At 37.6% G+C, this 144,179-nt stretch overlaps 5 protein-coding genes and 4 long non-coding RNA genes across 12 annotated transcripts in view; 4 read left to right on the top strand and 5 right to left on the bottom strand.

Annotated features, from left to right (window-relative positions):
• The window catches only part of trim71 (tripartite motif containing 71, E3 ubiquitin protein ligase), a 35,806-nt gene extending 31,039 nt beyond the window's left edge, over positions 1-4,767 (bottom strand). The window contains exon 1 of the mRNA XM_082150293.1: positions 3,207-4,767. Coding sequence (XP_082006419.1) covers positions 3,207-3,926 — 720 coding nt within the window. The 5' untranslated portion in view covers positions 3,927-4,767. The remainder of the gene's footprint in view (positions 1-3,206) is intronic.
• Positions 4,768-9,417: 4,650 nt separating this feature from the next.
• On the bottom strand, positions 9,418-32,562 carry tcaim (T cell activation inhibitor, mitochondrial). Of its 3 annotated transcripts, none has more exons than XM_082150384.1 (11): positions 32,413-32,562; positions 30,941-30,986; positions 30,703-30,835; positions 30,211-30,361; positions 28,075-28,330; positions 22,609-22,731; positions 16,031-16,128; positions 15,860-15,951; positions 14,711-14,943; positions 12,770-12,901; positions 9,418-10,137 (listed from the first exon to the last, which is right to left on the bottom strand). In XM_082150384.1, exons 2-11 carry the CDS (start codon positions 30,970-30,972, stop codon positions 9,912-9,914), a joined length of 1,476 nt encoding a protein of 491 aa, XP_082006510.1. In that variant the 5' UTR covers positions 30,973-30,986; positions 32,413-32,562; the 3' UTR covers positions 9,418-9,911. The 3 variants fall into 3 exon arrangements, with proteins under 3 accessions (XP_082006510.1, XP_082006511.1, XP_082006512.1); XM_082150385.1 differs by having other exon boundaries at positions 30,941-30,983; positions 32,413-32,506; XM_082150386.1 differs by having other exon boundaries at positions 32,433-32,504.
• Positions 16,135-22,602, top strand: LOC309484247. The gene is made up of 3 exons (XR_014200775.1): positions 16,135-16,352; positions 21,635-21,887; positions 21,931-22,602. It is a non-coding gene; the product is annotated as an uncharacterized lncRNA (long non-coding RNA).
• Positions 32,563-35,810: 3,248 nt separating the features above from the next.
• On the bottom strand, positions 35,811-40,040 carry LOC309484272. The gene is made up of 2 exons (XR_014200807.1): positions 38,498-40,040; positions 35,811-38,447 (listed from the first exon to the last, which is right to left on the bottom strand). It is a non-coding gene; the product is annotated as an uncharacterized lncRNA (long non-coding RNA).
• A 4,668-nt stretch (positions 40,041-44,708) lies between these two features.
• On the top strand, positions 44,709-48,668 carry LOC309484283. The gene is made up of 2 exons (XR_014200818.1): positions 44,709-46,838; positions 46,870-48,668. It is a non-coding gene; the product is annotated as an uncharacterized lncRNA (long non-coding RNA).
• On the bottom strand, positions 47,634-63,782 carry LOC309484185 (C-C chemokine receptor type 2-like). The gene is made up of 2 exons (XM_082150461.1): positions 63,667-63,782; positions 47,634-50,489 (listed from the first exon to the last, which is right to left on the bottom strand). The coding sequence occupies exons 1-2, from the start codon at positions 63,713-63,715 to the stop codon at positions 49,513-49,515; spliced, it is 1,026 nt and encodes a 341-aa protein (XP_082006587.1). The 5' UTR covers positions 63,716-63,782; the 3' UTR covers positions 47,634-49,512.
• On the top strand, positions 56,832-59,926 carry LOC309483681 (E3 SUMO-protein ligase ZBED1-like). The gene is made up of 2 exons (XM_082149615.1): positions 56,832-58,051; positions 58,526-59,926. The coding sequence occupies exons 1-2, from the start codon at positions 57,175-57,177 to the stop codon at positions 59,536-59,538; spliced, it is 1,890 nt and encodes a 629-aa protein (XP_082005741.1). The 5' UTR covers positions 56,832-57,174; the 3' UTR covers positions 59,539-59,926.
• Positions 63,783-74,535: 10,753 nt separating the features above from the next.
• On the top strand, positions 74,536-77,463 carry LOC309483943. Its single transcript, XR_014200678.1, has 2 exons — positions 74,536-75,961; positions 76,024-77,463. It is a non-coding gene; the product is annotated as an uncharacterized lncRNA (long non-coding RNA).
• A 5,932-nt stretch (positions 77,464-83,395) lies between these two features.
• LOC309484219 (uncharacterized protein) lies at positions 83,396-104,284 on the bottom strand. 2 transcript variants are annotated; one of them, XR_014200736.1, is made up of 3 exons: positions 104,081-104,284; positions 91,158-91,208; positions 83,396-83,742 (listed from the first exon to the last, which is right to left on the bottom strand). XR_014200736.1 is itself a non-coding variant. In XM_082150511.1 (3 exons), exons 1-3 carry the CDS (start codon positions 99,689-99,691, stop codon positions 83,660-83,662), a joined length of 453 nt encoding a protein of 150 aa, XP_082006637.1. In that variant the 5' UTR covers positions 99,692-100,263; the 3' UTR covers positions 83,396-83,659. The 2 variants fall into 2 exon arrangements, 1 of the variants encoding a protein (XP_082006637.1); XM_082150511.1 differs by lacking the exon at positions 104,081-104,284 and adding an exon at positions 99,373-100,263.
• Between the last annotated feature and the right edge of the window lie 39,895 nt (positions 104,285-144,179).

Here is a 144,179-nt window from a genome sequence, read left to right as displayed (position 1 = left end):
TGCATGTGAGCTTCACATGTATGCGCTGAGAAACTAGCTAGAACAGCGCATAAGCACGCGAATAACAGAAAAACTGACGACGGTCTTGCATAATCTGCAGACATTGGTCTGACTACGGTCAGACTTTAAGTCAGGCGAGCTGACTTTTTCTGTTTTATCTAGTTACTAGAGAGTGAGTGCCTTTGTTCATGCAATCAAACTTGCTTTGCTGGTTTCTTCCAACGAAAAAAATAAATAAATAATTATCGAACGTTTTATCGAACGCATTTTTTATTGATATTGATTACGTGTCTATCGCGATACATATCGTTATCGTTTTATCGCCCAGCCCTAGATACAACACTGAATTATGTCATGTTATTAGTCATGAGTTAGGCACTAAATCACAGTTAATTTGATCATAATGTCAGAGGAACATGAATAAGCTATGCTGTTTACAGCTCAGCGAAACCAGAGTCCTGCTGTGTGGACGCGGATATGGAGGCTGATGGACGGTGTGGTGTGTTTCTGGCTGGTCCAGTGCAGTGCAGTGCATTGTGGACTATATGTGAGGAAAGCAGGATGAATGCTCAATACACAGCTGATGCCACCGGCATACAGACATTAACATACTATAAAACTCCCAGCACATGGAGAAAATACATGTGATGAATTTATGTATGCTTATTTTGCAGACAAACAAACAAAAGAAATAAAAGAAAGTTGAAAAATAATCTATGACATACGAAATACATTCAATGAGAAACATGGCATATTGAATATTAATAATACTTATTTTGTTAATGTTGTCATTTCTCTTTAACTGAAAACAAGGAACTCCCGCACACGATCAGTACTTGCAAATGAGTATCAATTTTTATTAGCAAAGTTTCGGTCTCACGACCTTCATCAGGCATATCAAAAATGCTGGCAGTGGCTAGCAACTTTAAAAAAAATAGAAAAAACGCTGGCGGGGACAGAGTTAATTCGATTTTTTTTTTAAAAACACATTCATATGTGTACACAGATATTAATTTGAGACCAATTAGATCAGAAATGAACATTGCATTAATAAATATAACATGTACTAATCATATAAATTAACAATTCATAATGATAATTTTTATTATTGTAATCTTATCATAATTCTTTTTTTTTTATAAAAAGCTGCATTAATCATATAACGTGTTAATCATTTAAATTGACCATTTAAATTCATCCTAATTATGTTTTTATTATTGAAATCTTATGATGATTAGTTTTTTTTTTAAATGCTGAAATTATATTATCTAAAAATCTAAACTTAAATTTACATTCTACATTTCTGTATACTGGAAAAATCTTTCAGTGGTAAAAAAAAACTGAATTCAGCATGAAACCATACATACATATACACACATAAGATTATATATAAAAAGTTGAATTATACATGTATGCTAAATTATTACTACATGATACATGCCTTCATTGAAAATGCCTGTATTACCTAACAAAACACCTGTGAAAAATGTTTTCAAATTCAAATAAGTATGTTTCTCATTGAATTATTGTTGACAACACTAGGACTCTACTAGCTACACTCTTGGTTCTCTGTCTAGGCCAATGTGAAGTCCAGTGCAAAGGCCACAGGTAAAAACAGTGAGAATTGATATGCCTGTGTCCTGTGACGTTCGTGCAGCACTGGGCAACTACACTGCTCAAACAGAGACCATGTCCCATATTAAAAAAATCTGGAGGAAAAAAAAACTATGAAACAGCAGTGAGAGCTCTCACATCAATCTAGAAAACATATGGACGCCTGAAGCTATAATATACGCAGCTGCTCTGCATATTGCTTTGGAATCCATACCACTGGTAAGAAATATAAAGTGCTGCGATTTCTAGAAAGCATTATGACAGAGTGATCAAAGTCTGAAAGACTAACTTCCAACATGAAAAGGGCCTGTTATTTAAAACCTTCAAACAGATGCATGGTCAGGAATTCTTGAAATGACAAGGACCTTTTAAAAACAGATATGAACCCTTTGAACTGATACATAAATGGAGATGATCAGTGTTTGAAGTGATATTCACACGTGTATACTTCAATACCGTTAAGACTCGTGGTTTGCAAAAATAAAGTTAATCATAAGTAACTTATGATACAACAGCTTATCACTATCAAGTCAGAAATACACGTATGCTTAACACCCAACCACCCTATATATATATATTTGAAACCATTTAGATCAGAAATAACTGCATAAATAAATGTAAAAGCATAAATTAATCAGTAACACTTTAAAATAAGATCTCATCTATAACATTAATGTATTAACATGAACTAACAATGAGCAATGCATTTGTTACAGCATTTATTAAACTCAGTTAACATTAATAAAAATATAGCTGATCATTGTTTGTTCATATCAGTTCACAGTGCATTACCTAATGTTAACAAATATTTTTGTTTTGTTTTTAAATATGTACAAATTAAACCTTATTGTAAAGAGTCACCAATTAATCATTGATATTAATAATTTGAAATCATTTAAATTCATATTGATTGTTTTTATTATTGTTATTTATTATCTACATATTTTAAAAAGCAGAAATTATACAAAAATAAATATATATTTGTAAAAAATCTAAATTTAAATGTTTCCAGTATGCAGAAATGAATTGAATTTAAGCTTTAAAACATTGTATATATATATATATATATATATATATATATATATACACAATTTTAATTCAATTCAATTCTTCATACTAGTAACACATTTTTAGTGGTAAAAAGATAAATTGGCTGACCTCTCTATTTTCAATAACAAAAAATCAATAACAATTTTAGCAATAAGCTCCACAAAACATGTAACCTCCAAATACATTTTAGATGACATAACGCCCAGATTAGTGGTCAACCAATATGAGTTTTTTTTTTGTTTTTTTTTACGGTTCACTTTAAATTATTCAATATGATCCCCTAAATCTTGAATAAATCATTGACCGCAAAATTGTGCATCAATGACAACATTTTAGTATATCTAACTGTTAATATTAAAAGAACCAATAGCCTATTGCAGATGATTTTATCCACGTATGCAGTGAATGTGTGGAAACATCAGTGATGGTTATTGGTCCAACCCTTGTGAAGTTCGAACCTACAACCGTCCAGTGAGCAGCTCAGATCTTTAACCACAAGACAAAATAATCGGAACGTGCAGGGAATTGTAGATCAAACTCACCGCGTTTTCATGTTGCTGGCAGAACTCCACCCTCTCCTGGAACACATTCAGCATGGAGAAGCTGTTATGGAAGGACTGGGAGATGTTGACTGGGGTGTTGGAGTTGATGGTGCGGTTGACCAGGTGTAAGCTCTCCATCAGCCCCTCGATGAAGTGGTCTTTGGTGAGTCGGACCCTCTGGTGGGCCCGCACGCAGTTATCGCACAGGTACTCCTGGCAGTCCAGGCAGTGAGAGGTAGCGGGGTTCCCCTCATCACACGAGCTGCACTGAGGGTCCGAGAGGTGCTGGGGTCTCAGAAGACCACCATGATGGACCACCGATGAAGACCGCCCGTTCTTGCCCTGTTCCTCAGCAGAGACCACCACATCCAGAAGGTTGCTGAACAGAAAGTTGGAGGAGGGCAGCGCGTCCACGCCTGATTCCGACAAAGACACTTTTTGGTCGCATGTGGGGCATCTGAGCTTCAGAGGGTCACCGGGGCTCCGGTGGCCCTCCAGGCATTGCCTGCAGAAGGCGTGCAGACAGGGCAGGACGTGCAGTCTCCTGGTGGATGAGGTAGATGAGGAGTTGGAGGTCTGTGAGGAAGAGGAGGAGGTAGATGAATTGGAGGAGATCGGAGCAGAGCAGCCGCACAGCTCCTTGCACAGCGGACATGTTTGCAGGTCGGAGTCTGGGAAAGACGCCATTTGTGCAGAGGACCACAGAATAACTTCACACATAAAGACGCGTTAAGACACACGAAGGCTGCCGAAATGGTTCCCTGATCAATTCAAAGCAAGTAATGCAGATCATAGAGTGTACATGCCGCACTGTGAGCTACATTCAACGACACTTGATATATACATTCCCGTTTGATACATTTAGATTGAATTGGGCGCTCTGGTTTTGTTGCCGCTCGCGGAACAAACTCTATACGCAACTTCTCGAGAGCACTTTAACCATTTGGAAAGCAAGTGTCATTCTGAGGCCTTATAATCCCTCGTTGTGGGGCATTAACATTGTTGCGAAACATGAAATCCGCTGCGAGGTCCCTGCTCCGATCCTCCCCCACCGCCGCATGACGAGGGGCCAAACGCGCTCGATACACTGTCAGTTTTTCTCTTTCGAAACGCAAATATGTCCGTTTTCCATGAACGCGCTTTAGTCTACCATCAGCGCGTCATTATTCTCGATTCGCGCTTGCGCGAACCGCAATTAAATAATTCAAAGTATGTCCCATGTAGCTCGTTAGCACGGAGCGCCCCTCAAAATCCTGTTACTGTGATGAGGCTGAAGGTGAAAAAGCCCCTTTAACTTCTCCAAGTCCGCTAACAGGAACAGTTTGGCGAGGGGAATAAAGTAACCATTCAACCTTTGGTTTCCTCTCGTTCCCGAGGTTTCAAATGCAAATGCCCATATTCGTCTCGCGTTTGCAGCGCAAAACAAACGCTCTCTCCCTGCGTGTCGCTTCAATCCGCATTCATTTTCTTTGGGAATGACGCTCGCGCGTACGACAATTCTACAGCGCGTGACCATCAAGAGAACGCGTCCGTACTAAAAAAGCCCAGCCACTTCCGCCTGAGAACACTTTAGAGGGGCGGGGTTTGTGTTGCGAGGGGGCGGGGTTAGGCATGGCATAAAATAGTAGCCTACATATTCAGTGACCAAAAAAATAGTGTTTTTTTTTTTTTTTAAAGGGGAGCAGAATGCCTGGTGCTCAAAGAGACTAATTATAATATCTTATTTAGGATTTATCCTGTAGTGTTTTGTTTTGTGTGTTGTTGTTTTTATAGAAGATATTTCGTTTTTCTACATAGATCCTTGCGTCTTTTGCTCTAGTTTTATGTAGCCTATCTGCGCATGCGGAAAAACGCAGACCCTCTTTCAGTTCATTTATTTGTATTACGTGTTTTAAGAAATAACAGAAAAACTAAAGCTTATGTTTCTCTGTGTCAAATATCTATTGTATTCTATTGCAGCCATGTTTGTCATCCACATACTATGTTCCTGCATGTGTCTTGCTCATGCCTTTAAAAATGTGAATGGGTTCCTTTGCTAAATGTAACTGTTTGATGGTAATTTCAGCTAGTTGTCAAAACAACATTTTCATTTTAATTTAGGTAAATTTGATATAGGCTTCTAAAATAACTAAAACTGATATAAAAATCAATACAATCTTTACATAAAAAGGCAACTACTAAAAATGAAAATAGAGTAAACTCAACAAAATTACTAAAAATAGTGAACGTTTATTTCATTTTAATATTTTCCATATTTCGATTGTTTTTTAGCAACATCACTGGCATATATTTTATTATTATTATTATATTATCTTCTCTTTTTGTTTAAATAAAACAATGATTCATGATTTTTCAGCTAATTATGGCGATGACATGGAGCGTAATGATATTTAAAAGGAACACAGTTCTGTTTCGGTGTCGATGAAGGGCTGATTGAGCATTATTGATGGGGCCGTGGGGTTACATAGGACAAAAAGGTTGGTAAACACGTTCTAGGACATGAAGATCCCTTTGTTCTCTCGTTATTTCTCATTAAATCTCCCAGCAACAATCTCTCAACAGTACATGCTAATTTCCCACCCACACCTGAACCTATGAAATCAATCTCAACCTTTTTGTAATCGATGCTATACGCCTCCTGAGGGCCCCTCCTGTAATAGATAGCTACCACATGTAGGACTGGCTTTTGTGTGCATTTATGGGCACTTAGGACGGGGTGCTGGGGTGGCTCTTGTGACAAGGGAGGAAGCTTCTCGGTGGGGCTTAGGCTCCAGATGCAGGCTGCCCAATAAAGCAGTGGGATGCCAGGCTGAAAGACAGGGCTTTCGGAGGGACCTTTTGACCCCATTATTATGGCTGGGATTAGGGGTAGTGGAGGCTGCCCACACTCAGCTGCAGCGCTCTGGCCATCCCAAGGACATTCCATTGATCTGCATGAGGAAAACGGGGGGTTGGGTGAGGGCAGAGGCTCAGCAAATCCAAGCAAAGCAAGGAAAGGGTCATGTCACATGGTGGAAATGACCACAGGCAATGTGGCCTGGGGTTATGTGTACGTGCGAGGGTGGGTATGTGTAATGAAGCGCTGATTCCTTCTCAAGACCAGGAAATAGCTAGTCCTATTAACCCTTTGACGCTGATTTCTAAATTATTAACATTATTAAAACTTTTCTGTTGTACACAATCTACTACATGCCTTCTTTTTTTCTGAATTAGTGACTGTTAAAAAAATAAATAAACGATCAATAAGTCATGGCAACTTGGTGTTTTTACATTACTTTAACTCATCAAAATAATTAAAGCAATTTAAATTGAAATGACTTGTACAACCAAGTTGATTATACATACAAATTTAAGGCAGGAACTAAACTTTTAAAGTTTTTAGATGGATTTTTTTTTTTTACAGTGTTCTTTTTGCAAGTAAAAGGCCTTTTAGTATAATTCTAAAGACTGCAGAGCTTTGATCATTAAAGCATTTAAATGTAATCTTGCTAAGACACATTATTGGGAGATAAAGAGTGACAAATTATATTTATATGCATTTTGTGTAAATAGTCTGCAATACTATTATAAAGAGCCCACTGATTTACATTACAAGCTTTCAGAATTTCTTACTTCATACTTTTTTGCTCAAATAGCAGAAACGGCATCAAAATGCATATTTTTACTCCATTTGGGAGTTTTTTTTTTGTTCCATATCCTCCTATATTGGCCATAAAAGCCTGATGTATCACTATGAATGTTGAATGTAGCAGCTCATAATATATGTACAGTATATATATATATATATATACTGCTATATATACTGTTTAACTTGCAGCTGCTTTACAGCAGAATTTGAATTGCTTTGAAACATAATAAAGCGCTATAAAAAATAAAGGTGACTTAACTTGTCTTAAAGGTTCAAACTGTTTCATTTGAAAGAATTCGATTTTTCTGACAATTAATTCATGTATCAACATGTTATGGATTGTTTTATTAAAGTCCAAATCATCTTTGGGGTCAGAAGTGAATGTTCCTTTGTGACTGTATTGTGACGTATAGCCAAGTGTAACTATCTGTATGTGATTGTCCATTTTTGATTGGCTTAATGTGCTTACACCTCAACAATGCAATTGATAGATTTGTTATCAGCAGGGGTTTCCTGCAGGTCCGTCTTAATCACGGGATTACATTAATATCCACTTACCTAACAAAGAGTCCTGTCCTGTCGTACCCTGTCGGATCACTGTTGTCATGACTAATTGATAATTAGTCTCTTGTTTAGCGTGTGAAAGTCTCCAAGATAACTTTCACTATTGCTTTGAAATACACAGGTTAAAATACATGGAATGTTGGCAGAAATATATATTATTGCGTATATTTCATTCACACGACTCATCTGCCATATTTATGACCTTTGGGGCAAAGTATTGGTACTGAATACAAAAACACATGAAGCCTTCAAAAAAGACCCTACAAAATTGGTTAAAATTTTGAAATTAAGATGTTTTTGAACGAAATATCTTATGCTCACCAAGACTGCATTTATTTGATCAAAAGTAATATTGAGAAATATTATTACAATTTAAAAGAACTTAAATTTTTTAAAATATAATTTACTTCTGTGATGATAAAGCTAAATGTTCAGCATCATTACTTCAGTGTCACACAATCCTTCAGAAATCATTATAATATCCTGATTTGTTATCAATTAGTATTGGTGATCATGTATTTATAATGGTTATTATTGAAAACAGTTATGCTGCATAATATTAATTTGGAAACCGTGAAACATCTTTTTTTCTGGATTCTTTGATGAATAGAATGTTCAAACAAACAGCCTTTATTTGAATTTAAAACTATAAATGTCTTTACTGTTTCTTTTGATCAATTTAATGCATCCTTGCTCAATAAAAGTATGAATTATAACATCCATCCATCCATCCATCGTAATTGGTTGTTTGTTTGCAGCCCCAACAACAAAGGCTGATTAGTAGATATTCAAGTATTTTCAAATAGTTTCATTCTTAATGATAATTACAGACTTCAGGCAGTTTTTGATGATTAATGACTAGAATTAGAAGAAAGCAGAAAATCCTCCCTGCCCACAGGGAAGCAAATACTTCTGGCTGGACTGTGATCTGCTTGCTGATAACCTCTGTCTCAATCCTCCACATGTAAATCTGTCTGAAAGGAGACCGTACAGCAACGCAGACCATGAACACACTCACAGGTGACAGTTGAAAGTGATGATTCACATTCAGTCATGCAGGGATGAGGTCATTCTCTAAAATGTGCGGGTGCCTGCAAGTTCAGCTTTGAGACGCTTTAAATAACATCTATTCTACACTAACAGTTAAAGGTTTGGAATAATTGACATTTATTAATATTTTGAAAGAAGTCTCTTATGCTTACCAAGGCTGTATTTATTTGATGAAAAAAAGAAAAAGAAAAGAAAAAGCAACAATGAGAATCAGTATTACACTTTAAAATAACTTTTATTTTATATATATATATATATATATATATATATATATATATGTTGACAACCATTTTTGTTGCTTAACATTTTTGTGGAAACTCTCATGCACCAAACTTTTGGAGTCAGTATGAAAAAAAGAAAGATTGATACTGAAAAATCCTTAAAAAAAGTTTTATTGTGGTATTCACAAAAACATTAAGCAGAAAGGTTGTTTTCAACATTAATAAGAAAAAAATTTGATAAAATAATATTAGTATTGTGCACATTAGTATTGACAACTGAATTATTACATTTCATATCTGTTAGAGTGGGAAATTCATGGACTGTCACAATGAACAGAATCTTCAAAAACATTGCAAACCCAATATGTTCATAACAATAGTAACCATGAACACTTGAACCATTGTTTGAACTTTGTGGTTACACAGTTGGATATTTATTATACATACAGATGTCACATTATAAAGCTTTAAAATGCAATAGCAGCAAACAATATAGATACACTGTACACTACATCTCAAAACAGACAGTATAACAGCATTTAGGATTGATAATGTACAGACACTACATCTGAAGAGAACACTTTTCCATTTCTGAATACTGTGAATATAGACACTCAGCATTTAGAAAAACTAATCATTTTTCCAAACACTTTATTTGAATGTTGACTGTGCAATTTAGATTGTGGCAGCATTATATATATATATATATATATATATATATATATATATATATATATATATATATATATATATATAAGTAAATTAGTTTATCTCCTGTGGATCAGGAACAAAATGATAAATGAAATGATAAAGACTCAAGCAGTCCCTCATATGGAGCATCAATCCAGCACCACAGTGAAAACCAGAATCAAACAAAATGTGTGTGTGCGTATGTGTATATATATAACTCAAAGTTGCATGTTAAAATACAGCAACCGATTGTTTCAGGGCAAAAAAGAGCCTTATCAGTCCATGATGCTTTAAAAGTTTATGACCATGTTTTTTTCTAAGCGTTATGCTCATGAGTAATGTATATGGTTGGCAGTGAAAATGATCAATAATCAACTTTCTGTGCTAAGTTATGACATCACATTACTGTGGCCCACTGGCTGAAAAGCACAACACCATGTGCAGGTATTTAGAGACAAAGTGCATTTATAATTACGCCTACACAATAGGCCGTTTCAAAAATCTTATAGTGACTACATGAGTAATACAGTCTGAAATACAGTTCAGCGTTCTTCAGCCTTTCCAGTCCCAGGGAATACACAGATCCCCATCCTGCATGACTGAATAGAAGTGAGAGACGCAGAGATGAAGGCCCTGCATCTGAGGGGATCTCTCTTCCATCAGACGCCTGCAGCAGGGGATCATCTGACTGCTCGACACGCTGGGCTCTTTAGACAGACTGCGCAGAGACAGATCCTGCAGACAACTCCAAATGAGGTCTTCTTCCTCCGCCTCCAACCTGCATACGTGGGATATTTTACATTTTAATGAAAGACGGTTTTAAACAGTGGCTACATTACAAAAATAGGTAACACTTTATTTTATACTGTCCCTGTTACATTTTTAACATGTACTTACCATAGTAATAACAGTGTATTATCCATTACTACAAGTAACGGTAACACTTTATTTTACAGTGTCATTGTCACATATGTTACATGTAGTTACTATAGTAATAACTATACATTATTCATAATTACATGCAACTAACCCTCAATCCTACCCTCGTAAGTACATGTAGTTAATTATTATTACTCAGTATTTACATGTCTAATTACACTGTAACAACGACACCTTAAAATAAGTGTAACCCAACTAACTTAACATTAAACAAACACTAATCATAAACCTATAGTAACTACAAGTTGTTATTACTCATTATTACATGGCTTGGTTGAATTCTAATGTTATTTCTTGATAACAGACGCTGCTAAGCATAACACACTGTTGCCATGAAAAACAGAGCGTTGCTATGAACGCAGGATTCTAACCGTAGACGGAACAGACTATTTTCTTTAGCGGAAGCAATACAATCGTTTTAAAATCAATAAACTCCTTTTTAAATCAATATTTTGTGTCAAATAATTGATTTATTTGGTAGGTAGCCATGTAATAAGCGCTTCGCGTCGGGGTCCTGATCAGCCTGTCGGGGTTGTATTCGCTATAACAACCGCCTCGCTCTACATTATCCCTAACCTACATAACTGTATAATTACACTGTAACAGGGACCCATTAAAATAAAGGGTTACATTTTATGGTAACACTTTATTAGTGTCCTTGTTATATATGTTACATGTGCTTACCATAGTATTAACAGTAAATTATGCATAATTACATGCAAATAACCCTCAACCAAATCCTAATCCTACCCTAACCCTATATTAAGTACATGCTGTTAATTACTATTACTCAGTACTTAAATATATAACTACACTGTAACAATGACACTTTAAATAAAGTGTAACCAAATAAAGTGTAACCCACTTTATTTGAAGGTGCCATTGTTACAGTGTAGTTATACATTTAAGTACCGAGTAACAGTGTTGAGGGTAATGCATTACAAGTAACGCAAGTAACTTTACATTTACAACAAAGTTTTTCAGACAAGTAAAAGCTACTTTGTTTTCCCATTTGTCGACTGACACCTCTCTTGTCCCCATGCTGAGAGAAACTGGGAGTAAGTGCAGTGTGCTGTGTAAACATGATGGTTACTGTAGACTAAATGTAAGCAGGCATTTACTCATCTCACTTGCACAAAAACAGATTCAGTATTCCTCAAAATAAATAAAAACAGTGAAATGCAAAGTCAGAATATTACCCAAACCTGCAATAATTAAATGTTAAATAACACAAATATACTTTATGTATTTATCTAATTTTATTAACCAATGTCTTTGCTGCTGACCCTCGATTATCCAATTCAACCATATACCAATAAGCAAAAATGACTTTAGATAACATTACATTTGTGTTTAATTTGTTTTTCATTTACTTTATTCTCCTGCATTCTATTCTTCTGCGATCCAGAATGGCAGCACAGCTGAAAGGTTTGTTTGAGCTGCGCCCTCTACTGTACATTTGCATTCCCTTCAGTCTGAGGCTTATTCATTTCAATTTTGGTGTGAAAGGGCCCAAAAATAGAACCAGCCCAGATAAGAAAAAGTAAGACAAAATTAACGTAATGCCTTACTTTCCATAAAAAGTATATATATATAAAAAGTATCTTATGTTAAGTCTCTTATACTCACCAAGGCCGTATTTATTTGATAAAAAACACAATATTGTGAAATTTTATAACAATTTTAAACATATTTTTTAAATGTAATTTATTCTTAAGCTGGCAAAGCTGAATTTTCAGCAGCCATTTCTTCTTCTATCTTCAGTGTCATTTGATTCTTCAGAAATCATTCTAATATGCTGATTTGCTGCTCAAGCAACATTTCTTCTCATTATCAATGTTGTGCAGTCTAATACATTTTGGAAAAGTGATACCATTTCTTTTCGGTATTCTTTGATGAATAGAAGGTTCAAGAGAACAGCTCTTATTTGAAACAGAAAACATTTCAGTGTCATTATAATTGTCTTTTTACTGTCAATTTAATATGTCCTTGAAAGTATTAATTTCTTAAAAAATTTTTTTTTATATAATATATATAAATATATATATTTATTTCTTTTTTGCAAATGGTGGTGTGAATTTCAAAAACAATAATTCTAGTGACTAAAAACAATCATTATGCTATCCTAAATTAAGTGTTGCAACAGCTGTGCAACACTTCATTTCTTTATTGAGATGCTTTTTCTAAGTGTTACAGGACATAGTTCAAATAATGTAGTTCAGATTTATCCATTGGGACTTGGTATTGGATTGTTAAAAATGTATGAATCAAGAATGTATTAAATGCAGTAATAATAGCGGTTAATATTGTTTTACCTGCCCTCACATCCCTGGTTACATTAGCAAAATAGAAAAATTATAACCTGATACAAGATAATGAAAATGTTTGGTTTATAGAATAATTTACTGATGATTCATGCAATGGTGAATTTTGATGTCATGTTAATGAGCACCGATAGGTCAAGCACTCACTTGTCTTTCCGCTGCAAGCGTCTCCGGGCCTCCTGGGCCTGGCTCTGAAGGAAGTTCTGCAGCTGGAGGGTGTCACACATAGTGGGGATGATGAAGTGGCCCATCTCATGCAGGCAGGGGGTGGAGCGGTCACTATGGCAACAGAACAGAATAGTAAAAACAATGATTGACGGGACATTAAGCAGCACAAAGCCTTCTCAGTGAACAGTGAGGATGTATCAGTCAGAAATACGACAGAAATGAATAGAACAGAGGGAACCGCAGGAATTAAGATGACGCCATTCATCTACAATCTGTTGTTAACAGTCCAGTATGGTCTCTCTTCTGTTTCATTTTTATGTTTATCTTGTCCTTTCAGTGGAATACTATTCTGTACAATAAATATTTCCCACAGCAACCCATTTAAAGCTACAATAATTAATTTCTTGTAATGTTACTTGCTGCACCAAATGCAATTGAGACAAATGCCTCATGAATCTAAAGGCCTTTTCACATCAAGAATTATTACTACTATGATAACAATGTAAGCGGCCACACAAACGGACAATACGTTGTTAACTCTAAGCACATACTGTAATTATTTTTGCAGTTATTATAAGTCGGTTGGTTTCTGATTGGTTGATGGCACTAGAAGAAAATAGCTAATTAAATAAATAACCGGGAGGACACAAATAAAACATCTACTATAATATTATATCTGCAATTTTTGTCAGATCACACAGCTACTTTAAAGCCTGTCAATCGAGAATTGGCTTTTTGGCCATAGCTAGATTTTACCCATACAGATTTCATTGGACTGTCGTCGGCTATGACATTATTGACTTTTTATTTTTTTTAAATATCTTATATTTAAATCATTTTTATTATGATATGCCACCATTCAAAGGTTGTTTTTGCTTGCTTGTTTAAAAAAAGAAGAAGAAATTAATACTTTTATTCAACAAGGACGCATTAAATTGAGATGACAGTAAAGACATAATGTTACAACAGATTTCCATTTTAACACTGTTACTAAACAAATCTGTTTTAAATAACTGGTGTTCTCTTGAGCTTTCTATTAATCAAAGAATCATGAAAAAATGTATCACAGTTTCTACAAAAATATTAAGCAGTACAACTGTTTAAAAATAATAAGAAATGTTTCTTGAGCAACAAATTCTGGAGTAATGATAGACCGGTGTAATGATGCTGAAATTCTAGCTTTACCATCACAGGAATAAATTAGTTTTAAATAGTTTTGAAATGTAATAATATTTTACAATATTTTGTTTATTTTTTACTTTATTTTGATCAAATAAACGCAGCCTTGCTGAGCATAAATACTTTTTTCACACAAAAATTATACATCTTACAAACCTAAAACTTGAAAAAAAATATTTTTTTCTGAATAAAAAAAAAGTTGGTTCAGAGGTGGAGAAAATATTTCCTGATCCAATAATTTTTGGAAATAATTTTGGTGCAGTTGCTGATACAACGCAATTTTGATGGTCCCCTTTAAATATTCTGTTGACTATAAGTAACGTTGCACCTACATGTCTACTAACTGTCATCAGAGTATAAGAGTATTAGAGTATTGGTAGACTGTTTGGATTGGTAGAATAAGTTGACATGTACTTGCAAAGTTACTTTTAGCTAGTAAAATGTCTAAAGGGGACCATCAAAAAAAGTGTTACTGAATGTTTTTCTTTTGAAAAACATGCCCCCATAAAACATGGACAAAACCAGGGACATTTATTATAAAAGTAACTACTTTGATTTCACGTTAACTAAGATTTGTCTGCACGTAAGCACTGCTCAAGCCTGCTATCACTGAGGCTCAATCGTGCTTTTAGTGATAAGATCTAGTGCATTTCTGAGCACCCTGCCCCACATAGTTGAAGGTTGTAAACAAAGGAACTACACATGAGCAAATGGCTGGACTGAAAGTATACGAGTATTTACTTTTCCAAGGTCATCGTGAGGCCTTGCAGGCTGCGGGGGTGCAGGTAGAGGCGCTGAGGCAACAGTCTCTTGTGGAAGGTGTTGAGGGTCCTGTAGTGTTCCTCCAGAGGCAGAGCTGGACCCAACCGCTTGATGTGGATCACCTGAATCCCTCCCAGAAGGTGACTGATGCGCTCCTTCAGCCAATCCGACTGCTGGAACAGGCTTCTGTAACTCTGTAATCTTTCAAAGAGCTGAACATACACATGGACAAACCTCATAGTCAGCATAAATGTTTGCCATGATATTTTAAAGGGTTACTTCACCCAAAAATGAAAATTCTGTCATTGATTACTCACCCTCATGTCGTTCCAAACCCGTAAGACTTTCGTTCATCTTCAGAACGCAAATTAAGATCTTTTTGATGAAATCTGAGCATTTTGACATTTCAAAAAGTTCATAAAGAGACTGTAAAACTAATCCATATGAATTGAGCTTTAGTCCATGAATCGTTTAGTCCAAGTTTTCTGAAGAGACACGATCGCTTTATTATATGATGAACAAATTGAATTAAGGCTTTTATCAATTCACACATCAGTTGTGGTAAACGGAAGCTCAAGCATGTTTGCTTTACGTGCAAGAACCAATGAGGTTCATTCTCGTGTTACGCATCAGGTTTGAGCTTACTCATGAACCAATGAGGTTAATTTTCGTGTTACGCATCAGGTTTGAGCTTCCTCATTAACCAATGAGGTTCATTCTTGCATGTCAAACAGGTTTGGTTGAGCTTCTGTTTATGTTCGCTGATCAATGTTTAAATGTGAATAAAAAGCTTAAATTCACTCTGTTCATCATAAAAGTGATCGAGTCTCTTTAGAATATTTGAACTAAACCGCTCAATTCATATAGTTTAGTTTTACGATCTCTTTATTAACTTTTTGAAGCGTCAAAGTGGTAGTGGCGTAGCTGTCAATGGAGGGACAGAAAGCTCTCTTATTTCATCAAAAAGATCTTCATTTGTGTTCTGAAGATGAACGGAAGTTTTATGGGTTTGGAACGACATGAGGGGGGAGTAATTAATGATAGAAATTTCAATACGGGGTGAACTATCCCTTTAAGCTTTTTTAAAAGTAAATATTACCCTGACACTGGTTTTAAAAAAAGCTGTACCTTTGACCATTGATGGTGGACATCCATTGTTCCTAACATCACATGCCCTGAGGCATTCATCCCTGATTGGTCAGTAAAAACTATTATGTGTCCTGTTTTGGGAAAGAGAGGAAATTGAGTAAACATTTAATCCATCTGATCCCATTTCATGAATTCTATTTCCATGGTTACCTCTCAGGTGGTGCAGAGCCTCAGGGTTTTGTGTGGAGAGACGAATCAGACTCTGCAGCTGACAGCATTTGTGAGAAACTCCCCATTTGCGCTGCCACCTACAGGACAGAGAATCACATGATGATTAAACATGGTGAACATCCTGACAGCAGGATGTAAGAACACAACACAAGATACTGTGTCCAACAGGTAAACGACTAGTTTTACACATACCTGCATTAGCAGACATACTCTACTGTTTTTAAAGTATAGGGTTGTTTTTTATGTTTTTAATCTGCATTTAATTTTCAATTTGAAAATGATAGTGAAATTGTCTGTTTTAGTATATTTAGGGGTTCAAGCATGAAATGCTGAAACCCTATTGTAATTGTAAGGATTCGTAAAACGCATCGTGCAGGCCAAACCGTAAGGCCTAGAGACGTGAAACCTGTCCAGATGGTAGGCCTCAATTTGGGGACAACCTATCAGAGTATGACCCCGAATGGCCCATAGGTGGCGCTACAGCGACCAAAAGTACAAAATCGCCCATAACTCTTAGACCGTTTGTCCCAGGATCAAGTGTCTTATATCATTGGAATCCTTGGCTCAAGGCGGACAAAATGGCTATCTCCGATTTGCTCGCCCTTCAGGCGCCAATTTCGAGTAAATTGCATTTTTTTGAAAAACCTATTTTTGCAAACTTCTCCTTGGTTTTTCGCCCGATCGGAACCAAACCACTGCAAGAATATTCTCTGGAGTCTGACAATCAATAATCATCCAAAAAATTCTAAATTTCAATTAACGGTCGATAAGGGGAACCAAAATCTTTGATGGCACCATGGCCACTTTTACTAAAATGGTTATAAATTGTGAACGGAAAGAGATTTTTTTGCTAAACTTGGGACACATCTTCCAGAGCACAATCTGAGATCACTTGAAAAAAATCGCAACAATTGGCCACTAGGTGGCACTATAAAACGGTTATAACTTGTGAACAGAAAGAGATATTTTCGCAAAACTTGGGACACATGTTCATGAGCTCATTCTGAGGTCACGTGAAAAGAAATCATGACAATTGGCCACTTGGTGGCGCTATAAAATGGTTATAACTTGTGAACGGAATGAGATATTTTCACTAAACTTGGGACACATGTTCATAAGCTCAATCTGAGTTGACATGAAAAAAATCGTGACAATTGGCCACTTGGTGGCGCTATAACAGTGAAAAAAATCATGAAAATAGCTATAAGCGCACCCAACCGTTAGTCTACTGAAAATTGGCACGCAGTGTCTTTGTCCAGGGTGCCATGATAGTCTATGAGAACATTGGTGTATCTCAAAAAACTCAGTATAGGTCATTGGCACAAAGCCTTAAAGGACCCTTAGAAGTTTCAAGAAAGCCCGTGTTTTTTTCACAGGAGTGACCTCCTAAGAATCCTTGCCGAGTCCAACAATACCAAACATGCCAGGTTTCGCCGTATGGTTTTTGTAAGTGTCATTTAGAGCTTTAAAAAATTTTGGTTATCTTCAAAGCCGTTAGTCTGATCTAGACAACAACAAAAAAACAAAGGAAATTTGAAAACATAGGTAAATAGCTAAACAATTACGCCAAATGTTAAAAATATGATAGGAACTGACAAAAAAATTAAATAAATCCAATCAATTTCACCCATGGATTATTTTGATGCTCACATGTTTGAAACGAACAATGATGGATTGTGATGAAATTTGTTTTGTATCGGGACTGGCGAATCCCCGTCCATACTGTCAATGACCGTTCGCAAAGACCCGCCCACTTTAGTTACTGTTGCTATGTCTGACAAGCGACGCCACTCTCACACCACACCAAGTTCTCACGCAGTGAAAAATACATTGCGGATCAGAAAAAAGACTGCGCGCTGACAGACAAGTACTTTTGATATGAAACAGGGTCTCCGCGGATCCTTAAACAGTATTAAAATGTCTTAAATAAAATATACGTTTTTTAAGGTCTTAAAATGTAATAAATTTCGCTAATTTTCGAAGAGTGGCATTAAATTTCATATGGGCGGCATTAAATTTCATCTGGGCGGAATGAAAGAAAGATATGTCTGGAGAAACTATTTTCCATGCTAACGTTATTTCACCAGCGCACGTCCCTGTCTAATAGGCATGTCGCTTAAATAACGTTCGGAACGCGTCGCTGGGTAACACTGTTTGAGAGGGTCCTTTTTCACGCGGCGCGGGTGTTTTTATATGAATGTATCTGAAGTGAACTGACGATCTTTAGAAAAGTTTCGTTGTTATTACGATTGAATCTTTCTTTATCTTTCCTGATAAAGCAGCGTTTATGAGCTTTGCTTTGTGTACAGCCGTTACCGGGGAAACCGCTATTTCTGCCGCTCCTAAAGCGCCTCCTGCTGGCACCTCTTTGTAAACAGCCTTGCAAACCTGTATTAATACTAGTGTGGAGGTTTTCTATAATATTCTCTCATTACAGTAAATTAGGGCATTCTAAGTCAATCTACTGCAGTATTTCCTCTCTCACTCAGTAGAAAATGTGGTTAACACCCAGTCATGCTTAAAAAAAAAAAAAAAAAGTTTCATTTACCGTGAAACCGGTAGACTATAATTTAGCAAAATACTGTGATGTGTATTTTTGGTCATACCGCCCAGCACTAGCATAAGGCAATTTTTCTGGATGTTTATGTTTGCACACCTTATCTTATGGTAAACTAAACTTACTTTATTTAAATATTTGACAGACATAGGCTATCTTAATAAAATTCTCTTGGTATCATTGCTTTAGGAATAAGTTGGCAGTTTTTATGTTTGTATAAGGGTTAGGGTTAGGGGTTGTGTTTATCATATTTTTAGGAATGTACAAAGGAACTAAATCTCAGGAATATGCTCTCCATGTCAATGGATGGACCCTCTGTTAATTGGAAATTTATGAATCTCCTGCAAAAAGAGCATGCTGAGCAATTTGCTGGGACACAAATTCAAATTGTCAATTTGAATTGACAATTTCAAATTCTTTGCTGTTGTTTGGAAACTAATTCCCTTTTTTACTCCATCCATTTTTTGGACTGTGTTTAACTTGTCATTTACAATTTGATTTGTTATGCGCTGTTTGTACGTTATTTACAGCAGTATTGTTGTTGTATTGAGAAGGCAGTTGCCTGACATGCACTTTATGTTGCTAAATATACACTGACTATTTGCACTGTTGCTCAAATACAAATGTGCTTTGTTAACCTGAACAGCCTAGAGTGTAGTTTTTATATATATGTTTGCCGTGGTAATGGTCTTAATTTTTATTCTTGAAGGTCTTAAAAGTCATTACATTTGTTGAGCAAAAATGTGCAGATACCCTGTGAAACAAAGTCTCACCTTTCAAATGTAGTCATTTGTTAGAGACATTTAAACAATAAATACCGTTTTGTGACTCCTTAATGTGTCTGACAGATCGCTGTAGACTCGAGGCTCAGTTAAAGCTGCTTGTGAACCGATCATCTCTTCCTTCTAGTTAATTTATAGCATTAAAATAAACATGAATGAACATTAAAGGAATGTTGTTTTAAAGTGCTAAGACGTCAGAACACTTTGTTTTTCAAATTTAATTCCTCCTATGTTAATCTACTAACTGTGTCCTGGCCACATTCCACCCGTTGGCCCTTACCAATCATGGCCTCCTAATAATCCCCTTCCATTGAATTGGCTCCATCACTCTCTCTCCTCTCTCCACCTATAGCTGGTGTGTGGTGAGCACACTGGCGCCGTTGTACTGTGGCTGCCGTCGCATCATCCAAGTGGATGCTGCACACTGGTGGTGGTTGAGGAGAGATCCCCTGATATGATTGTAAAGCGCTTTGGGTGTACAGTAGTACATAGGAAAGCGCTATATAAATGCCTCATTCTATTCTATTCTATTCTATTCTAACTCTCCTGACTGCTTTGTTGGACAAAATGGCGGATTATGATTAGTCAGATCGCCTGTCAATCAAACTCCCTGCGAAGGGTCAATTGAGAGTGCCTGTGCGCACAATCCTGATCTAATCGACAACTTTGCAGTTGCACATAGGAAAGCCCGGAAAATCCCGCTATAATGTAAGAGAGCATCTTTTTCATGTATTTGGACCTAGGCCTAACAATGTTTTATAATGCGCTGTCCCCATTGTTTTTTTGTTGTTTTTTTTGTTTTGTTTTTGGTGAGCGTAGGCTACTCCTGATTTTGTTAGTCATCTCATCTTTTATATGCTGTGTATGATCATATCCTGCCCTATTCATGGTAGCCTACTCGCGGACATTGCGTCATCAATGTCATCAATTGCGTCATCAAGGGGCCCGCCTTGATAATCCTACTTAAGGGCCCAGTGTTGGCTCGTTACGCCACTGAATATAATTGTCTAAACTCCTTATCAAAATTAAATATTTACAACAAATCTGACACATATATATGGGCACACTTTGAGTACTACTAATAAAAGTGGTGGAGATCAGGCAAGACTATAAGAAGACTAGGCAAAAGGTGCTATAACTGTAAAAACGCTTTAAAACCATATATTTCCTATGGCAAACAGCCTGTATTGGCTGTAAATTGACTTTTTCATCTGTGATGGCAGTTGTTAAATGCTTGCTAAATAAAACTTAATGTCTTTTGATGCTTGTGTGCTTAAAGGCCTTAAGGTGAGACACTACAGGTGAATAGGGTAAAATTGTTAACTAGCAGATATCACCATGAAACTTTCCCAGTTGATTACCTACATTAAGATGAGAAAAAAATGTATTACAAGTTTTCTATAATTTAATGTTTAAATATGCAAATTAGGCAATATCTAATTAAATATGTGCTATTTTGCATATATTTAAAAAAACAAAATCTGAGTATTGGATAAAGCCAGGTTAAAAATAATTTTTTCATTGTGTTCACATATTAGATGGAAAAAAAAATACAGAGGGATTTATGGATATCTACTTTTGTTATCCTGTAAATCAGCATATACTGTCAATAGCCTTAAAAAAAAGATTTTCGCCATGTTTTTTGGAATAAAATGTTATATAAATCAGGCTAGGAATAATATATTTACAAATCCCTCTGTAAATGTCTTCATAATATAACTAGGTACAAGACTGGAAAGTTTGGTGTATATAGGTGCTACTGAAGTGGAGATTTCGTACTTGGAGTATGAGAGAAAGGTCATTTTGAGAAAACGGGCTTTAAAGATTTATCATCAGCCAATGAGATTGCGCATTCAGCCCTTTTACTTTCACGATTGGTTGCTGATAAAAAGGAAATGACCATATTTGGATCCGACAGCGTTGTAAAGGAGAGAGAGAGCTATCCAGCCGTGCGTGTGATGAAAGAGAGCAGACAGAGATCGCGGAGCAGCGGGAGGATTAAGAACGCCAACTTTTGTTGAATTTATGAGAAATCTACTGACGCGAACAGACAAAGTTTAGTAAAATAAAGACCTTAATGTGTATTTTGGACTTTTTTCACCACAAGTCTGAAAGAAGACATGTTATTGAAGACAAATATCCAAAAATCTCAAAATTGACCAGTAAAAAAAAACGATGTTTTTGCCTGCCTTGTCTCGCCTTAAAGGCCTTAACTGCTTGAACCCCGATAAATGCTGCTTGCAGCTTTAATTTAAAATGTAATTTCTTCCTGTGATGGCAAAGCTGAATTTTTAGCAGCCATTTCTTCAGAGTCCATTTCTTCAGTGTCCATTTCTTCAGTGTCACAGGATCCTTCAGAAATCATTCTAATATGCTTATTTGGTGCTCAAGAAAGATTTTTAAAATTATTTTCATAAAAGTTAAAAACAGTTGCGATGCTCAATATTTTAGTGAAAACCATAATAATTTGTTTTCAGGATTCTTTGATGAATGGAAAGTTTCAAAGAACAGCATTCATTTGAAATATAAATCTTGTATAGCATTTGGATTTACCATCACTTTTGATCAACTGAATACATCCTTGCACAATAAAAGGATTAAAAAACACAAATGTTTGATGTTAGGGTATATTTGAGAGGTTTTCCATATCATGATGAATATACCATTAATTATATGGGTGCAGTTGCTTGGATGATTTTAAAGAAAACAAAATTTCTTTGTTAAATCTTTTCTATAATAGATTTAAAGTAAAAAATAAATAAAAATAAACTAAAGAACTTCTTAAAAATCCAATTTTCAACCCATTTAGTACTTAAATGTATAACTTATAACGTTGTTACTTTTTTATTTTACTTCATCATCTGAGAATAGTTTTAAGTTTTTAATCTTATAAATTCAAAGTTAATTGACTACTTGCTAGCTAACTCCAAAAAAGAAAAAAATCTTTATACAAACATAAGCAAGCCACACCACCCGACATTATAACCAAAATGTCACTTTAAAGGTTGACTAATGCTATGATTGTACTCTTTCCAGGACATGTGATAAATGTTAAACGGTTTTAAGGAGTTCAAGTTCACCATTAACTGAAGAATTACCGATTAGAGAGGGCTGCTAGTCTTGAGCATTAACATTAAACTAAGATATACTTGGTGATTAAAAATGACCAAGCACACTTTACAGACTATAAGAGCACCTTAGTCTGAGTTAGAGCTGACCTGATATCCAACAAACCAAGTTTCTGAATCAGCAGTCTTTTCAATCTTTTCAGCTCCTCACGGCGTGGAAGACTGGCATTCTGTTTCTTTGTGGCCTCCGGCTCATTGTTTCTCAGCCAGAAACTGAAGATAAACACAAAGAAAGAAAGTGAAACAACGTTTCAGCATGAGTTCAATGAAACATATACAGTATCGCAGATTCATTAAAGAATATTGACAATGAACTTTTTCTGACAATAGATCTTTGTTCATATATTACATATAGTATTTGACAATACTATTCAGGTTTCCAAAAGTGTCCAAAACCCTTTCTTAAAGTTGTCACAAAGCTCAAAATTCTTCCTCTCAAATGGGTCAGAGAGAAGATTTAGCCAATTCCATTATCACTGCCCCTTGCAAAACTAGAGCGAACGATAATCAAGTTCAGGTTTAACCCTGTAAAGCTTCACATATAAAATAATAACCAGGAAAATAACATATTTTGAAATGGAACAGTTTATTGAATCTTATCTGTTTTTTGTTGAGTATCATATTTGATACATCAGGATTGTATGGCTTATATAGTATGATATAGTGAGAATATGGAGCTCATCCTTGAGGGAAAGAAACCCCAGTTTTATTCAGAGGCCCAAACTGAGCATAAAATATGGTGCAGTTGCTGATATTAAAGTCCCTGTGAAGTCAAAATTAAGTATGTGTTCTGAGTTTGTCACACCACAGAAAAATGTGTTATTAGCCACCCAGCCAAATTTGAATGATAAAAAAAAGCCGGCAAGTAGATAAAATAAGCTATCAAAATCTTGAAAAAATGAGCAGTTGTCTCTGCTCTCAAACGCTGGGGGCGTGTCCGCTGGCTGCGCTGAAACCACGCCCACTCGCGGGAAAGCTGCCTTCGCCACACTCAACTGTCACCGCCACAGCTGGAATGGATGCTTATAGAAGTAAAATAATGTCAAATGTTTTTGAAATAAAAAGCCTGTTGAATTGCACTACTTGAAAAAAAAATTGGCATTGCATTAACCATGCTTGCATTTTAATGCATTGTATTTTTACGGCTTGCATTTTTATGGGCTGAAATTCAACATGGTTGAATATTTAATCTGAATATTTCAATTAAAAACATTTCAAACACCTTTTCATTATTAAAAATTCAATAATCCATATTCACCTTTCATATTTCACTTCCAAAATATTCAAACTGTTTAAAAATTCAACCAATAATATTCAACAGGCAATTTTCGGTCCATTTTATTTCGCTTTGCAAATTCGCTTCCACAAATTCAGTGGTTCAAATTCGACAGTAAATTCAACATTGACGTCCAGGAACTGCAGGAAAAGCAGTAGATTGCCGAGCATACTCTCCATCTGCGGTTAGTCAACCTCACCAGCAGGGGGTGCAAAAGCGCGTGTTGTTGACGAAGACATTCATTCATAAAATGAAAATGATTATCTGTGTCAGTATATGCGGAAAAGATGATAAACACACAAAAGCTGTGTTTATGTTTCATTCAATAACTTCATTGTTACTTTCCCTGTAGCCTACATGTCATCAGCTTTCTCTACCATGAACGGGATTATAATCGGTTTCCCTCAATACCTCATACTCAAGGATTCCCCTTCCGTTGGGACAAACGCTAGCTTAATGGACTAATACAGTGAAATGAAAGACCAATCTTGCACCTGGGGAAGTAGGCTGTAGGCTACAGGCAAGAAGATGGACTCAGAATATGAACTTAACGCGCAAAGTTTCATGCTGAGCGTTTCGTGATATACTGGCATAAAACACTTGATCAATTAATACTAACACTTTCTCTTCTATTCTATTCTATTTTCTCTCTCTCTCTCTCTCTCTCTCTCTCTATATATATATATATAAATATATATATACATATATATATATATATATATATATATATATATATATATATATATATATATATATATATATATACACAGTATATATAATATATATATATAGTATGCCTATGTGTATTGCATTAGCTTAAACTGTCATAGCACTTGCATATTGTTGTCCTATTGTTAGTTTAACTGTAAATCGCTTTGGATAAAAGCGTCTGCTAAATGACTAAATGTAAAATTGGCTTGACATTGGACATTCGCACATTTAGGGACCGTCTCTAAAGTTGCATACAACATTGGAATACAGGTTTCTAACTTCAATACCAAACTTAAATTTATTTGAATAAATATAAAAAATCCAAAGGGTGCGCATTATGCCTGACACCACATGAACACTTTACAGTTGGTTTTATGACTGTAAGTCGTTCTATTCAAATGCTATCGGAGTTAGAAACGTGTATACCAAAGTCGTATACACTTTAGAGACGGTCCCTAAATGTGCGAATGTCCAACATCAAGCCATCTTTATGCCAGTCTATCACTGGGAAACGCTCAGCATTAAGCTTTGCGCGTTATTCTGAGTCCATCTGCTTTCCTGCGAGTTTGGTCTTTTACATCACTGTAGTCCATTAAGCTACATTAAGCGTTGTATATGTCCAGCAGGGGAATCCTGAAGTATTGAGGGAAACCCTGCATGCAGCACATCGCCACAATATAAAGTAGGCAACTAAACAACCAAGAGAAATATATGTCAACCTCAAAAATGTAACATTGGATCTGTCCATCCGCATCGGGGAATAACATTATAATCTCGTTCACGGTAGAGAAAGATGCATGTAGGCTACACAGGAAAAATAACCGTGAAGACACTGAATTTAACATAAAACAGCCGTCATAATAATCACAAATACACTTACATTGCTGTAAATGAATTTTATGAATGAATGACTTGCTCTAATTTCGCTGGTCTTCGTCAACAACACGCGCTTTTGCACCCCCTGCTGGTGAGGTCGATTAACAGCAGATGGAGCGTATGCTCGGCAATCTACTGCTTTTCCTGCAGTTCCTGGACGTCAATGTTGAATTTACTGTCGAATTTGAACCACTGAATTTGTGGAAGCGAATTTGCAAAACGAAATAAAATGGACCGAAAATTGCCTGTTGAATATTATTGGTTGTATTTTTAAACAGTTTGAATATTTTGGAAGTGAAATATGAAAGGTGAATATGGATTATTGAATTTTTAATAATGAAAAGGTGTTTGAAATGTTTTTAATTGAAATATTCACAGCTTAAATATTCAACCATGTTGAATTTCAGCCAATAAAAATGCAAGCCCTAAAAATACAACGCATTAAAATGCAAGCATGGTTAATGCAATGCCTATTTTTTTTTCAAGTAGTGCAATTCAACAGGCTTTTTATTTCAAAAACATTTGACATTATTTTACTTCCATAGATGCTCCTAGCAGCTAAAAGGGATAGTTCACTCAAAAATGAAAATTGTGTCATCACTTACTCAACCTCATGTTGTTCTAAACCTGTATGGGTTTCTCTGTTCTGTTGAACACAAAAGAAGATATTTTGAAGAATGTCGGTAACCAAACAGTTGATGGACCCCATTGACTTCCATAAAGGGGGAAAAAAAATACTATGGAAGTCAATGGGGTCCATCAACCTTGGTTAACTTCAAATTCAAGGACCTTTCAGGGACCTTTCAGGGACTTTTCAGGGACTTTCCAGGTCCAATACCCTAAACTTTTATGTGGGGACACATTTCAAGTGAGAGGAAGATTACATCGTGTTACCTAGCAAGATACATTGTTGCGCATGTTCTCTAGACTCCGTCGCTATGGAAACAAAGGCACAACACAAAGTACCTCACGTCACGCGGGAAACGGGTAACGTAACCGTTTATATACTGTCTATGAACATAACGCGTAAATGCGTGTAACTAAAGTAAATCAAGCAAGCTAGTATGCATAGGCCACGAAGTGTTGGCGAAATGAAACATTAGCGAACCAGATGGATTAATATGGATTTTTTCGAAAAAATGTCAAGGACATCTAACGTTATGTATGTTCATTTTCAAAAACTTTCCAGGGCCTTGAATTTTTTTTTTCAGATTCACAAACTTCCAAGAATTTTGAAGGACCCGTGGGAACCCTGTAAAATATGGCAAGTATGATGTTATTTAAATGCTTAGTTTTATGATTGAAGCTAAGTAGTTTTTACTGTGGGAGGCAAAACCACCGCTGGATGGCGCGATTGACCAATCAGAATCAAGTATTCCACAGAGCCGTGTAATAAGTATAGATAATAGAAGTAAACCCAAGTTACTTCAATCCAGTAAGTGTTCGTCTTGAAATATTAGTAACAATATAAAAGTTATTCTTGTGTTTACTACATAAAAATCATTACAAATTTAACAGCAGAAAGACACAGAAACACAACCTGAACGAGGAATTTGTTTTGAATTATACTAAAAGGCCTTTGACTTGCTAAAAAAAAAAAAGTATGAGCTATCAATTAGAAGACAGAAGGCATGTAGTAGACTGAGTACAACAAATTTTGATCATGTGGATGATCCTTTAACCATTGAAAGGATACTATGACAAAGATATCGCTTTCCTTTTTCAAACAGATTTTTTTTCTCCCATGAATATATTATTGACTTGAAGAATAAAAGCTGTATCATATACTTTGAAATTTATAAGAGCAATATCACTGAAGCTTTAATTTTCTGTGAAAAGATTGTTTTATCAATAAAATGTAGGCCTAATCTCCCATATATTGTCTTTCAATAATTCAAGCACTTTTCAAGTACTTCTTCATAAAAATGGCTGTTTTTAAGGGTTTTCCAGGACTTAAATGTCAGATTCAAGTACTTCAAGAACTTTAAGCACCTTGTATGGACCCTGAGTCTTGATTTTGCTTTTGAGGTGTACTAGAATATATTTTCATGCTTGATTGTTCAAAAAACACATAATTTTTCACATATTTTACATTATTGCAGCACCTCTCTCCCCAGTCTGGCTCGAACACGGCAATTTCGATGAAGCCCCTCCTTCCATAATACGAAATGTGCTGTGATCGGTTACCTGGCCTAGTGTGTTAAGATTGGCACCACTTCAGGAAATGTCCCGCCTCTCCATAACTGCAAATTCTTCTCTAGTGTAAATATGAATAAGGATAACGACAATTTCAAACCAATTCGAGCCCTGATTCGTGACTTCATAAGATTTGGAAAAATCACTTTGTTGTCCAAACGTTCGTTGTAGTTCTTGAAAAGGGGATTCTGTTAAATAGAATATCTCCCTTTGGAGTGGACTTTGAGCTTTGTAGTCTTGCAGTTCTTTTTTACGCTGAAACAGCAACATTATACACTAACTAAAGTTAAAAAAGTGGAAATGCATAATAGGACCCCTTTAACAGAAGCTGCAGGAGCACTCATCTAGCAGGTAGGTGGTCTAACACATTAAAGGAACAGTTCATCCAAAAATAGCCATGTGGTAGTGCTAAGAGTGTATAAGAAACCTAAACTGACTTAAAAAAGAAAGATTAATGTGAATTGGCACAAAGGAAAGGTCTCTCTCTCTCTCAATACCTCAGTGTGGGCTCCACTCTCTTGGCTTGCTCTAACTCCTGCTCTGGGTCCCTGAAGCCAGTGAAAGTGTAATAAGTCTTGTCCCATTTGATGGGCCGATAGAAAGCTGTTTCAGGCTGTTGTGTTGAGCTTTTCCTGGTCTCAGCCTTGAGCACATCCTGCATGTGTTCAACCGAGAGGCTACAGGACCTCAGGACATCCAGCACTGTGCTCAGAACATCCTTAGACTGCAGGGTGAAACTCACCGACCGGAATCCTGGGAAGTGTAGGGTTCTTCAATTAAAATCATGCATTGGAAACAGAACATTACCATTCAAACATTTGGTATGAGTTTTTTAAAATGTTTTTGAAAAAAGTCTCTTATGCTTACCATGCAGCATATACTTGAATAAAAATACATTGTAAAGAGTAATGTTGTGAAATATTGCTACAATATATTCAAAATGTAATTTATTCCTGTGATGACAAAGCTGAATTGTTAGCAGCCATTAGGCTGAGTGTCCACCAAAAGGATTCTTTTCCCAAGGCCAGCGTATTTTTTCAATTGCTTCATATTTAAAAACGCCATGCGACGAGGCGCTAAGCTATGGAAGCTTGTTTCTGCGACTTTTAGGGTGTGTTCACACTTGTAGTTTGGTTTGCTTGGTTTGTTTGGTCCGGACCAATTCAGTCCTGGTCCGCTTAGCGTTCACATTGGCATTTTAACACCGTACCTAAATGCACAGGGATATGTTTACAACCTGATTGGTCTGCTTTTATTGCATATATTTCATGACGGAACTTACTGAACATCCAAAACAATGCTGCGTGCTGGGATAAATGCGCTTGTTGTATGTGCGTAGCCTACGTGTGATGGTATTTTGACCAGCTGAGAACTCGTGAAGAGCTTATAAAATGTGTAAAGGAGTCAAAACAGCGGCAGGAATCACTCCGTCACACACACAAGCGAAGATCTGTTGCGAGGAGACGTGGTTCTGATGCCCGTACCGAAATGTGATGTGTAACATCGCGACTATGACGAGAAAAAACAGGTATACTTGAGCATTTCTTCCTTTTTAGGGTTGTATCTTGTGACATCATGTCCTGTTTACATGTCTTTGATCCATGTTGCGTTCATATTTCACTCAAACCGCACAAGAGTTCATTTGGAACCTTTTGATTGGTGTCTCGGTCCGCTTGTTCGGTGTGCACCAGCGCTCTGATGGCAGCGTTCACACTTATTCAAATGAAACGCACTAACAGAACAATCACACCAGAGTTCGTTTTAATCAAACAAAACATCCCAAGTGTGAAAAACCCCTTAATCTCACAATTCTGACTTTTTTTCTTGCAATTGCGAATTTACATCTAGCAATTCAGATTATTTTTATTTTTTTATTTTTTTTTGAATTGTGAGTTTATATCTCTTAATTCAGACTTTTTTCTCAGAAGTGGATCTTGCAATTCTGAGAAAAGAGTCAGAATTGCGGGTTATACAACAACAGAACAAAATCATTTAAAACATGGGCCAGAACAAGTACTTTACATTGTGTCTAATGTATAACAATATATTTTTATATTTAGAAATAAACTATCTGCGAATTCAGAAGCTAGTAACACTTTCACAGATCATAGCAACCAAACCACTATGCCACCGAAGCACGACTGTGCCCGCAGCTAGGCGTTTTCAGAAGAGCGTCTGCCATATTCAGCCAGCTAAAAACACTTTGGTGGACACACTGCCTTACTCAAGTCTTTAGTGGCATTCTAATATGCCAATTTAGTGTTTAAGGAACCTTTCTTATTATTATCAATGTTGAAAACTGTTGTGCTTTTTTTTTGTGTGGAAACCTATAAATTTTTTTCTTAAATTAATACATATTTATTTTAAATAAAATATTTTGTAACATCCTGTCACTTTTTATCAATTCATTGTATCCTTGCAGAATAAAAGCATTACTTTAAAAAAAGATATATATATTTTAGAGAGAAAACGTTTGAATGACAACTTTGCTTAATACTGTCTAAACTGTTAAAATAGGGAATTAAAGACTTTAGTAAGGAAAACAAACAATTACAATCTGTTCCTCATACAATGTTATCACATGGCTTCAGGAGACTACTTTTGACTGTGAATCAGAGGAGAACTAGTGTTACCTGAGGCTATCAGACTACCGCTGGAGTCTGCTGTTTCTTTTGTGTCCCTGACATAAAAAGTGAGGTTTGGGGGTTTGGGGGATCTCGCTCCAGGCTTTTGAAGATTTTCCAGATAACCATTTAGCCTTTGGAGGGAGTTTTCATTCACTTCCTATAACACAGAAAACAAAAACAAAAAAACTCCTTAAAACGGCTCTGCAGAGAAATGAGGGGAAAAAATATTTACGGTAACACTTTACAATAAAGTTTAATTTGTTTACATGAACTAAGAATGAACAATACTTCTACAGCATTTATTAATCTTAGTTAATGCTAATTTAATTTACTAATAGTCATGGTTAGTTCAAGTTAGTTAATACATTAACTAATGTTAACAAATGAAACCCTATTGTAAAGTATTACCATATTTACATATAACAAGCATTATTATCATGCATTTTAAATTCAAATGTTTGTGTATATAATAATATATCATTATTTAAATATTATTACTCTCTCTCTTGGATGCTGGCCAAAGAAATCAGGATGTACAGCGAAGTAAAAGGGCCGCAGGGCATTAATGGCATCCGCTCCTGAGAGACTCCTCCTCTGAATGACATGAGCAGAAACGCACCTACCACCAAGCCTGTAAGAATGAGAATGATAAATTGTACATTTTCTTTGCAGCTGTCTATAAGGATTATAATATGATAGTGTATATGTTTTTTTGTTTAATTTGGATAAAACGTACCTAACATAACGCAGGAAGGTGGTCACATACATCACGTTACTTACTTCTGGCAAGAGAAATCAAGGCACATGAGAAAGGAAAAGAATGACAGACTTTAGCCTCTTCAACAGGTCAAAATCAGAAGAGAAACATTATACTGCATGTCTGCAGAATCAATTAATCATTTCCCCCCATGATGTAAAAGAAACAAGTAAAAAGTGTGTCTAAATACAGTGCTGCTTAAACGTTTGTGAACCCCTTGCAGAATCTATGAAAATGTGAATAATTTTAACTAAATAAGAGGGGATCATACAAAATGCATGTTATTTTTTATTTAGTACTGTCCTAAATAAGATATTTCACATAAAAGATGTCCACAAGACCAAAAATAGCTGAATTGATAAAAATGACCCTGTTCAAAAGTTTACATACCCTTGATTCTTAATACTGTGTGGCGTTACCTGATGATCCACGACTGTTTTTTTTTTGTTTTGTGATGGTTGTTCTTGCAATTCTGTTTTCCAGCATATTTTAACCCTTTCCAGCAGTGACTGTATGATTTTGAGATCCATCTTTGCATACTGAGAACAACTGAGGGACTCAAACTCAACTATTAAAAAAGGGGGTGAAAACTTTTGAACAGGATGAAAATCTTTTGTTTAAATATCTTCTTTTTTTCTTCCATTTAGTACTGCCCTTCGGAAGCAACAGAAGATACTTAAATGTTTTCCAGAAGACAAATTGAGTACAAAATTGAGTTTTCACCCTGTGCATCGTGTTTCCTTCTGGAGCATCAGCATGTTTGAACCTTTTTTAATAGTCGTGTTTGAGTCCCTCAATTGTCCTCAGTTTGAAAATATGGATTTCAAAATCATACAGTCACTGCTGGAAAGGGTTCAAATATGCAAAAGATACTGGAAAACTGAATAATTTATTTTTATTCATAAACCAAACATCCAAACTCTATAGGGCCAATTAGACCTATTTGATGTAGGCCCTATGCATGGATTAAACTTATATTTTATTTATATTTCTTATTCTGAAAGACCAGATACACACCACATAATCACAATGACAGTGCAACTAATTAGTTTAATGCATTATATATTAGGATATATGGATGAACAACAATAAAGGCTTGACTGAACTTAGCAGAGACGGTTAACTCAGGTCAGGTGCAGATATGCGTGTTCCTGACCTACATACTGTGGGTAAGTGTAATCACAGCCCTCTTATTGTGACACAAAAACAAACAACACGACGAGAAATGGTTCCACCCTAAGACAGCATACTATTCACACTTTAGAGACATTAGATTTAATCAGCATTCAATACACTCAAGTCAACACATAAACACTGATCAACACTGTAAACAAGGACAAACACAAACTCTGTGCGCTCTTAAAATACACACAACTGTCCAAGACTTAATCAGCCACACACACAATTCATGTCAGCATGTGATAAAAATGTCCAAAACACCATAAAATTACCTGTGATTATGCAATCTTACATGTTCGCTGTGGTTAACTCAGTTTGAACTCTTGTACTCCGTTCTGGCCAATCATCCCGACAAGAGTAATCAACTGCCTATCTTTGGAAAACAAGTGCAGCTAGCGAGAGCTGCTCACATGAACCAGGCAGAACTAATCGTCAGTCCATCTTTTCCTGTGTATTCAGTGAACAATCAGACAGTCCTGGCGCCATCTATAGGTTATTTTGCGATATTTCTTTCTTTGAAAATCAAAAACATTTAACATGTTACTTTTAATTTTTTTGATGTTGCACTGACTGCAGGCTACTCACTTATGGGATTACTATTATTTGTTTTTCAATTGTTGTATTATTTGATTTGTACACTCTAACAATTGGTTAAAAACAACCCAAATTGTTTTCAGCCCAAGGGCTGGGTAAATATGGGACAGAACACATGTTGGGTTAATTTTACCCAGCAAACTGGGTTGTTTATTTAACCCAGCATAATGGGTGGATTTAATCCATCATACTGGGTTGATTCATTTTTACTAAAGTACTATCTATTTGTTTATCTTTTCTTTTTCTTTTCTTTTTTTACATCATACATGCATTAATGTTTACAGATTAACTTAAATCCTCTAAACTTAAAATAAAATAAATAAATACTCCACACAACCACTGGTTTGCCAGATAATTCCTTTATTTTGTATCGTATTTTACAGTATAGCATATTTTATATAGTTTTGAATACATATTGCATACATTTAAGCTTGTTTAACAAATATTAGATGTAAAAATGAAACATTTAAAAGTAATTCAAGTGTAATCGACCAGTATCTTATATTGTCCCGTTTCCACCGCAATGGCGCTGCTCCTGCCGGCACTTGTATCATGTTTAGCGGGGGAACTTCTAACTTCAGACTGCCGCCCTGCGTTTCCATAGCCGAAATATGCTGTGACTGACTCTATAATCTGTCCATAAACAATCAGTGTACAGTTCTGAGAACATATTTTAACTTTCCAAGCATTTATATTCTGTATCTTTTTTTGAATATAATCATAACATTTTATGCAAGGCATCAGGCATTTCAGATACAAAATTGTACACAAACCTGTATTTTACTAGCCTAGAAATCTAGACGCACCCTAGATTTTAGACCTGCAAATTGTAGACCTGCGAAATTTATTTTGGAGCCAGGATAGTCTAGCAACTCTCCGTTGACTTTTGAGTTGGAAAAACCAAATTCTAGTCAGGCCAATCAAATCGTGTATAGAGTCGGTGGGCGGGCTTAACATAATGACGACAGAGTTGTGACGGTTCCGTGTGAATTCCCTGCAACTTGAAAACAAAGAATGGCTGCTACTGGCGAACAGCGGTCTTTCGATACGGCTTTGGCCGCGACTCTGGAGGACTTGGAGTTAAGCTTTTCTTTGAGAAAAGAACAAAGAACGGCACTTAAGTCATTCTTAAAAAAGGAAAATGTGTTTGTAGTTTTGCCAACCAGATACGGCAAAAGTTTAATCAATCAACTAACTCCGCTGGTGGGAAAATGCTCTGGTTGGTTGTAGTGCTATCCTATTGCATGCAGAGGGAATTTGAAAGACAACTGTTTATCCCGCCCCTCGGATTGAGCCCTGCCAATGGTGAGTTACCAGACCTAACATCTTGATGTAGGTCTGGCTTGCCAGGATAGTATTTTACCAAATACATGCACCAATTTGACGGAGCTGCAGCTGCTCTGACCTGAAGAGGTCGCAAAAAGCCCCGCGATCAATAGCTCAACCCCTAGGTTGTTATACCTGACCCATGATTTGGGTAACACAAAAACTACCAAAACACTGGGTTGTTACTTCTGACCCAGGATCTGGGTTACACAAAATCTACCCAAACATTGGGTTGTTACATCTGACCCAGGAGCTGGGTAACATAAAACCCTCCCAAATACTGAAAAAATAACCCCCAAAAAATTGACCCAAAATAGATGGCACAGATACAACAAGAGAAGTAGTCAGCAGTCAAATTGGACTTGCCGGGAACATGCTGGACTGTAAACCGGAAAGCCAGAGACCACCGTGTGATCCTCCCATTGGTATCTTTCATCTTTTCCAAAGACTGGAGAGCTTTATGGTCCATTTCTAATTTGAACTCCCTTCCCAGTAGGTAATATCTCAAGTAGTCTAGGGCCCATTTAACTGCCAAACATTCTTTCTCTAGTATTCTTTCGCTATATATTCTTTCTATAGCAAACTTCCCTTGGAAAGAGTTTGCGGCTAATGAAAGCCACAGGCCGTCATACCTGATCTATAAGCCTCTGAAAGGTGGCTGGTCCAGGCCAAAGGGTAAAACTCGGAAATGGAATAGCCCCCATGGTGTCCTGAATGCTCGTCAGAATCAATGGTCATCAGGTATTTGGCTTTGCCCAGTCGATCAATTGAGGGATCTATATGGGGTGTAGGATATGAATCAAACTGTGATACAGAGTTCAAGTACCGGAAGTCAATAAAAAATCAGATACTCCCATCCTTTTTTGGTACTAGGACCACCGGATGACACCACTCGCTTTTAGAGGGTTCAATAATTCCTAATCTCAGCATAAAGTTCACTTCCTCCTTCAAGGCCTATTGGAGTCTCTCAGGTATTCTGTAACTCAAATGTCTAACAGCTGAATCAGGCTTTAATATCAAGTCAAGTCAAGTCACATTTATTTATGCAGCGCAGTGGTTCTCAAACTTTTTACGTCAAGTACCACCTCAGAAAATATGTGGCTCTCCAAGTACCCCCATAATAACCCATATGAAAATACAGTAGCGTAGTAGGCCTAAATATTCAGCTACAGTTATGCACAGCTCAAAAATGAGGCAGTTTTATTTCTAATAAGACTATTTATTATTGCCATCCCCTTTAAACATTGTAAAAACACAGTTTGAATATTAACACTGCACTGTGCTGTTTACATACAGGTAAATAAAAAACTTAAATAATGATTAAATTAAAATGTATTTTACCTAAAAGTGAAATAAAAACTGTAGCCTACTTAAAGATTATATTATGAAAATGTTTTGTACTTAAAAGTTAAATAAAACCTGTACTGTACTTAAAATATTAAGTTAAAAAAAGTACTGTAATAAAAAAAGTAGCACTGGCTGTGTATTCATATTTAACCTTTTTACACGTCCATTTAAAATATTCTGGCTGACCCCCATTATTTAGAACCAAGCGTACCGCACAAGTGCTGAAAAGTGAAGCCAAAGCGTCTCGATTGCCTAAGTGGCTGGTCCCAGTATAGGTCATAAAGCCCGCCTCCCCATGAAGTCTAATTGGCGCAATGGAAACTAAACAATCAAATTACACTTCAAATAAAAAAATGTAAAAGATGTTTTCTGTCATTTTAGGTCGTTTTTATCACGCTTGGTCTAAGTTTGGTCTAAGTTAGTTATTTGATGCTATAAGAACGGAAATGTAACGTAATGATTGACAGCTTCTCTAAACGAAGTAGTCACTGAGGCACCAACGGACTTTGTTTTTGGATTTTCAGGAGGAGATTGGAGCTTCAACTTTAATAATATACATGTCCATAACTGTTTATTTCACACAGTAAATATTAACCGTTTCTGTGGGATTGAGGACGGAACCTTGATATCACAGCTTTACTTCCTGCTCACTACTGCGCAGAAGCAGGTCCCAAATCTGTGCAAGATGTCAGCGCCTTATTAGGACTTTGGCAGGTTCACTTTTCACCAATGGAAGAGAGTGAAGGGGCGTCGTCCATCTTTTTTTTTTACAGTCTATGTTTAGAACTTATCACATTATTGTTTCCATGGTTCCATTTCCTTCATTGCTTGTCACGTGACACACCGCAGCCACAATAGCGCTGAATGACTGATGATCTGCTTTTATTTTATTTTTTATTCAAAATATTCACACATTTGTTAGCTATAGCATGACATATCTGATATTCCGATTGTCAAATATGTGCAAGTGGAAGTTGTTGTTTAAACACCTTTATAACTATCACATTAGTTGAGCTATATGTGCAATGGGCGGCGCCATGTTAGTTTGTGCCGCAGATGCAGTTCAGAGAATCGGATCTGTTGGATTTACAGAACCCAGTTCTCCTCTGGCCATGATATCACATCATGAGGATATTCAGAGAAGATTTCAGGGGTACATAGAGCTCTCACCAGGGATTGCTGATCTTCAGGCAGATGCTCCAGACTGATATCTCCAGCTACTGGTTGAGGCAAGTACTGGTCCTCCCATTGCTCTTCCTCCTTCACCTGGCGAATCATCATAACGTGTGCTCTCTGTTCAGGTCGAGATACCCACTTATTTAAATGGTTTACAAGAAGTACTCGACTAGCACGATCTTGCCCTGGAGTGACCACTTCACACGTGGTGGGGCCTAGCTGGTTCTTGATCTCAAAGGGGCCCTGCCACTTGCTTACCATCCTCCAGCAGCTCTACTCCAACAGCTTACTCTCCTGACTCGGCAGCATCACAAGCACTTTTTTTCCAACCAAAGAAGGCTCTGTCACGTTTGGTTGTACCATGCTTTTTGGTGCTTCTGGGCCTCCATCAGGTTGGTTTGGGCCAATGCCCTAATTCTTTCCAGACGTTCCCTCATTTGCAAGACATAAGACACAATGTTAGTAGGCTCAACTCTTACCGTGGTATCCTTCCCAGACTTCTTTAAGTAATGTCAGAAGTCCCCGGACTTCAGCATTTGTTTTGACGTCTGATTAAATCGTTCGGTGAGTCCATCAGTTTGAGGTTACTAGGTTGTCGTACGCAAACTCTCGATACCCAGCAAATGGTAGACCTGCTTCAGGAGACTGGACATAAAATTGGTCCCTTAGTCAATGAGAATTTTGGCAGGCAACCCGACTCTGGAAAAGAACTGGACTAAACAAGTTGCGACATGTTTGGCTTTGATAGACTTTAAAGGAAATACCTCTGGGTACTTCGTAGCATAATCGGTGATCACCAGTAGAAACCAGTTACCTGCATGGTTCTTTTCCACCAGGCCAACGATGTCCATGCCCAGCGTTTCGAAACGGTGTACTGATAACAAGAAAGGGGCTGGAGGGGCACTCTCGATGGACGCTTGATAGATACTTTGACAATAAGGGCAGCTTTACAGTACTGGGCAACATCCGCTTCCAGGCTCGGGCCAGTAAGTGTATTCTGATTCTTGCTGTGGTTTTCTTTTTCCCTAGGTGGCCAGCCCAGGGAACTGAATGGCTCAGGTGAAGGAGAACCTCCCAAGCATCCTGTGGGACCACCAGCTGTTTCACCGATCCAAAGGTAGAGTATGCCCTGCTCAAATAAATAACACTCACCCTTGTTATTAGTGAGTCCCCTCTCCTGCATTTTCCTGGTTTGCTTTCTCTAGGCATTTTTTTTATTGAGTTTTAATTGAATTTTATTGGTAGGCAGCTGAACATATGGTGTTAGATTGCATACACTCTCTACGATCAATCGGAAGGCATTATATTCAAGCTTTGCTTGGGGATTTTTTTGATTTTGGGGAGCATATCTCTGCATCATAAAATGGCAGTTGAAAGAATCTGTATTGGTTCCTCTGGCTGCTTTGCCATAGCTCTTGATACCACCACATTGCACTGTTGTGAGGGCTAGACTAAATCTAGGAGTACTGGTAAATCACGACCCAAAACTACGGGATACAGAAGATTATCTGCTACCCCTACCTCTAACAGGTAGGTTTGAACTTCTACCCCAATAGGTCTGCAGTGGGCACCAATCTTTCCTTCCCATTAATTCAGCAGATGGGTAATTTATTAGAGGACCTCATTAAAGATAGAACCACAAATTTCCTGTTCACCAGGGTCTGGTCACTCCCAGTTTCGACTAGGGCCTTTAGTTCTTTACCATTTACTGTCTCTGTAATTGTCAGCAGCAGTATATTTGGCTTGTTTCCTTTTCCTGCCCCACCACTAAGAACATAGCATAAGTAAGTAAGTTTAGCTGCATTTTGTGGGCAGACTGGTCTTGTGTCGCGCTCTTGTCTGCACTGGAAATAAACGGCTGGTCCTCTTAAAATTTGATGAGGTTTAATTTCTGGAAAATCTCCCTTGGGAGACTTACCTGATCCAGCCACCGGTTTCTGATGGAACTGGGCCCTTCGAGACAAAAAGAAAACACACACTCTGGCGATGGAGCGCTAGACGCTTTTTTGCATTGACTTTGATGTCCGACCATTTCTTTTTTATTTCGGCCACGGTCCGAGGTTGTGAGGCTGCAGCATTAATGGCGTCTGCAACCTTTTGCCACTCAAGTGCCTTTTTGGCATTAGTAATGGCCACACTGTGCCCTCCAAACAACATTTTACTCCTCTTTTCCACCTCGCCAACGATAATTCCTACTTCACATTGAGTGAAGTTACGTTTCTTGGTTTTTCTCTCTGGGCCCTATTTTAACGATCTGAAACGCAAGTGTCAAGCGCAAAGCGCAAGTAACTTTGTGGGCGGGTCTCGGCGCTGTTGCTATTTTCCCGGCGGGATAAATTACTCTTGCGCCAGGCGCAAATCTAAAATGGGTTGGTCTGAAGTAGCTTCATTATTCATAGGTGTGGTTTGGGCGTAACGTGAAATAAACCAATCAGAGCGTCATCTCACATTCCCTTTAAGAGCAGACGCGCTTTTTCCATAGCGGATTGCTATTGTAACGGCGGATTTGCCAGGCGCGCGCCAGGAGCGGTTCACAGCCAAGGAGAGCAACGCTCTCGTCACGGCCGTAAAAGAGAGAAGTTACATTGAAATGGAGAAACCCACCCAAATTAACTTCGGTTAAACAGGCGTATGATAATTTGGGTAAATGTGTAAGCTAGATGTATGCTTTTATAATAAATTATCTATCTATCTATCTATCTATCTATCTATCTATCTATCTATCTATCTATCTATCTATCTATCTATCTATCTATCTATCTATCTATCTATCTATCTATCGTAATAATGTATGATTTGCAAAAATGGAAACTGCTGCTTCTGTGTAGATGAGATAACCAAAGTGTATGCGCGTTGTGCACACGCTACATTGATTATGGCCAAGCATGCGCCCTTAAAATAGCATATGAACATGCGCAACGCGCCACTGACTTTAAACAATTTTTTCCTGGTTAGTGGCGCAATTGTTTTCTAAACCTGCAAAATAGCATGAGGGAACGTTTGCGCCGGAACACGCCTCTTCTTTGCGCTGAACCGCCCCCGGGAGCGCAAGTGTATTTCCTAACTTACCGACGTGCTTCTGTGGAGGGAAAAGTCCGCTTTGCGCGGGTGCAAAATAGGAATGATACATGCGTCGCTGTACAAAGTCACTTGCGCTGGGTGCAAGATAGGGCCCTCTGTGTTTGCCATGATTTCGCAATCGATGAATATTAACTTGTGGGCGTTTCACAGACTATTTATGGGCAACTATGGGTGTGACATGAAGCCGCAAAAGCTGCGCTACATTTAGAATTGATTGTGATTTATTAAGGGAAAACTGCGTAGGATGTGCGTGCGCACGGTTTTATAAATCCGAATATTTCTGTGCGTACGCACGTCCTATGTTTCATCCGTACGCCACTTCTGACGCAAATCCTAACCAAAGTTTTATAAATGAGGCCCCAGGAGAGAGCATGTGAAGATACTAAAATGATCATTTCACCCACCTCCTCGACGGTTTTCTCCGCGGTTCTAATCCACTTGACATGGAGTTCCTTAAGTCTTACAGTACAGTATATACAGTTCTTTTGGACTCTTGGATGGATGGACATCTAAGGAGTGAAACCTCTGTCTATAGGTCTGCACTGATATCGTATTTCATGAGGATGGCTGCCTTGAGCTTATTATACTTGATACAATCATTCAAGTCCATATTAACATACGCAGCCCTTGCATTGCCAGTCAATAACGGAAAAAAAATTTAAAGCCCAATCAGTCTTGGGCCAGCGACAAGTTGTGGCAATTCGCTCAAAAGTTATTAAAAAGTGCTCTATATCAGAGTAGTAGGTCATCCTGGTATTTTTCGCCTACTGTTTTATAAATACTATCAATTTGGACATACTATGCTGTAACTAACGACTGAGACAAATCAGACACAAGCATTTGTTATAGTTAACAAATAATATTTAAAACTCACTCTGGGATCTGTGGTCCCATCCCCCCAACAAGGGCAAGAAGGTCTTAGTTACCATGACCACGATCAGATAAGTTGGTTTTATTGCTGTTAAAAATGTGGTCATGTGGTCAAGACAGAGACGATAGGGAAGACAGAAACAGCCTTTAATACAGACTTTGCTGCATTAATCATAGACAAACTGATCTATAATATGTTTATTTTTATATAGCATCTTTCTGAGGACTCAAGGTCGCTTTACAATAATTACAAATACACATAACATAGAAACATGACATAGAGACGATACATATAAACTGTGATAGCATAGTAGAGGTATAGTACATATAGAATCAGAACAGTCAGGGGTCAGGGAAACAAGTGACAAAAAGATGTGTTTTAATGTGGGTTTTGAAGTCTTGTAGTGGTGAGAGATTCATTGCGGATTTGTTGTGGAATTGAATTCCAGAGAGTTGGCGCAGCGGTGCAAAAAGCCCTTCCACCAAATGATGATAGTTTGTGCCGTGATCTATAAATGAACATGCATCCCAGAAACTGTGTGAATGATTTACTATCTTGTGTACTATTATGTATTTGATACTACAGTATGTATTTTATTATACAACCAATGGTCAATGTAACCCCACCTGTGTCACATCTCCTATCTAATTAATCCTCATTTAATGACACACACTTTAATGTACATCACCTTCTCTTAGAATGCAGTGTGTGTTTGTTATATATATCTGAGTATTAATGGACACAAACGGGAAGGCAGATGTCTAACCACACTTGAGATAGCGTCATAAATCCTCCCCAGAAAGGAATCTCCTGCTTAGAAATTCCCCCTTTCTTATTGGTTGAGCCAACCCTGAAAGGTGGGACCTTTGTCCAGCTTTAAATGGCCTCTCCACAAGCCCTTCCTTCTCTTGGCCTTCTCAGTACATTCAGGGTGCCGTGCTGTCCTGTGTGGCCTCAACAGGCCCCAGGGTAGCAGGCCTTGACTCACAACCAGCCATGTGCTCATTCAGGAGAGAGAGGACTCTCTCAACCACAACAGAATCAAGGACAACCTCAGGAGTTTGGTACAAAGTCTTCATTCAATGCAGAAGAAGTCTATTGCAACTCCCACCATTTGCTCTGCGTGTCCTCTCCGGCCCAGGGCCGGCAGGCCACAATCTGCACTCTAGCCATGTGAACAGAGTCGAACTAACCATGCAAGTTCATCATATCTTCTTTATCCAACGGGAAGAAAACGATTGCAACTTTAACATTTGACACTCACAGAACCATCAACAACTTCAATTTTCAACAACTTCAAGAACTGTGTCCACTGCACAGACCATGCAATTATCAATTTAATGAGGTGCTCTGAAAATGATAGATGGTTCTTTTCATAGGCTACGTCTACATTAGTCTGGATACATTTTAAAACGGCGTTTTCGTTTATAAACACTCTCTGTCCACACTAACGTTTTCGGATGTTTCAGTGTGGTTGAGAAACTTTTGAAAAACGCCTGGAAACACTAAATTCACCTTACTGCGCATGTGTAAAACCCCACAAAAGATCACTGATATGATTCAGATGGAAAAATAAATAATGAAGTTATCGCGCAATTCTTCTGACAGGATCATTTTATTTAGTAAAATATCTCACCTTTCACTGATGCGGTCCAGGTCACACGCAGTCAACCATATGTTTGGTCTAAAACGCAACTGCTCTCATGTATTGCCACAGGACAGCAAATGTGAACAAACTCTGTCATCTTTGCAGGACTGTGATGTGCAATGTAGAATATTTTTAGCAACAGTGTGAAAGTGAATAGCACATAACAGGCACAATACTGGTATAAACATGAATATCTATTGGTACCATATCCGTCACATGACTAAATTTACGTCATCGTTTTTAAATACCACCGGTTTCACAGTCCACACTACAACGTGAAAACAGCGTTTTCAAATGTATCCACGTTTTCAAAAAGCTTTGTTTTCATTAATAAAAACGCCGTTTCAGTGTGGACGGAAGGCCAAAACGGAGAGAAAAATATACGTTTTCAAACGAAACCGTATTAGTGTGTGGACATGGCCATGGTTAAATGGATATTTTCTATAGTTCTATTTCCTGCTTCCAGTTTCATTCTGTCACTTTAACCCTCTACCCATGTATGTATGATTGTTTGTATGTTAGTTATGTGTTTGTGACTTACTTAGTTAATAAAACTTGTGCACAATATGTATTTGGTTCTGATTCTCTGCTTGCAAACAAAGTCTATTTTACGATCTTGATCTTGTTACATGCTAAGAAAGAATTATTTTTCTGTGGCCATGAAAGATACCCTTTTCTTAGAATAAATGAATAATCAAAAGAGTTTGTTGGACGAACTGATTAATTGATTGTAATATTAATTTAGCAACATCAGGTTAATCCAATTAACTGACCCAAATATTAATAATAACTCATAACTTATGATCAATTATGAATATTTGGGCCAGTTAATTGGATGTAGCTAAAACAATATTGCAATCAATTACTCAGTTCGTTGTGCCACTCCATAAAAGAGGCGATTTAAAGCCGGACAAAGGTCCCACCTTTCAGGGTTGGCTCAACCAGGCCACACAGGACAGCACGGCACCCTGAATGTACTGAGAAGGCCAAGAGAAGGAAGGGCTTGTGGAGAGGCCATTTAAAGCTGGACAAAGGTCCCACCCTTCAGGGTTGGCTCAACCAATAAGAAAGGGGGAATTTCTAAGCGGGAGATTCCTTTGTAGGGAGGATTTATGACGCTATCTCAAGTGTGGTTAGACATCTGCCTTCCCGTTTGTGTCCATTTAAGCTCAGATAGATATAACAAACACACACTGCATTCTAAGAGAAGGTGATGTACATTAAAGTGTGAGTCATTAAATGAGGATTAATTAGATAGGAGACATGATACAGGTGGGGTTACATTGACCATTGGTTGTATATTAAAATACATACCGTAGTATCAAATACATAATAGTACACAAGACAGTAAATCATTCACACAGTTTCTGGGATGCATGTTCATTTATAGATCAGTTTGTCTATGATCAATGCAGCAAAGTCTGTATTAAAGGCTGTTTCTGCCTTGACCATGTGACCACATTTTTAACAGCAATAAAACCAACTTATCTGATCGTGGTCATGGTACCTTCTTGCCCTTGTTTGGGGGATGGGATCACAGATCCCAGAGTGAGTTTTAAATATTATTTGTTAACTATAACAAATACTTGTGTCTGATTTGTCTCAGTCGTTACAATGCTCACATACTGTTTTTCACCTACTGGATGTATAGGCATATTCAGATGCAGCATTAGTGTATTTTCGAAAATCTCACCTGTAGCTGTCAAGAGAACTTGCTGTAGTTTATAAAAGTCTATAAGTATATTTGGCCTATACTTGTACTCAATCTTTTGATCGAGATATAAAGTACTTAAAAGTAAAATTAAGTATTTTAATTCAAGTATTTTGGCTTGTAGTTGTGTTTACTCTTTTGATTGAGGAGCCTATTAAATACATAGTACAAATGTATTTATTACATAAATACATTATCAAATAGTTTTACATACTGTCCTATAAACTTCCATTGTTTGAAAATATTGATTTATAAAGAAAACAGGTATGTTCCTAATTCTGAGTATCTGAATTTATGTAGGCTAGACCACTGGTAGTGTACATAAAAATGTACAAATCTACTTTACTCTTTCCCCGAGCTATACAGGTTTTCACTGTTATACGGTAAGGGGCGCTATTACGCATCTTCTGAAATAGTACAGAATCTCTGAATCAAATGTGAAGCAGAAAAAAGTGCTAGAAGATTGCTTATATTTAGTCATTTAGCAGACGCCTTTGTCAAGCGAGTCATCATGAAGAAGCAAAAACAATGCAAGAAGTGCTCAAAATACAAAGTTCAGGCATTGCTTAGAGTAGCATAAGCCAGACAAAGGAGGATTAAAGGAAAAAGAAAGATTATTTTTTTTTTTTTTTTAAGAGGTTAAGTGCTCACGGAAGAGATGAGTTTTCAGCTGTCTTTTGAATGTTGTCAGAGATTCTGCATTCCGGATGAGGGTGGGGAGATCATTCTACCAGCAAGAAACCGTGAATAAGAATGTTCTGGAGAGTGATTTTGTGGCTCTCTGTGAGCCGTCGCTCATTGACCGATCGTAGACTTCTGGAAGGGATGTAGAGCTCTTATTAAGTAAGTAAGTAAGTAAAGTTTATTTATATAGCACATTTATCTCAGCAAAGCTGACCAAAGCGCTGAACAAAGTCAAAGAATAACATAAAATAAACAAAACATACAATACAATAAAACAAAGGAACATAGATAAAATCCAATTTTAAAATGCCTGGGAATAAAAATATGTTTTCAACGTCATTTTAAAGGTTGTGATAGACGTTGCAAGGCGAATGTCCAGTGGAAGTTGGTTCCAGAGACGGGGGGCCGCAATAGAAAAAGCCCTATCACCCTTTGTCTTTAGGCGTGAACGAGGGACAACTAAGAGAGCTCTATCAGAAGATCTTAATGATCTGGAGGATGAAAAAGGAATAAGACGATCTGAGAGATAAGATGGAGCTTGACCATTAAGAGCTTTAAAAACAAACAACAAAATTTTTTATTGAATTCTGAAATAGACAGGTAGCCAATGAAGAGAGGCCAAAACTGGTGTAATGTGATCTGTTTTCTTTGCCCCAGTCAACAGCCTTGCAGCAGCATTTTGTACCATCTGTAAGCGTGCAATGGATGACTGAGGAAGACCCAAATATAATGAATTACAGTAGTCGAGGCGGGAGGTAATAAAAGCAGTTTTAATGATCAATAATAGCCATTATAAAAGTATAAGTAGCCTAAAAGGTATAAGAAGCTATACAATAATAAAGCAAACGATTCAGTCAAACATAAGTCAGCTCTCTAGGCTACAACGTTAAAGTTAAATAGACTAAATAAAGCTATGAAACTTCACTTTGCCCTCAGCTTAACGTTTTGCCAGGGAACAAATTATAGATTAATGAAACAAATAAAAAAAAAAAAAAAAAAAATCGTCCGTTAGATATACACAAGACTATTTATATCTCATGTTAAACCACTAGACTGGAGACATCCGAGCCAGCGGCAAACGTCAGCAGCACTAACCGAGGAAAGGCTGTTCTTGGCGGGGTACATGAGCACCAAGCGTCCGATTGCTTGGTTCTCACAACTCCGAAAACGTCAATCAAATTTTCAAATAGGCGCTATCTTTATAAATAAACCAAAGATTTGAGCTTTAAACAACTACATTCTCGCCTGAAATACTCTTAAAACTACATTTCGTGACACAATTACAGCAGTATTTATAAATTACGCGGGGTTTCTCCTCTGCTATTGACGCTTGCTGGTTGGTGTGAGATGCATTCTGGGATACCTGTCTGTCTCAAGTCCGCACAAGTCACCTCTCGATGCATCCTCGGTAAAAGGGGCGGATCAAGAACACATCCGGGGATTTGAACTGGACTTGGCTAGATGTGACCTTTGAATTGGAACAGTACTTGGGCAGCGACTGATGAGGTTTCACAAGTCCACAAGAACACAAGTACAGACAAGAATGCATATTGAGAAACGGCTCATGATACACCCAGTCCTTCTACCATGTTACATAAGTTATACACACACATGTTGCCCTCTAGTACCCCTAGTGGTGAGGAAGAGAACTTACCCTTTAACAGGCTTGTGACTGTTATACTGTTACATACTTATAAGTGTACTTTTGTAGACTAAAAAGTAGGCCAATTTAATATTTAAACAGTACACTTACAAGTAAATTTCTAGATATTAGTATTGTGATGGATTTTTTAATTAATCAACTTTAATTAATCAACTACCACTTGTTTTTCTTGCAGGAACGACATTCATATGCTTCTAAATGTTTCCAAACTCTTTGGGGAAAACTTGTGACTTTGAGTATGTGTATAAATAACAATTAGGGAAGTGAAACTAGACAGATGACTAGTTCCCAAACCTTGTGATAAGTAATCACAAAAACAGAGTTTGCTTGTGCCAGTGACAGAGGAAAAGGGTTGGGGCTTTTGAACCAATCATATTGAAGGTGACATGTTAGTCTTATTTGTTTTCTCGATTCTATAAAAACTGTTATATCCGTGTTATCTGGTGGGATTCTCATTGGAATTTGCCTGAAATCCTCCGGCCTTGCTTCTTGGGAGAGATTCCCTGAGAACTGCTCGGGAAGATCTCCTGGCCGTGATTAAAGCATTTAAAGGACATTTGCAGGTCTGTTTGTCGATTATTCCTGCGCAGGAAGCTAGTTTAGGAAGCTAGTTTAGGAAGTAAGCTAGTTTATGGGAAACAAGTTAGTTAGGTGACTATTATTGAATGGGGATGTCGATTTATAGACGAGACCCAGGGGACGTCAATTTGTAGACGAGACCCAGATAGACTAAACGTCGACAGTAGACGTTCGGGGACGTCGATTTGTAGACGAGACCCAGATAGTTAGGTTTAGAGAAAAATCTACCACAGTATAATTACTACATAAATTATACTTACATGAACTCCACCCTGTGGTGAACATCAAGTTAAGTAGGAGAATGCAGAACTTGACGTTGTTACTAAGATGTTCTTCCCTGTATGTAAATTGCTTATATTTGCAAATGATACAGAAAATAGTTTTGAAATGAACGATTGCATCAGTAACATGTTAGCCAAAAAAGCCGCTTTTGAAAAATACCAAAAAAATGGCATACCCAAACTAAAACAGATACAGTTCATGATCCCTTTGCACTAAAAGCACAAGTATCATCTCATTTGAAGGCAGACACTTGACAGTTTATTGTAAATTCATAATGAATTATTGTCATTATGAAATGTTATAAATAGCTTCAACGTTTTGTAAAGTTATTAGAAATTTATTTTTATGAAATATCTTTATGAAAATAAAATTGAAAAATGCCATTGTTTTAATCTAGAAATGCACAGCTTAAGCCACATGTGTGACCATGTCATATTTCAAATCTGAAGATTAAAATAAGTCTAAAATTCTGAATTGAATTAAATGTTTTTGAAGATCATGTCATATGACTATATTTAGAGAAGACTCAAAAATGCTAAATGATGTTTATTGTAATTTTCTAAGCATCCATTCAGTCAATTGTCTATATTGTTTAGTGGTGAAAATTGACCCATTCAGTTTCAGTCTTCACACCTCTCCGGCCTGGTTATGGTTCTAATGATTTAATGACAACTTAAAGGTATAGCGGAGGATCTTTCCAAATTTTAGATAAGACCCGCCCTCTCCACTTTTTGAAAAGTTTGATTGATTCACCAGAATGATTGACAATTAGGAGGACCAATAGGAGGACTACCCACCAGGAAGTAAAACATCCTCTGCTATACCTTTAATATTCACACTGTTTTAATCCCTAATTTCTTTGATCAAACTTCTCACTTCACCTTCTTTGAAACTGTATCAAATGCCCTTACTGAAAAAAAGAAGAAACATTTCAGTGAGTTTTTCTATTCAAAATGATTCATAAAAATGGTGGCAGGTGCATCTTAGGGCTAGCTAACATGTTAGCTTAGCACATCATCAATACACAACAATTTATAAGATTAAAACCATGTGTTTGCTTAAAACTAACTTTATAATGCATGCCAAGTTTTTAAAATAACCTTCTGTAATCGGATGTGGCTTCAAAACAGACAGAAAATATATTATTTTATAGTATTCTACACAATGATAAAGGCTATGTCAATTAGCAATGCATTATAAATATAATCTAATATGAAAATACCAAACATGGCATGAAGAACATAGATAAACCATACACCATATTTCGATCTCTGGAAGCTTTGTTTATGTCAGGGATTTCCTGGAATGTCGTAAATATGAGTGGGAAGCTCGGGATTTTCTTTAATCCCTGATATTTACGAGTTGGGGACGTGTCTGTGAGAAACATGGCGGAATACCACAATACTTATGGGTAATTAGCTGTGATATTGTCAGGCTTTTCTGTTTACAGCAAAGTAAGCTAAATGCCTGCACAGAATATGATGGAATTATAATATAACACAATGTATTATGTAACTATTAAGATTGCAGTGGCTTCATAAACTAATTAAAAACATTAAAAACAAAGTACACATTATGCACATTTCTTTGTTCTTCATTTTCTAGAAATAGAGTTTAAGAATCTTGCTGTATTTTTGTGTAATTAATTAGATTATTAATAAGAAAGTACACCGCCATCTTACTCCGACTGAAGTGACTTGAATGCACCTACCATCATAAAACACAACTTCCCACCTCGTAAGTAAGAACTTCCCAGGAGGACTTGAACGCACCATAAATGTGCATAAATGTGCCTCAGGCTGTCAGTATGAATTGAAAACACAGTACTTCAGATTATCCAGTGCTCATAATGATTACATCGGCGCATTTTGGGTAAAAATTGAATAAATATTACTCCTCTGTATAGAAATTTGACATAAACATATGAGTATGAAACATGAGAATCTATCAATATGTCTCCAAATGTGCATGCTTTTGAACTAAAAGCCCTGAGGGATGTTGTTTTGTCAAGCATTTTCATGACAACCGTACAGGAGATTTTTTCTGAATGGGAGCGGCTGACGCTCATATTTCAAACAAAAATATCGACTCTGTTTTTCATATTCATAACTCCTGACACATATGAACAACTGTAACTTTGAGCTAATTTAAACAAAGAACGCTTTTCAGTGCGTTGGCATCCTTGTGAAGGTTAACATACATCATTATTGTCAAACAAAAGTGTCAAAAAACAGAAGAAGGACAACTTTCAATATAATCTCGATACATTCAGTAAAAAGGGGAACTTGGGGATGGTAAAAATATAACAAATCAGAATGAAAACAAGTTTGCTCTATGCAATTTGTGTCGAGGAGCAATTTGTGCATTCAGAAGATCTGGAGAAGACTGAGCTTCTGCGTTCAGATAACTGTCAAGACAAACTTGTGCAATGGCTGAAGCACAATGGAAATTTATCTTTTAGGACTTTAAGAACTGCTCTTCTGAACTTCTGTCCAGCAAAGGCGTAGATAATAGGGTTGAGGCAACAGTGGCTTAAAGCGATAGTTTCCACCCACTGAATGGCAAGGCTCAAATTAGTATGCCAGTCGCAAGAAAGCAAGTAGCCTTTCCTCTGCAGGAACATGAGAAACATGACAATGTTATATGGAGTCCAGAAGAGGAAATAAACTGTCACCACAGCCAGGATGAGTTTGATGACTTTGTGTCTTTTTTGTGATTTTATGCTGAGCAGAGTGGGGATGATCCGGGAATAGCAAAAACTCATAATAATCAGGGGAATAATCAAGCTCAGGAAGTTCATCTGAAGGTAAGTAAATGACATCCAGGCTGTACCTTCAGGAAAATCGGTCCCACAGGATGTTTTGATGCCTGAATCATTTTTCACTTTGGCAAAAATAATATTAGGGAGGGATGAAAACAGACTGAGCATCCATACAAATGAGGCCAGAATCAAACGCATTTTTGCAGACCGATTTCTGGAAAAGAGACTGTGGGCATGGACGATGACGACATAGCGATCCAATGTCATTAGGACCATGAAGAAGATGCTGCCATAGAGGCCTATCATGAAGAAACCTGTTATGGTATGACACATGAATTTGCCGAAAATCCACTCATCTATGGCACCGTGAGCCCAAAAAGGGAGTGACACAAGAAAGAGCAGGTCAGATAGGGCTAGGTTGAAGAGGCACACGTCTGTCATATTGGATTTCTGACGGTATCTGATCAGGACCCACACTACCAGGCCGTTTCCGATGAAGCCAACAATGAAAACTATGCTGTACAGGGTGAGAAGGAAAACCTCACTGAAGGCCTTTGTGTTGCCATTGTTGCATGGGATTCCAGGAATCTCTGTTTGGTCATAGTAGGCACCATAGCTGTCTGTCACTGTAGCTTGGAGGGCACACAAAGAACACAATAAGTCATATAATATAATATAATATAATATAATATAATATAATATAATATAATATAATATAATATAATATAATATGTGAAGAGTTCAGATGCAAAAGCCTCTAAGTGCCATCTGAAATGTTCTTCTAGAATGATCATTTTTATCAAGCTTGTATATTTAAGTTCAATAATTTCACTTAAATGGCAATGCAAATTACCTATTAACTGCCATTTAAGTGAAATTACTTAACTTAAATATACAAGCTTTATAAAAATGATCAGATCAGATAATTTCAGATGGCACTTAGAGGCTTTTGCATCTGAACTCTTCATATACACTATATTGCCAAAAGTATTGGGACACCCCTCCAAATCGTTGAATTCAGGTGTTCCAATCACTTTCCAATCAAATCCAATCACAGTTGTATAAAATCAATCACCTAGGCATGCAGACTGCGTCTACAAACATTTGTGAAATAATCGGTCGCTCTCAGGACCTCAGAGAATTCAAGCGTGATACCGTGATAGGTTGCCACCTGTGCAATAAGTCCATTCGTGAAATTTCCTCACTACTAAATATTCCATGGTCAACTGTTAGTGGTATTATAACAAAGTGGGAGCAATATATATATATATATATATATATATATATATATATATATATATATATATATATATATATATATATATATATTCATATATTCAACATTACAGTGCTTTTTTTTTTACATTTATTAGTCTTCAAAAATTTTAAACTTAACACAACCCTCATAAACCTATAATAAATGTCATATTTACCTGTGCTATTCCTACCTGTCTAACATTCACAGAACAATAGTCTACAGAAATTGAATAAATGATCAAGCACTGCATAAAATATTAATTAAATATAGATTAATCCTTATTAAAGCTACAAAAGTTCTTTAGTCAAGAGCAGTGAGTAATTTCCTCTGTTCCCTTTGTTCTTTTGGGGCTTTCGCACCGGAAAGTTCTAGGAACTTAGTTCTAGGAACTAGCCACCAGGGTGGTTCCCCGAGAACTAATGGTGCCCCTAGGAACGTTTTCCCAGTTGCATTTGCACCGCCAGTAGGAACTCCGAAGTGGCGTAAGCTGCGCTTGTTGTTGTGACTTTTATTTTGAAGGCGCTGTGAGTGCTCGCGTTCATCAGTTTACGATCTGTCTAACAGTCCTGTCTAATACGTTATTAGATAGAACTGTTATACATAGAAAGTAGACAGTATATGAAAAGGTATAACGTATGCCGTGTGGTTGATGCCCAGTGTTGCTAGCTGAACAGAAACAAGCATGCTTGGCTTGGTCAGATTATTTTGATAGCTGAAATAGATCTGTCATGACAGCAACAGTTACTCACAATAACTTCGTCTTCAGTGATTTTGCCTTCAAAATAAAAGAACGAGAACGTTTTTGCAGCAATGTTTTATTTTGAGATGAATTGATAGCTTTTAAAAAATCTGAAAGACTTTCAAAAGAGTCTGTGGATCGTTAGACACCTCTAAAATAGATGTCATGAAATGTCTAATATTCTATTCTTTGCAAACAGCGACAACTATGTTGCAGATAAGACACACCGCCTTTGCACCCTTACGAAAAAGAAGTTAATTCAAGTGTTCTATCAGTATACTTCTTTTTATAACTAAAAATAAGAAAGTATACTTTCAGTCTACATTTTATATACTTCTCAGAAATATACTTTATCTACTTCTCAGAAATATACTTAAAATTACACTTAAGTGTACTTGACCTTTACTGAGAGAAAAGTCCAAGTATATTTGGCCTGTACTTGAACTCAATATTTTGATTGAGATATACTTAAAAGTATAATTAAGTATTTAAAGTATACTTGGCTTGTAATTGTGTTAACTCTTTTGATCAAGTAGACTTTTAAATATACTTTTTTTACATCGTTTTTCATATACAGTCTTATGAAACTTACATTGTTTGAAAATATTGATTAGAATATTGATATAAAACAGATATGTTTCTGCGTATCTGAATTTTTGTGTAGGCTAGTCCACTGGTAGTGTATAGGAATTTATTCTAAGGCTGCGTTCCAGTCCACTTTTAGACACGCACTTGCAAACTTCTCTAAGCACTTCCCCTAGGGGGAATCTCTGCCGCCATTTTGAAGTGCGTTCCACTTCGTGAAGTGGACGAGGGAAGTTTATATGTACAGACCCTTGTTCCATCGATTTTGACCGAGAAAGCGAGTCTACTTCATATGTACACTTCAGGCACCTACATGTCCCACAATGCAGTACGATTGTGACGTCCCCACAGATCTCATCTAATCACCACCACAACAAGCAACTCTATGATTAATTCAATTTTTTTTTTTTTTAAAACAACCCAAACACACCTATAAACATTTGGATGCTGCATTAAACAAATTCTTAAAGGGAAAAATAAATAAATGAATAAATAAACTCCACAGCTGATTCCAAGTGATCAAGGGCTTAGGACGTTCCAATTCAGCCCATTGCAGTTTCCGCCAGTAGTGGGCACTCGTAAGCAATGACGTACATCCGAGTGAACGAGACGGAGGGAAGTTAGTGAGTGAAGGGCATGACAATTTTGGACTGGAACGCAGCATAATTCTACTTTACTCTTTCCCCACCATTGACTGAATTTTCCAGCTATCCGTTCAGAAGAAGCTGGAACAAGTGATAGAAGATTGCTCATGCAAATGTAAAATAACGTGATCATCAAACATTAAACAGCATGTAAATCAAAACTGCTTAATATTACCAAATGAAATGAAGCGTAACCCATGAAGAGAAAACGACTGTGAAGCTTTGGGGGTGTTGTACTCGATCTACTCCATCGTTCTGAATCTGATCAAGGCGTGGTCTTTGACAAAAATGTGTTTGTTTTTTTTACTTTTTTTTTTAAAATGTTGCCTTTCTTTATGAAACTTACCGATATTCAAGTGTTGATAAAAAAGGATGCATGAAGCTAATAAAATGTTTTTAAAATTAAAGTACAGTTAAAGGTATTTTTCAAGAATAAAAAATAATATCTACATTTGAACATAGTGCAAAAATAATATATAAATAGTAAACTATAAATATAATGTTATGTTCACTGAAAGAAAACTTACAAGTAAGTTTAACTACTAAACTGCAACTTACTACTAAACTAGTAGTTTACTGAGAGTACACTTCAGTGTGTACTTTCATAAACTAAAAAATGTACACTTGTATTAAAATAGTAAACTACTAGTATACTTTTAAGTTTACTTGTAGTATAGATGCATTACAAATGAGAAATCTAGTTGTGTACTTAAAGTTTACTACTCTTACACTTATAGTACACTTAAACGTACGCATGCACATGAAGGGGGGTGTATGGAGAGTGGAGGAGAGAGAAGCATGAAGAGGGAAGTTAGCTAGAGGAGAGATGTCCTAGAGACAACGACAACGACTAACGTTAAACATTTATATTCTTGAGAATTTTGATATGGCCGACACACGACCAAAGATACGACGTTCCGATGAACAAATAACAAAGAAGAGGGAAAAGGAGAAGGAACGCGAAGTCCTGAATTTACATCGGAAAAGCGTTCAAAAGGTGGCGAGAACTCCGCAGGCAGAAGGGCTTCCAATCCGAAATTCAGGTGGCTCTGTTTTTGCTGGACAGGTGGTTAAATCCAGTTTGGTTTTTCTAAATGGTTCATGACTGTTTCAGGAAGCACAGAATGGAGGGGGAGGGGACTGGATGAGGAGGAGGGAGGGTCGAACTAGCCTCCGTTTTGTTTGACAATACCAGAGAATGTCTAATAAGTGGAGAACTTCCACTCTCAGTAAACTTCCGGCTTCTGAACTGGTTGCAGTTCCACTCTGGTTCCATATGAGGGCGCTCACAGGACGAGTGCAGAATGAATGGAGGTCTATGGCGCTATACCCCTCAAAATCCACTTTTCTCAGGATATAATTTTTTGTCTAGTAATTTGAATGTTGTATTCGAAAGGAGATGCAAAGAAATTAAACATTGCTGGGTGTTCGATTTTTTTAGTCACTTATTTGCTTTAAAAAGTCTTTTAAAATGTCAATGACGTCGTACGACCAAAGATACTGCTTTACGGCAATCCTTCAGTCACTTTGGTGCTCTGCACTTTCTTTTCTTTCTTTTCTCTTGAGGCATCAACAACACAGCTGACACAGGTAAATACACGTGCTAGAAGAGTTTTTGTTTTGTTGTTTTAAAAGACCACGCCGAAAATACACACACACACACGATGCCATCAAGCGGTATCTCTTGTCGTAATCAGTCCCTCACTGACCAATCAGCATTCATTAGCAGAATGCTAGCGTGTTATGGGCAACAACAACTCAATCTGTAAGAAATCGAAAGGACATAAGTACTCGTTCATTCAACTTTCGACCTATAACCCATGTTGAACTTGCAAAACCTACAATCAAATCTGAGATTATTTAGCCGTCTAGCTCCATAGACTCCCATTCATTTTGCACTCATGGGTGATCGCCCCCAGTGGAACTCTGGTGGAACTACAACCAAAATTCGGTACAATAGGACTTAATAGGGAGTGGCCAGGCTCTCCGTAGACGGGCTCTGACAATACTTTGAACGTCAACAAGAAGTGACTTCACCCAACATCGCTTAGAGCACCAGCGAAACAAAAAGTTCACAACACAACCAAATACAGAAACGCGCTGCAAACATAGACAGTAAAAGAAATGGACACAGCGACCCCATAGACTTCAACGGAGAAAAGTGAAGCAAATCAGAAGCACTCACTTCCTGATGGCTGAGCGTACTGCGCAGACTCAAACTGAGCTTGATGACGTAGATGTGACGTGAGCAGCCTGTCTGACAGTTGTAAGTCTTCTAGTAGCTGTGCCAAAAGAAATCTGAATCATTCCCTTCCGAATCTTGCAGAGACGCAGAGCGTGAGTAGGAGCTGTCCATGAGGAGCAGGAGCAACTTTATGACTCTCTATGGGCTTCTCCTTTGACTTCATCAGACTTTATGCCTCCACGCAGGAGCCAACGGAAATGTTTCCAGGGGGACCAAATAAGTGACGAACCCGGCTGGGACGTGCTTATTGCTCATGAGCATCCCTATGCCCTGCTCCCTTCGAAGGGCAGACGGCAGAGTCCTTGAAGTGGGACTTTGGAGTGAGCAGGGCACTAGTGTGCCATGATGTAGCCGTTTGGAACGCACTTAATGAAGGGAGCAACGAAAGACAACGTGATTTCCTCATTATTTTCACCTGGGATGTTCCCATGACAACACAGGGGGTGTCCATCAGCTGAATAGCTGTTCTTACTACAGAAATATAATGCTGTTAACATAACGGTTGCAAATAAATATATTTATATCTCTTTACAAAAAAGCTTTTAAAATAGGCGTTATATATCTGTGTGTGAGTGTCTAAACTTTAAAACTTTGGGCCCTACATTACCTAACATTTCTTATGAAACTTTTATGAAAATGTAAACATAACATGAAAAAAATGTGTACAGTGTAACTGACGTATAGACTAATATATGTTTTATATTAAATATATATATAATTAAATATATTTGCAAATTTTCATGTTGGTTCTGTTCTGTTTACCCCAAGGGGGATTATTGCTGCTCTCCCTGCTCTTATCCATGCTAGGCTGCATGGATGCGCAGGGAGTTCTCGCCCAGAACGGAACCATACCGCCAATCCAAACTGTATGCTAATTGTCAATCATATTTGACGGTAGTGGTCCTGACAGAACTATTTTAACAGCCGTTGTCAGGATAAGGACCCAAGAGCGAATGCAGGTACAAAGTTTTAATTGTAAAGAGAACAAAGGCAGTCAGCCACCAGGCGGGCACAGAACTGGTTAACACAATTATAATTGACATGGCTTAATGAAACAGAAACAGCAGGGATCCCCGAGCTGGATAGCAGTGGTCAGCGAGGATAACACAGTCTTAGACCAGTAGTTGCAGAATGGCAGGTTGAGGAGTAGTTGAAGGCCACGAGCAGCAGGATGGCTGGGCAGAGCACAGTATAAGCAGACGAGACAGTACAAGACAAGTATCCAGTAGTGGAATGGCTGAGTAGACGGTAACTGCAGCCTTACAAAGCAACAATAATCTGGCACTGAAACAGGGAGAATGGAAACTAGAAGTAGCAGGCAAAATCAGGTTGAAGAGAAAACGGATGTATCGAGATTTTCTGAGATTTTAGAGATTTTGTCTGATGATTAGACAACATTTTGTTATTGTGCTGGTACCTTGGCCTAGATTTTTACCTTTTATGGACATTTTTACCTTTGTAAATCCATTTTTAAAACCGAATTATATGCACTAGGGGTGGGCGGTACACCGGTGTCATAGTCATCACCGGTGTGACATTGCGCCACGACATGGATTTTCTAATACCGTCAATACCGTAATAAATCAATTATGTTCCTTGAACGGCTGCATTTACATCAATAATATCTAATTCTAAATAATAAGGCATTACATTTTCTTCAAACGTTCAGTTGTGGTCTGAATACCTGTCCTTATACTATATATCTTGTTGTAAATAAAAAAGTAAAACACATTCGTATCAGCCTTGCACGTGGTAGGTAAAAGCGGAGTGGCCATTAAACGACTGGTGAAACATCGTGAAGAAAGGTCGGGCCTGTAGCCTATATACTATTTGAAAAGAGATGAGTGAAGTGTCAGAACCAGACGGAGAGACCGAGGCCACTGTAGAGGTAACTCTCGTTCCAAAAAGAGGAGGAACCTCCGTTATTTGGAACTGGTTCGGTTTTAAATCATCCGACACGGAGCAAACTTCAGTAATATGCAAGGTTTGCCGCCGTGTTGTGACAGCAAGAGGTGGAAACACAAGCAACCTGTTTCATCATTTAAAAAACACGCACGCCCGTGAATATGAAGAGGCAACCCGGGCCAAAACGAGCGCAAGTGGGACCAGCAGCACCAGCGGAGCGCGTCCCAAGACTACACAGCTTTCACTGAAGGCATCGTTTACTGCTGCTACACCTTACGACAAGAGTAGTAAGAAATGGAAAGATATTACCAGGGCAATTGCGCTATATATCGCAAAGGACATGGTGCCCATTCAAACCATAGAGAGAGATGGCTTCAGACATGTGGTTCACACTCTGGACTCAAGATACGAGCTGCCTGGTCGGAAATTTTTTAGCCAGAAGTGTCTGCCAGAGCTGTACACGGAGGTACTGGACAGAGTCATGAACGAAATTCGCCACCTTGAAGCCTACTCGGCCACTACTGATTTATGGTCCAGCCGAACTACTGAGCCATACATTAGCCTCACCATCCACTTCATTGACGATGACTGGAAGTTGCGCAGCAGATGCCTACAGACCGCCTTCTTCCCCGAAGACCACACCGGAGCAATAATTGCGTTAGGACTGAAGGATGCACTTTCCGCCTGGGGCTTGGATGAAGCGCGTTTGGTGTGCATGACGACTGACAGCGGTGCAAACATGGTGCGCGCTCTGGAAATCAATAAATGGACGAGACTCGCATGTTTTGGACACAGACTGCACAACGCTATTGGTAAGTTACACTTTCTAAACCTAACATTTTATATTCAGAAAATTTGTCAAGTCCTTTTCTGTTTGTATTAAAAAAAGAAAACAAAAACAAATTTAAGGCCACCACATTAGTATTGTATTTTTCATTGTTAGTATTGTTTAGCCGTGATTCCTCTGGGGACCGGATCAGAAAGTAAAAAAAAAACATAAATATAAAATTAAATTATCATCAGATTATATGAAAAATATTATTAAAAATATGTACAATATAAATGTATTTAAAATGAAAAAGCTGTACTATTTGTGCAGGAATGAGCAAAATATTGACCAACATACCAACATGGCCTATTAGATTTGTAATAGCCTAATGTTCAGTGTGTCCATACAATAAATACTTATTCTGCTCTACAGTTAATGGTTTATTACGTTTTTCAACTATGATAACCTACTTTTCCCACTTATGCTAATATTTTTATCCGTTCTTTTTACTTCCCAGAGAGGAGTGTCCAACATGATGCTCGAGTTGCACGGGCCACAGGTATGTGCAAAAAAGTGGTCAGCACATTCTCCTACAGCTGGAAAAAGAAGAATGCCCTGACCAGTGCACAGAGAGAGCTGAACCTGCCCCCCCACAAGCTGATCACAGAATCCCCAACAAGGTGGGGGTCCCGTGTCCAAATGATGGAAAGGGTGTTGGAGCAGGAGAAGGCCATCACTCAAGTCCTGGCGGCAGACCAAAAGTCACGCCACCTTCTACCCACCTGGCAAGACATTGATGTGTTGGAGGCCATAACCAAAGCACTGAAGCCTCTGCAAGATTTTACAGATGCCCTGTCAGGAGAGGAGTATGTTAGTGTCTCCTATGTTAAGCCAGTCCTCCATCTACTCAATACAAACATTTTGAAGCCAGAAGAAGACAAAGCAGGACTGTGCGAGGACATCAAGAAGAGGGTCTTGGATTATTTGAATGAAAAATACAAAGATCCTGCCACTGATGAGCTGCTCAACATGGCAACATTCCTGGACCCACGGTTCAAGACCACCTACATGTCACCTGAAAAGTTGGAGGAAGTGAGGAGCAGAGTAGCTACAGAAACCAAAGCACTGGAGGAGAAGACAGCCACAGATGCCTCTTCCACAGAGGACCAAAGCGAGAGGGAAACTAGCACTGTACAACTGAAAAAGCCCAAACACAGCCTGGGCAGTTTCTTCAAAAAGTGTAGCAGTGCACCACCAAAGCAGCAGGGCATTGACATGGAGCTAGATGGCTACCTGCTGATGGTGACGGCTGACAGTGACTCTGATCCACTGGAGTGGTGGCGTCTCCAATGTTCCCACTTCCCGCGCATTAGCCGTCTGGCAAAAAAATACTTATGCATCCCAGCCACAAGCTCACCCTCCGAGCGTGCATTCAGCACAGGGGGCAATATTGTAACAAGCTCCAGGGCATCACTGAAGCCAGAAAATGTTGACAAGTTGGTGTTCCTGGCAAAGAACTTGAATGTCTAGTTTCATCAGAGTTCAGTTGAAGAGAGAGTTAGTTTTTGAGAAAAGTACACATTATTACACTGTTCTTGTGTTATTACACTGCTAATTTTTGTTTTGTTGTACACTGTTAAGTAAGATCTTTAGGTTTTTTGCAAAATAAATGTTGAGAATGCATAATACTCTCCCATTTCTCTTTTTGATAAGGATACCTACCATTTACTTATTATATTATAAAAATATTAACTTTATTCACATACTAAAGAGAGACAGGACAGGCTACTCCTCCCAAAATGTACCAAAAAAAAGTTATACCGTGATATTATACCGTCACCGTTCAAAAGATGAAAAATACCGTGATATTAATTTTAGGTCATATCGCCCACCCCTAATATGCACACAACAATCTTTTGTGTCAATTTCATAAATTTATTCAAATTGATTTATAATAATAAGACACAATAGGGCTGTCATGAACCAGGGTTGATCTCTCTCTCTCTCGCACACACACACACACACACTCTCTCTCAGCCGATCTTCATCGCAATCAGCGTTCGCGCTGATTGTCTCCATGTTTTTGTCAATATCGCACACCCTAGTAAAAACGTCTGTCTTAGCCAGTATCCTAGTAAACATATTGGTAATGTTTGAAGTGAATGTAAACAGTTGAGAAATAAAATGTATACAACATATATTGAATCTGTGCATTAGTATATTGGATCCATGGTCTTCAAGGGACAGCAGTTTAATAAACCTGCTGCTGTGTTTTTAATGTTAATCAAAACACTCACTGCTCTTGATTGAATTACTTTTGTAACTTTAGTAAAAAATTTGTCTATATTTATACAGTGAAATATTTATGACCGCTGCTAGCGTAGCTAGCGAAAGCGGTCATATAGGGATTGTCAAAGTTTTTTTTTTTTTTTTTTTTTTGTCACCTTACTGAATTTTTCGTCAACGATACCAGGGACACCGAAGCACCGGGGAACATGAAATTTGGTGGGCATGTAGCCCCACTAGACTTCTAAGGAAAAATTTCGTTTGGTCCCCGGGGGCCACTCCCCCCCCGCGCTGGGCCCCCCCAAACCCCCAAAAATGCAGTTTTTCCTAAATAACTACCTGAACCGTGGCACCGAGGATGAAGAAATTTTTATGGTATGTTGGTCTACTAGACTTTTACGGAAAAATTTCGTTTGGTCCCCGGGGGCCACTCCCCCCCCCCCCCCCGCGCTGGGCCCCCCCAAAACCAAAAAAATTCAGTTTTTCCTAAATAACTACCTGAACCGTGGCACCGAGGATGAAGAAATTTTTATGGTATGTTGGTCTACTAGACTTTTACTGAAAAATTTCGTTTGGTCCCCGGGGGCCACTTCCCCCCCCGCGCTGGGGCCCCCGTAAATTTTTCGTCAACGATACCAGGGACACCGAAGCACCGGGGAACATGAAATTTGGTGGGCATGTAGCCCCACTACACTTCTACGGAAAAGAAGCCCCCCCCCCGCGCTGGGCCCCCCCAAACCCCAAAAAATGCAGTTTTTCCTAAATAACTACCTGAACCGTGGCACCGAGGATGAAGACATTTTTATGGTATGTTGCTCTTAAGGGCCCACATCAACCTAGCCCATAATCACTCATTTGTGATTTGCGCCCCTCCCATAAAAAATGAAAATGCAATATTATTCTGCTTTAATCGCCCCTATCTTCAGTGGAGATGTTCAGAACTGCACCATATTTCATGTGTATGATTAACTTGACAACCTCTGGGGGTATCCTCCGCTAAGTTTTGTAGAATTTCATCCATGGGGGGATATAAAATAAATTCATTTATGTGCACATTTAGTGACTGTACACTCATCGGCCTGTAGATGGTGCTGTTGAGCCAAGGGTTGCTGGTTTAGGATGATACTGTCACACACACACATGCAGGAATACAAACAAACAAACGCAAGCATGCACACACACTGACATCCACACGCACAGACACACACCCATACACACACATACAAATCCACATGCACAGACACACACACACAAACACACACGCGCACACATGTATGCAAGTCAAGTCAAGTCAAGTTTATTTGTATAGCACTTTTCACAATACAGTATGCACACATACATACACGCACAGACACACACACACACACACACACAGACACACACATACACAAACACACACACATACACACACACACACACAAACACACATACTATTACTTTTTTTAGGTATATACATAAACACGCAATACAGCCAAATTACTCCACGTCATTTATTTTTGTGGAAAGCCAGTGAAGGCCTGAGCGGCGGTCATATTTTGTACCGCGATGCGGTACATCTAGTTTACATTTGATTACCCTACTTTATTCAAATTCTGTACCAGTGAACTAAGGTTAGACCTGAAAATTTGTGCCATTTGTAATTTGATTATTTGTTCTTATTTTATTACTGACTGTTTACTTGTCTTTAATAATGTTTTAAATTTACATAAATTAGGCTAGTAGTTTTTGCTGTATCAAAATTGTAATAGAGAATTGTTATATTTCACTAGTATCTAAACATTTGAACCACTGACGCAACCAGGCCAGTAAATATGTATGTGCTGTTCTATTAAATAAAGGATAAAATAATGATAGAGCAATAGAATGAGCAGTGAAACAGAGGCTAAATACATTTTAAAATGCATAATTAAGCATGAAAGTAACTGAAGGAAATATTTATTTGCTAAACAAAAATAAATCAATGAATATGATTCATATAAATTTTCTCTACCTAATATATTTAAAAATTACAAATGCAGTGAAAATACACAACTGTCAAGTACCAAAAATGAAAGTATCGGTATGCCTAGTTCTGGGAAAAAAAGTGGTATTGGTGCATTCCTAGTTAAAAATGGACATTTCTAATGATGTATTTCAAGATAATAAAAAAAAGGTATGCTTTAAAAGATATTGATTAATTCATGATACCAAATTCAAAATGTAATATGCAGAGCTGCCAACTCTCACACATTCACCTTGAGACTCACGCAATTAACACTTTTCACACGCCACACATCCATTTTCTCACGCACAGAAAAATCGCGAAGCAAAGAGGACACGGAGACCGACAGACTAGACAGAGCAGGTTACTTATGATATCAAAAAAAATCTCAGCTCTCAGATTCTGTCAATTTTATTACGAAATTCAAACAATAAATACCGTTTTGGCGCTTGTAAATGTGACGTGACAGATCCCTAACGGCACGTGAACCGATCATCTCTACTAGCTAATAGTAAATAAACACGAATGAACACTGTTAAAAGAAACAGTACAACTTACCGAAATGTATATTCATCATACATAATATCGATCAATCAGTGTTTTTCAACCGCGGAAAGGGTCAATAAAACAGAGCTCTGGAGAACAATTATGTCACATAACATTTACCTCAGGAAAGCCATTTGATGACCATAATATAGGCTATAGCACGTTAGTTGGCTAGAAAAAAAAAGAGAGTATTTTGCTAAATATGTGTAGGCTACTATATTACATATTTATTATATTTTTTACTTATATCATTAAATAAAGTTGTTATTATAATAAAAAAACGCATTATATTTAATTTGAGTTATTTTTAACCTAAAATAATACTGCCAGCTGATAGGGCTCTCTGTATGTTTACAGCATTAGGTGAGATTTTTTTTTTCTTGAGAAAAATGAATGCCTTTGTGTAGCCTACCTAATATTTATCCAAATTAGTCAATATTAAATCAAATCACAAGAATTGAACTGAGTTGAAATCCTGAAATTAGTTTCAAGCAATAATAAAAAACGTAGCTTGCCAGACATTGTACCATATAAACATTGTAACATGTTGTCACTAAACCTAATAAAATTCAGTTTAGTTACTAAAATGTTTTGACAATCACAATACACTTATTGTGATGGAAGATTATTTTTTTACATCCCAACAACACCCCCCCCCCCCCCCCCCCCCAAATCTCACTCCAAGCAAAACTCAAAAGTTGGCAGCTATGAATATGTGTTACATAAGCAAATGGTAACACACACAACCTTGTTGTAAAGCGTTAGGAAACACAAAATAATAATCCCATGCACAATACACACCCCAAAATCATGGGTGCTGCTATCCAAGCCCCTATTTTTAAGACCTTTATCAATTAGGACGTCTTCCCCAGGCTTCATAAACTTACTCTCCATCCTGCCGACTATGTTTGCTTGCTACTCTCCAACGTGACGTCTCCGCTCCAGCGTCTATGCTTAGTAGGACTCGGTTGCGCACTTGCAGCTGGATCTCAACAACAATTTTTCCAAGACCCGCCCCATTCTTCTTCTGATTGGCTAGTAATAGTAGTTTGACTGAGAGTGAAAACTGTGTTTCTCTCATACGATTGGTAGGCGAACTCATGAACTCGAACTTGATATCAACAGTTTTTTTTTTTTATACATTTTGTTATGTAGGACTACCTTTTTTTCCGCAATACGCAGCAAAACGCCGTACGCAGCTAAATAACCTACTAGTATCTACTTTCATGCTACTAGTAGGCTACTTATTTTTTAGATAGGTCTACTAGTATCTATTCCATTAAGTACTAGTAAGTTACTTATTCATTAGCTACTAGTGCTTATTCTTTAGGTACTAGTGCATTCTTTAGATACGAGTAGCCTACCATTTTAAAAGATAGTTATTAATTAGATATTAGTTCTTATTTTTTAGATACTGGTTCTCGTTCATTAGATACTAGTGCATATTGAATAGACACTATTTATTCATTCGATTATAGTGCCTATTAAATTGGTAAATTAGATACCAGTACTTATTCATTAGTAACTAGTACTTATTAATCATTAGATACTAGTACCTATTAAATAGATACTAATACTTATTCATTAGATACTACTACTTATTTTGATAGTGACTATTCTTTTGTTACTAGTAACACATTTCACATTGTTGCCATTAACTTCTATGGAGATCTGTCTATGGCAAGCCGTGTTAACATTTAATCCTTAAAACCTTAAAAGTCTCTATTTTCATGCTACTAGTACTTATTTTTTAGATACTAGTATCTATTCCATTAAGTACTAGTACTAATTAATTAGCTACTAGTGCTTATTCTTTAGGTACTAGTGCCTACTCTTTAGATACTACCTTTTTAAAGGACAAGTTCGGTATTTTACACTTAAAGCCCTGTTTACAGATCGTATCTGATGAAATAGAACGGTTAAGATTAAAATTTGGACACATGCTGCTGTCCCGAGAATTTTAGGTTTATTTCGCTTCCCCCCACCACCCCCCCCCAATGGTTGTCTATATGCACTGGAAGATTCCGTCCTAAAAACACATTAAACTTTCGTTTACAAAGACGTGAAACTCATCAGGGGGTGTTCACTGATATGTTCCATCAAAAATCGCTGAAAAAGATGCATTCCAACAGGTTTTATCGTAGTTTTTGTCCAACTCCATTGACTTAATAGGACGTGCTGTGAGACCGCAGCACCTTTACGATATTACTCCACCGCTTCTTCTTCTGCTTCTTCTGTGTATTCAATGAAATGCCCGTGGTTTGCTTGCAATTGGCAAAGGTGCATTATCGCCACCAACTGGGCTGGAGTGTCTATTATTCAAGCTCTCAACGGAAGAATCACGGGTGTGACGCGTTTGGCAAAATAGGTCCACAAAAGCGAAATAAACCTAAAATTCTCGGGACAGGAGCATGTGTCCAAATTTTTATCTTAACCGTTCTATTTCATCAGATACGATCTGTAAACAGGGCTTTAAGTGTAAAATACCGAACTTGTCCTTTAAGAGATACTAGTTATTCATTAGATATTAGTTCTAATTTTTTAGATACTGGTACTCATTCATTAGATACTAGTATACAGTTTTTCTCAGTCACTTTGATGCATTTCTCAAATCATCCTTAATATTAGCAAAGAAGTATGTGCATTCTCAAAACAAATTGTACAAACAGCACCACACATTGGATTACCTGCAAAAGCCTGTAACTTACTCAAAATCTTTAGTTCATCTCTCAAAAGTAAGTATTTATGTCAGTGAACATATGAGTGCCATCAGAATGAAAAGTCCTTGTGTCATTGTTCACAAACAAGATAGTCAAAATGCTAAGTCATGTTGTCAATAAAACTCTGCACTCTGTTAGTATTACCTGATATAAACTATGGCAACAGTTTGGATCACAGTTACTGTATTTAAATGTACAAAGCTGCGCTTCTTGTATGCCATTTATCCATTTCAAAAGTACAAATTTAAACACTACTGTACGTGAGTTATTGATTGAAAGAGACTGGATAGGATTCACAGTTACACTCCTACTAGTGGTCTGACAAAAAAACAAAAAAAAAAACCTACAATATTATTATGATATAGAAATGAAAAAGAAATGGGGCACAAAGACGAAAATACAACATTAAAAAGGCAAACACAGGACAGACCCCTTAGGCAGAACTTTGCATGCAGCATTGTATGAGGAATTGCAGTGCAGTCTGTCTACACCTCTTCACGTGCCAGTCTGTCGGGCCACAGAGTCTCATCTACATCACAACGAATATCTTCCCTTGCAATGCACCGTGGAAAAAATCTTTTGGAATGTCTTATCCAACCTCTGCAGGCGTCTACTGTGATGTCCTCACAGGCTACAGCCATGGCAGCCAGCAGGGTCATCTGAGTGTGTGGCTGGCGATCATAGACCTTCCACCTCCATGCAGAGAAGAACTCCTCAATTGGGTTAAGGAATGGAGAATAAGGTGGGAGGAATACCATCAGCATCCTATAGTGGGTCACAAACCATTGCCTGATGGCGTCTGAGTGATGGAATACTTCGGTAAATCATCTTGAAATGGGCCCCTCTCATCATCAGGGATGAGAGTCCTGTAGGGTCTCTAAGAAGATGAGGAGATGCTGTGCATTGTATGGCCTTAGGGGGAATATGAGTTAGCACGGCATGCTCTGAAATGGCAGCACACATAGTGATATTTCCTCCCCGTTGGCCTTGGCTAATCAACAGTAGCACTGTGGCCGATGACATTTCGACCACGCCTTCTGCTTTTGGCCAGGTTGAAGCCAGCCTCATCCACATATATGAAGTTGTGAGATGGTTCACTTGAGTCCAGTTCCATTATACGCTGTTTCCCAGAACACACAAAATTAGTTTCATGAATTACATCCATTTTCATTTTGGACAAGATACAGTTACCTCAAATTTATACATATTGCATAGTGTTTGCAGGTCATGCTTACTGTACTAGCTATCACTATTAAATGCTGCTGTAGTTACTGTATGTACATAGATATTTTACCTGTACATACTGGTACAGTAGCTCCTGTACTCTGTCATTATTCCTTTCGAATGGCACACGGTACAGCTGTTTCATGCTCACTTGGTGTCTTTTCAGCACCCTGTCGATAGTTGAGATGCTAACAGATTGGATGTTTTCAAAGACATTGTTGTCTTATAATGGCACTCTGTATCTCCTTTAATCTAATGGCATTGTTTGCTCTGACCATGGTGCAAATAGCCTCCTCCTGTTGAGGTGTGAAAAGAGGTCATCTTGCAGTCCTTTGGAGGAAAAATGCAGAAATGCAAAACACATGATTTTTCACATAAAATAGGGGAAAAATTTGCACACACACAAATATATATAAAAAAAATACACGTGTGTGTGTGTTTGTGTTTTGCAGTTTATCTGCATAAAGCATATTTGCTGTATGCTGCAAAATACAAATGGACTACTGTATTATGAATCATTACAGCAAGTATACAGTATAACAGTACATTGCACATTGGTGGTCAACGACGCTGCATGATTTTAAGTCTAAACTCAAATCCCATTTGTTTAAACAGTATTATCAGTCATGACACATCATAACTCTGTATTACAGTCATAGGGCCCTATTTTAACGATCTGAAACGCAAATGTCAAGCGCAAAGCGCAAGTATGAAATGAAAAAGAAATAGAAAAGAAATAGAAATAGAAAAGAAAAGAAACTTGCTTACAGATCTGTCACAGGCTCAGCTCCCTCCTACTTTCACTCACTCCTACAAGTCTACATCCCTACCAGAAGCCTTCGATCGGTCAACGAGCGATGTCTCGTGGTTCCATCACAGAAAGCCAAAAAATCACTTTCCAGAACATTCTCATTCACAGTTCCATGCTGGTGGAATGATCTCCCCACCCTCATCCGAAATGCAGAATCCATGACAACATTCAAAAAAGAGCTGAAAACTCTTCTCTTCCGTGAGCACTTAACCTCATAAAATAAAAAAAATTCCTGTAAACTTTTCCTGTAAATTCTCGCTTATCGGGCTTATGCTACTCTGAATAATGCCTGAACTTCGTATTCTGAGCACTTCTTGCGTTGTTTTTGCCTCTTCACCAGGGTGGGAATTATGTAATTTTAGGGGCAAGGCCATTTGGCCTCCACCTTTTCTTTTTTTTTAGGGGCACCAAGGCCATATGACAGGGCACAAAGGCCATTGAGTACAATTCAATGGTTTTCCCATTCAGATTGATACCATAACATCCTAATTTGGAATAAGACATGGATTATGACTTTTTTAATAAAAAAAAAATGTTTTTAATGAGAGAGAGAGAGAGAGCGCCATTACATCCAGAAAGTATACACCTTCACACAACAATAGAAACAACATAAATGCAAATAAAAGCATTCAGAAACACCACAAATGCCAATAAAAGCATTCAGAAACAACACAAATGCCAATAAAAGCATTCAAAATATTCATTCAGTCTTCTATATCATGTGAGTGTGAGAGAGAGAACCATTTCATCCAGAAGGTATACTCCCTCACAACAATAGAAACAACATAAATTCAGTCCTCTATATCATGTGAGATTGAGAATGTGAGTTATTAATTATGAATTATCAAAGTTTACATTCAATATAGGCTATAAACAAATTTTGTGTAAACATGTTATAATTTGCCTATATATATACATACATACATATACATATATAACATAAATTGTAAGAATATGACTAATAGTAAAGACTAGTAGCCTACTAATAAATAAACATTAGGCCTATGCTAAAGTTATTAAATAGCAGTCCCAAACTAGTTTTTGTTAATACAATGTTGGTATGAGCCACTACAGTCATTTAAAAATATAAAAAATAACACAAAGAAAAAATAGTGGCATTTTGGGGTTAATATGGAAAGGACATTTAACATGGTGAATACACAATATTAACAATAACTGTTAATGAAACATGGAAACTGCTCCTGGTGAATAGAATAGAATGAAAATCATACCTGCATTACTTTTATTTCGTGTAATTTACAACGTAACGGCGTTGCATGCTCGTAGTTTCTTTTGCACTTGATCAGTGAGGCGATACAGCGCGCGCGCGCCGCCGCATTTGCGCGTGCAATTGAAGAGTGTGCGCTACGAGTACAGGATAACGGCTGACAGGACAAGAAAGTCAGTTTTTCTGAGGTGAAAAACTTTATCTCAGCGTACACTTATGTCACTGCCTGGTAGTTCCTATTTTGCTGGGTTTTCTGAAGTAGTCATGATTCGCCTCTCATAACATAACATGCTCTAAACACGCACGCAGAGTGGAAAAGGAGGCGCGGGGAGCAAGGGCATTTGAACTATATCGATATGCGATATGGTCTAATTCCATATCGCATTTCAAAAATATATCGATATATGTTTTATATAGATATATCGCCCAGCCCTACACTGCACCTGCGCGAATCTACGAACTAATTGAAGTTCAGATCTACTTTGGTGGCTCGCTGTAATTCAAAGCAAGCCCACTATGCCGCACTGGCGCTTTATACATGGAACTTGAGGCCAATTTATACTTCTGCGTCGAGTGTACGCCGTAGTGTACGTCGTAGGGTACGCACGTAGGCGACGCCGTCGTGAGCATTTATACTTCTGCGAATGTCTGTGTTGCTCTGCAGTTACACCGCCGAAACGCTAGTTGGCGCGGGTGGGTTTTAATGTTCCAGTTCCACTGTGTTTACATTCCTCGCGGCTGTTTTGAGTTTAGGTTTCTACGAGCAATGGCGACTGAAGGAGTCATACAGATGGCTGTATTTCCGCACTTCTTCAAGCAATCTCTCGGTCACTTGGTCTGTTTCCATGGCTCTTCACTGATCTTCGGAATTTAAAAATGGCGGGCGGGCGGTGCCAGAGAGTGCAGAGTGCAGAAGATCATTCCGGAAATGCGTAGGAGGAAACGCGATGCTATCCAGCCGACCAATCACAGATCTTGCGGTCCGCGTCGCCGCGACGCGTAGTTACATTTTTGAGGAGGTGCGCGTCAGGGTACGGCGAAGGGTACGACGTATGGTACACGTCAATGCGTATGCTACGCCGTACCTTCTACGCGAACCCGACGCAGAAGTATAAATTGGCCTTTGGACAGGGCCAGGGCACACAGGCCACTGTGGCCGTACGATGATTTTTTTTTCACGGGGCATGAAGGCCAAAGTGTAGGGCAACGGCGGCCATGGCCGCGTGGCCGCGGTATAATTCCCACCCTGCTCTTCACGATGACTTGCTTAATTTAGTCCCAATTTGTAAGTCGCTTTGGACAAAAGCGTCTGCTAAATGACTAAATGTAAATGTAAGTAACTTTGTGGGCGGATCTCCGGCGCTGTTGCTATTTTCCCGGCGGGATAAATGCCTCTTGCGCCCGGCGCAAATCTAAAAGGGGTTGGTCTGAAGTAGCTTCATTATTCATAGGTGTGGTTTGGGCGTAACGTGAAATAAACCAATCAGAGCGACATCTCACATTCCCTTTAAGAGCAGGCGCGCTTGTTCTAAAGCGGATTCCTATTATAACGGCGGATTTGCTAGGCTTGCGCCAGGAGCGGTTCACAGCCGAGGAGACCGACGTTCTCGTCAGGGACATTGTGGATATAGAAACCCACCCAAATTAACTTCGGTTAAACCGGCGTATGATAATTTGGGTAAATGTGTAAGTTAGATGTATGCTTTTATAATAAATTGTCTATCTATCTATCTATCTATCTATCTATCTATCTATCTATCTATCTATCTATCTATCTATCTATCTATCGTAATAATGTATGATTTGCAAAAATGAAAACGGCTGCTTCTGTGTAGATGAGAGAATCAAAGTGCGCGTTGTGCACACGCTACATTGATTATGGCCAAGCTTGCGCCCTTAAAATAGCATATGAACAACATGCGCAACGCGCCACTGACTTTAAACTATTTTTTCCTGGTTAGTGGCGCAATTGTTTTCTAAACCTGCAAAATAGCATGAGGGAACCTTTGTGCCGGAACACGCCTCCTCTTTGCGCTGAACCGCCCCTGGGAGCGCAAGTGTATTTCTTAGTTAACCGACGTGCTTCTGTGGAGGGAAAAGTCCGCTTTGCGCGGATGCAAAATAGGAATGATACATGCGTCGGTGTACAAAGTCAATTACGCTGGGTGAGAGATAGGGCCCATAATGTTAACTGCCCACCTTCCATGCTGTCTGTAAATAGTGTTGTTTTTTGTTTTTCGTTTCTGTTTTTGTTTGTATTCCAAATGTAATGCGATATACAGAGTTCACTAAGCTAGTCACATCCTGCTTTGGTAAAAAAGATTTGTATCTAAAGCCCTTGCACTCTTGCTATCCTCGATTAAAGTTTTGATGCGTGTCTCTAGTTCTGAAATCTTCTCCGTCAGCCTGACTATCTCCCTGCATTTTTCACATGTAAAGCCCTCAGTGCTGACAGAGAATGCTATACTATACATATGACACGAAGTGCAAGTGACAATAAGAGGAGAAGACATTACTCACCGTGTTTGTTGACTGATCTTACTAACCACTAGCCTGGAAATCCAGACCTAAATCTAAAAGATTAATGGTCTGGTGTCGGTCAATGAAAATCGGCCAGCTCGAGGGGCGGCACCAAGCATGCATTTGAAAATCTCACAGCACGCAATTGGATAACACTACGACCAATCACAACAATAAACCCCATACGCTTAGCTACCAGCGGAGCTAACTGGTAGATTAGACTCTTCCGGTCGGCAAAACAGCAAAAACACCCTTCTTGCAAAGGAACGATTCGAGCGCCGTCTTCTGTTCCTCTTTTGGGAAAAAGCCAAGTCTAAGGGCGCTTTCACACTGGCAGTTTAGTGCGGACCGGGGCACGGTTCGCATGAAAAATCGCTAATGTGAACGCTGTCATCGGACCCGGGTGCGCACTAGAGTACCGAACCCGAGACTACCTGGAGGAGGTGGTCTGAGCTCGGTTGCTCCCGAACCGTGGCGCGGTTCGCGTTAATGTGCAAGTAACACGGACTCGGGTGCGTGCTTGTTCAGGAAGTATAGTATCCCGCGCATGCGTATCACTGTCGCATCAGTGAAAAATCTTCTGCGAGCAGCAGAAACACGGCGTCCCCTGGATATGTGCTGAATTACACCATGTAATGAACATAAACGTAGTTGTCTCTCACTATGTTGTGCATAATAGCACCAAAAAAACAGACAAATTACAGCTATGCTCAGTCGAGTTGTATTCTCCATGCGTTTTCCGTGTGCGTTTGCGATGACGTAAGATCACTGCAAACGCACCTGGGTTCGATACAACTAATTGAGTGTGAAACCAGACCAACGCTGCGGGGGGCGCCGGGGAACTAGCGCACTCGGGTTCGGACCGCAGCAAACGAACCCAGTGGAAAAACGCCCTTAATCGTTCATTGTAGTGGCCAAAGCCGTTTCAAACAACTGCTATTCATCCATAGGCATCTTGCAATGTTTACTGATGACTTCGACGTCACAGCGCTGTTGTCATCTGTTTAGCTCGCCTCTGGCCCGCCTATATCAGATAACCCGATGTGATTGGTGCAGCTCAGATCGAGGGGCATATTTAATGAGCTCCATTGCTCGACACCAGAGTAACTCGCTGAGCAAATTCAACTTGTGCTCTCGCGAGAACTCTGGTTTACCAGGGTAACTAACCACAGTAGTTTGATAGACTTGTAAAAGGTGCGAGCCCGCGAGAGAAAAAAGACGGCAAGCACGGATGGCAGGTTAACAGGTTAGCGAGATACGAGTTGTGCTAGCGATAACAATTTAGTTAAAATCTAGCGACGTCAGATTAATGTGATGGGCAATATTAGAAAACATCTAATATATGTTGATGAGTAAGTTATATTTAGCAATCTAAACAACAAGGAATGATAGTAAATGGAGATTCAAAACAGAAAGTTAAGAGCTTACAGACACAAACCAGCAGCAAGCTGGTAATAAATAATAAAATTAAGTAAATAATAATAATAATACAATTTATGATTTATTTGACAGTTTTATGATTCAATTAGGCTACTTAATAGTTTTTCATTAAAATCAAGAACCCCTGCACATCCATCACAAACCCCAGTCTGGAAAACCCTGATGTATTTAATGCACTTCATGCTATTAAAATCAAAGAATGGAATATATTTTCTTTCTCTTTGTATTCTTTATATCAATATGGTACAAGATTATCCTATTCAAATCAACATGATAAACGAGTTAAGTCATAAGTAATCTAAAAGTAATCAAAAAGTAGTCTGAGTATATTACATTAAATGTGTAATGTAATGTATTACTTTACTAACTACCGCAATAAAGTGTATGAACAACTCTACCGACGTACATATGTGTACGTATTCTTATTTATGCATATTAAAATCGTGGCATTAATGTTTTGACTCTATTGCATTCAAATGTATTATCAATTAGCCTACGTTTTCAGTCGCATTTATTAAATGCAGTTTACTCAAGAAATAGGCTAATAACATTTCGCTCTGTTCGTGCTTTCTGCTGCAAACTCGTTTCGGAGGATTAACGTTGGCCTACATGCAGTTAAACAAGAATACACTTTAAAACCTTAAAAATACCTTATTTAATCGTTTAACCATTTTGTAATATTTAGTTTATTTACAGTGAGACACAAAATGCGTTTTCTCCAATAGAACAATAATACACCAAAACCCAACATAAATTCACAAAAGACATCAATTTTATTAGCTTGATATAATCCAAATCTTTAGAATCCATACGTTTGCAAGAAAGAGATCCAAATTCAGCCCTTTATCCAGTGAGTGATCTTCATCTCCATTTCACAGGCTATCACAGCAGCGCAGTCCGTAACTGTCAAATCCCGCGCTCGCTCGTGATGAATTCAAATTCAAAAATTGCGCCCTCAAGAAGCGTTACGACATGTTTTACGGCAGTGATATCAAACGCTCATTGGCTCTCGCCACAGATTGCGACATGCCGTATTTCAGTCGGTAAACTACATTTGAAATGGAGAAGCGCGCGCGCCTTCACACAGAGCGAAGCCGGATTAACATTTTCATGGATTAATAACTTAAATTATGCTCTATACCTCATTCAAAACTATTAACTGTTATATACTGAAAGAGAGGACTGTGACTGCAACACATCGTCATGTGAACGACTTTTGGTACCGGTTTTGACATTTTCGCAATAAATAAATTATTGTGATAACACGTATGTTGTTTTTCTTCATAATTGTAGCCTATGTAACTTTAGTTTTAAGAAATTGTTATGGGTAGGTTTAGGGGTAGGAGTAGGATTAGCTGCTAAAAAAATCTTTTAATGCTATATTGTTAATAAAATTGCCGTTTCCCTACACATCTCTGTAAATCCTTTTTATATTCTGTATAAAATGGGTAACGTCATGTTTAGGTTTGGGAGTAGGGTTAAGGGATCTTCCATTTATCTATAAAACGGTAAAAGGTAAATTATACAGATATCTTAATGATATGAAAGATTCGTAAATATTTAACGTTTTGTAGCTGTAAAAACGTAATAATGTTACGTTTAATTGTTGCAGATACGTCCATATCATACGTTTCAGCATCTATCCAAACGTATAAAACGTACGTTTTCTATCTTTGAAAATTACGTATTAATACTACGTATTAACAATGAGACCAGGCTGTGTTGTAACACATTGCAACATGCCAATAACAGGAAGACTTGTTGGGAACTCTGTAAACCTACGAGAGGAAGGTGGAAAATGCTGATCTGTTCACTGTTAGAATTAAGTAACACTTAGATTTCTGTACATTCCATAATACTGACTATCAGCAGGCATAGGACATAGCCATTGGCGTGCTGCTGGCAGACATGTCATGAGGACATGTCCTGGGTCGCCAGACATCTTGCCTGCATATCTCAGTAGGGTCAGATCAGATCCGGTCACTCTCCAATGACCAGAGCAGGACTCACAAATCAGAATTTTTTGATATGGCACCTGTAGGCCTACTTCTGCAGAGACAATTCCCATATCCGTGACTGGACCCTGAGAGACACCAATGCTGCTGTCCTTCGAGCAAGGCCTTTTGCTCACACTTATAGGGCCCTGGCGGGTGGCCCTGACTTGAGCCAGACAGATGCTGTGATGGTCCTGTCAGCAGTGGCATCAGCACCTCTTCACAGGAGAAAAGAGGAGAGAGGTATGTTGATGTCTGTGTGTGTCTAAACCCTCAGGGAAAAAATAGTGATGAAATGCTATTCATAGATTGAGGAGGTGGACTGGACATTTCATACCTCAAAGCAGCACTATATATATTACACACACACACACACACACACACACACACACACACACACACACACACACACACACACACACACACACACACACACACACACACACACACACACAAATGGTCTTAACCATTTTAATCACAAATCACTGGTCAAGAAATTATTAGGAACTTCACAAATAATTTCCTTTAGATGTTTTAACTGGGTAAACTTGCAGACTGCTTTTTACAGGAATAAGAGGAGTCACTGTTGTTCATATAATGCCATTTTTGTACAAGTTATTATGATTCTTTAGGGTCTAAATGAAAAGTTTGTAATACACTTTAATTAAAAATTCTTATTAGTATTGTAAGAAAACACAAATTTTACCCGGTCAAAAACAGCTCTGTTTCCAGCACGCCATTTAAGTGCATGTGTCTTTAAATGATAATGAGCTTTGCTCACCCCACCCCTCTGTTCTGTGCGTACACCGTTTGTTATAACACAATAACCATAACGCGTTGTTCATTATAAACTTGGGATTATGAATTATATTGAGAACGTTGTACATAGAAAACATGCCGTAATGTACCCTGAGTGTAAACCTTCATTCGTGAAAAAAAACGCATTCATCGTGAAGCGTGCAGGCGATTTGCAAAGATCAATATAAAGGTTAATAAAACATTACACTCACTTCTTCTGGAGGTGCAACAGGAACACGAATAGTTGGTACCAATCCTTTTTTCAGGAGCAGCTTCTTAGCAAAACCAGCTTTATTGACCCTCGTTTGTAAAGCAGTCTGGTGTGTGAAATGATTCGAGCAAACATGAAAGCATTGACGTTGATCGTGGGGAATATTCCCTTCGAAAACAAAACTCAGCCACTACGTCTTCAGTGGTTTGGATTTAGGAACATCAAAATGACTGCTGTGTTCCTTATTGCACCCAAGAACAGAACACCACAATCGCTTAGACGCCATTCTGCTCCAGCTTATCAACAATGTCCACGCGGACTATGATGACAGCTCGCTCAGGGCGGGTCTGTGTTGAAACGCTGCTGTCAAATAAAAATCGTGGGAGGGGCGTCCGATCGTGTGACGTCACACGGTCAGACGGCTCGATTTGAGATGGGGGAAAACATATAAGGAGATTAAAAAAAGACCACTGGATTGATTTTTATCATTATATGATGGTTGTGTATAGGCACTGCCAACACACATTTCAGTACAATCAACTTGTAAAAGTGCATGTACCATTATATGACCCCTTTAATGGCTTCAAACAGTTCATGAGTGGTTGAAAAATGTCTCCCAGTTCGTTTGAGTTTAATTTGAGACCAAAAATTCACTACATTGTTCAAATCTGGACTCTGACCAGGCCAAAACCATTAGCCTGATGGACTTGTTCTCAAGCCACTTCTTGGTTTTCTTTGCAGTTTGGGCAGGAGCATTGTCTTGTTGAAAAATACCATATGATCATTCCTCTTTATAAAACAACTTTTCATTTGTGGGAAGCAAGCCATTCTGCTGTAAATGACTTTTCACAGTGAAGTAGCTCACCAATAACAGCAGATAAAAAGGCTCTCAACACAATGACACCTCTACCTCCCTGCTTCACTGTGCTAGAGATGCTGTTACGTCCTTAGGGACGTTTATTGTGTTTTGGGGTGTATCTTGTGTTTCTCTTTTTGGTCTCTTTTGTCTCTCTTACTTTCACTTTCACAGGCCGTCGCTGATTGGCTGTTTTGCCTGTCAGTCATTCGTAATGAGTTGAGTGGGTGTGCCATGTGAGGCGGGATCCTCATCATCCTGATGCTTGACACCTGGAGAAGCCCTACTTAAAAGAACATGCTACTGCCAGCGAGGAAGAGAGACTTTTTGTTTTGGTTTTGCCTTGTGATGTGTTTCGTTTCTCTTTGCTTGATTTAGTTTTGTTAAGTGTTTAGTGTGTCATGTTAATCGTGCCTTGTTTTTGATTGCCCCAAAAACTTCTTATTTGTGAGCTCTGAAAGATTTAAACAGCTCTTTAAAGCTGGGTTAAATGGGAAGGAGGAGAGGGGATAGGTAAGGCCATCACGTAACATATATTTACAAAGTTAGTTGGATTTTTGTCTATATACACTAGGTTAGGGATTTGATGCCACCCTCTATATTTTTGCTTTGTTAGTTAGAGTAGTTTAGTTACGACGTAACGGACGTTGAAGACTTTTTTTCTTTGATCTTTCTTTTTTTTAGTTTAGGATTAGATATAAATGGTTTAGTTAGTTCCTTTTTGATTGTTATTTTTGTTTGTTTGGCACAATCCTGTTTTCCCCTTTGTTCCTTCCGTTTTGCTTTGTTCATATGTAAAATATTAATTACTTTATCTTTTATTAAATTAAGTTTACTTGATTTTGTGGTCTCTCTCTTATTTCTCATTTCATTCAGTGCTCAATGTTGACAGGTGTCTGAACTGGCTTAATGTTCCCCTTCTAAAAAATGTCTAGACGGTTGTGAACCAAAGAAGGGTCGTAACAGATGCATTTATTATTATATTGTTTATTATTATTATATTTATATAACTATTTTCATTGTGATTAATCACTCCTCACACAACTTCCCATGTTCTGCCAAAAACTTCAATCCGAGACAGCAATGACTTTTTTTAAGTGCGTTTGCTTACATTTTGTGAATTTCTTGACCAATAATTTTTGGTTTAGACAATTAGCTTGATGTTTAGCTTTTTTATTTTTTGCCCAGGCGGATGTATAGGGAAATTTCCATTTGAATGGTGAAAGGTTAAGATGGCCTCAATCCACCAGAGGGAGCAAGTACTCATCTTTGTCAACATTTTCCCAAACTTATCTATTGATTTTGACATGTTAGATGTGTTTCATATTTTGTTGATCCTGAAACAACATTCCTGTCAGAAAATGTAACCCTATCCCTACCCCTAAACCTAATTTATCCCTAAAATCAGAGGGAAACACATGATGTAGAAGCACCTAACCCTGTTTGTAAGCCTGAACTTGACATACGCTGGAAACTTGTCCCTCAGATCTGATTGGTTGAATGGAAAGATATTGCAAATATCAACAAATCAATATCAACAAAGATATTGATCCAGGATGTACTTGGTAAAATCAGGTTCTGCATTTATGGCTTTGATAATATATAAATGTAATGAAGAGATATAACCAGTAATAATTACATTTATAAAAATTAAATGTTGATAGAAAATCAAAACGTGTAAAAAACCAAAAAAAAAAAAAAAAAAAAAAACCTAACAAAAAAAAAAACAATTAAAAGAAAAGTCCAAACCAGGTAATTGGACTTTAATTATTATATATCTTAATATAATTAGTAGAAAAATGTGATGAAACTGATCTTTTGTCTCATTTTAAATAAAAAAATCCACACAGTCATTCACTTTTATTTTTATTATTCTACATATTACATAATTTCCAATCAACTTCAGCTCCATAAACATTTAAAAGCAATTCCAGTCTCACAGTGATATTAAATTCATGTCATTAAATTCAACAGTGTCATTGTAATTAAATCCACTGTACTTACCTGTCCAATATAAGAATTCAGTCTGCTGACATGATCTACTATGAAACACATACTGTAGGAGCCACATAATACACCTAAAATCTCTGAAAGTTCAGAGCAGAGAATATAACTCTACTCCCCACACTTCATCTGTCATCTGCAGACACAAGTTCATTTTTATGACATGGGAAAGCTGTATCCTCTCACTCAGTCAGGTGTGTGTGCGAGTGTGTGAATGGTGTCGTTGGTGTGTGATGAGGTGAGACCCTGGTGTTGTGAAGAAGCCGTACCCTTTCACCACGGCGGCCTGATTCACAACACCAGCTGCCCTGCCCCATCATAGAGGTCTAAACACATCATCCATCGCTCCGTGCCTGTCAATCAAAATAAAAAAAAATTAAACAAAACCATCACATAATTGTTTTACATCAGATTTTGATTAACATACAATTTAAAGACAAATGACACAGTCACCTCTGGCTTCTTGATTATAATATTTAAAACAATGCTACTTTGAAAAGGTTTGTATTGTCAAAACAGCTATACAAATAAACATGAATTGAATTGAATATAGCAATACATTCCTAGGACACATGTATGAAATTGTATAATTAGTATGTAATTATGTAATAATTTTTTCGGATTCTAAAATTCTAATTATCTAACACTAAAGAGTTAGCTAATTTGAATTTTAGAATCTGGAAGTTGATGCTATCCATTTTCCCGGCACAAAAAAAAGAAGCCATAAACATTACATTACATTGTAATTAAAAATAGCTAAATATTCAATAGTTTTACATTCTATATACAATTAATGGTAACACGTTACAATAAAGTAAACATTCATGTACTAACTATCATGAACTAAAAACAAGCAATATATTTTTACAGCATTAATTATTATTATTTATTAATGTTTGTTCATGTTAGTTCACAGTGAATTATCTAATGTTAACAGATATATATTTTGAGCTTAAAAATGTGTTATGTTGTAGATTAACATTAACTTAGATTAATAAATGCAGTAGAAGTATTGTTAATTGTTAGTTCTTGTTAACTAATGTAGTTAACTAATGTGAACAAATGAAACCAATAGTGTTACCAAACTTTTATAATATTATAAAATATATAGGTAACACTTTACAATAAGGTACATTTATTACTGTATTCATTCATCTTTGTTAATGTTGGTTAATAAAAATTCAGCTGTTCATGTATTGTTTATGTATGTTCACAGTGCATTAACTAATGTTAACAAATACAACCTTTGATTTTAATAAAGTATTAGTAAATGTTGAAAATAACATTAATAAATGCTGTAGAAGTATTGCTCAATCTTAGTTCATGTTAATGAACAAATATTAACTAGTGGACCTTATTGTAAAGTGTTACCAACATATAAAAAATAAAAATAAAAATAAATAGATGTGAATGTAAGTATATGTGAATGTATGTGTAAATGTGTATTAATTTAAATCAAAAGAAAAGTATTTAGTAAAAGTATAATACTTTTAAAAGTATTATGTACCTTTTCCCAATGGAATAGTGCTGATAAGTGCACATCTATCTATCTATCTATCTATCTATCTATCTATCTATCTATCTATCTATCTATCTATCTATCTATCTATCTATCTATCTATCTATCTATCTATCTATCTATCTATCTATCTATTGTCACTTCCCGTATAATAGTTTGAATACAAGTTTTCTTTTTGTCAGACAAATGAATAAGCACATAATAATATGCATTATATGAGCTCCATAAGTTGAAGTTGCTGTTAATATTCCACCACACACCTCACAAATCACTCATCGCGACCCATAGAACAAAAGGCACAATTACTGTGTTCACCACACTGGGGAACGTGAACTTATGATAACTCCAGCCCAGTTACAGCAGAACCTCCAGGGTAGAGGTCTTATGAGTGCACCACTTATGTTTCTGATTTCAGTCCAAAGACTTAAGTGAGTTGAACTAATTCAATGGAGTTTTTTTCTCACAAAAAAAAAGTCTGTTTCCTGTGACTCAATTATTTGGCTGTTCTACTATCCCATCTCTATCCAGCGCAGGTTAATCCATGTTAATTCCTGCACAGATGAACGTCACAGCACATATAATATCCAGGCAATGCGTTCCCCTCTTCTAATCCTGTTTCATCAGCTCGCATGCCCTTTATGGTCAATCTAATTGAGACAAAGCCCACACAAGGCCTTTTGAGCCAAGAACTTCTTTAAGGTTTCAATAAAAGGCCGTGAGATTTTTGGATGTCTGCCAATGTCCTTCGAACACAGACTGTCACAGCGCAGAGTTGAAGCCATAAAAAGAATAGAACAAGGCATGTGTATAAGTAAAAACCATGCAGGCACGCTTTAAAGCTTTGGGCAGGGAACTGTAAAAGCATCAGCATGCGTGTGTGTTAAAAAGCGTCATGTGATCCATCTTTAAGGCAAGCAGAACTAATCATGCCCTCTCTCCACTCACTGCCAGCAGTCTTTGAGGATTTTAATACCCTTAATAAAGTTTAATTTTCAAATTGACCTCAACGATTTGTGTGCATTTAATCTTAAGTCCTCTGATATCTTCAATCGTGCAGCTCTCTCCTGTGCTATAGTGACTGATTTTAGTCTTTTAAAAATTAAATGAATGAGATGGGACAACTTCAAACTATTTAATACATCAAACAGTGTGGGGCTTTTGATGATATGTTTTAAAACTGCTATATAACAGTATAATACTTAATAACGATATAATCATTTTGGTAACAATATACAATTTGGTTTAAATTAGTTAACATGAACTTATATTACATAACAATAGGCAAAACATTTGTTACATTTCTTATAAATCTTCGTTAACATTAGTTAACAAGTAATAAAATAGTAATAAAGTAGTAACAAAATAGTAATAACGTAGTAATAAAATAGTAATAAAGTAGTAATACAATAACAAAAAAGTAGTAATAAAAATACAATTGTTCATGGCTAGTTCGTGTTATCTCAGCTCCATTAAATAATATTAACAGATGCAACTTTTGATTTTAATAATGTCTTAGTAAATGTTGAAATTAACATAATTAATAATCGCTTTCTTTAGAAGAATCTTCATTGCTAGTTTATGTTAACTAATGTTGAATGTTTTTACAGTTTTAAATAAGTTTATGTATACATTTTTATTATAATTTATAAAAAATATTGGTTACACTTTAGTTTAGGGTCCGGTTATTAGCATGCATATTACTATGATATTGGCTGTTTATACTTATAAAGCACATATTAATGCCTTATTGAGCATGACCATATTCTACATTCTTAATCCTACCCAATACTAAACTTAACAACTACCTAACTATTAATAAAAAATAATTAGGAGTATATTGAGGCAAACGTTGTAGTTAATAGTGAGAATTGGAACCTTTTTTTTGTTGTTGCTAATGCGATAAAGAATAATGACTACTGAACCCCAAATCCTCCTCATATAGAGATCTAGTAATGGATCTTGATAATAGAGAGTGTCTGTAACTCAGCAGAGGTATATTTGCAGTGATGTTTGTGCAGTGCTCTTGATGGACGGCGCTCTGGACATTTCCATCTGAAGCACCAGCTGTTCTTCTGACAGTCTGTCTGGTACATCAGAACTAACTCATTTATCTCACACATCCCACACACTGCACACGTCAATGTCTCATCCTTCACTGAAGTTCACGTTATTATAGCGTACTGTATATACAGTACATTACAATATATGAAAATGTGCAAGTGTACTTTATAATGAAAGCTTTCAGAATTTTAGATTACCTAACAAAAAATATTTACAGTATAGTAACAGATGCATAATTATATAAAGATCTGAAGAGAATGCATGCAATTTGTTTCACATGAAAAATGCCATTTCAGTATACGTACTTTAAGTGGTCAGTGTGTTACATATAACACATAAAAAATAATATGTGAAAGAATCTGCTTCTTTTTTTTACAACTATAGCTGAAGCATGATACGAATAAAGCACAGTACACTGTAAAAACAAAAAGTATATAATCAATAAGTTAACAATTTATGTTTTTACATTGCTTTAACTCATCTAGAAAGTTAAAAGTCAGTTTAATGTAATTTAATTCAAAATGACTTAAACATCCAAGTTGATTGTACTTAAAAATTTAAGGCAGCAATTTTTGACAATAGTGTTTGATATCAATTAATGTACTATGATATTTGAATGGTGGTTTAAAATACTTCCAAGAATATCAGGGTACTGCCACCGTATGCCCAAACATACAAACATAGTCGTACTAAAACTGTAATACGTCTAAAGGGGCATTCCACGTGATAAGTAAAAAAGAACAAGTCATCTTGTAATTTTACAAGGAAAAAACATAAATTGACATTCCCAGAATTCTCGGTGTGACAGCTCACATTTAATTTTTTATTGAAATAACTTTATTCTTAGTTCTTTTCTTATTAGGTATTCACATTAGAGTTTTATATTACATCTTCTGTTTGTTAAATGACTGTTTATTGCCTTATTTTAGTGTCATTTGTGTTATCATGATTGTGTTCTGTAAGAGAAAAGGCTTTCTCTTTACCACCTCTGTTTTTAAGGTGGTTGTCAATAAAATATATTAGCATTATTTAAATTGATAAAATACATATTTTTTAAAAACGTTACATTTAATTTTAATCTTTAAAACCACTTTTTATGGCAATGACTGCTGCCGTTTTTTTAACCATGCATTTCATGGATTTTTTTTGTAGTATACTGCATATTTTGTTGCTTAACTACACCCAATTAGAACATTACGAATTTCTGCTAAGCAAACAACTCCTCAGACAGGAATCATGGACAGTTTGTCATGCTTGTTCTGCTTGCTAAACGCTGGCCCAAACATTAATGGCTCCTGGCCGTAATTAAAGCTCTTAAGGAAATTACCCTGTGCTGAGTTCTGCGGTGGACTCCATGGCACAATCCCAGGAAGCCTTGCCTCCTCAGACACGCCATCAAAGCCCTGACAGACCGACCCGTTGCCTCTGAGCTCTCCTGACAGCTAGGCTTAGTCAGCAGAGCGCTGGCCCGCCCTGCTCGCATTCTGGGACTTTCCTTAGCCGGTTCAACATATCCCGAAATCCCAGCAGGAAACCTAACAGAAGGATCAATCAAACCATTACAGCAACACAGAATCAGACACACGCTGGACGAGTCTTTCTAGCTGATGCTCTGCCAAAATACAACTGTAATCAGAAGATTCAATACTATAATAATATATGAAGTTCAAAAGAGTCAAATATTATTCCTTACCAGTGATGGGTAAGTTACTCTAAAAAAGTTATTCATTTCTAGCTAACTACATCTTCTATAGTTTAATTAGATCAATGTACTAATTACTCTCTCTAAAAAAGTATTGGATTACTTATTACTAATTACTTTATAAATCTCGTATCAAACTCAACCAGTTGAATAATACAAGGACAGACACAAAACTGCACTTTTGTTTCTTTTAAATAAACAATATACAATTGCATAAAATATTCTTGAACTGGCCAAAGTATTTAAAGGGAGAAGGTTACATTTAAAACATAACTTTTAACATTAAATTGGATGTTAAATCTTCTATTGTTTTATATAGAAGTGTTCTATAGTCTTTACAGAATTTATTGAAATGACATCAGAAGTAACTGTAATTACCTTACTTTACTTTTACAAGGGAAGAGTAATTAAATTACAGTAATTAGATTACTTAGTAAAATAATTACACCCAACACTGTTCCTTACACACAAAAATAACAGGAATATAACATTCAGTCAGTAAAAAAAAAAAAAAAAAAGAAAACTTCATATGGCTGTTGTAGATAGCTACACATAATTTATTAACATAACATAAAACTGATAAATAAATAAATAAAAGTTTTAGCATTTGATGCCGACTTACTGTGGATAACCAAGTAAACTCTGTGTGTGTGTGTGTGTGTGTGTGTGTGTGTGTGTGTGTGTGTGTGTGTGTGTGTGTGTGTGTGTGTGTGTGTGTGTGTGTGTGTGTGTGTGTGTGTGTGTGATTTTGATGGTCATTTTAAAGGCATCAGAAAAAAACAGCAATGCGGTTTATACTCTTATCACATTCACTGCAGCTGCCAAAGGCAAAACTGCATTGAAAAGCGAAATGGAAAAAAAAAGATCAGTCCATCTACCCTATACTTTTGGGGTGAAACATTTTTTTTTGTTGACGGACATTTTAGGGACCCAAGGATGCCATTTTGAAAAACTCAATATGATTCATAAACATGAATGTACTTTACTCCTAAATGTAGTTTCATTTCCAACAGCTAATAATAATTGCTGAGCTTCAAACATGCTAAGACATGTTACCAGTTGACTGTAAATATGACCTGTTAATTGGTAAATGCAATCAGGCCAGAGTGAATTTTTTGTAACTTACTACCATGCAGTGACCATTTCGGATTCATCCTTAAGTGTAAATCAAACTGTCTGTGACTATCAACCAAATCAACCGAAGGGAAAAGCATAATGTTAATGATAAGAAAGAAATGAACTGTGAAAATAATCTAATACCTACAGTCAGCAGATCTATTTCTTGAATCTGTTAAGCCGGAAGGCAGTTTGCTCATTACTAGTGAAATCTTGTGACGAGCTACTGGTCTGAATCGTGCTTCATACATTACACAACTCCTCTGCAAGTGGACAAACCACACACACACACACACACACACACACACACACACACACACACACACACACACACACACACACACACACACACACACACACACACACACACACACAAACGTTCTTGTCTGACGGCCTTGTGATCTCCATACTGTCGGAAAACGCATGGCATACAGTGATAGTCCCAGAGAATGTGTGCTTTGTACAACAATGCCTTTAAAAGTATTATTCTAAATATTCGATTAAAGATTCTAAAGACTAAATCTAATAATTACAATCATTAAAAAAACGAATGCAGATAGATAAACCTAAGCCGATCTAATTCCACGCTGCACGGCTGTTTCTCCATTTCTGTGTTCCCTGCTGTAGTCAGGCAGTAACACACAGCCTCTAGACACAAAATGGCTGTCTTTATCACACATTATACGCTGTCGTTCGGCGTAAAACGGTTAGCAATGCTAAATGCTATGTTTGCTTTCTGCTTTGTCTAATTTCACTAATGGAAATACTTTCTAGTCACATTGCCATCCCCAACTTGTTATGCGTTGCTCAAATTCAATGCATGCTCAAATTAATGAAGATAAATTCTTAAATAGACCTGTAACCGTAGGCTGGGGTTTATCTGGGCCTGTCTGTATCCAGACAGGTCTGAGAGTCTGAGAGTATTGTGTGCTGGGCAGGCGTGGCACTGCAGTGAGAGAGAGAGAGAGAGAGAGAGAGAGAGAGAGAGAGAGAGAGAGAGAGAGAGAGAGAGAGAGAGAGAGAGAGAGAGAGAGAGAGAGAGAGAGAGAGAGAGAGAGAGAGAGAGAGAGAGATGTTTGTTTGTGTGAATGTGTGTGAGAGTGCAAGATTAAAACAAAAAGAGAGTTTCCATTTACACTGGTCCTCTCATGCAGCACAACAAAGTCATATGAGGAGGAAAGAAATGTCGCAGCACTTTTATGACTTTTTTTTAGGAAAGGAAATGTAAGGAAAGTACAAAAGGAAGGGACTTTGTGTTTCAAGCAAAAAAGAGAGAAAGACAGTGAAAAGAATGACAGATAACAAAAAAAGAGAGTAAAAGGAATGACAGATAAAAACAAATCAAAAGAGTCAAAAGAATGACAGAAAAAAAACTAAAAAGAGAGAAAAGGAATGAAAGATTAAAAACTAAAGAAAACATAACAAATGAGAGTCAAAGGAATGACAGACAAAAACAAAACAAAACAAAACAAATGAGAGTCAAATTAATGACAGATAAAAACAAAACAAAAGAGTAAATTGAATGACAGATAAAAAGACAAAAAACGAAACAAAAGCGCAAGTAAAAGGAATGATAGATTTAAAAAACAAAACAAAAAAGAGTAAAATAAATGACTGATAAAAAAACAACAACAAAAAAACACAAAAGTGAGTAAAAGAAATGACAGATTTTAAAAAGAGAGAGTAAATGGAATGACAAATCAAAATAAAACAGAACAGAACAAAAGGAATGACAGATCCAAAAACAAAACAAAAGAGAGTAAAAGGAACGACAGATCAAAAAAACTAAACAAAACAAAAGAGAGTAAAAGGAACGACAGATCAAAAAAACTAAACTAAACAAAAGAGAGTAAAAGGAACGACAGATCAAAAAACTAAACAAAACAAAAGAGAGTAAAAGGAACGACAGATCAAAAAAAACAAAAAAAAACAAAAGAGTAAAAGGAACGACAGATCAAAAAACAAAACAAAAGGGAGTAAAAGGAACGACAGATGAAAAAAACTAAACTAAACAAAAGAGAGTAAAAGGAACGACAGATCAAAAAAACTAAACAAAACAAAAGAGGAGTAAAAGGAACGACAGATCAAAAAACAAAACAAAAGGGAGTAAAAGGAACGACAGATGAAAAAAACTAAACTAAACAAAAGAGAGTAAAAGGAATGACAGATCAAAAAAATAAACAAAAGAGAGTAAAAGGAACGACAGATCAAAAAAACAATAAAAAAATTTTTTATAGAAAAGACAGTACATAACGCAAAGGAATTTGTGTTGCAATAAAATAAAAATAAAAAAGTACTCCCTTCGATGACATGGCATGAATCTGAAAGGAGAGAGTTACTCTTCCTCAGTTATCCTGCACTTCTGAACACAAACTTCACCAACCCTTCTGTTTATCGACCCGTTCACAAAAGCTTATAGTCGCGACTCCAGACCAACAGACCAAACTGCACTGAATCCAAAAGGGGAAATCACTGCTTACATTAAACAAGTGACATCACATTCAGTTCATTTCTGTTAAATGAAGTGGCAAAAATAATGCTTTTTTCAAATCTGGGACTCCCTGCAATAAAAAAATACACGGTGTAATATAATTGACTCCCTGCATTAACATATATATTAGGTAAATAACCTTCTACCTTATGCCCTGCTAAACTGAGCATACGGACAGTGAGGACATTCACCGGAAATGCTTGAGAAAGTCCATTAAAGTTGTCTTCTGCTAATTAGTCCCGCTATAGGCCTCCCTGTAGAATTCACAAAATGCAAGTCATTCTGCAGCCATTCCCTTCCCCTCCTCCCCCATCACCATCTTGCCTTATCATCATCGCTATTAAAAATCCATAAGGACAAGGATCTGTTGAGCTGCATGGTACATGATAAAAATCAGTCATCTTGGAGAAGTAGATTTTGATTGACAGGAGACTGCAGACCCGTTACAGTGGGCGGATCAGAGGGAGAAGAGAAAAGCTGCTCTAGCATGAAGTACAAGGCACACAACATTAACCGCATTATGTAACGATTAGCGGTGATGGCTAATGATGGCCAATAGGTTGGTAAATGATTCAAAAATAATGTTTCAATTTTAGTGCCATTAAAAATTCGGTCCAACACGGCATTTGCTCAGAGCTCTTCGGTCGTTCAGTGTGAAAATGAACCCTGGGTGAAGGTGTATTTTGTGTTTTTGAAAGAACGATGGCTTGAAATGGCTACATAAATGAAGTGCTTTGAAATATAGCATGATGCAAAAGCAAACAGAAACCACAAGAGCAAAAAACAACAAAATGCAAGTAAAATAAAGTATTAACAAATTTAAATGTTCTGCTTTTAACAGCTGCTCTAAAAATTTTGTAAAAAAAAAAAAAAAAAACGTATTATATTTGGTAACACTGTATTTTACAGTGTCTTTATTACATGTTACATGTAGTTACTATAGTAATAACTATACATTATGCAAAATGCAACTAACCTAAACCAAACCCTAATCCTAACCATAACCCCATAGTAAACATGATATAGTTAATTAATATTACTCAGTACTTAAATGTATAATTACACCGTCAAATAAAGTGGGTTACACTGTATTTGGTTACACTTTATTTTAAGGTGTCATTGTTACAGTGTAATGATATATTTAAGGACCGAGAAATATTAATTAACAACATGTATTCTATAGGGTTAGGGTAGGATTAGGGTTTGGTTGTAATTGTGAATGTAATTATGCATAATTTACTACTATTACCATGGTAAGTACATGTAACATGTAACAAGGACAATAAAATAAAGTGTTACCCTTTATTTTAAGGTATCTCTGTTATGCTTTGTTACACTGTTACTATACATTTAAGTACTGAGTAATGTTAAGTAACTAAATCTACTTAGGGTTTAGGGTTTGGATTGGTTTAGGGTTAGTTCAATGTAATTATGCATAATTTATAGTTATTACTATGGTAAATACATGTAACATAACAAAGACACTAAAATAAAGTGTTACCCTTTATTTTAAGGTATCTTTGTTACACTGTAATTATACATTTAAGTACTGAGTAATATTAAGTAACTACATGTACTTAGTACGGTTAGGATTAGGGTTTGGTTTGGTTTAGGGTTAATTGCATGTAATTATGCATAATTTATAGTTGTAACTATATGTAACATGTAACAATGACACTGTAAAACAAAGTGTTACCATGAAGTGTAATTTTATATTTTTGTTTGATAATATATTTGACTGAAATCATGATTCAATTATTAACTACTAAGTTCTATTGAAAAATGATTACCACTTTTCAATCCAAATTGAATTAAGAATTTGGAATTAACTGTGATTTTGCTTCTAAAAGATTTATTTGTACATTTTTGAGGTTTAACAATTGCAAATTGACAAATTAGGATCTGTTCTTCAAAAAATTGTAGAAATATAATTTGCTCAGCAATGAACTGAGAACTTCCTTTGAGATTTTCAGGAAAATGTATTTAATTAACCAACAACATGTAATGCACTGAGATAAATAAATAGCTGTCAAAATATAAATAGATTGAAAGTTCGTATTTTATCCACAGGAAGCAAGAAGATTTAACCAAAGCCTGTGAAAAAGACTGTGAATTTATTTGATTGATAATCTGATTACCGGTGAACACAGCGCGAGTAGAGAGAGGCCGAGGAAATAAAAGAAACGAAAGGAAGCCTGCATGCCGTCGGGGTTATATTTGCTGAAAAGATCTCTTGGCATGCCAGCCTGGTGCTTTCACACCATTCAAAGACACACACTCGCTCTCACACACAGTGACACAATGGACACGCGGCCACTCTTCTACCTGTCAGTCTAAACAAAGAGAGGAAAGGAAATATAACTGTGCTTCTCAGCAGACACTGCAGAGCTGGCCAGCGGAGAGCATGACAAAGCAAACACTGGATCTTTTATTCACAATGAGTAAATTATAGAACATTTTCATGTGCTCATTTTTGCACACATTTGATTTAGCTTTACAAGGAATGCATACTTTCACTTTGTTTATTTTATATGTAGCCAAGACTATAGTGAGTTTAGCTATAAATTCGTTTTTTTCGTGCCCAAAACACTCCAAAGATGACAAAAACTGTAAAAAAAATAAATAAATAAATATTCAATCAGAAACGGAGTAGCACTTTAAAAAAATCGGTAACACTTTACAATAAGGTTTCATTAGTTAACATTAGTTAATACATTAGCAATACATTTGTTACTGCATTTATTCATCTTTGTTAATGTTAGATAATAAAAATACAGCTGTTCATTGTTTGTTCATGTTAGTTCACAGTGCATTAACTAATGTTAACAAATACAACCTTTGATTTTAATAATGTATTAGTAAATGTTGAACAAAGATTAATAAATGCTGTATAGTGCAGTTCATTATTAGTTCATGATAACTAATGCAATTAACTAATGTTAACTTATGAAACTTTATCGTAAAATGTTAAAGTGTTAAAAGTGCTACTCTGTTTCTGATTGAATATTTTTTACAGTTTTTCCTCATCTTTGGAGTGTTTTGGGCACGAAAAAAATGATTTATAGCTAAACTTTACTATAGTCTAGGCTACATACAAATAAATAAAGTGAAAGTATGCATTCCTTGTAAAGAAAAATCTAAGCAAATAATTGTAAATAATATTATACATGTATTAATAATTGTATGAGTATGACTATGCACAGTATGAGTTTTAGTGTCAGCTGATACTTTTTCAGCTTCTGTTCGTAATCATGAAAGCATAAACAACAAGAAAATAGGGTAACACTTTATTTTACAGTGTCATTGTTACATATGTTACATGTAGTTACTATAGTAATAACTATAAATTATGCATAATTATATGCAACTAAACCAAACCCTAATCCTAACCCTGTACATGTAGTTACTTAATATGTAATAATAAATAGTATGATTAATCATTATAAACAGTATAATAATAATGTAGTAATAAATGAATAATTACAGGGTAACAAAGACACCTTAAAATAAAGTGCAACCGAAAATTGTTTGAAATTGACATCACTTGTTTATGAGATTTTCAGTGATGCATATGGGTTGGTTTTATGCCAAAAAATCATTAAAATATGGACAAAATTAGATATTATTATTGCAATGCTTACTCTTTATAGGATCCACATGGTCTTGTGTAACATCATTCAGGAAGTTCAATTCTGCAGAAAAAGCACACAAAAAAAAACACAAGGAACTTTATTGTTAAAACTTTACTGTGCAGTTAAACATATCAAACAGGCACTGAGATGAATTTTTGACACTCATTGTTGACGCAATTATACTGAATTATAAAACAGCAAAACTAATGTATGGGATAATGTCTCTGAAATTGATTTAAAAAGTGGTGAACTGTAATTAAATATTTAAATGTCAATTTCAGTTTCTAAAGGGAGATTCGGTTGACTGATTTTAAATAGAAGGTTAAATGTGCATGAAATGATTGGGAAATGCAGTGCAGGAATCCTGAACGCCACAGCTTGAGGAAAATCTATGAGACAGCACTTCCGGCCTAACACACATTTGAATACACATAAAAGGGGGAACAAATATTCCAAACATATAACTATTTGATCAGCAGGTTTGGGGCACTTTTTTCACTGTGACGGAGTGAGAGTGACAGAAAAGAGAGAAATACAGCAGGCGGAGAGCGAGAGAGAGAGAGAGAGAGAGAGAGAGAGAGAGAGAGAGAGAGAGAGAGAGAGAGAGAGAGAGAGAGAGAAAGGGGGAGTAGGAGGACATAGACACAGAAACAGAAAGGTAAGACAGTAGAAGAAGACGCCGGTGTATTTCTGGCTTTGTCCATGAGGGGGAGGGTTTCGAGGGACTCGTTTTTCAAAGTTAACAGTGTCATTAATCACCTGGCTCACACTCGGGCTCGATATGAGATTTAAACCGTATGATTACACTCATTGATCGAGCGCAGGTTTTCTCCAGCTGTCTGCTCAGTGCTGTTCCGGACCCGTTCTTTATTAATTGACTAAACGATTCAAGGACAAAAGCTGACAAACTGGACCATGAATAATTCTCCCTTCACTTTGCACTGCTAGAATCACATGAATGTATTAGTCAGGCTATCATTTTCATGAAGAGAAGATCCACTCTAATGGACTTATGATTTGTGATCGTGTGACACGCAATGATTGTGATCACAATGACTCATCTTTTCATCACTGAATGTGAAATATTGTTTTGTGTTTCCAGAGAAATCCCCTAAAATGTTCCCACAAAGAGAGCATCTATCTATCTATCTATCTATCTATCTATCTATCTATCTATCTATCTATCTATCTATCTATCTATCTATCTATCTATCTATCTATATCTATCTTTCTATCTATCTAATAAGTGTGTCCCTAGTATGTTGAAAATAGTATGCCAGAAGTCCCCGGATGGTCTACTATTCCCGGTGGATTTTCGAAGTGTGGATCGATGCTCACTATAAAGGCTAATATTGCCCACAACCCGTTACGCTTTGGAGGAGGAACTACAAACACGAGTAAAAAATGTAACATGGTGGATGTGCGTGACCAACAGTTAAGTAGAGAGGAAAGGGTAAAGGGGTTTGAGTGACTAATAATCAACATTTAAGCTGATAAAAAAAAAAAAAAATTATGCAATGTTATCTGTGTTATATTTCATCTGCAACTTTTATAAAGATCCATTTGGCCATTAGCTTGTAAATGCATAGTTATGCATGAATATGAGGAGAGTCTCCGCATTAAAGACCCGTGACTGGCAGATCAACGCAACTCTGCATTTCTCTCCGATACGGTAGGAAATTAAATGTGGAGGATTTTATCTTTGACAAGATGATTGACAGGTCAGTTTATGCGTGTAAAAGAGAGCAACCGTTAAAGACACAATTGTATGACGTGATAGTTTGTCCCAAAGCTTGTCTACTCTTCTGCTACACACTCAAAAGTATCTACTTGTTCTTCACAAAAAGAGTACATACTTTTAGGGCGTAGTATAAGTAGACGAATTGAGACGCAGCAAATGTCTGTCTGTCCATCTGTCAGTATAAAATATAATGAATAAATATTTTGTCTGTTTGATCATTTGTTCTTGAACAAAATATTTATACATTATATTTATACATTATGTGGACGGATGGACAGATAGACAGACAGGTCGGTTGATTGATTGATTGATTGATTGAATTATTTATACATTATATTTATTATTATTACAGGTAGACAGATAGATAGATAGATAGATAGATAGATAGATAGATAGATAGATAGATAGATAGATAGATAGATAGATAGATAGATAGATAGATAAAAAAGCTAAACATTAATTGTATTTAGTTAATAAGCTATATGTTTTTATAAATCTAATCATTTGCACATTTGAAACTGATCTTAGTATGACTTAGTATTTGTGGAATGCCTATGAATCAGCTGACGGCTGCAGACACACACACACACACACACGCACACGCACACGCACACACACACACACACACACACACACACACACACACACACACACACACACACACACACACACACACACACACACACACACACACACACACACACACACACACACACACACAGCTAAAATGTCCAGCACAGCTGTTTTTCCTCTACGAGGCACACGCATGTTGATTATTTGACAGAACACCATTAGTGCCTTTAAAAGACGGTTAGTGGTGTGGACTACAGGCTGAGTACGCTTAAGTGTACAGTATATTAACCTTCTCTCTTTCACATAATTGCTGCCTTCCTGCATGCTGATTCGATCTGTGAGGCTTCGCTTCTTGAATTACAGGAAAGGGTATTCCTCCAGCAGATATTGTTTATGATTCATATGAGTATAATTGTGTTGATTATAAAAATGACTGTTAACATAATTCTTTTAAAGACAAGAATCTATGACTGTGAATTCTTAAAAAAAAAAAAAAAAAAAGTAGGATGAATAAACGAATGAGTGTGGGGGGAAAAGGCATTTTCACAGAGATAATTACAATTAATTGCATCACACTGATGATTTTAATTGAGATATTCAGATATTTCTCTAACAGAGTAAAGAAGCGCTCACAGCTTGGTGGAAGCTGATAAAAGACTATCTGTCCACAACCTTTTAAAATTAGCATGGGAAACTGGAGCAGCCAAAAAGGAGACTTTAATTTTACAGAATTATTGTGACACCCAGGGGCATGGAGCAAATGATTGCTGCCTGTTCTAAATTGTGTAAAAATATAGTTTGCCATACGGACTAGGCCGTCATTGCCGCTATACTGGAGCAATCTAGATCAACACATCGCTTTACATAAAGAGTGACTCAGAGTGTAATAGTGTTTAAAAGATAATTATTCATGTGAGCAGTTCGGTGCAGTGTGATGAATATAACCGAAGAAAGAGCTGAGGAGAGAAACAACTGAAGACACACATGACAAGAGTGTTAAAGACAGACCTGACAGAACGGCTGCGATTAACATTTTAAACCTTGATTTTTTTCCCCTCTTCCCTCATCTGCCTCCCCTTCCAGAACCCTTGACACTCAAGGGATTATTTTTCATCTCATATCCGCTGTTAAGTTATATTCCAGTCTGGCAGGAGTCAATTGAAGTCTGTTTTGCAGATAGAGGGAATTAAGAAAATCTGATTGTGTTTGTACAGGTGAAATGATCAAAGGAAAAGAAAATGTCTTTTATTGGATATTCCCTTTTCTAAAGCTGGTTTCCATATGAAAAATGCTAAGGTGACAATATTGATTTCTCCATCAGAACCAGTGAAATATCATTATAGTGTGTTTTTACTGTGTCAAAAATGTTGATTTTTGATGTATAGACAGTTTTAAGTTATTATTACAATTTATATAACTTTGTTTAATAACTTAGTTTATTATATTATTGCATTATATTATATATATATATATATATATATATATATATATATATTATATATTATATTATATATTATATATTATATTATATTATATTATATTATATTATATTATATTATATTATATTATATTATATTATATTATATTACATTATATTATATTATTATTATAACCACGGATTACATTTTTTATTACATCATCGTCATGTATGCTGTAACCATATTTTCAATATAAAAAAATCATCCAAAAAAATACTGGTTGCATTTAAAAAAAAACTATAATTGTCAAAACTGATTCAAACCCAATTCAATATTGTGTGGAAATGAATTTCCACCACAACAAACAATTTTGCCACTAACAAAGTTTAAAAAAAATTTTTATGTGAACCTTTATTAAGGAGACATGTGTCAGCGAATAGCATTGAGATGAAATTTAAATATTTCTATTGTGCTTTATATCTAATCAATATTTTGCAGATTATTGTTAACATTTTCCTGGTTAAATAAATAAATAAATAAATTTTGTATTTTTACACTATATAATTAATGTTCTATTCATTATAGCCAAGTATAAATCTCATCAATTTATGGTTTTTACGCATTTTTACATTTATTCCAAAAGAATAACTTCAGGCAGTAACAATTCAAACTATATATTTTATTAGTGAACTGATTATCAGCTGCTCTTTTCAAAAGTCAACTTATTTTCATCAGTCATGAAGCTCGGTAAACACGACAATGTAGTCTACCAATCTGACTGCTCACTTAAAACCCCCACAGGCGTCATGTTTTCAGGCAATTTCAAGTTTGATTTTGACGTGACATAAAGCAGTGATATCTAATTGGGTGAGTTGTTTACTTACTTTTAAAGTAGTCTTCCCATTAACTCCATCAGTGTCTTCATTCAAGGCCGATTTGCGAACGCGCCAGAAAACAAGAGGCGGGATTTATCGCACAAACCAATCATATCCAATTATAACCGATATTATCCAACCACAGCCCATTGCCTTCTCTCATGTGACTTTACCCCATTCATAGGGCGTCTGTTAAAAGTCAATGGGCTCAGGGGAAGCACGAGTCCCGCTGTAACTTTACCTGCTGGTGTCACTATTGAACAGCGCTACTTTAGAAAAATTAGTGATTTATACACCTTATTAATGTCACATTTTGTAATATTTGCATTGTTTTATTTTTGTAACATAGATTATTTTGTAATCCAATTTATTTGAGGATATACTGCCTCCCTTGCCTTTGAGTAACACCCCTTATTTATTTATTTATTTATTTTCAGGATATCATCAAACACAACTTGAGATGTGGTGAAAAATGTTCAGGATGTTCTTGACAAAAGCAACATCATTTTCTTCAGTCCACTGTTGGACATTAGTGGACAAATTAAATAATGACAGTGTGAAAAGTGATTTTCTAAATGTCCACAGGAACAAAAGTGCCCATAATAATACTACTAATAAAAGTAAAATACACCCAATTGAATGCACATTTTTCTTACATTCCTCAGTCAGAATTCATGGAAAGGAAGCATCCGTTATCCTCAAGCAGCAAAAGTAGAATTGCTGACAGTTTGTGGCTAAGTTTGGGCCCAGCAGCAGAAAATCCCCCACTGAGGAGGTATGGGTGTGAAATCCATTTAAGACTGCCGCGGGCACAAGCAATGTCATCCTGTAGAAAACAGGCTGTGAAAACTAGTGCTACAAGCCCTTTGTGTGTCACTCTATCACAACTGTGCAGAGTAGAGCAGGATCTAATGTGTTCGATGGCTGCACGGATAAAGTGTGAAGGTTAGTTGTGCGAATATGAATGTGCAATTGTTTTTTATACGGTGAGGAGAAAGGGTCAGTGCAGAGCCAGAGAGGGAGTGCGGAACAGAATTACTTCAAAGCTGCGGTTATTCAGGTCTTGCCGTCGATTAAAGCACACATATTAAGAGCGCGTGAAGAGCTCTTCTCTGGATTAAAGAGCCACGGCAATTCAGGTTTCACGGCAACCGTTTCCGAAATCTGCTCTGATCCACACTTCACATAAACCCACAGGAGAACAGTTCAATGGCATATCAGCACTGATTTAGGACAAAATGTTCATCTTTGTTACCTGATGTCCATTTTGTTTGCCTGTTTTGCCTCGAGTGCACAATTTCATTATTACCATCAAAGCTTGTCTTCTGGCATTCCATGAAAAATGCCAATTATCCTCATGTCATAATCCGAGTGTTGACACACTCATGATGTCGACAGCACACTAATGCCATGTAACTAATCCTCTTATACACAGGCAATGCAAATTCAATGCATAAATATTGATTGTTTTTACAATTTTCATCTACATTATTCATAAATTACAAATTTGGATTCTTTGGGATTTGGACCTGCACATTTGTGGAGTCAAAGAACAGTATTTTAAGCATTGTTAGCCAACTATGGTCACAAATTCCATTGATCTCTGTTGGTAACAACGGAACTTGCAATCATATTTGCTTTTGGAAAACTCACCCCACACCAGTAGCCCCAACAACTTAGAAGAAATGGATATTTTTCCAAGATATAGAAAGTTACCAGAAAATGGCTGCCAGTTTAGAAAAGAGACTCATATAAGTAGGCCATTCATAGGTGAATTTCAAAATTAGCAACATTGCTCAACCAACCCAATCTTATGTTAAAATGTAGATATTTTATGCACTGGCAAATTAGTAAATTCGTATGAATTTGTATGATTTGAGTCATATGAAAATAAGATTTTTAGAAAAAAAGTATGCACGAAGTTGGCCGTAAACCTCAACCTAAACTTCAGTTGGACGTAAGCAGATCTCACAAAAACGTATGAATGAGATCATATACAAATTCGCTAAAATGTAAAATAGTTATTTTATTGCCAGCTTAACCAATAGCAGCTTTATATCTGACCAACGACAGTTGGCGAATATTTAAAAAACCTGTTTGACATTACGAAAACATTCATTCTATTGGCTATTCCATTTGTAGTGGGGCAGAAATCACGCATTTGACCTTCAAAAAAGAAAAATACAAAAGCTTTCAACGCAATACTAAATTGTCCCAATTAATACCAAAGATGTCGGATAAATTTCACTAATTTTAGGCTTTCACCGTCCAATGCGCAACTGAGAAACTGAATATTACATCAATTTCCCAATCCCAATTTCCCCTGACATCTGTTAGGAGTGCTGTCTTGGACAGAAAAAGGTAGCTCCTACTGAAGATAAAATCTAGTAAATCTTCAGCAGTTTTAACATGGATTTGTAGTGTGATTTACGCTCCTGACCCTTTTGTAGCATGCTAAGCTGTAGAAATGAAAGTAAAGGGAGTGGATGGGAGGGGGAGGAGGAGAGAGATGAACTGAGGGGAGGAGATGGAGTGAGTTCATATGAGGCTGAGTCTACAGTTCAAGCCAAATTCTTCCACTCTACTGAACACAAAACCGATGACTCCGTGAACTACAAAGCATTGGGAAATATGGCAAAGGATTGCCAGTAGTGTACTCATGTATTTCATTTAAAGTGGATCACCAATCCTGACTAGTCGATTCTGTGCTAATCAGCATTTTCAGACAAATCTAAACATGTGTGAGTCAAATGGACCAAAAAGCAAAGGATTTGCTCCTAATAAGGAACAAAAGGTGAGTATACACTATTGTGTTGTGTACCAAGTCCTGTTCTTCAGATAAGAATGGTGCACAATACCTCCTCACAGTTCTGGCACCGGCATCTGAAAAGCTGAAAAAACCCTTCTCTGATAAAGGCTCTTACAGTTGGTAGAGCTACGAACAGATAAAACCAAGGTGAAACCTATAAAAATAGCTCAATTAAACCTCAATCAAACTCAGCCTTGTTAAACAGAACTAATATTATCCTTGTCATAATAATTACGAAAATTTCCCGCCAGTAACTCCCGTGGTGATACCTCACCTTTTGATATGGAAATAAGTGAGCACGGATTCGGCACGTTTCCGCTAGGCAGTTGAGGAGGACAATGAGAGGAGGGAGAAACGGAGGAGAGAAAGAGAGAGCGGAAAGGCCAGACAACCCCTCGGTAAACGAGTGTGATGGAATGTGGGTCTTTGGGAAGCGCTTTACAATCAGCGACATGGTTTGGTCTTGCCACATTATGGTAAATGAATGACTACTCTTACAGTCATAGCTCCCATGGTTGAGGATAAATAATGGATAGAGATGAAAAATCTATCAATAGTTAATTCCCAGCAAATTCCCAGCATGATAAAATTCCATCTTATATTTAAGAAATGCAGGATCGTGTCATTGGAATTGCTCCTTGAGGAACTGAATTTTGTCGTTTAAAATGCTGATAAGCTAAAGAAAATTATATGAACAATTTCATAGCAACAGCATCAAGTGTAGTACTATACAGGAAATCTTACAGGAGTCTTCTAGGAAATGAAACTAGGTGAAAGACAGCAAAGTATAAAAGAAGAAAGTGCTTACCTTCGTGTATAAGTGCATCAGAACACTGGAGACTCATAAACACACAGGTGCACGCACACACGTCCTGGTGCGAGCAACCAGACAGACAAGAGAACCCATCATTGTTCTCCACTTTCTCCACCCACACAAAGCCCACGCAGCGAGTGTGTGTGCAGATATGCAGGAGCAGCAGCAGAGAACATACACACACATAGAGGAACACGCGTGTGTGGTGTGTCTGAGTGTGACAGCGTGAGAGGCTGCACACAAAGAACTCAGAGGAGACTCCAATGCGGGTCACATGACACGCGTACGTGTGCCTGAGTGCAAGTATGTACATGAAAACGCATGCTGGTGCGTGTGTGCATGTAAATGAAGAGGAAACAAATGAAGGGAAACCCTACACACACCGCATAGTGTGGATATAGAGCACGTCTGTTTTACGAGGCCCTCGGGGAGTGCAGATGCTCAACGCACACACACAATCACCCTCCCTGTATTATTAATAACTTTTAATGGTTCCATTACATGGAATATTGGCTGCATTGCTTTAGCATGGATGAGTGTCAGAATTCATAAGAGCAAGCAAAGAGAGAACAGCCTCCAGTCAGCTTGCTCTCTAATGTGCCATCATTCTGTTGAACACTATATCTATAATTTCTTTAACGATATATAGATATGCCGAGTAATGCATGAAATTAATTGTAATTAATAATATATTTGCTGACAAATAAAATGTAAAGATAATTGAAATGCATTGCATTATTGTGTGAAATAAAATAAAAACGGAATCAAATTTACTAACTAAACTACAAAATTTGCATTATTTTTGCTATATTAAAATTGGATTGTGTCCGTAAACAGATATTATCCCAGTATGAAGTAACTGTTTGATAAATGTAAGAAAATAGAGAAAGAAGAAAAAAATATTTTTTTAATAACACAGTTAAGTCCCAAACGAGCTAATGATCTGAATCAGGTGTGTTAAAGAAAAACATACAAAATGTGCAATGCTGTGGTTCTCCAGGACCAGGATTGAAAACCACTGGATAGAGCATATAGCTCAGGCTAATTCCGGCATAGGAAACCAATCAATGAGAAAAATGAGGTAGTGTGCATGTGTGAGAGAGAAAGAGAGAGATAGAGATGGGTGGAGGGGGATGGGAGGCATGTTATCTCTTTAATAGACTAATCAGCGTTGGTATTGTGCATTTGCTCTGCTGAGAAGCTTTTGTCTGATATCGGCATTATTGTGGCACTGAATAGAATTTAGTATTAGCGAGTGCTGTGCTGAGGATTAACCAATAGAATAATGCATGCCAATACATTCCTTCACGTAAAGGCGATTTTCATAATAACGTAATTGACGTTAATAATAATGGCTTGTTTTAAATCAATATTCTGCAGATTTAAATGGGGTTTTCGATACTTTATTGCCACTTTGAGCACTCTTGTTTAAAGGGCCAATTGTTGTATTAAGGAGATTTTAAAGAGGCTTGTTGGAGGTTAATTACTTTTATGAGACAAAAATTGGTCATATGTGTTTATCCAGTGATTTATTACTGTATTAATGTAGTAGCTGAATCATTTTGTATATTAAAATGACTGTGATAACATGAAATACTAGATAAATGGGCAGAATTTATCAAATTTAAAAAAGAGAAAATTAAACTGATAAATCAGTTCTAATATGTGCTTTTGCATTGCAAAAATGCTGTTGCTCTAATAGAAAGATCACTGAAATTAATGACTACTTTATGAATTCATGAATATTAATTATGTGTCATTTATAAATCTGGCCATTGTAACTCTGTACCAAAAAAACGAGTGAAGGAAACCTTGAATGTTCAACATGTAAATGCAATCTGATCGCAAAACCTCCACTCAGTCAACACAAAGCAAACGCCACTCATTAGCTTTACGTACAGGTACTGCACACACACACACCTTTTTCTCCTGACATCTTTTAAAACGTGTCTAACATAATTCGCATTGCACAAACACAGACGGAAAATGCATTAATTAGAAAATGAATTGCTTTCAAACTGCCTTTGTTAACGGTTATGGTTTAGAGAACAAAGACGAGGAACCTCCCTGGTGCGCTGGTGATTCTGCCTACACACTTCCTGAGCTCCTCACCATATAGCGCACATCCATCCTCGGAGGAATTCTCTGTCAATCACTGAGCCTGTGGGCAGCTCTGCCTCTACGGCCATTTTGTGAGCGGATCCTCAAGGAGGGATTCGTATTATAGAGATAGATTAATGCTATTATTATTTAACGATCCAAAAAGCTCATTCATATATAGATCCTATATAGATCCTATATAGATCCTATATATATTACGTTAAAGTAAATGCAGAATACTGAAGATGGAAAATACAAAAAAAATTTCCCCTTTTCTGTCTGTCTTTGTCTTACACGCTTATACTGTTTTCCAGCACCCTAAAGCAGCTGTATATACAGTATGAACACTGTCACTCACTAGTATTGCAATAATGGCCTCTGACATTGGAATAAAAGTCAGCCATGCAAGCCATGAAATAGTTGGTCTTAAATGAATCTTTTGCTTTGCAGTGCCACTCATTTACAAATGACATTAATTGCCTCTTATACAAGAAAAAACCAACAGCGTTACACAACCGCTCGCAGACACACAGCTTAGGTAAATCCTCACGGTTAGTCCAGCATTCGGTTGCGTACGCACCACACCCAAAGCCACAGTGAGCATATGGAGCGCAACTGAGTCCAAATGGTACACTGAACAAGCACTAAAATCCAAATAATGTGTATGAGAGCTAAATCGTGTTTTGTTTAGGGAGCAATGCAAGTGAATTTTAAACATGGCTTAAAATGAACCTTGACAGATGTCAGTGAGTCATCTTCAATTAGGATAATGAGAAACAGGCCTAAATATAATTCCGTCTATGGCCATTTTGAAAGGTTTCAATAAGCTGGAATTTTCTAGGAACTCATCAGTTAGTGTTTCTTCAGGGTGTGATGAACATACGAGCAGAGAAATGCACAAGCGTAACCAAATCGCTGTTTGTAGAGCAGCTAGGTGCCACAATAGGGTCCATTTATTCAGGGCATCATGCAAACCCATGTATGAATTGCACGCCGGGCGGAATCTTATTGCTTTATGAGGCTCATTCTACATCATCAAGTTGCCATTATCATTTGTCCATTCTATTCACAAGATGGCATTAAATGTGCACCACACACTTGCATATGTGCCCGTGATACGCATACGTGTCCGTGAATAATGGAAATGTAGTCGACTGACACTGACATCCTTGTGTTAAATACGTAACGTTCAACCCAATACAGAGAAATTCAGCAATCTTAGCTTTAGTACATAATTCATGTGCACTTCAAATTATTTATTTGTTGATAAACTAAATTCATGGTGAATAGTAAATACTTTTCATAGTCACTGATGCTCAGAAATGAGCATACATGAGCATACATTCAGTAAGACAATTTTCTTTGGCACATCTGCGATAAAGTGCATATCAGTGGATGCTGTTTGGTAGTACGGGGCAAATGGCCTTTCGCATTACGGTAAGCTGAGAACAGGAAATGTCAGAGTAGACTCCTGTGAGGATGGACGCAGGTGAGAGACGCAGGCTAATGTACCTGAGTTCCCTCGGCTCACTAATGAAGCCTCCCACTGACAAACACACACAGAGATACATAGCACACATACATTTCCTTTACCTAAATACACAGACACATAGATGTTCCGATAGCACATACACAAAAAGTATTTTAGATACATAGATTCCTGTGAATATTAAAACGTTGCACAGTGAATTTGTAGCACAGATAGTATTTTGATAAAGGTTAATTTGTATGCAGGCCAACAGGAAGAGTCAACTACCGCCTAGATAGTGCGACCACACCTGACCTCTGACTAGTTCTCTTAGAGACATTGGCCTCCCAGGTTTCCCCACATTAAAACCACAGCTAAGCACAGAGGCTAAACTTTATCTACGGGGTCTCTGCATTGTCTCTCACTTCTAGCCTTAAATGGCTCTATCTATTCCATAGGGCAGGGCTTACTAAATCTCTCTGCATCTATAGAGCAGCTGCCTCCTGCACCTTCACATTGATGAAAAGGCGACTTATATACTCATAATGACTTCAGCTAGTTCTATTCTCGCTGCTTTATCTCACCCAAAGGAGTATGTGTGAGAATGAGTGCATACTGTCTGAACACATTCGTGTCCATGTGTATGTATTTGCATGTGAACCGCTTCCGATTCCTTGCGGTGAACAGGGCTTGTGCAGTGATTTCTGGACAGCCTTTGCGGTGTTACATAAAATTGATCACATAAAGGTGTGCGTTTCTCTCGGCCACATGCGTTTTCCGTATTTTCGAAAATTCAGAGGGGATCTTTGAAAAGTCTCATTGTTTAAGGGAACCCAAAGGGACAGTCCCTCGTCCACATCACGGCTTGACAGAGAAGTCACTGTTCTTAGTGTGATGCTACAGTGGACAGATTGGCACAAAAATGTGATAGACCGTTATACAGAGAGAACTTGCACTTTTAAAGGGCATCACCGGTGATGTGCACAAGACACACACTCCAAATAAAGGAAGTATGGTCTGCAGGGCCTCAGGCATTAGAGCATACACACATAGACAATGTCAATGACTGTGTGTAGTACATGTGTGTCTGTGTGCGTGTGTGTGTGTGTGTGTGTGCTTGGCGCTTGCACTTACCCCTCGGACTCCCTCATGATCATTGCAGACAGTTGTGTTGATTGTGTCCCGTCGCTTCCATGAGCGTTCCCAGCTCTGATCTCACACACACTCTCTTTCATACTTCCTTCCTCTCGCTCTTGTTCACTAACTATGTTTCTGTCTCCATCCTTGCTTCCTACCTCCACTCACACACTCACACGCTCCAGGAGAATGTGATCGGTAGCCTCACCCTGGCACAGAGAGTAGGGAGACACATGGGAGGGGTGTTTTGTAATCTGCCAGGTTGTACCACCCACGGGAGAGCGCTGACAAGAGGGGGAACGGGAAAAGGGGAGGGAGAGAGGAAGCCGTAAGCGCTCTCCATCTATACCAACACCAACACCCTCTGTCTGACTGTGAGTGGTCTCTCCCACCTTCCGATTGGAGCTCCTGCCTTGTCTTCATTAAAATTCTTGCAAAAAAAAAAAGAGTAGAAACAAGGGGAATGCCTTCACACTGGAGATTGATTCAACTATTGGTATTTGCCTAAACATAAGGATTAGGATAAGTCATCGAGACATGCTAGAATGAGCACGCTACCATCACTGTGCTGTGCATGAGCTGATGAAGCAGCATGTACGAGCTTGCGGTGGGGGTAAAATTGGTGTACATGACAGTAGAGTCACTGTGCGCACGAGAAAGCAAGTGTCTTTCATCCAAAAACAGCTTATTTAATATGGTAAATTAGCACTCAAGCAGGTAAAAAATAAATCAATGCTAATGGCACTAAATTGAGGGATCATGTGCCTAGGGGTTGACGCCATGATGACGTAGGCTGTTTCTCACTACGTGCTTCATTATAGCATTTCATTTACTCACTGACTAGTGTCTGGAAAACAATGACCCTGTGTCATGATTTGGAGGAAATGACATGTAAGTGCAGTTACAGTACGCAGAATGTGTGGCTTCGACTGTGTGCGGCTGCGTTCTTGCATCTGGGTTTGTTGGGTGGGGTTTTCTGCTATGGCTTTTGCGCAAAAAGAAAACCAGATATCTTCTTAAAAGCACTTTTCTATTCGCGAAGGTGTCTTCTTGTCTATTTATGTTTTATGTCGGAAAACGAATTGAGCGTGTGCTCGGATCGGTGTGTGAAGATGCATGAGTAGCTACATTAGCCGTCCCATCACCCATCACTGTCTTCAGCAGTCTCTAAAATCAATGACAGAAATATGTTCGGAGAGATCAGCACAAAAGGTAGAGTTCCTCACGCCATATCTCCATATCCAGAACTTATCGAATCTGAACTCGATAGGCCAAAGCAAAAAGGGCTCAAATTTCAACATGTATGCAGTCAGGATTATAGAGATTGAAAGTGATCCCTGGGATTAAATAAAACCATGGGTGTTGTGACATATCTGAGCACCTTGGGCAGCAGGCTAAAGATAATTTGATGCGAGTCGGTTGGGCGTATTGTATCATGTTTGATTGACATAAATCCCTGCAGTAAAACAGCCAAAATCCATCAAGGCTCACGTTGACAGGCAATTTGATTGGCAGGTGGGTGTGGGAGGGCAAGTGCAATGTGTTTAATTGCATTTGTATATATAATGTTGTTTGACAACGTGAAATCTTGATATACCTAACATTGAATTACCGACGGACAATTTGTCAGCTGTTTATATGCAGAGACTTCTCATGCCTTTTTCTAGTCGTTTCAAATGTGCATGTGTACCTACGAGCTTTGCGTGTGTGTCTAAATGGTTTGAGTAGCACGCATTTGAATTTACATGTCTTAGTGCTTAAGATTTAAGCGTTTCTAAAAGTGTTTGTAAAAGACTGTGGTGCGTGTGTGTGAAAATAAAGACTGAATATGGTTCTACTCCCTACCCCCAACGAAGTGAACGCATTTACACGCCTCACTGCCACCCCACGCTACTGACACTAACAGTGTGTGCGTTTGCATATTTGTGTGTGTTTTAGCAATTATTAACCTTGTTAATACTCCCTATGTCAAGATTTTAAATGCACCATTTGTGGCATTAAGAAGCATTGCATGCATCGGTGTACGTATGTGTGCATGAACCCGGTGGCTATTGTGTTCATTCACACCATCAGATTGCCTTTCTACCCTCAGTTCATTCTCAGTCTTTTAAAGAGGTGTTTCTGAAATACACAAGGAAGGCTGTTTCAGGCGGTTTGGCAGCGGGCACACCCTATAGGAACGTCTGTCTGCCTCCTGTCTTCTCCGCCATGCCAGAGAAGGGATATGATTAGCCAGCACTACTGGAGTTTGATGCAAGGATGGAGGAGAATAAAAGCATGTGGGGGATGGTGGGAGGAAATTGGCCATATATGCGTTTCTTTGTGATGGCCCTATTGATTTTGATGTATCATGAGACAGTGGTGAGGTTAGACAGCAAGACGGAAGAGAATTAACAGCAGAGGGAGGGATAGAGAGGGAGCGGCGACAGATGGAATCAAGAGGCTAGATATGTATGGAGCATATAGGGGAGACCATTGCTGATTGTGACTCTGTCTCAGTAACTATGAGGTGAGGAGTCAAAAGTCCAATTACACAAATGTGTGTTTTTTCAAGCAGTTGTTATGTTACACCTAGTGTAGTTCAAAACCATTTTAAAGGGATAGTTCATCCAACATTTCTGTCAAGTTCAAACCCACATGCCAATCCAACTGTATGCCTTTCTTCTGTGGAACATAAAATAAGATATTTTGAGAAATGTTGTTGTTGTAGGGTTGTGCGATTAATCGTAATAGTTTTTTCGATTTCGATTTCCAACGATTATGAAAACAAGATAATCGAGGTAAAAGGATCATTGTGCCGCTGCCACATTCCGTCCAGCGCAGCTTCCTTTCCTTCACAGCGGTGCACATTCATTCCTCCCTAAAAGCCCAAACTTGACATCCAATTCAGCCATATAAGTGAGTGTTGTAAAATGCAGTCTACTGTTGCTAAACTTGGGGCTCTGCTTGAATATTAAACTGTTATTAAATGTGTATTAAGCCACGAAAGAGATACTGTTCCCTAGGCGACTGTGCGCGTGCTCCGAGACTAGAAAGTATCCTCATAAACACAGTCGGTTGTGTCTTAAGTGAATGTAAACACTGAGAAAGAGCGTGGGTGTAACAATATATTGGATACGTGCATTAGCTCTTAAAGTGACAGCAGCCTAATAAATCTGCTGCAGTCCTTATTGTTAATCAAACAACAAAAGGCAAAGATAAAATTCCTTACTGCTCTTGACTGAATAAAATAGTTTTAATAAGGATTAGTCTATATTTAATATATACAGCAGTGTTGTTTTACATTTGATTACATCACTTTATTACTTATCTGAATACCACTGTTAGTACGTCTTCCTGAAAAACCTAAAGCACTGTTTATTTAATTTGTATTTTTGATCTGTTGTATTTTTTCTCGATTTTGTTTGTAATTTATTTTATTTGTTCTTATTGTATTGCTGACTGTTTACTTGTCTTCTGTAACTGTTTTGAGGACTTGCATTAATTAACCTAGTATTAGTTTTTGCTTAAGTATTGATAATAGTGAAATTTCACTGACATTTAAAATTAATCACATCATGAAATAAGACTTTGATCGTACCATCCACCAATAATCGTGTTAAATAATCATGATTTCAATGCTGAGCAAAATAATTGTGATTATGATGTTTGCCACAATCGAGCAATCCTAGTCCTACATATTTGGAACGACATGAAGGTAAGTAAATGATGACAGAATTATTTTTTGGGGATAAACTATCCTTTTTAATTATTTTTTTTAATTATTTTTTCGTATGTAAATTTTTCTATTGTTGTTTGTCCTTAATTGTTTTGTGTTTCATAAAGGCACTTCAAGTGAATATACTTCAAATGAAATCGAAGAATGAACCAGTGAGACGTAATTTCGAACAAAATCATGAGTTTGTTTCAAAACAGCTTGCCAAAGCTAACTTTTCAGAAAAGTTCGCTCTGGGGTGCGTTTCCCAAAAGTATCGTTAGCCAACTATGGTCGCAAGTTCCGTCGTTATCTGCATAGTTCAACAAGACGGTGTTTCAACGAAAATTGCCAAACAGCATCACAAAGTTCACTCGAGCTGTGGTTAGAAGCATAGTTTTTTGTTTGCATGACATGTGTACTTAATAAATCATTACCTTGAGCAAAATAAGATTCATACATTTCATTTCAAATTCGAATACATGCATATGTCATTTGGTTGTCTTTTATTTCATTAAGAGATGAAACAGTCATGACCAGCTAGTTGATTTCTTCAACGATGCATTGTATATGGTAGTTAAGCAGCGAGTTACGTCGTTGTATGGGAAACGCACCCCTGGCTGGTAAACTACCATTGGTCCGTAGCAATTATGTACATTGGACATTTTCTCCAGTTCATTTCTTCAGTCCATCAAGGTCAGGCAAGATTAAAAACACGAACACACTGGAAAGCTGTTTTATAGTGGAAATTGAAGTAGTAATTCTAATTGAAAGCATGACACTGTATGTTTAATACTGTAAAGCTCCGTTTTAAAGCAATAAGTTGTATAAAGTGCTAAATATAATTGTGACGTGACCTGTCAGATGCTTTCTCACCAGTACTTTTTGTTGTCTTTATTTTGTCATTGAGAGCAAAATGCATAGCACATATTTACATATTCATATACTGCAAGCGCTGCTTCAAGTTCGCTGACAGTATACCGAAGCTCAGGTATTTTTAACTTCTTTTTAATCCCCAAGCGATGAATGAAAAATATCTTTGCCGTGAGAATATCAGGGCCTTAAATGTTTTACTGTTCTAATTTAGCAAAAAAAAAAAAAACTTCTAGTGTTTTGTTCAATGGCAAGTTCCATTGTGAAAACTTGTCCATTATACTCTGAAAACATGTCGCGCTGTTGATTAATACGTGTTCGATGAATCATATTCCTGGACAATAATAGTGAAATAGCTTTTTTTTATAGTCAAGACTTGAAGGGTTTGAAAAATATTCACTGGAGTAAAAATTGTGACTAGTCCCAGCATCTTTAATATTTTTCCCTCTGCAAAGAACAATTTGAATGGAAAACATAATCTATTACACTATATGATCTATAAGAGAATCACAGAGGGTGAATAAATGAATAGCAGCGAGAAAGAGAGACAGATGGAGAAGAGAAAGAAAGAGAATGTGGGAATATACATTTCCTCCTGTGATGGCGAATGAGGAAGCTCCATTGATTTGACTACATCATGTGACATCCCCTTTGGCAAATGTTACAGTCTAAATAGAGCGTATTCTCTGTGTGTGTGTGCGTGTGTATGTGTGTGTAAGCCATCACAAGCTCCACAGACCAGCTCTTTTTCTAATAGATTCCATCTGTCTGCCCCAAGCCCCCACTGAGCAAGCAGAGATGCTGCTAATGTTTATGCTCACACTTCTGAAAAGATGGAGACCACCGGTTCTTTTTCTCAGAGGCTGGACATCAGGGTCACCATAGCTTATCATAAAAGATAGCAGAGTGTTGTGCAGAAGTTAATTCTGCAGATTAACATTACTAGCTTAACTATATGTCTGTAATGTGACATTAGAACTGTTTTTGAAACACAATAGTTTGTCTAGTAACAAGCTACTTTTACAACAAGATGTAATGTTGCTGTTTCGTCACACAGGGAATCACACTCACAGCTTTTCGCCTGAGCGATCCAAGGCAATAATCATATTTGTTCTGATTCATGTTAGATGGTTCTTCTAAATAAACGATTCAAGGATCAAATAAATACAGTAAATCATCACCAGTCTTCTTTTTTGTAGTTAAATATTTAGTTAAATGTTGCTGTACATCTATGTTTTTTTATGCTGTTGTGTAAATCATTATGTTTTCTGGTTTTGATACTTCGTCAGCTTAGAATTATAAGGTTTAGGGTAGTTCTGAGATATTGAGCATCAAAGTTTTTACATCCCAGCTGGCAAAACTGTTATGTAGTATAATCTACTATTATAGCTCAACAAGACCATCACCCTACAGGTACTTTGAGGATAGAATATCAAAATCCTGGCACATTTGGAAATGGGATTTTTTAAGATGGCCCAAATGGAGATAGAACCTTATAATTCTGAGAGCTCTGATTCTGTTTGGAATTATAAGGTTCTATCTCCACTTATACAAATAAAACCCCACATTTCAAAGAATAAATGTATATAACCATTGATTTTGATCAATTTATATATTTATAATACAAGCACACAGCTTGTAGTAAATAATATAATAGCATCAAGTTTGTAAGAATTTTTTTTATTTTTATTGTCAAAGAACATGGACATGGAAAAATTACAGCTAAACAAAAAAAATGTTCTTCACATACTACACCCCACTCCTCTGTACTATAAAAACATTTCGGAAGCATCTTACATACATTAAAAACGGTTCATTTAGTAGATTAAAACATACAAAATATTGTGTAACATCATGAAAGTTATGTTTTCATCCCTTTCCACCCCCACCCCCTCTGTGCTCTGAAACATTTTAAAAACAGTGTTCATTTATTTCATTAAAAACATTCTAAACACACTTCTAATAAATAATGTATTGTTGTAATTCATTAGATTCTTTTTTTAATCAGATGGATCAGATTATGTCAAAAACCAAATTTTGACCAAAAGTGGAGATAGAACCTTATAATTATAAGCTCACGACTTGTTTTAGTGTAAATTTATCAGTGCTGGATGAAGTACACAAGCATTTTATACAACGAGCTTCAGATCTTTGCATTTTACAGCAGTAATTTAAAACCTGAATATGATTTTCTTTTACAGTAAACGATCCTGAAATTCAACATTACCAACTTACTTTTCACACCATCAGTTAATTCCTTTCACAGACTCAAGCTGAGAATCAAATCGCTCCTGGTTCTTGGCTGATTTTGAATAGAACATGACTAATTCAGAGAGATTCGCTCAAACAAGATAATTAAATCAGTCAGTCATTCACTCAAGAGCAGCTGCAATTGGATCATTTATCAGTTCAATATAATACATAGTTCAGTGTGATTTGTGAACCAATTGAAAGGAACTGTCTCAAAATAATGATTCTTTCACAAATAGGACATAGTTATCAGGTCTCAATTTCTTCAGTGTGAAATAACAAGATATCTTTTTTATTATAATTATTTAATTTTTTTATGAAATGTTGTGGGGTAAAAAGTAGGATATAATGCTTTTAAATGTACTAAAGTAAAAGTTTCCAAACATAAAACAAACTCCAATGAGGAACATATACTTTAATAATTTACTTAGTCACAATTAAATAGCAGTAGCAACAGATGTTTTCTTCTTTATTGTGATGTATGTAACGTTTTTTGAAAAAGAAAATATAGGGCGGGGGCTAAGCTCAACGCATCATTTGTTGATGATTCACCAATAAAATATGCAATTAAGTTTATTCTAAATGTTATTATCAAATTAAGAACCAACCGACACATACATGCAAAATCACACATACATGCTCTCAGACAAGACATAGCACATTTGCTCAGAGTGACGAAAGCCCTTAAAAAGAGATGGTTTGGCATGTTTTATACAAATTAGCAACTCCAAATTCGTTTACATTAGAAGATTAAAAGCAGATTGTAAATCCAGCGAAAACTGTTCATGAGAAAATCTGTAGCTATAAATAATCAATTTAAAAATTAACAACGGAGATCTTTCTTTTTTTAAATAGTATCTTGTAGTATAATTTACTACTTTTCAAAAGTGCAGCTTGACTGTAACTATTGACACTTTCTAAAAAGTGACCCCCAAAGCTTGCAGTCATATACCCCTTTGTGGGTCTGACATCACATTTTATTCGGTAACATTGATTCATGCGCTGTTGAATGATCACGTTAGCTTAATTGTGCGTAAGTGATCTTCTATCCGCTCCTTCTAGTTTACGCAGATCTTCTTATTCGCTTGTTTTAGGATCCGGAGATGCTGTACTCTTTCAGAAGATAAGTAACAGCGCCCCCTACCGTATAACAGTGAAAACATGGAAAGCCGGAAAAACTTGTCGATGGGGGAAGTGTTGTGTCATAAATGATGGAAAATCTTGTCAAAGACGGAAAAGGAGTTAATTGCTTTTAGCTTGACAAGTTACAGTTTCAAAATAGCTGCTCCAACACTGCTAGTGGCAATGAGATAGCAATTTACCTCTTTGTGGTTGTGTAGTGTGGATATATGACCTGCAAATAAGCGCTAAATTTGTTTACTAACGCTTCATGGAGTAGGTTTAGTTGGAATCAAGGTCCAGTTATAGGGGCTGCTGGGATTTTATCCTCTCATAATCAAATAAAAGCCACTTATTCTCCTTATTTCCAACAAGATGCTGAAGCCAGCGCAAACACCAGGCTCATCATTCACTGAGGGCTTGTTAAATGTGGCTTACAGTCTGATATAGACATTAACTGATTTCCAGTATGGCTGTGTGTGTGCGTGTGTGTGTGTGTGTGTGTGTGTGTGTGTGTGTGTGTGTGTGAGAGAGAGAGAGAGAGAGAGAGAGAGAGAGAGAGAGAGAGAGAGTGTTGAAAAGTAAAGAGCAGGCTGTCAGTTTCCCTGGCTCTTGAAATGCATGGCTGCCCACACGCCTGTTTGAGATCCACCCAGATGTCTCAGGCCCAGCTCAACCCTCCTGCTCCTGAGTAGGATGAGAGGATGTATGTGCGTGCATGTGTTAGTGTGTGTGTGTGTGTGTGTGTGTGTGTGTGTGTGTGTGTGTGTGTGTGTGTGTGTGTGTGTGTGTGTGTGTGTGTGTGTGTGTGTGTGTGTGTGTGTGTGTGTGTGTGTGTGTGTGTGTGTAGGTAGCACACAGACAATTGTCAAAGCTCAGCTATTTAAAGCCAAACTCCACTGCAGTTGGAAAAAAAACATTGGGAGTGAAAGAGAAAAGAGAGAAACAAATAGGGAGGACAATTCTTTGAACTGTGAACGGAAGAATTAACAGACTTTGCTCTTCGCTTTTTTCTAAACAATGAATAATCTGTTCGCTCACAAATCAATCAAATGATTCCTCAATTTTTTGTTGATTATTCTTTTGTAAATGGCTTCCTACACTGTGTGTAGAAAAAGGAAAGCATGGTAGATCAATTTTCTGAATGGTCAGACATAATGACACATGAATGTTGAGAAATGGCTACAGGAATAGCAATGAGTGCATGTCAGAGGCATATTACAGAGTATATTTTATTATTTCATTACACAGCTCTCTGGAATACTTGATTATGATTTGGTCAGATGCATCATTGAGCACAATCCATCTCTATATGGTTACACTTTATTTCAATAGTCCACTTAAGACATTCTAAAAACTATAAGTAAGTACAGTATTAATAGACTGTTAGGGTTAGTAGAATAAGTTGACATGAACTTGCAAGTTACTTATAGTCAGTAGAATGTCTGTTGAGGAGCATCAAAATAAAGTGTGAGCAGATATTAAGCAGACAGTCTACTAATACTCTAATGAATGGTAGTTGACATGTAGTTGCAAATTTACTTCTAGTAAGTCAAATCTCTAAAGTGGACTATAGGGAAAAAAAAGTGTGTATTTAAATGTTGTCCATGGCAAAATACCAATGTTTCCTTTATGCTTCTCATATCACTTTGTAGTTTCTTTCTGGCCTTGGAGGAGTTTACTATTAATTTGAATGAGAACAGCATCGCTTAGAAGAGCAAGGAACCCATAAAACAAAACAAGCTTGATGTGAAATCACTAAAAAAAGGAACATTACACTGTAGCAGAATATGTTAATTATGAAGTAACTTGGATTGCAGATTCACAGTAATACATAAATTAATACGGTGCTATTTTGCAGTATTCTGTAATTCTGTAGTGTTTTACATGTTTAATTGTCATTAAATTGACTTGATATCTAGACCTCTGCTTACACACAAAAAAGTTTGTCTCATGGTAGCTTTCATTTCTCAGCACCAGGAACAGAGATGGTAGAGATAGATTTCCATTTGCATATCAGGTACCAGCCATAGGAATTAATAGATTTAAACCTCTTTTTTAATGTAATTTTAAAAAAAGAAGCATATTTTTTCATGTACAAAAACATAATATATAATGCATAGAGTATAACATAATTATAAACATAAGAAAGAACAGTAATACTATTTTGATTTTCCCTTTTGAACACTCTGTTGACTACAAGTAACTTTGCAACTACATGTCAACTAACTCATTAGAGTATTAGTAGACTGTCTGCTTAATATCTGCTAACTCTTTATTGTGATGCTCCTCCAACAGACATTCTACTGACTATACTGTGAGTAACTTTGCAAGTACATGTCAACTTAATCTAACCCTAACCCTACCAGTCTACTAATACTCTAATGAGAGTTAGTAGACATGTTGGTGCAACTTTACTTATAGTCAACAGAATGTTTTAAAGGGACCATCAAAATAAAGTGAAACTGAAAGACGCTTTGTTTCACAATTATTAACCAACAACATTTGCAGGCCAGTGGTCTGTAATCTAAATCACAAATCGTAATTGAAAGTATTTTTCTGTGATATCTCTCTTTATAATAGCATTAAAAGCATATAAAAACCTGTAATAATGTCTCATACACTGTTACACTTCAATGCAAACATACACCCACCATGATGACCAGATGTACTTACATAAAATATCAAATCAGCGCCCTTGAGGTTGTTTCTTTTGTCAGAGATTTTCTTTACAGACTCCATTTTGCCTCCAGGACAGTGGTTTCATTGAAATTACATAACAGAAAGCATCCATTAGCATTTGCTTTGGATCTTCTGAGTCATAATAGAGATCTGGGCTAGCTTTCACGTTTACACGAGCTATCACAGAGTGGCACGTCCATAGGGCATGTAAATTTGCTGTTAAGTTTATTTTCACGCCTCCATTCTATTTGCATTAAGTAGGAAGAAAACTGGAAGTTTGTAAAGGGATAGGAACGTGGATCGCAAGTGAATGGTTAGAAGCACTTACGGCAAGTGATGGGTTTTGGTAAATGTCTAAATGTCCAGACTGGACTTGCCTGGAAGTGCAATCTCCATACCAGCCATCCTATTGACCCCCGCTGAACCAATGAGTGTTTCTCTGAGCCGTAGAGGAAATTGCATTCACTCATGTCTCCAGTCTCGCAACTCCCCCTTATCAGCTCTAAAATGAGTCAGCATTTCTGTTCAGCCTTTTTCCCTTTCCCCAGCCTCTGCCACCTTCCCAGAATACTGCACAGGTTTCCAGAGAAAGCTGGGCCAAGTGCTCCCTCAGGACTGATTGGAAAGCAATGACCAATAGCAGCCATCATCATGCTAGACATGAGTCAACTACAGATCACTGCACATGACTTCATCACATTGTATCATTAGTTTGCAGTGTGGATGAAGTACACAAATCAAGTACTTGAGTAACAGTACATACAAGTTACAGTTACCAAACAGTACGGTTACCAAAACATACACTATCAAAACGTTGCTATTTAAGCATGCAAGCAAGTGAAAATAATGAAATATACCAAAGAAATTGTTTTATGTAAATATGACATAAAATATAAAACTGGACAACTGGCTTAAACAGCTCGCCCGTTTACACAAATAACTGGGCTGCGTTTCCCGATAACGTTGTCTCTTAGCGCGCTACGAAGACTCTTAAGGTATAACTTAACTAAAGGTATACCATTTCTAGGCGTGTTCCCGAACCATACCTTAGGAAGCTGCTTAAGATATACCTTCTTACGTGCGACGTTACCCAGTGCTGTCCGTGGCGATTGTGCTGAATTGGTTGATATCGATGGCTCGAGAATCAATTATTCTCTCGTGCAGGGGCTGCTTCACTGCGTTATGCGAGAAAGCGGTGTTCTTTATCAAAGAAGCACTTCAGAAATAGTGGAAATTGCATTTATTAAAAAATAATCCAGACTATAATAGCCTATAATAGCCTAGCCTACACGTTTTAAAATTGTATAAAATTTTTACGTGCTTTCTTTTCTTTCCCATTTTTGTTCGCTGAGGTGGAGCTGCGATGAAATAGTGTTCTTGTAAATACTTTCCAGCATTTCAGTAATAAAAGTGTACATCTTACGTACGGTGCTCGGCAGTGATCAAAAAGGATTTAAACAGTGAATTTTGAATCTCTTCTTGTAAATTCAGAGATGTGGATTCAGATGGCAATTATATTACCACACGACCTGTTTGCCCAAAAACAGTAGGCCTAGGTATTAATTTGGCCAGGGATTTTTACGCGGGTTGGGTGAGAAAAAACACTGACATTATGGATTCGGACGGCAATAAAATCACAGACTTACCCCTGTAAATGTTTAAAATACCGTACGAGCCCATGAGAAACAATTAGCGTCCGAATAGGACTTAACTGACAGTAGCCTATGCTTTCACTGGCCTTAAAAAGCGCTCCGCAGACGGCGCCGTCTTTTAGAACCACTATTCGCTGTATCGCTGCCATAGTTTGAGCAAACTCCCCACCACAATCATTCCCTTTAAATAGACTATGGTTTGCCAGCTGATGTACTTTTGGATAATATAATAAAAAATCTAACAACAATCAGTGTAATGACAATTTTATTCTTTGCATGAAAACACTTGAATTCGCCTAATTGAACACTGTCACTGTATTAAAACTTCAGAATTATATTCTTATAGACCTGCAACAGTGATAAGGAAAAGCTAAGAGTGGTCCAGACCAACCATCCGAACGTATGACTTACAGAAGGTATACTTAACTAAGAATGTTTCGGGAAACACGTATTAACGATAAGGTACAGCTTAAGGTGTAAATTAAGAACGAAGTAGGTTTCGGGAAACGCAGCCCTATTTACAATAATCAATATTCAATATTGAAATTCAGCATTAGCAACTTACTTTTTGTACCATTAGTCGTACACACATCTCCCGGTTTTAGGCTAATTTTGAGTCAGATATGAACATTCAGTGATTCAGTGATTCGGATTAGTCCAATTCGTGAATGAATCATTCAGTGTGATTTGAGAGCCGATTTAACAGGTTCATTGTAAAGAACATTTTGTTCATGAATCGGATCTCACAAGGAGGTGTCGATTTCTTCAGTTTGAAATAACAAAGAAAGATATGTTTTGTTATGTTATAAAATGTAGTATAGTTATGGCCCGATATACTTCAAGCGAAAATCGAAGAGCGAACTGATGTGACATCATTTCGAACAAAAACGAAGTTTGTTTGGAATTCGTTTTGGGAGTTCGAAACTGCTTGCAAAAGCAAACTTTCCAGAAAAGTTTGCTTTTGCAGATAAACACTTGTATTACCATTGGTCTGTGGCAATTACATAATAATAAGGTGTGCGCGGAGGCTCCGCCTTCTTTGGCATGCTAATCTTTTCTGGTTTATTTCTCCTGTTCAGTCCGTCGAGGTCTGCGAGTGAACATCACTGAGCGGCGTCATATGTTCGCTAACAGTATATCGATGGTCACGTATTTCAAACTTAATTTTACGTCAAAGCGAAGAACAAAAAAGAACTTCGACCTGAGTATATCGGGGCCTTAACAAGTACGATATTATGCTTTGGAATGTAGATGTAAAAGTTTCTCAAAATAAAAATACTCCGATGAAGTATAGATACCTGAAATATATACTTAAAGGTAGGGTAGGTAATCCTGTTCAGAAACACTTTTTTTTATACTGGGTGAAATGGTCCTTCCATCCTGATAGTAGTCAATACATTATGTGTTTAGAAAAAGGAATGAAAAAAATCAGACCTCTGTAGCAGCTGCAGGACAGTAAAAACTCTGACCAATCACTGCCATTCGGTGCGAATGTAAAGAACCAATCAGATGCCTTCATGTCTCGTGCCCGCCCCGAGCCCCACTGCGCGCGCTGCCCGGCGTGCACTCATCACATGTCACCGTTCCCGGAAATATTCATCTCAAAGCACCTGCATATGCAGTCAGCGAAGGCAAACAAGGCAAAAACTACTTCCTCGGACCCTGCCCGCACTCTTGAACGACCTCCTCTGCTTCGCCCTCAACCCCGGACCTGTCCTCGAGCCGACGATGCGGTACTTGTCTCCGGACTCGGAGTGTACGTTAGTCTTCATTAGAGTCAACAATGTTTTCATCATGGAAACTCTTACATGCAAAACACCGTATATGTTATGAATCTTACACGAAATTCATCTTCATCACAGTGTAACTGATGGTAATGGAAAAACGTGTATCAATGCAACCTGTTTTTAGTTTTGCCTTATAAATATAGCTCGTTACCGAATGAAACTTTACCATTATCGATATGCTAGCTTGATAGTGAGTACTAAAAGAAATCTTATTTGTTTATATTCATAGTGATAAAGTTAGGTATTTTATTACATGTGATTCTGACATGATGTCACTGTATGTACTGCGCTCCTTCCTCTCCACTCGTCTCAGGTAATAAATGCGTCTTGTTCCAGCCTGAGCGTTTGGCGTCGCGCGTTCATGTGTTTTGGGGGCGTGGCTTTGGAAGGAGCTCAGAAGGGAGGGGGTGGAGTGAATGGAAATAATGAGCTGTGTTTATTGCAGATTAAAAGGTCTACAGTCACTCGATTTTTATATTTTCTTTTTCAGAGTACTTACATTTTAATTATGTATTGGTATATAAAGACAGTTTAAACAAATTTGGAATGTTTTTTTTTTAGAAAAATGATTACCTACCCTACCTTTAAGTACAGCACCAAAGTAAAATACTTTGTTACTGTCCATCACTGTTAGTTTGTAATACAGTACACGTGTGTGCTTTTGTATGTATTCTCATTTTCATTTCCTTCAATTTAATGTTTAACACAATATTTTACATATTCAGTGTTCATCTTGCAAAATCAACTTTTCACCTTCTGCTAATGTTAATATCATTTGGTACATATAATTTATTCTTTCAAGACTTAAGTCTGGCAAATAATTGAGATCACTTAGTGTCTAAAATAATATTTGCTCAGTATTTTCTAGGGTCCACAAATGTTGATATAGCTAATTTATACATGATCCTATCAAAAGACACATGCTCAAGCATCAAATAAGTGTTGGCAAGAGTGTCTTTATTAGCAAGGGATAATTCATAAGCATTAAGAAGCCTCATCATCTCTCTATTAAAAAAGATCAATATGAATCTCAGAATTACAGCAGGATCATTGCTGCCCTGAGAGAGGGCCTTGAGTGTTTTATTTTTAGCTCTAGATCTTTTTATCATTTTAGATATCTATAATTTGACTTAAGATTTGGAAAAAGATTACCTAAAATATATGTATATATTGTGGAATAGTTAAAAAATTTTATGACGCAATATTGATGTTATTACAGCATTATTACAAAGTAATACCAATGTAATAACACAATAATGCCACTTCTATTATAGTTACACTTATCTGTAGTAGATCACAGTTCATTTGCTGATTGTGAAAATGTGCTATTTTGAATAACAGGCCACTGTGTACATAATTACACTTACTGATGGAGTTCATAAGTAGGAATGTGCAATTAAATAAAACTGAAAAATAAGTTACAGGCCTGAAATAATCATTTGAATTCCATTGATTTCCTAAAACCAAATGCACAAATGCCTGGCTTTTTTCAAGAAAACATGAATTCCATAACTTTATCATTTGAGGGGAACATAATTTGATCTAAAATGTTTTCTTTTCTGACAGTTGTGATCACATCAGTAAGACGTTTACAAGCTAAATCCCAAATATGACAAACAGAGTGTTATGATTTTGCTAAATAAAGCATGAAAGAGAACAGAACTGTCCTGAATTCTTTCCCTCTATGTATGTGTGTGTGTGTGTGTGTGTGTGTGTGTGTGTGTGTGTGTGTGTGTGTGTGTGTGTGTGTGTGCGCGCGCGCATGTGTGTGTGTGTGCGCGCGCATGTGTGTGTGTGTGTGTGTGTGTACGTGCGGTTCCCACTGCAGTACTAGGGGTACGGCTCAGAGAAAAGGCTGATTCACTGGCGCTCTCCTCTGTGCCAAGCACATGGCAGCCTGGCAGAGCAACTTGGCATACTTCACCCTATGCTCACAAGAGGGCAAAGCAATGACAGAGAGTTAGAGAGTTAGAGAGAGAGGGGGGGGTAGACAGATATAGTGAAAAATAGAGTTTAGCTAGTTCACCTATAATAGCTATGAGGAATTACCAACTGGTAACAGATCACCACAATCGGCATGGAAACCACTTAAATGGACTCTGCCAGGATATGTCATCCATCTCAGAAAACAACAGAAAACAATATGACAGGCTACCTCCTAACATCCAAATCTCCTGCGATGTACTATCAAAATAATTTCATATACAATGACCACTAGCTGACAAAAGAATGCTGGCAAAGTACGCAAAGAGATTTGTGACAAATTCAGACTGCTGCAGCTATATTTTGTCTAACAGAGTGAGAAAGATTCTGATTTCAGTAAATATGCATACAGACAGAAATAAAACAAAGACATTAGATTGTAGCGAAATAAGCAAATTATATAAAAACAACCGAATTTACTCAAACTCAAAATAATCTTACAGTCCATTATGTTTAAATGTGTAGGCCTATTTGTAATTGTACATTTGTTCAGTAGAGCTACTTTAAGTAAAGGGTCTTTACTTAAAAAAGACCATTCTCAGCGGTACAGCAAGGGGTCCGCCAATTAACATTTGATCACTAATCATTTTTTGTTAAAAAAATAAAACATGGGTAAAAAACATCAGTCAAATGCTAAGCACCCTTCAAATGAAAGCTAGAGCACCCTCAGGTGATACTGTAATAATATCATATTGGCGAAACAGATTTGGCAGACGCTCCGGTGCTTATGTGTTTGTGCTCTGGAGAACGTCAAATTGTTTTATTTACAACATAATTTGGCATCGATGAGAAATGTAGCCAATCACAGACATGTTTGTTGATCTCTTTAACGCAATGGCCAATCAGAGGTGTTTATTTCAATCAGAAACTATTAACCACTCAAAATGCCGGCGGCCAATGACTCAAAATTATGGAAGTGACATCTACGTTTAATGCGGGATTCACTCTCGAAACTGCAATTGACATAGTGATAACCATAACACAGGACAAAATTATGGCATGTCCAAATGAATACGCATTAAGCAATGCAAATGAATAGAAAAATATTCGTATCAAAATATTTTTGAAATTCTATTCCAACGATTTGTAAAAGTGATGACTCGTAAGTAATCTTAAATGTCTCAATGTACATTGCTATTCTACTTCATCTGCACTTTACAAGAGAACCCTCACTAATTTCAGATGCACCCTCAGTGATTTGATTCTCATTTGTCCATCACACAGAATTAAAATGTGAAGTTCTAGTAAACTTGAAGCTAATATTCAGGTTAGTTGGGTTTAGGGTAGAGTTTAGTGTATAGGTCGTATGTTATTTTAAAATTTGATAGAGCATTAACCTTCTAGCGACACTCAACAGACATTTCAATTCCGAACTGCCACAATATGTACAACAACCAAATGAAATCAAATTTTGCCAGATTATTGTTTATCTGTATTAGATCATATAATTTTGCAGAAATGTCACCAGGCACATTTTCCCAATGAGCCTGGGTTGATTAATAATATTTTTTATCAGCTCTAGTCCATTTACATTTTAATATGTACCATGATGCATTATTGGAGAAATGAACTAGCGACTCATTGCTGTTTCCCGAAACCATGTAATTATGTTGCACATCCATCTTTCGAACACCTTGGTTCAAAATACAGAATAAACCATCGTTAATGACATCACGCAGGTGATGGAGTAATAAATTGTGCTAATTAATCGGTTCAAGATCAAATTAATGTCAGATTACTGGTGTAAATAACGAACATGGCATCCGAGGACTACTAAGCTAGGACTACTTCGCTTGGTTATGCTTTATTTACAAATATTGATTTGCACATACACAATCTTCAAAAATTGGAACAATCGCACTCGGACTTGGACCACGGCAGTGTGGAAGCTCCCTTAATTCAGTTACCTCATTTTGAACAGTCTTCTCATTAGAAGCCATATGTTACCTTTAAAGGCAGCTTGCTAGGTCTTGGAACAGAGCTAGTGACAGTTGCAATTGCAAAGGACTATCAATAGCAGAGCTCTTTGTGCACTGCAAAGGCAGGTCTCTCTTCCAGGCTTTGCTTCCTCTTTAGGTTTTATTTCGGGCTATTTTTAGCTGACAGAGAAATGCTATTTTGGGAATAAGGCCCATGTCATTGATTATGTTAAAAGAAAGAAGCTTCACAGACGCAGTATTTACTGTGTACAGCGTATAGGACATTGTCACTAAAATAGAAATGGAAATGATTAATCACACAAAACCTAGAAAGGAACAGTGTATTTTTTTGTGTGTGTGTGTGTGTGTGTGTGTGTGTGTGTGTGTGTGTGTGTGTGTGTGTGTGTGTGTGTGTGTGTGTGTGTGTGTGTGTGTGCGCGCGTATGTGTACATTGTCCAGATTTATATTCTCAGTGTCTAAAATTCATTCAAAAATCGTATGATGTGCAAAAACTGCCAACCAACAAATAAGCTTAAACATACACATAAAATAGCTTTTAGAGAGGACAGCGTGGAAACAGGCTTCATTCAATAGGATAAATTGATCCCTGTGTTGGTGGCATAAGCACATTGGTTGTGGCGTAAGTACATTGGAGAAGGCAAAAAAAGGGAGATAAATGGGGGGATGGAGACGAGAGAGGAAAAAAAAGGAGGATGGCAAGAGAAGGAAACAGCAGCGTAACATCTAATTGCTATAAAGCAGCCTCAGAGTCTCTTCTCTCCCACATGCACAGCTCATCCCGGCCCGGTTAAACTGGGCTCTGCTCTTTAATATGCTGTTAGGCTGCTGCCTCTGAGAGGACACATTAGCGAGACTCAGACTCAAATACGAACAGACAGAGGGGTTTTACTGGATCCACCACAGGCGTAGGGCACATATTTGCATTACAATGGCAATTAAACTGGGAATAAATGGTTTAGTCAGTCATTGATATCATGGGTGCTATGTCTATTACAACAGTTATTTCAGCTCTATCCCATTACAGCTAACTGTTTGTTTAAGCAGAAATTTGTATTTAAAATCCTACATGATATACTGTAGATACATACTGTAGTACTAATTGCATAGAGTTTATATATAGGCCTACACTACTAGTCAAACATTTTTGCACAAAGAATTTATATTTCAAATGATAAAGGGATAGTTCACCCACAAATGCAAATTTGTCATCTTTTACCCTCATGTTGTTTCAAGCCCAACAGACTTCTGTTCATTTTCGGAACATATAATATTCTTTCATGATTTTGGAATATCCATTGAAAGTCCACTAAACCAAAATTTTCACAGAAAGACATGGTAAAATAATATAAATATCAATTGAGTGGTTTAATCTAAGTTTACTAAAGAGACTAGACTGCTTTATATAATGAACAGATTTAATTTAGGATTAATTTAGATTTTATTCACATATCTCGTGATATTGGGAATCACTTCAGAATTGGGAAGTAGGAAATTTCCGATAGCACATGAAGGCAGCATAATACGAGTCGATGACGAGATGACACCGACATCATTGAACGATAACTGTGACTCAACATGCAATATCGTTGACGAAAAAAGACATTTTCGTAAAAAAAATTACTTAAGTAAAACCTCTCTTTGATTTGTCGAAAAAGAGGCGATAAAATATTAGGCTACAGATTGTTTTTAACAAGCCTCTATGAGGCTTTCTGCCTGGTGTTTTACTTAAAGGCAGGGTAGCTGATTTATTCCAGAAACATTTTTTGTTATTCTGGTTGAAAGTGTCTAAAGTTAAGTGGTCTAAATGTATTTATATGCATATATATTGTCAGTGGAAGATGTTGGACCATAAAATGTTTGTCCAATCATTGTGATACGATTAACCATACGATGACCTACAGTACTTGCCTGTCAACGTATGTATTCTATCCCTCCACGCACTGACATCACACCTCATCAGCGCGTTTCATGCTATGCAGAGTTAGACAGACGTCAGTCACCGAGCACCGCAACCGAAACAGCAGCCACCTTTTACAGTCCCTCCTGAACCAAAACAATGAGCTTATGCTGCGTTCATGCCATCTAACTACCTTAATTTGTAAGAGATGAAAACCAGTGACGTTACTTATTGTCAGAGCGGTTCGTGACTTGAATTTATGCGTTTCAATGGCAACACTATCAACGGTGAAATGAATCTGCAGCAGTCAGGTGATACAGGACAGTGCCCTTTAAGTTAAGTTCATTATTATTGTAATGTTTTGTGCTTTGAGACATGAGGTATTTTAACGTCGTCTCTCGTGACGCTTTTGTTCGTTCCCTGCTGTACGTGGCTTGGCTTTGGCTTGGTTTTGGAGATGCTCTGAAGGGAGGGTGGGATCTTATGCTTTCAAAATTAGCCCGCTATTTCTAGACTCTCCAAAATTTGCCTACCCTACCTTTAATATTTGCAATCTGACAAACATGCGCACGCACTCTCTCTACACTGCGGAAGTACCGCGAATTATCTGAAAAAACAAAAACACAGACAAACAAGTAAGCTGGAGTTCAACCTTCTCCATTTGAGATATTCTTCTTAAATGAAAGCTCCTTCGCAAGCCGCTTGTGCTGTTTGCTGCAACTAAATCTGCAATCAAACCTTCTCAGTGATGTACTGTAATCCAAACATGGATCTCAGCTATATTTGCGATTGTGGTTGCTGATTAAATGCACTTACTGTACGCAGCTCCGTGTGACAATACATAGTCTTTTTTGTTGTTGTTTTAATAGAAAACATGAATGTAATTTGGAATTATTGGAATTACTATGATGAATTTCATCGTTTTAATTTTGAGTGAAATTTCTTGCTTTCATAATGTTGAGAACATTAATTTAAAAATAAATAGCCTATAATAAATAAGGAAACTAGACGAGGTCAAATAAAACGTGTATGAGTTGACATTCTCAAAATATATTCTTATAGGTAAAAGTGCAATAATTCTGATAAAATGTATACCGGTATATAAAATTCTCAAAAGACAACAATCGTTGTGATTATAATTTTGAGCAAAATAATTATCAATTTAACCATTATGCAGCATGACAGAAAATTGTGAATAAGTTTTCATTGACTAAGACTAAAATGCACAGACTTTTACCCCTGCTTAAAGGGATAGTTCACTCAAAAATGAAAATTGTGTCATCACTTACTCAACCTCGTGTTGTTCTAAACCTGTATGGGTTTCTCTGTTCTGTTGAACACAAAAGAAGATATTTTGAAGAATGTCGGTAACCAAACAGTTGATGGACCCCATTGACTTCCATAGTGGGAAAAAAAAATATTATGGATGTCAATGGGGTCCATCAACTGTTTGTTTACTGACATTCTTCAAAATATCTTCTTTTGTGTTCAACAGAACAGAGAAACCCATACAGGTTTAGAACAACACGAGGTTGAGTAAGTGATGACACAATTTTCATTTTTGAGTGAACTATCCCTTTAAATGCTTAAGCATTAAAAAACTGTTCATTGTACATGGAAAGTTCTTCAATACTGCTGAAGCATTCCAGGATGCATTGCGGATTCCATAAAATTGCTGTCAAATTGCCGGAGAGCCATCTTGTGAACAGAGCCTGACCAATGTTATGTATTGATGCTGCTAATTATAAAGCAACTGTTCGACCAGGGGAAGGAGGAGGAGAAAGCTTGCATATACAGTAAATATTTGTTACCACCAGAACATCGCAAAAGCATGTTAAGTATGTTGCACTAATTGTGCGTTAGCAGTGCGTTGACCAAGTCTGCGCATCTGTAGCATACTTGCGTAAAGTATGTTTCTGGCGCAAATGTAGGAAGTTTTTACTTTCTATTCACTCTCACAAAGCTTCAGAAGATTTGAGCCGTTAAGAAAGCCGTGTCAGTGTTGCTTTCAATTAATTATTATTACTATTATTAATATCTGCTATTAAACAAACCTCATTGAGGAACGGAAGCTCTCCATTGTGTTCATGTTTTTACCCGTGTCTGACTGAACAGAAGAAATTAACTGGAGAAAATGTCCACTTGTGGGTCACACAGCACACCTACCTATTATGTAATAATAACCAATCTTTGAAGGTGTTTACAAGCCGAAGCAAACTTTTCTAGAACGTTTTTTTTTTTTGAGAGCTGTTTCAAACAAACTTCTTTTTTGCCTGCTTTTGTTCAAAATGTCACACCATTTAATTTTCTAGGATTTCGCTTGAAGTATATCGGGCCTTTTATACTTTTATATCCATCCATCCATCCATCCATCCTCCAAACTGCTTGTCCTACTATATGTAGTGTCACAGGGATGTCGGAGCCTATATTTTTGCATAACAAATATAATTAAAGGGGTGGTTGATTATGATTTCACTTTTCTAACTTTAGTTAGTGTGTAATGTTGCTGTTTGAGCATAACCAACATCTGCAAAGTTTCAATGCTCAAAGTTCAAAGCAAAGGGAGATATTGCTTTTTAAGGACTACAACAAACGGCTGGTAGGGACTACACAACATTCCTCCAGGGTTAGTGACATCACCAACCCTAGAATTTACATAAACCCCGCCCCCTGAACAGACAGAATATGCTAATCAATGACTAGAATATAACTACACATAAGTTAGATAAATTCATCAGCTAATCATTCAGAAATGTCCTGTTGCTTCTACATGTTGTCACTTCTTCTTGAGTCTCTCCATCATTGTCTGAATCCGGTTTGAACATAAAAGGCTAAAAGTTTTTGAAATGTTCAGTGCATGTGTGTGTGTGGTAAAATGTCATGAGCTCTTGAAGCTCCACCCTCTGCAGCAGCTCATTTGCATTTAAAGGAACAGACACAAAACGGTGCGTTTTTGCTCACCCTCAAAAAGTGAAAACTTTAACATGCTATATAAAAATATCTGTGGGGTATTTTGAGCTAAAACTTCACATACAAACTCTGGGGACATCAAAGACTTATTTTACATCCTGTGAAAAGGGCATTTTACCACCCCTTTAAGCATATTGTGGTTAATGCCACTTCGGTGTTGTGCACCATTCAAACACATGATAATATCAAGAGATTGCCAGGGCTTTGACAGATTCTGCCGTTGTGAAGTGAGAATGCCACAAAAGCGGCGTTTTGGTGAAGGATAAAAGTCGCTTACAGCAACTTATGAGACAGCCCTGGTTTGGTCATGCACTCTGGAATGCAAGACTGACAGGCACCAATGTAATGTGGCTATAATCACATTTAGTCTAATGCTGTAGTTCTCATTGTCTCCTATTGACAACACGGAGTGGGGACAATCTCTTTTGCAAACCCCCACTATAAAACAACCTCTCTCTCAGTACATCAGCAGAAAGCTTGGGGTGAAAATTTCTGCATCTGAATCCACAGTCCATTTGCAAATTATTGGACCTTAATTAACTCTAAGTGTTCTCAAAAAATGCTTTCAGAACAGGGAGAGACTCCTTGTAAACTTGCCATAAAGAAACCCATTTCATTTCCAAATGCTTCTGCTGACCCAGCGAAGAGCGACAAGGGAAAAACGAGGGAAGGCAGAAGGAGAGAGAGAGATAGGAGGAGAGAGAGACAGAAACCTCTTTCCATGCCTGTGCAGTTTTCAGACTCTTCATCATAATCCAGGATAAATCCTGCTGGTGGTTTTGTACTCATCACTCGATTCTCTCGGCCTCTGCTGCCTGCAACCCCCACCATCACCCATCACGACAAACCTTCAATCAAACTCTCTTCTCATCTGCGGCCCCAGAATGCCTCCTTAATGTTGCTATTTCAGAACGAAATCCACCCTTTAGCCTCTCTCTCCCTCAGGGGGGAAGCTCATTGTAAAACAAACCGTCTGTCTGTCACAGACCCTGTGTAGGTGTAAACGCACTCACACTGCCTCGTCTGCATACATGAATATTTAAATACGGAAATTAGCCCGTTACCTCGGAATGCGGAGAGACGTAAAGATCTGATCCTCTTAGAAAAAGAGAGATCAAATAAGGTTTCTCTCAAGAGCGGTTGTGGGATTAAATAGACAAATTTGAAACCTCAGCTGAGGACAATTCCTCCTGTTCTGTAATTGCAGTAAAAGGGAACGCGACACTGCTGTCATTAACGTTAAAAATGACTGTTAGTCAGCAATGATTGCTGTATCCTCAAAAACCTGAAAATAGACATTAGAGGATACTGAAATAGAGAAATCCATTCATGATCCTGACAGATGTGTGCTGTAAATAAGATTGAGGAGTTATAGAACAGCACAGGATATTAGAAGCTTTAACAGAAATTAGCAACCTAGGTCGATTGAAAATGCGTACCTCTACCTACATTTCTGAAAAACTCCAAAAACATACATGCATACAATTCACTGCAGTTTCAAGCTAAAATAAACACTAGTGGCAGTAAAACACCCACAACTTCTATTCCTTTTGACACAAATTATGATTAGGGCAGATTATCGATCAATAAAGACCTATTTTCACTATCGCTTGCACAATACTATGACCTTAAAACTCATTTACCATAATGCACATGATTTGTAACCCAAACAGCAACATAGTGTCGGCCAAGATCCGGCCCATATCTGGTACACCTGGAAACCACAATTATGTGGGCCGGATCTGGGCCGACACTATGTTGCTGTCTGGTAAACTAATAAATTTTTACGCTTGCATCATCATGCAAACCTTCATGGTAGGTAGCTCACCTGGTGCAGCATTGCATTTCACATGCCGAGTGCTTGAGTACGAGTCCCGTGAAACGAGTCACGATAAAAGACCTCAAATGTGAAACAAGCAAATGCATGGTTGCTTCAGCAAATGTGTTTGCTTCTCACATTCTCATGTTTGTTTTTGTTAACACTATCGATTAGACTTAGGGAAGAGTTTAGTGTATGTGGTAACCTTTTAGAGCCATTCACCGGACATTTCATTTCCGAACTGCAGCAATACATATAATGTAATAACACATTGCCAGTTGCCAGTTTTAAAAACTGAATGCATTTTTAGTTCCACTCACTGGACATTTCACTTTAAAAGTGTCGTGAAACGTGCAAGAAGTAATTTTATTTTGTAAAATGTTGCCACAGGCACGTATTCCCAGTGAGCCTAATTGGAATATTTTGTATTTGAAATATGGTGTAAATAAAATACTGTATTTTAAAATGACTGTGAAATTGTGAACTAAAAATATAAGCTGTTTTTTTTCCTGCCATTCCTCAACAAATTATTATTTTTTATTAATAAAAGAAAATATAAGTGCACTACATAAGTATAAATGTATTGTGTTTCATTTGGTTTCATTTCATGGTAATTAGTGTTCCCCTGATATTGTAATAGTATTATATTAATATTATATTATGGTTTCAAAAGGTAGGTTTGAATATGTCTTTCATGTACTGTAGAAAGCCATCTCTAAATGCATGACAGCAAGCTCAATAATGTTGTTTAGATGATGTAGGTCTGCCCTAGTACACACAAAGTTTAAACACAAAATTTACCATCACATTGTTGTCATATTTTGTTGATTTGACATGCTATTGAAACCACATTATTTATTCATGTGCAACTCGAAACCTTAGCGCAGCATAGTTCTTTGGACATGATACTGTTGCAGTTAATATGCAAGAGACCAATGTCCTGCAGATACAGCTAATCATTGTAAGAGTTAGACAGACGTCCATGAAAACAGAAACTAACTAAACATAACGGTGACAGTTATACTCTGAGCAGTTCATGACTCATATTTATGCGTTTCAATGGAAAGACGATCAACGGTGAAATGAATCTACAGCAGTCAGAAGTAGTGGTCGACCGATATATCACCAAGGCCAAAAAATCAGCCGATATTTGGCATTGTTAAAATATCGGCATCGGCCGATCAGTTTTTCTGATTGGCCGATGTGTTGGAACTTTTATTTTGTTACTTTGTTACTTTTTTACAGAGCATCAGAGCGTCCACGAATGCCTCGATGGCAGGGCGGTCTGAACGCACAGTGAGAAGAGAACGGCAGCGCCTGATCACACAGCGCTCACTCACATTCTCCGTCTTCATTAGTTTACGATCTCTGTCAGTCATATCTAATTCTTTGTTAGACAGAACTGGTAAACAAGTGAATGGTATGTGAAAAGTAAAGCGTTTGCTTTTATATTATTTGTAACAGAACAAGCCTGTAAACAATCAGGCTAAAATACTTACCGTCAACATTCAGCAAATGCGCAATTACATAATTTAAAAAATCTCTGAATATCTAATAAACATTTAATTTCACAAACCATTTAATCACACAAATATGATTACCAGTGCGCATGAAATTACCAGATTACTGAGTGCCCTGTTACAGTGTTTACTTTTTATTCACATATTCATGTATTTTTAAACAATTACTTTATGTGTGAAAAATACTGTAATAGGATTGCAGATTCAAGAAGGTGCCATCTATAGTATAAACAGGATTATTTTAAAGATTTGTTTTCTAATTTATTTCTAATTTATTAAATATTGATTAAAATAAATATAAAGTATATATATATATAAATATCGGCTTTATATCGGCCATCGGTCAACCTGCTCTCTAAGATATTGGCAACGGCAATAAAAAAAACAAAAACAATATCGGTCGACCACTAGTCAGGAGGTACAGGTTAGTGCTCTTTAAGTTGTTTATATTCATTATTATTCTAATGTTATGAGCTTTGAGACATGAGGAAGTGTAACGCCGTCTCTTGTGACGCTTTGTGCCCTGCTGTGCAAGTTCATGTGTTTTGGAGGAGGTGTGGTTTTGGAGATGCTCTGAAGGGAGGGTGGGATCTTATGCTTTCAAAGCTAGCTTGCTATTGCTAGCCTCTCCGAAAAATTGCCTACCCTACCTTTAAGTTGTTGAACTTTACAACATTAACACTTATTTTCTTGTTTATTAATTTGAAGCTGCTTTATAATAAAAATGTGACTTGATTTAACAATTAAGTATTTTGGAATAATTTTGGCCTATGAAAAAATCACATAGAGTTCTGTGATGACATTCTTTATTGTTTTTGAAACACCAAGTTTTCTTCAGTTTTATTCACTGATAATGTGTCCCAGGAAATCATGGCTATTAGAATATGCTTCTGTGTGACTGTGTGTGTGTGTGTGTGTGTGTGAGGTCTTTAAGCATGTGTGAAGACGATACTTGTGAGCCGGCTCAATCATAAAGCCATTACCTTGGCCTATACTCACTCTCCCTATCTCTCACAGATTTTTCTTGAAATCAGATTTCCTCTGATGTCATTAGCGTGTAATAGACAGTGTGCCTCTTACCCCCAGCATGCCCCGCAGGGTTGTGTAAATGGACATTTTACCACCTCTATAATCTACTGAGGGCTAGAAATGGGAGAGTTGTAAGCTTGAGCACATTATGTTCTGGAGGGCATTACTGTACAGCAGGTGTTTATCACACATTCAATTCTGTTTAATGCATTACACAGTAGGGATATTGATAGTAACAGATATAGTAACAAAATAACTAACAAAAGTATCCAGAAAAAAGTATATATGAAATATATACTATATTGGGATGTCTGCCTTTACATGCACATGAACTCTAATGACATCCCATTCCTGATCCGTAGGGGTTTAATATGGAGTCAGTTGGCCCACCCTTTGCAGCCATAACAGCTTCAACTCTTCTGGGAAGGCTTTCCACAAGGTTTAGGAGTGATCCCAAAGGTGTTCTATCGGGTTGAGGTCAGGACTCTGTGCAGGCCAGTCAAGATCCTCCACTCCAAACTCGCTCATCCATGTCTTTATGGACCTTGCTTTGTGCACAAGTTGTTGTGCATGCAGTCATGTTGGATCAGGAACGGGCCATCCCCAAACTGTTCCCACAAAGTTGGGAGCATGAAATTGTCACAATGTCTTGGTATGCTGAAGCATTAAGAGTTCCTTTCACTGGAACTAAGGGGCCCAACCCCTGAAAAACAACCCCACACACTAATCCCCCCTCCACCAAACTTTACACTTGGCACAATGCAGTCAGGCAAGTACTGTTCTCCTGGCAACCTACCACTTCGTGGCTGAGTTGCTGTTGTTCCCAATTGCTCCCACTTTTTTATAATACCACTAACAGTTGGCCGTGGAATATTTAGTAGTGAGGAAATTTCACGACTGGACTTATTGCACAGGTGGCAACCTATCACGGTATCATGCTTGAATTCACTGAGCTCCTGAGATCGACCCATTCTTTCACAAATGTTTGCAGACGCAGTCTGCATGCCTAGGTGCTTGACTTTATACAACTGTGGCCATGGAAGTGATTGGAACACCTGAATTCAGTGATTTGGAGGGGTGTCCCAATACTTTTGGCAATATAGTGTATATTTCAGTGTCACATGATCCTTCAGAAATCATTCTAATTTGTGGCTTGATGCTCAAGAAAGTATTTATTACTATATTACTGTTAAAAACACAATATTGCACTTCTTAATAATTTTGTGGAAACCGTGATACAATTTTCCCAGAATTCTTTGATGAACAGAACGTTCAAAAGAACAGCATTTGGAATGGTATACTTTAGAATGGTATATTAAATAATATATCATATATATATATATATATATATATATATATATATATATATATATATATATATATATATATTTATATATATTTATATATATATATATATATATATATATATATATATATATATATATATATATATATATATATATATATATATATGTATGTATATACCATGCATCTACGTTTATGCTTGTGATGACGAACCTGGATGAAGACGTCATCAGAGTGTTGGAGTTTCATACGTTTATTATTTGTTGCATATTGATGGTGTATATGTGTTTATGGACAATACCAACATCACTTGTTCAACTTGTTAAATGTTATGTGAGTTACTCTAGCACATGTCTGATACAATGTTTTAGGGGTGGGTTCTGTAGCCGGAACATTCCATTTTCCAAAATAGAGAGAGACATGAGTGCTATGATGTATTAAATGTTTAATTTTGTATTTGTATGTTGGGATTGTTTCTATTATGATGATTATTTGAGTAGGAAATTAGTGGTTTTTGAATATGTATAGTATTTAGTTGACAATGTTATGTGTAATTCCTTGGGTGTAACAGGAAAAGGTTCCATCCTGAGACAATGGTTCGTCCCACTAATGTTTAGCGCGAAACTTGTCTATTTAAGCCATTGTTTGGAATGTTTGGGGAGGGAGGTTGCATTCTGTATACTGTACAAGCTTTTGAATACGTTTGTCTGAAGTGATAAATGCCATTGTAGATATGCCACTAGACATAGTTCACAGCTTTTTTGTGTGTGTGCTTTTAGCACAAGTATAAGTTGTATAACTTCCCGTCCTTCGGATGAGACGTTAAACAGAGGTCCTGACTCTCTGTGGTCATTAAAAATCCCAGGATGTCTTTCGAAAGAGTAGGGGTGTAACCCCGGCATCCTGGCCAAATTTGCCCAGTGGCCTCTGTCCATCATGGCCTCCTAATCATCCCCATATACCGATTGGCTTCATCACTGTCTCCTCTCCACCAGTAAGCTGGTGTGTGGTGGGCGTTCTGGCGCAATATGGCTGCCGTCGCATCATCCAAGTGGATGCTGCACATTGGTGGTGGTTGAGGAGATTCCCCCTTCTATGTAAAGCGCTTTGAGTGCCGAGAAAAGCGCTATATAAATGTAATGAATTATTATTATTAGTGGTGCTTTTTCAAAGCACCACTAGTGTTATTGTCACTCATACTTATTATTAGTGGTGCTTTTTCAAAGCAACACTAGTGTTATTGTCACTCATACTTATTATTAGTGGTGCTTTTTCAAAGCAACACTAGTGTTATTGTCACTCATACTTATTATTAGTGGTGCTTTTTCAAAGCACCACTAGTGTTATTGTCACTCATACTTATTATTCTTATTATTATTCTGCCAAAAGTTTGGCGCGTAATGCGCCCCGCACCGTTTGTCACAGACCCCTGAGTGAGGTGTCAAAACGAGCGGCTCATTGAGGAGAGGTGTGCTATATCTTTTCTAAGCGATCGGGTGTACGATGTTCGCACAGCGGACGAAAAAGCGGCCAAAAAAGTCCCATTGACTTAACATGGGGAGTTCTAAAAACATTTGAATCCCAACTGCCGTTTTCACACACACCACTCCAAAGGGCCTGACACCCCTGCGTTTCTCTCCCTCTCTCTCTCCCTCAGAGGATTTATATTATCAAGCAGCCAATAAGTAATGGCCTAAAATCTTCATAGCCACACCCTAGCAACCAGTTACAGCACCCTAGCAACCACTCTGAGCTCCCTAGCAACCACCCTAAACCAATAAATAATATAAAAACATTTTTTTTACATTTTTTAAAGCAATATCACACTCGTAGCCTTGCGATATTGCTCCATGCTTGTGCCTATTCGGCCATAGGCACGAGGCCGCAGGCCGAGTGCCGTACTGAAGGAACTCGTTATTAAAGATTTTAAGAACTCTATAAAAACTCCATAGTAACCATATTTGACAACTACCAACCACCTAGTAACACCATAGCAACTACCAAAAATACCTTAGCAACCACCCTGAACACCCTAGCAACGTCTAGAAATGCTCTATTAACCACCAAAAAACTCTAGCAACCACCCAGAACACCCTAGCAACTGCCTAGCAACGACCCAGAACACCTAGCAACTGCCTAGTAACCACCCAGAACGCCTAGCAACCACCCAGAACACCCTAGCAACTGCCTAGCAACGCCCTAGCATCCACCCAGAATACCATAGCAACTGCCTAGCAACACCATAGCAACCACCTAGCAACCACCAAGAATACCCTAGCAACTGCCTAGCAACCACCCAGAACACCTTAGCAACTGCCTAGCAACACCATAGCAACCACCCAGAAAACCCTAGCAACCACCACCTGGCAACAGCATCTTACTCAAACATGCTAGCAACATACTAATCATGCTAGTATCATGCTAGCAACATGCTAATCAAGCTAGCATCATGCTAGCATGATGCTAATCAAGCTAGCAAAATGCTAATAATGCTAGCATTATGCTACCAACATGCTAATCAAGCTAGCATCATGCTAGCAACATGCTAATCAAGCTAGCATAATGCTAGCAACATGCTAATCAAGCTAGCATCATGCTAGCAACATGCTAATCAAGCTAGCATCATGCTAGCAACATGCTAATCAAGCTAGCATAATGCTAGCAACATGCTAATCATGTTAGCATCTAGCTAAAAACATGCTAGCAACATGCTAATCATGTTAACATCAAGCTACCAACATGCTAATCAAGCTAGCATCATGCTAACATAATGCTAATCATGCTAGCATCATGCTACCAATATGCTAATTAAGCTAGCACAATGCTATTCAATCTAGCATCATGCTAACAACATGTTAATCAAGCTAGCATAATACTAGCAACATGCTAATCAAGCTAGCATCATGCTAACAAAATGCTAATCAAGCTAGCAACATGCTAATCATGTTAGCATCTAGCTAAAAACATGCTAGCAACATGCTAATCATGCTAACATCAAGCTACCAACATGCTAATCAAGCTAGCATCATGCTAACATAATGCTAATCATGCTAGCATCATGCTACCAATATGCTAATTAAGCTAGCACAATGATATTCAAGCTAGCATCATGCTAACAACATGTTAATCAAGCTAGCATAATGCTAGCAACATGCTAATCATGTTAGCATCTAACTAAAAACATGCTAGCAAAATGCTAATCATGCTAGCATCATGCTACCAACATGCTAATCATGTTAACAAAATGCTAATCATGCTAGCATCATTTTAACAACATGTTAATCATAGTAAATCATGCTGGAATGTGGTAAATCGTAGTAAATCATCTTAGAAACATGGTAAATCGTGGTAAATAATGCTAAAACGTGGTATATCATGGTATCACAACATGTTAATTGTGTTAGCATCTGCCCAGTGGCGAGTTTTGCCACTGCAAGCACCACTTCACATTTTCTTCAGGAAATGTACATTCTAGTGTTGTGATTACTATTCACCTAGAAGGATATCTTCCATTCTGAATATCACAGAGGCATGGGAGTTGGTTTAAATCATTCATACTGACAATCAGCCTTTGGAGTTTCATGATTGGCACCTGCCAAGTCACTCCCTGGCATCCAAACAGAGGACCCTAGCAACCGTTTATCAAGACCCATGTCTCTGCATCAGAACATCATATAGAGATGGGGGTTGGCTCTTTTGTTTTGGTTGGGAAACAGTCTGTAAATATCACCATGGTAACTGTGTATTCACACCCTAGCAACCGTTTAGAGCCACCTAGCAACCATATTGAAACATATAGAAGCCATATTTCAGCTCCACAATATCGTACAGACATGGTTGTTGGCTCGTATGCAATCATGTACACCACCCTAGCAACCGAGTGGCGAGTTTTGCCACTGCAAGCACCACTTCACATTTTCTTCAGGAAATGTACATTCTAGTTCTTATTATTATTATTCTGCCAAAAGTTTGGCGCGTAATGCGCCCCGCACCGTTTGTCACAGACCCCTGAGTGAGGTGTCAAATCGAGCGGCTCATTGAGGAGAGGTGTGCTATATCTTTTCTAAGCGATCGGGTGTACGATGTTCGCACAGCGGACGAAAAAGCGGCCAAAAAAGTCCCATTGACTTTACATGGGGAGTTCTAAAAACATTTGAATCCCAACTGCCGTTTTCACACACACCACTCCAAAGGGCCTGACACCCCTGCGTTTCTCTCCCTCTCTCTCTCCCTCAGAGGATTTATATTATCAAGCAGCCAATAAGTAATGGCCTAAAATCTTCATAGCCACACCCTAGCAACCAGTTACAGCACCCTAGCAACCACTCTGAGCTCCCTAGCAACCACCCTAAACCAATAAATAATATAAAAACATTTTTTTTATATTTTTTAAAGCAATTTCACACTCGTAGCCTTGCGATATTGCTCCATGCTTGTGCCTATTCGGCCATAGGCACGAGGCCGCAGGCCGAGTGCCGTACTGAAGGAACTCGTTATTAAAGATTTTAAGAACTCTATAAAAACTCCATAGTAACCATATTTGACAACTACCAACCACCTAGTAACACCATAGCAACTACCAAAAATACCTTAGCAACCACCCTGAACACCCTAGCAACGTCTAGAAATGCTCTAGTAACCACCAAAAAACTCTAGCAACCACCCAGAACACCCTAGCAACTGCCTAGCAACCACCCAGAACACCTAGCAACTGCCTAGTAACCACCCAGAACACACTAGCAACTGCCTAGCAACGCCCTAGCATCCACCCAGAATACCATAGCAACTGCCTAGCAACACCATAGCAACCACCTAACAATGCCCTAGCAACCACCAAGAATACCCTAGCAACTGCCTAGCAACCACCAAGAGTACCCTAGCAACTGCCTTGCAACCACCCAGAACACCTTAGCAACTGCCTAGCAACACCATAGCAACCACCCAGAAAACCCTAGCAACCACCACCTGGCAACAGCATCTTGCTAAAAACATGCTAGCAACATGCTAATCATGCTAGCATCATGCTAATCAAGCTAGCAACATGCTAGCATCATGCTAATCAAGCTATCATAATGCTAGCAAAATGCTAATCAAGCTAGCATCATGCTAGCAACATGCTAATCATGTTAGCGTCTAGCTAAAAACAGGCTAATCATGCTAGCATCAAGCTACCAACATGCTAATCAAGCTAGCATCATGCTAGCAAAATGCTAATCATGCTAGCATCATGCTACCAATATGCTAATTGAGCTAGCATCATGCTAGCAACATGCTAATCAAGCTAGCATTATGCTAGCAACATGCTAATCATGTTAGCGTCTAGCTAAAAACCTGCTAGCAACATGCTAAACATGCTAGCATCAAGCTACCAACATGCTAATCAAGCTAGCATAATGCTAGCAACATGCTAATCAAGCTAACATAATGCTAGCAACATGCTAATCAAGCTAGCATCATGCTAGCAACATGCTAATCAAGCTAGCATTATGCTAGCAACATGCTAATCAAGCTAGCATCATGCTAGCAACATGCTAATCATGTTAGCGTCTAGCTAAAAACATGCTAGCAACATGCTAATCATGCTAGCATCAAGCTACCAACATGCTAATCAAGCTAGCATCATGCTAACATAATGCTAATCAAGCTATCATAATGCTAGCAACATGCTAATCAAGCTAGCATCATGCTAGCATCATGCTAATCAAGCTAGCATTATGTTAGACACATGTTAATCATGTTAGCATCTAGCTAAAAACATGCTAATCATGCTAGCATCAAGCTACCAACATGCTAATCAAGCTAGCATCATGCTAACATAATGCTAATCAAGCTAGCATCATGCTAGCAACATGCTAATCATGCTACCAATATGCTAATTAAGCTAGCATCATGCTAGCAAAATGCTATTCAAGCTAGCATTATGCTAACAATATGTTAATCAAGCTAGCATAATGCTAATCATGTTAGCATCTGGCTAAAAACATGCTAGCAAAATGCTAATCATGCTAACATCTTGTTAAAAGCATGCTAGCAACATGCTAATCATGCTAGCATCATGCTACCAACATGCTAATCATGTTAACAACATGCTAATCATGCTAGCATCATTTTAACAACATGTTAATCATAGTAAATCATGCTGGAATGTGGTAAATCGTAGTAAATCATCTTAGAAACATGGTAAATCGTGGTAAATAATGCTAAAACGTGGTATATCATGGTATCACAACATGTTAATTGTTTTAGCATCTGCCCAGTGGCGAGTTTTGCCACTGCAAGCACCACTTCACATTTTCTTCAGGAAATGTACATTCTAGTGTTGTGATTACTATTCACCTAGACAAAACTTCGGCACGTAACTCGCCCCACACCGTTTGTCACAGACCCATGAATGAGGTGTCAAATCGACCGGTTTATTGAGGAGAGGTGTGCTATGACTTTTATAAGCGATCGGGTGTAAGATGTTCGTCTGGCGGGCGAAAAATTAGCCGAAAAATGTCCCATAGACTTAACATAGGCACAAAATTTGCTAAATCTTATCTTTGGCTCTGAAGGTCATAGAGCCTTGGATTTGGGCTCTTTTGATTTGTCCTGTCAAGCAGCCAATAAGTAGTGACATAACAACTTCATAGCCACGCCCTAGCAACCAGTTACAGGCCCCTAGCAACCATTGAACAACATTTACAAGCCATATCTCAGCAACAAAACATTGTAAAAACACAGAGTTGGGCATTTTTTGACCCAGACTTGCAAATACTCTTTAAATATTACCCCATAAACTGTATAAACAAACCGTAGCAACCATTTGGAGTACCCTAGCAACCGTACAAACACATGAATGAGCTATATCTCAGCACCAGAACATCGTATAGACATGGGGGTGTGTTTGTTTGTTTTGGTTGGGAAACCAGTCTGTAAATATCATCATGGTAACTGTGTAACCACACCATAGCAACCGTTTAGAGCTACCTAGCAACCATATTGCAACCTATAGAAGCCATATTTCAGCTCCACAACATCGTACAGACATGGTTGTTGGCTCGTATGCAATCATGTACAACACCCTAGCATCCGAGTGGCAAATTTTGCCACTGCAAGCACCACTTCACATTTTCTTCAGGAAATGTACATTCTAGTTCTTATTATTATTATTCTGCCAAAAGTTTGGCGCGTAATGCGCCCCGCACCGTTTGTCACAGACCCCTGAGTGAGGTGTCAAATCGAGCGGCTCATTGAGGAGAGGTGTGCTATATCTTTTCTAAGCGATCGGGTGTACGATGTTCGCACAGCGGACGAAAAAGCGGCCAAAAAAGTCCCATTGACTTTACATGGGGAGTTCTAAAAACATTTGAATCCCAACTGCCGTTTTCACACACACCACTCCAAAGGGCCTGACACCCCTGCGTTTCTCTCCCTCTCTCTCTCCCTCAGAGGATTTATATTATCAAGCAGCCAATAAGTAATGGCCTAAAATCTTCATAGCCACACCCTAGCAACCAGTTACAGCACCCTAGCAACCACTCTGAGCTCCCTAGCAACCACCCTAAACCAATAAATAATATAAAAACATTTTTTTTATATTTTTTAAAGCAATTTCACACTCGTAGCCTTGCGATATTGCTCCATGCTTGTGCCTATTCGGCCATAGGCACGAGGCCGCAGGCCGAGTGCCGTACTGAAGGAACTCGTTATTAAAGATTTTAAGAACTCTATAAAAACTCCATAGTAACCATATTTGACAACTACCAACCACCTAGTAACACCATAGCAACTACCAAAAATACCTTAGCAACCACCCTGAACACCCTAGCAACGTCTAGAAATGCTCTAGTAACCACCAAAAAACTCTAGCAACCACCCAGAACACCCTAGCAACTGCCTAGCAACCACCCAGAACACCTAGCAACTGCCTAGTAACCACCCAGAACACACTAGCAACTGCCTAGCAACGCCCTAGCATCCACCCAGAATACCATAGCAACTGCCTAGCAACACCATAGCAACCACCTAACAATGCCCTAGCAACCACCAAGAATACCCTAGCAACTGCCTAGCAACCACCAAGAGTACCCTAGCAACTGCCTTGCAACCACCCAGAACACCTTAGCAACTGCCTAGCAACACCATAGCAACCACCCAGAAAACCCTAGCAACCACCACCTGGCAACAGCATCTTGCTAAAAACATGCTAGCAACATGCTAATCATGCTAGCATCATGCTAATCAAGCTAGCAACATGCTAGCATCATGCTAATCAAGCTATCATAATGCTAGCAAAATGCTAATCAAGCTAGCATCATGCTAGCAACATGCTAATCATGTTAGCGTCTAGCTAAAAACAGGCTAATCATGCTAGCATCAAGCTACCAACATGCTAATCAAGCTAGCATCATGCTAGCAAAATGCTAATCATGCTAGCATCATGCTACCAATATGCTAATTGAGCTAGCATCATGCTAGCAACATGCTAATCAAGCTAGCATTATGCTAGCAACATGCTAATCATGTTAGCGTCTAGCTAAAAACCTGCTAGCAACATGCTAAACATGCTAGCATCAAGCTACCAACATGCTAATCAAGCTAGCATAATGCTAGCAACATGCTAATCAAGCTAACATAATGCTAGCAACATGCTAATCAAGCTAGCATCATGCTAGCAACATGCTAATCAAGCTAGCATTATGCTAGCAACATGCTAATCAAGCTAGCATCATGCTAGCAACATGCTAATCATGTTAGCGTCTAGCTAAAAACATGCTAGCAACATGCTAATCATGCTAGCATCAAGCTACCAACATGCTAATCAAGCTAGCATCATGCTAACATAATGCTAATCAAGCTATCATAATGCTAGCAACATGCTAATCAAGCTAGCATCATGCTAGCATCATGCTAATCAAGCTAGCATTATGTTAGACACATGTTAATCATGTTAGCATCTAGCTAAAAACATGCTAATCATGCTAGCATCAAGCTACCAACATGCTAATCAAGCTAGCATCATGCTAACATAATGCTAATCAAGCTAGCATCATGCTAGCAACATGCTAATCATGCTACCAATATGCTAATTAAGCTAGCATCATGCTAGCAAAATGCTATTCAAGCTAGCATTATGCTAACAATATGTTAATCAAGCTAGCATAATGCTAATCATGTTAGCATCTGGCTAAAAACATGCTAGCAAAATGCTAATCATGCTAACATCTTGTTAAAAGCATGCTAGCAACATGCTAATCATGCTAGCATCATGCTACCAACATGCTAATCATGTTAACAACATGCTAATCATGCTAGCATCATTTTAACAACATGTTAATCATAGTAAATCATGCTGGAATGTGGTAAATCGTAGTAAATCATCTTAGAAACATGGTAAATCGTGGTAAATAATGCTAAAACGTGGTATATCATGGTATCACAACATGTTAATTGTTTTAGCATCTGCCCAGTGGCGAGTTTTGCCACTGCAAGCACCACTTCACATTTTCTTCAGGAAATGTACATTCTAGTGTTGTGATTACTATTCACCTAGACAAAACTTCGGCACGTAACTCGCCCCACACCGTTTGTCACAGACCCATGAATGAGGTGTCAAATCGACCGGTTTATTGAGGAGAGGTGTGCTATGACTTTTATAAGCGATCGGGTGTAAGATGTTCGTCTGGCGGGCGAAAAATTAGCCGAAAAATGTCCCATAGACTTAACATAGGCACAAAATTTGCTAAATCTTATCTTTGGCTCTGAAGGTCATAGAGCCTTGGATTTGGGCTCTTTTGATTTGTCCTGTCAAGCAGCCAATAAGTAGTGACATAACAACTTCATAGCCACGCCCTAGCAACCAGTTACAGGCCCCTAGCAACCATTGAACAACATTTACAAGCCATATCTCAGCAACAAAACATTGTAAAAACACAGAGTTGGGCATTTTTTGACCCAGACTTGCAAATACTCTTTAAATATTACCCCATAAACTGTATAAACAAACCGTAGCAACCATTTGGAGTACCCTAGCAACCGTACAAACACATGAATGAGCTATATCTCAGCACCAGAACATCGTATAGACATGGGGGTGTGTTTGTTTGTTTTGGTTGGGAAACCAGTCTGTAAATATCATCATGGTAACTGTGTAACCACACCATAGCAACCGTTTAGAGCTACCTAGCAACCATATTGCAACCTATAGAAGCCATATTTCAGCTCCACAACATCGTACAGACATGGTTGTTGGCTCGTATGCAATCATGTACAACACCCTAGCATCCGAGTGGCAAATTTTGCCACTGCAAGCACCACTTCACATTTTCTTCAGGAAATGTACATTCTAGTTAGTGGTGCTTTTTCAAAGCAACACTAGTGTTATTGTCACTCATACTTATTATTCTTATTATTATTATTCTGCCAAAAGTTTGGCGCGTAATGCGCCCCGCACCGTTTGTCACAGACCCCTGAGTGAGGTGTCAAATCGAGCGGCTCATTGAGGAGAGGTGTGCTATATCTTTTCTAAGCGATCGGGTGTACGATGTTCGCACAGCGGACGAAAAAGCGGCCAAAAAAGTCCCATTGACTTTACATGGGGAGTTCTAAAAACATTTGAATCCCAACTGCCGTTTTCACACACACCACTCCAAAGGGCCTGACACCCCTGCGTTTCTCTCCCTCTCTCTCTCCCTCAGAGGATTTATATTATCAAGCAGCCAATAAGTAATGGCCTAAAATCTTCATAGCCACACCCTAGCAACCAGTTACAGCACCCTAGCAACCACTCTGAGCTCCCTAGCAACCACCCTAAACCAATAAATAATATAAAAACATTTTTTTTATATTTTTTAAAGCAATTTCACACTCGTAGCCTTGCGATATTGCTCCATGCTTGTGCCTATTCGGCCATAGGCACGAGGCCGCAGGCCGAGTGCCGTACTGAAGGAACTCGTTATTAAAGATTTTAAGAACTCTATAAAAACTCCATAGTAACCATATTTGACAACTACCAACCACCTAGTAACACCATAGCAACTACCAAAAATACCTTAGCAACCACCCTGAACACCCTAGCAACGTCTAGAAATGCTCTAGTAACCACCAAAAAACTCTAGCAACCACCCAGAACACCCTAGCAACTGCCTAGCAACCACCCAGAACACCTAGCAACTGCCTAGTAACCACCCAGAACACACTAGCAACTGCCTAGCAACGCCCTAGCATCCACCCAGAATACCATAGCAACTGCCTAGCAACACCATAGCAACCACCTAACAATGCCCTAGCAACCACCAAGAATACCCTAGCAACTGCCTAGCAACCACCAAGAGTACCCTAGCAACTGCCTTGCAACCACCCAGAACACCTTAGCAACTGCCTAGCAACACCATAGCAACCACCCAGAAAACCCTAGCAACCACCACCTGGCAACAGCATCTTGCTAAAAACATGCTAGCAACATGCTAATCATGCTAGCATCATGCTAATCAAGCTAGCAACATGCTAGCATCATGCTAATCAAGCTATCATAATGCTAGCAAAATGCTAATCAAGCTAGCATCATGCTAGCAACATGCTAATCATGTTAGCG

Source organism: Leuciscus leuciscus, assembly GCF_965113295.1.
Source record: "Leuciscus leuciscus genome assembly, chromosome: 20".
NCBI lineage: Eukaryota > Metazoa > Chordata > Actinopteri > Cypriniformes > Leuciscidae > Leuciscus > Leuciscus leuciscus.
The sequence above is the reverse complement of the archived record's forward strand: the minus strand, read 5'-3'. Positions and strand labels throughout refer to the sequence as shown.

What these genes read in the sequence shown, in the direction of transcription:
- tcaim (XM_082150384.1), bottom strand. Translation starts at nt 30,972, where the DNA reads ATGTATGTGACCACCTTCCTGCGTTATGTTAG. An exon ending in GCCAGCATCCAAGAGAGAGA is followed by an intron (nt 30,362 to 30,702) that starts GTAATAATATTT and finishes TCTGTGTTATAG; the next exon opens with GAAGTGAATGAAAACTCCCT. An exon ending in CTTGGTTTGTTGGATATCAG is followed by an intron (nt 16,129 to 22,608) that starts GTCAGCTCTAAC and finishes TCTGTCCTGTAG; the next exon opens with GTGGCAGCGCAAATGGGGAG.
- LOC309483681 (XM_082149615.1), top strand. Translation starts at nt 57,175, where the DNA reads ATGAGTGAAGTGTCAGAACCAGACGGAGAGACCGAGGCCACTGTAGAG. An exon ending in CAGACTGCACAACGCTATTG is followed by an intron (nt 58,052 to 58,525) that starts GTAAGTTACACT and finishes TTTACTTCCCAG; the next exon opens with AGAGGAGTGTCCAACATGAT.
- LOC309484185 (XM_082150461.1), bottom strand. Translation starts at nt 63,715, where the DNA reads ATGGAGAGTAAGTTTATGAAGCCTGGGGAAGACGTCCTAATTGATAAA. An exon ending in AGACGTCCTAATTGATAAAG is followed by an intron (nt 50,490 to 63,666) that starts GTCTTAAAAATA and finishes TCCAAGCTACAG; the next exon opens with TGACAGACAGCTATGGTGCC.
- LOC309484219 (XM_082150511.1), bottom strand. Translation starts at nt 99,691, where the DNA reads ATGTACATACTTGCACTCAGGCACACGTACGCGTGTCATGTGACCCGC. An exon ending in TGATGCACTTATACACGAAG is followed by an intron (nt 91,209 to 99,372) that starts GTAAGCACTTTC and finishes CTTTTTCTGCAG; the next exon opens with AATTGAACTTCCTGAATGAT. An exon ending in CCATGTGGATCCTATAAAGA is followed by an intron (nt 83,743 to 91,157) that starts GTAAGCATTGCA and finishes TCCTTCTGTTAG; the next exon opens with GTTTCCTGCTGGGATTTCGG.